Source organism: Podarcis filfolensis, assembly GCF_964270895.1.
Source record: "Podarcis filfolensis genome assembly, chromosome: 13".
NCBI lineage: Eukaryota > Metazoa > Chordata > Lepidosauria > Squamata > Lacertidae > Podarcis > Podarcis filfolensis.
Window position 1 is genome coordinate 15,555,883 of NC_139615.1, and position 131,191 is coordinate 15,687,073.

Consider the following 131,191-nt stretch of genomic DNA (forward strand, 5'->3'; position numbering starts at 1 on the left):
ACAACTGTATAGCACCCAGCTTGTCACTTTGGCTCCATCTGAACTATACGTTTAAAGCAGTGCCATACAGCTTTAAAAAGTCATGTCTTCCTCACAAAGAATTCTGGAACTTGTAGTCTGATAAGGATACTGAGAATTTTTAAGAGGTCCCTATTCCCCTCACAGAGCTACAATTCCCACAGTGGTTTAATGACCAACCCCTTTTCCCAGGGGACTCTGGGAATTGTAGCTCTGTGAGGGGAATAGGGGTCTTCTAACAACTCTCAATACGGTGAACAAACTACAGGATCCTTTGAGGAGAAGAGAGGACTCTTTGAAGTGATATCACCATAGTACTTAAAAGATAAGTGCAGATAGGACATTTTCTCTTTAAGGTTGACCAGGAGCCACTGATGAGCACTCCTTGGATGCAATCCCTCACTAGCTACAACTCTTATGTCATGGTAGCGCCATCTAGCCCACATTTTACTAGCTTGCCAACATGAATTCTGTAGGGGGTCCTTGATCAGGGAAGAGGAATCTCCAGATGTTGTTGGATTCCAGCTCTCATCAGCTCCACTTTGCACAGTCCACAGTAAGGGATGATGGGAAGATGTATTCCAGCATCAGCTGCCGGGTCAAATATTCTCTGTCCCAAAACTCTGTGACTTTTGACGTCCCTCTCAATTCTGCCATGATTGGGGAAGGCTGTTGGTGGTTTTAAGATCAATATGTTTGCCACCTATTGCAACCTTTCTCCAAGAAACTTATGGATGACATACATGGAGCAGTCCTGCATAATAGGTGGGGCTGAGACAGAGCTTGGACAATGGTTACTTTAGTGGACTTCATGGTGGAATGGAGATTTGAATACCGTCCCCTACCCAACCAGCCACTGCCCTGGCTCTCTTGAATCTTCGTTGTTGATCTGTGTGTGGGAAAATCAGTGGGCTTGTGTAGCCAGAGGTGGACCAGTGCCATGTTGGGCAGCCACAAATGATGTTGAGCCAGGGAGCAAGTGAACATAAAGTAAAATTACACATGGATACTTTAAGGGTGTGAGAGCAGAACTGGAAAATCAAAATACAGAAAATTCAGAATATTGTTGGGAACAAAGATCCTTTTAGGTTTTAAAGTCGTGCTGGAGGAATGATTTTATGATGAGTTGCGTAGGCAACTACCTGGAAATCATTGATAAATAGTGTGTGTGTGTGTGTGATGGTGGGTTGGGGAAGATGACGCCATCGGAAGGACCATAGTTTAGAGGTAGAGGCACACTTTGTGTTCGGAAGGGCCCGTCTCTCCCAGTTAACAGGATCTCTTTACAGTTAATCTGAGGGAGACTTCTGCTTGCGGCCTCTGCTGAGCCCCCACTCTCCAGGCAATCCTGGCTTTGATAGCAGTCAACTTTTAGGCCAGACATGGTGGATACCTGCTGCTTCATTTTTATTGCTACTTTACCATATCGCGATAGTGCTGTTGTGGCACTGCATCCTTAAGGCTAAGGCAAGGGTCCTGACCATAGCTGTCAACCTTCCCTTTTTTTGCAGGAAATTCCCTTATTCCAGCGCCGTTTCCCGCTGCTATCCCGGATTGTTAGATATCCCGTAGACTTTCCCCGGGACAGGTGAGGCTGCTGATCCCTTCTTTTCGAGGCTGCTGATCCCTTATTTTCAAAACTGAAAGTTGACAGCTATGGTCCTGACCCACCAGTCAAAGACCAGAGAGTAGGCCAATGCTGTTTTCATCACACCACTGAATGCATGGGCTGGACCAAATAATGACAAAGAAGCCAAGCTTTCACTTTGGCGAATGGTTTTGATTCCACGCTCAGGAGGTTGGCACAGCTGAAGACTCCACCCGCAATAAGCGCTCACCAAAATATACCATTACTGAGCTCAACCTCCTTTCTCACTATATCAGGTATGGCAGCTGCTACTATGGTAAACAAAGCAATTCTCAAGGCTGGTAGGTTTCTTTGTTTAAAAATACACATTTATTAAAATCTCTTGTAGCATGTACAAATCAATGTGCTGACATATGTTTCAAAGGCATTAATCAGATACTGGCTCTGCATGACTTTCTTGCCTGAAACTTCATAGATTCTAGACTTCCCAAAGGCACGGTCCAAACGTTTGGTATGGCCTGAATTGCCCTAATCAAAATCAATCAAGGACTCATTCTCTGGCTGCTGCTCGCCTTGCTTCTCCTGCCACTTCCGCCTCAGCCTCAAAATATCTTCTCCAAATTGCTGATGGAGCTGGACAAAACCCATGTTGAAGGGACCAGCTTCCACCGCTGGTTTTGTAGTGGGGTGTTTCAAGTCTCTTGCCAAGTGTCTCGGTTGTCCTTCACATTTGGGAGGCTGCTGGTGCTTCAACATCTGAAACTGTCCCTCCAGCTCCGTCACCAAAGCTCGGAGGTAACAGAAGCCTGCCGTACTGAGAGCTCGCACCCAACCCTCCATGGTTTCTTGGCTCTCGGCCGCCATTTTGTAGGATCGGGCGCCAGGTACACCATTGGGGTAGGAAATCTCAAAGGTGTGGGGTTCAGATGCAGACTCCTGCAGCTCCACGGTGCAGCCTTCCAGGATGATGAGCCGGAGAGGACCCCGATCTCCCGATTGGTCTCGGCAGAAGAGGATATTGCCCCAGAGCTCGCACCAGCATGGCCGGTAGGAGGCTGTGCGGATGCTCTTCTTGTACAGCAATCCCTGCCGGTCTGGGAGATGCCTCAGGTGGGAAGATGCGAGAGCACTGGAGAGGTGGAGTTTCATGGCGGACAGAACCCTGAAAAATGAGGGGTGAAATAATGATGGACGACTGGTGGCGGTGAATGAAACAGGTGGGCATGTCAGGAAAGTACAGGTGATTATGGGCCCAGATATAGAACGGGGGGGGGGGGGGGTGAAAAAAAAAGAAATGAGGGGAGTGTGGAATAACTTAGGGATGGGGTGAAGGGGAATAAGAAAAAATGAAGCAAAGCACATGAGAAAAGGGATCACGCTTTTGAAGGGGAGATGAAAGATCTCTGGCTGTGTATACATCTTACATTTAAAGCACACGCACACACACACACACCCCGAAATAGAAAGAATCCTAGGAAATGTAGCTGGTTAAAGGTGCTGAGAAGTATAGCTCCCTGCGGGTAAACTACAGTTGCCAGGATTATTGGTTTGCTTTAAATGTGTGGTGTTTATCCAGCTGGGAGAGATTCTAATTTGGAATGGATTTTTTATTTTATTTTTAAGAAAGCTGAACAGGATCTAGAGTAGGATGTTGCAACAAAAGTGGAAATAACTCAATGAAGGAGCAAACCAATTGTGCCATACTGTATAAGCATAACAGGACAGATAAACAAATTGAAATAAGGGTTTTAGAAGGAGTGAGGACAAAAGGTGGTGAAGGAAGAAAAGTAATGAAACGATAGGATGAAGGGCGCCAGAAGAAAAAAGGAGAGGACCAATCTATGCATAATTAAAGAAAATACTGGGAAAGGGGGGAAGCTGGAGAAGAACTGGAGTGAGAGGGAAGGAGCAAGAACTTCCCCAGTTTGTCTTGAAATAAATGTAACTATAGCAAGTGTCCCAAGCAAACATGAGGATATTGTAAAAAAGGGAAACGAACTCCCCTGAATGCCCTTACCTTTGGTGTCAGATGCGTCTGAGTTCCCCCTTTTGGTTTTCCTTCATGGCAGTTTCTCCTTCTCCCACTCTTCAAGAGGAAACATTTCCCAGGTGAAGGGGCGGGACTAGAGCTCACCTGGCGATTCACAAGTCACTTGATCCAGGAAGAGAAGGTAGCTATGGGAGAAGCTTGCCTCGCCTTTGATCGTGGTCCCTTGCTTTCCCCACCCACAATTTCTCTTCCAAGATCAAGAAGAACAAGCAACTAGAAAGAGGAAGTAAGGAACCCACAACCAATTACTGAAACTTAAGCTCGAAGGAAAGTTCTCGCTGGTCCTAAAGAGAGTTGTCTTAGAATGGATTCGTTTCAGGAACAAATAGCTGTGAGGAATGGAGGGTAGAATAATAGAACTGTTGGAAGGGGTCGGAGGGTCATCTAGTCCAACCCCCTGCAATGCAGGAATCTCAATCGTTGGGATCTAAGTTCTAGTTGCTACAGTTCCCCATAAAGTGCCCCCTTTTCTCAGCTTGCCTGTCCCGCTCCCCATGCACCCACCCTGGAATATCATATACTTACTTGTCCATCATTAGTTAAGAAAATATGGTGGTTTCTAGGGATCGGATATTGTCAGTAATGGCACTGCTGGGGAAAACCAGCAATTTTCATCTCTTGCAGTCTTTAGATGTATTACAAAGATTTTTTCTTTCTTCATTAGGCTTTTGATGAGCAAGTTGTATTCTCTCTCTGCTTACTCTTGGACTCTGTTTTAAAACTTTTCCTTGGAGATGGATCCATTGCATTTCAGCCTGTCATTCATCTGTGAGAGGCCCAGCATCAACTCTGTATATAATAAGCCAAGTGGAAGGGCTACGAGAGTATAATTATTGGGTCAATAATTCTCAAACGGTGGAACTCCAAATACTTGAGTAGCTGGATGCTCCCTGGCAAGGGATCTTTACAGTCTCATTTGACTTGTTGGGGGTGAATGTCCCTCCACTTTTAATTATCACCACCTAATAGTGAGAAAAGGCAGCTAAGGAAAAGTTGTGGCTTTCCTTGATGATGGTTCCCTCCGTTTTGTTTTAGGAGGGAGGGCAACACTGCCATGTTATATTTATTTTCTAATGCCTGTGTCTGGGGACTATGAGGGTCATCTAGTCCAACCTCTGCAGTGCAGGAATCCTTTGTCCCAATATCAACCCTGAGATTAAGAGTCTCATGCTCTGCAAACCGAGCTATCCCAGCAGCTTGGAATAGCAGGGAGTAAGTCTGTATACCACCCTGGCCTGCAGGGCTGTCTTAAGCATATCCTGCGCTGTGGTGCAAAGATCCCTCTGCCTCCCCCCCCCCCATTTCCCAGAGTTGTTGACTTTTTCCCAAGCCTCTGCAAGGGGTCGCTCTCCTCCCACGAAGACTTGGGAGGCAAGCTGCACACCCACAAGCCATGTGGTTGGCGGGGCACAGCTGGAGGGCGTGCAGGGAAAGGGGAGGCCACCGGCAAAGCCGCACAGCTCCCCCACTCGCTGGGGTGCCCCTGAGAGGCCGGCGCCCTGGCGCAACGCACCACTAAGCCCAATGGGAAAGACAGCTCTGTTGGCCTATCCATGCCCTAAGATCTTTGAGTGAGGTCCTTTTTCAAGTGCTCTTTCTAGTGAAAGTACATTACGTATCGAACAGAGAAGATTTTTACTGTCATGGTACCCTAACTTTTCAATGCAGAAAATATAATTATCGGTGCCAGGCCAAGGCATTTTTCTTTGCCCAGATATTTTAAATGGTTTGTTGCCTCAGTCTCCCTTATCATTTTATAGTTCTTCTTCCTCTCAGTTTATTGTTCATATGAAGTTGTTGCTGCTGTTATTTGGAATAAATATTGTTTATGTTTATTGCACACAACTCTGACATCAGTTTGAATGAAAGTTGGCCTAGAAGTACAGTAAAGTAAATTGTAGCCCAATCCAACAATTGTATTGTGGCATAAGCCCGCTTTGTCTACAGTATTAAGAAACAAGCTACTGCTTGTGGCATGGTAAATTTGTTGGTGCCGCAAGACTCTCTCACTGCAACAAACTAATAGGGCTAAAGACATCTTAAAGGCTGGATTAGTACCCTAATCCACAGATCCTTGCAGGCAACGGCAGCCTCTGCCTTAACTAAACATGGGAATCTCTGCATGCTTTGTCTGGTAAGACATAAAGCCAATAAATAATAATAATATGTGGAGTTGCTTTTTTGGGGGGGTGTTATTGGGTTGTTGCTTTTATTTTGATTATTTATTTCATGGTTTTATATTTTGATTTTGTTCTGTGAACCGCCCTGAGACCTCCGGGTATACATACATATATATACATATACCTACATATAGGTATATATCAGGCTTAAACAAAAGGTTCATCCGCCCTATGATTTGAAAGGGCCAAGGAGATGCTTGTATCTCCTGCAGCTGTTATTCAGGGATACAGTGCCTTGAACCATGGAGGTTTCAGTTTAACCATTATGGCTGAGGGTTGTTGCTTGACCTGTTTCAGGAACGTGTGTGGTTCCCTTTTAATTCCACCTGCAGTATTTGCGCCATTAAAACCACATCAGTTTAAAGAACTACTCATTCGAAGTCCTATACAGGAGGAAGTCCTTTGCACCCAGGCAACCCAAGATACACTGGAGCTGAGCAATAAACTGCACAATTCCTGTGGGCTGCACAGGCTTGGAATGATATACAACTTCCGCCCGAGGAGGAGGTCCAAAATTAGGAAATTACCCGCACCGCGCGCGCGCGCAGGCTTTGCCCACACTCTTCGTGCTAGTCGGCGCGAACGAAGCCGGCGCTTGCCAATACTTTGCGGTCACTTCCGGAGCGCGTGCGCCGCCGCCTGCTTAGCGTCACGTCCTCGTCGAATGGCGCGGCGGGACCCGGATGTTGATTGCCTCGCCGCGGTGGTTTGAGAGTTGGGCAGCGGGGGCTGCGTGAGGACTCAGGTGGGAGTCGCATTCCGTCGCGCGGGAGGGAGGATGCGAGTGACGTAATGCGCACATTCTAATAGCTCCCGCCCCGCCTGAACGTCTGGCTGCGGGGGGGGGGGTGGGGTGTGGCGGCGGCATACCTGCCCAGGTGCGCTCCCAGGTCAATGACCCCCCCCTTGCTCACACCTGCAAAGCGCGGGGCGGCCTCCGAGCCGTGCGAAAGGCTTCTTTGAAGTTTGGGAGGCCTCTCCCTCAATTAGTTAGCGTGGTTAATTTAGGAACGTAATTGGTGTCGGGGTTTCTTTTTAATAATAATAATAATAATAATATTATAAAAAGCCACCCACATTTTGCCTGGAGTTCATTTGCGTTTTAGTCCTCTGGAGATGATGAAGAGCAGCGAAGCTTGACTACGTTTGGATTATTTCCAGCAGCCAAAGTACAGAGGAGGAATTGTAGAAGAGTTGGAAAGGGACCACGAGGGTCATTTGGTCCGGCCCCTTGCAATGCCGAAATCTTTCACCCAACGTGGGGCTCGAACCCATGGTCCTGGGATTAAGTCTGCCAACTAATTGGAGCATTTTACCTTTCTCCCAAGGCTGCTGTTAACTTGAGTGGTCAGAGCTCAGGTGTTGCACTCCTTGCTCTTTAGAGGCTTATTAGCCTGCACGCGCACATCCCTTTTTGTGGCCCCCAAATAAACCCTGAGCTATGTGAAAAAAATCCTTTTGGAAGCTGAGTAAATTATGTATACAAAACTTAAATGTGCCATTCTTACTAAGAAATTTGGGGTTTCTTAGTGCAGCCATTTCTAAATCAAAGCATTGTGACAGAATATGCAAGGAGTTTTTATTTGCTATCTTTTTGCGGGGCTCTTTTGTTCATTGAGTTTACGTAACAGGTTGAGATGTATTGTGATAGGATTTTTCTTTTGCAGAGGGTAAAACGATGTGTATAAAACACAGTATATGCATCAGAGATGGAGTCAACAGTTACTTTGTTTACAAACCCTCCCCAGAGACCTGCATGGTGGAGATAAGGCCCTTTCCCCTGAGACCTGCATGGTAGAGATAAGTGCCTTATCATCAGTGGAAGCAGCATTATGCAAATTCTGGTTAACCAAACCCATCAGAACAGCCAAGCCCCTCTCCTGTGTTGCATCCCCTCTGCTCATCTTTTGAATCTGGTTTGCTTTTTGTAGAGCCATAATGTCAAAACGCAAGGTTACCTTTGAGGACCAAGGCGATGAGGATGAGGAGGAAATGAACTTGCCAAAAAAGAAGGTGAGCGAAAGGGGCTATTCTCCAATATCTTCATATTGAGGGGATAAAGTGAAGGAGGAACTGTGTGTTTAAAATCTGGGAGCTTGACTTGAGAATGCACAGTGGCGTATCCTGAAGATTTAGGGGAGCTTAAAAGAGGGATAAGCTGCTGATTAGGAAAAAAAATCCCTCTAAACTAGTGATGCTGGGGAATACAGGCAGATTCTTCAGCTTCTGAATGGATAATTTCTGCATTCTTTACCAACCAACCCCCCTCTTTAACAGCTGGTGGAACCTGCAGTTGGAGGACCAGGCAGCCGCTTTAAGGGCAAGCACTCATTGGACAGTGATGAGGAGGATGACGAGGAGGAAGGGCGAGGCAGCAAATATGACATCCTTGCATCAGATGATGTAGAAGGTAAGTATGGAACTGGAACCATGGTACGTGTACATATTTGGATAATGAGATTCTGTATTCTGTGATATTTCTACTTTCTGAAACCCCCCAAAACAGCAAGCCAGCCACTAGTCCCTATAAAGACAAGAGAGGCTACTTTTGCTTGGAACTGCAGTGGTATGGATGTGGCAGACCTAAAGGAAATGGAGCCATGGAATATCTATTTCAGTACTTAAGGGGGGAAATCTGCATGAAAACTAAGGCTGGAATCCAGGGACACCTGGGAGTAAATCCCACTGAACTTAATAGGATTTAATTCTGAGTAGATATGCGTGGAATTGGGCTGTATGTGTTCAAAGCCCTTTGTATACATTATTTCATTAAGCCTTACAGCATCCTTTTAAAGTAGGTTGTGTTTAGGTATTCACAAATTTTGGAAGGTCTTGGCAGCCAAGACAATATTTTGGGTTGTCGGGACCCTTTAAGAGGCCTCATGCATGTTTTGTTCAGAAGTAAGCCCACTTACTCCCAGGTAAGTGTGCATAGGATTGTAGCCCCTGATCTCATAACTACACCTCTATGGAAGATCAGTGCTCCCCAATTCCTCTGTGGAAGATGACTACTCCCCAATTCAGCTCCATATGTTTGGAGCTTGTATAGAGGGGGGAATAGGAGCTCATTGGGAGGCTGGCCATTGGAGTGGCTGGAGTATCTTGGCCATCCACCACTGGTCATCCCCAGCCCTCCCTTCCAGAGCCGAAGGTAAAAACTGGGAGTTGTTTTAGTGGTGGGTGATTGAGAACACTCATAATGCTTCAGCCTCACACCTCTGAGCCCCCTGAAGCCATGTCAGAGTGCTGAGCTAAAATGGGGAATCCTGCCTCTATATATGTATGTGTATAAACACTATTGGGACTCGGGTGGTGCTGTGGTCTAAACAACAGAGCCTGGGGCTTGCCAATCAGAAGGTCGGTGGTTCGAATCCCCGCGACAGGGTGAGCTCCCATTGCTCGGTCCCTGCTCCTGCCAACCTAGCAGCTCGAAAGCACGTCAAAGTGCAAGTAAATAAATAGGTACCGCTCCGGCGGGAAGGTAAACGGGGTTTTCGTGCGCTGCTCTGTTTCGCCAGAAGCGGCTTAGTCATGCTGGCCACATGACCCGGAAGCTGTACGCCAGCTCCCTTGGCCAGTAAAGCGAGATGAGCGCCGCAACCCCAGAGTCGGCCATGACTGGACCTAATGGTCAGGGGTCCCTTTACCTATAAACACTATTGGATGTACTAGGGCTAGCAGAATTACGATTGCAGAGCGGAAGGATTCATAGGGGATAGGGCTATCGATGCCCACGGACCATGATGGCTGTGCTCTGCTTCCACAGTTGGAGGCAGCAATGGTTCAGAATACCAATTGCTGGAAACCACAGGTGGGGAGAGGGCTCTAGTACTCAAATCTAGCTGGTTTTCTACAGGCAACTGATTGGCCACTGTGAGAATGCTGGACTACATGGGCCACTGGCCTGATCCAGCAGACTCTTCTCAAGTTGCTGGTGTTGGTGTTGAAATATATTTTAAAAAATTAAAAAATTGTCCCGTAGCACCTTAGAGACCAACTAAGTTTCTTCTTGGTATAAGTTTTCATGTGCATGCACACTTCTTCAGTGTTGGTGTTCATTAAGTTTATATACCACCCTATACCCAGAGGTCTGTGGGCGGTTCACAGAAAAGATTGCAACATATATAATCAGAATAAAAATGGCAACCCAGTAACACCGCCCCCCCCTCCCGAAAAGAGCCACATTTTAAAAGGGTGTAGGATGTTCTTACGGTTTCGTATCAGCCCTGCTCTAGTGCTTTATTAAATTAAACAGTCATTTTATTCTAGTATTATGAGAGGCTGTTCCATCATAATTTGACCCCCCCCCTTCCTATTTACCCTCGTAGGACAGGAATCTGCAACTATTGACTTTGAAGATGGGGTCCGGATCACTCCATTCAATTTGCAGGAGGAGATGGAAGAAGGCCATTTTGATTCAGAAGGCAACTACTTCTTGAAGAAAGAGGCGATGATTCGGGATAACTGGTTGGACAACATAGATTGGGTAAGGTTGCCTGTCTGGGCTGAGCAGAAGAGAGTCTGTGACAACAGGGAGCTGATAACCTTGGCTGTTCCTACGGTGTGTAGAGAGAGGGGCTGGATTGATTCCCCAGTTGCACTGTAGCAGGAAGCAAAGCATCAGTTTTTGTGCTTGCATTGTACAATCATGCATACAGAGATTCTGGGAAGTAATTCTGAAATGTCTGCAAAAGGGAACAGCAGTAGGGGAATGGGCTATAGTTCTGCAGCCAGGACAGGAGCGAACTGGGTTCATGGCTCAAATCTGGGTACCCTAAGTAGTCAGAAATAAATCAGGTTGATTGTCATAACTAAGCTGCTTTCCTGCATGGTCCTCAGGACTTACGGCTCTTGTAGTAATTCTGAGACAAGATAGCCTTGGAGACAGCAGCTCTCCCAAACCCCAGTTAGCTTCATAGCTGAGTAGGGATTTGATGCTGTGTACTCCCATACAAGCTCCGCACTGCGCACGCACTACCTTACACAATAGAAACCAGTGCAAGGATAGACATGAGAAATGGGCAAAATGGGTTAGGATGTGGGTTCCCCCCCGTTTGTGGGTCCCCCCCCTCGCCCCATATGCTTACAGCACAGGTTAAACTTCAGAATTTCATTATCTTTCGAAAGATGGCTGTAGTTGGTGAAAACATAGTCAGGTGTAGTATTTTAAAACTAAGTAAGCGGGAATAATGTTGCTCTCTTACCTCCATGGCTTTTCACTACCACAAGAATTGGGCAACCAGTGAATTAATGTTGCATCAAACAAGGCTGCTATGATTCTTGGGAATATCTAATAGGAACAGGGAGTACAAATAACAAAAAGGATATTCTTCCTGGCTTGCGACACCTGCTAGAGTTCTTTGACTGGATCTGAAGCCCATACATTAGGATCGTAGAGCTGGAAGGGACCCGGAGGACCATCTCCTCCAACCCCCTGCCATCCAGGAATTTGCAGCTGCCCCATTACGGGGATCGAACCTGCAACCTTGGCGTTATCAGCACCATGCTCTAACAAGCTGAGCTCCTCCCCATTTTGTAATGGTCTGCCACTTGCCTCTTACGGCTTTCCTGTCCCTTTCGCTTCCCAACCAGGTCAGGATAAAGGAGCAGCGTCCTGGTCAGAAGAAGCCACCACTAGATTCTGCCGATGAAGACGAGGAAGAGGATCTTGAAGTCGGACGGGCACCTTTGGACAAGAAGGCGCTGCTGGAAGGGATGGTGGCCTTGGTGCTGCCTGGCGAGACGGTGGCCAGGGCCATCCAGAGGCTGGGAGACAAGGGCGGGCCCAAGAACAGCGGGCGTCAGAGGAGGCCTTGGAGCCGCCTCAAGGCAGAGGAGGCAGAGCCAGCTGAGGAAGGAGAGCCCCAGAAGCCCGGGTCGCCAGAACGGAAAGAGCAGCTGGAGCGCCTCTCGGGGCTGGCTGACCAAATGGTGGCGCGAGGCGTGTATGAAATCTACCAGGAGACTCGGGAGAAGCTGGCGCTGAGGCTCCGGGCGCTGGAGCAACCTCCCGCAGCATCATCTGCAGCCGAACCGGAGCTCGATATGTTTGCTGAGGATATTGATGAAGCGAAACTGGGGGAGAAGACACCAGCGGGTGAGTCCTTTTGTTGGGAACTGCGTTGCTGTTTTGGGAAGACCAAAAACGCATGATTTGCAAAAAGTTAATAATCCCCTGGCACAGCTGCTTGCTTAGATTTACGGCTGCAAATAGAGGAAGGTGTGTTGTGCTCATTTTCTGCCTGCAGAGAAAAGTATTCCCTCTTGGGAAAAGGCTTCTGCTCTTAAGATTCTCTCCCATACTTGAGCTTTCAACATGCAGGGTGTTTCTGTGGGGAAGCATTCAAATGTGGGATCACCCACCCGGCCCCCAGAATCCTGATGTTTGAAGTAGTACAGCTGTCCTGATTGTATTTCGGATCTTAGCTGTTGGGTTATTGTTGGAATTGGCAACCTGACACAAGTTCTAACATTCTTCCGGCAGTGGGAAGTGAGGAGCAAAAGCAGGGCGACGACGATGCTCTCTCCGAGGTCATGTGGGAATACAAATGGGAGAACACAAACACGTCCGAACTCTATGGCCCCTTTAGCAGCTCCCAGATGCAGGTAAGAGACAAAGTGCGGCAGTCAAACCACTGGTATTTCTCCCTCAGATATTTCTTCATGTCTCTCTCTTGTCTTAGGTCTTGTCTTCATCATTCAGTCTTCATTCTTTCCACCTATACCAGTGGCCTTTTGTTGATAATTTTTTGTTTTTCCATCCTTTCAGTAGCCTTTGTTTTTTTCCTCCCTCTTTTCTTTTTTATGTTCATTTCTTCCCCTAAATCTTTGATCTTCATGTCCACCTCTATCCATTTATTGTTCCTGGGTCTATAAGTCTTGTCTGTGGTTGCAAGTGCACATCACTGTGGCTTGCCTGCTGAGGTGAGTCAGCAGCTGTGGGCATATTGGAGAAGCAATGTGTTAGATTTCTTACCTGCTCTTTACCATGTGGTCCCAGGTTTGTTGCAGCAATAAAATATAAATCATAAAAACAAATAAAACAAGAAAACAAGAAAACAAGAAAAACAAGTAAAACAAGAAAAGTATAAAAACAAAAGCAGTTCCATATGTAAAAATAATGCAAACATTTAATGAAAGTATCGTGTATGCAAAGACAGTGAAGAATAATTCCTGTACACTGGGATTATGAACTCCACTTAAGCAAGGAAATCATGTTGCTAGAGAAGTTGTTTCAATTTGTAGTGACAGCTGTCAAGCTGCATCAAGGATTTTTTAACACTAATGTAATCAGTTGCCACAGAGATCATTTTGGTTGCATTTACTACTGCAATTCTTTGTTCTGAAAGATGTCCTTCAGTTTGTTAAACCTCCTCTTTCTATGCTCCTCCTGATGGAAATATGCAGATGGGGACAGATATATCCCTACTTTAAGTCATTTACGTACTGTCTTATATATTATTTACTACAAAGCTTGATGACTAATCAACAAAATGTCTGATTACTGGAATGGCGTCCAAGCACTGAACCACTGGTATATCACAAGTGGACTGCTTATTACTGCGTTTGCAATTGTTCAAGATAAAATCTATTTTGGAAAGAGAAGAAATGAGCATTTCACCACTGATGTATTACGAGTGAACTGTTTATTTACTGTGTTGGCGATTGTTTAAGATAATACCTCTGAGTAGGCAGCCTAGAAGTGCAAAATCTGGACTATTCTTGCACACCACCATTCATTTTCTCTGAAAACATTGCCAGCAATGTGTGTTGTGCAATATCTCAGTTACAAAACTGGGCATGGGCGCAGAATTCGGGTTCTGAAGAATCTCCGGTTTCATCTTTAAAGCCAAGTTTCTAGCCTTTCACAACCTTCATTTCCATGCCTGTTTTTGAGTGAAAACCACCTAACGCATTTTAGTTTGTAGGACCCCCACGTCCATTAGGTGCACCAACTTTTTTTTTGTTTTGGCTCTCCATGTGTCCAGATTTTGTTGGTCCCCTTGATATGCTAACGTCAGTCGTGTTTGAATTTGCTGGTTATGTTGATAATTTCCCCCCAGTGCTTCTTTGTTCACTTCACCCCCTGACCCCAACCAGTTTGCCAGCTCCATCTCTTTTCTCTCAGCAATTCCCTTTCTCCTTCAACACTTTCCTCTTCTGTATCCCTCTAGGACTGGGTATCCCAAGGCTATTTCCCCGATGGGGTTTACTGCCGGAAGGTGGAGAATTCCGAGGGCCAGTTCTACAATTCCAAGCGCATTGATTTTGACCTCTACACGTGATCGGAACCCGCCTCCTGCCCCACAGAGCACAAGAGATGCAACTCAACACAGTGGCGGACTGAAAGAACTTGCCGGACTTTAGGGGGTGGGGGCCAGGGGAGGAGAGGCGTGTGTGTGTTTGTGTGCGTGTGTTTGCAGAGGGAAAGAGGGAGAGGTTTGATTTGCCGTCTCATTCTGAGGTTGCTTCGCATTTTGCGAGAAATAAAAAGAGTCAACCTTAAATTGGCTGGGTTGGTTACTGTTCCCCTGCTGATGATTCCCGTGTGTTGGGTATAGGTTAGGGATTGGCATGCAGCCTTCTAGCTGCCAGTTCTTGTCTGCTCCTCAATGCTTCCAGTAGCATCTTAAGTGATGGGGAGGAGAGACTGTCATACACAAGCAAATAGAAGATTTGGGGGGAGGTAGAGAGGGTAAAACTAGTTGCCATTCAGTGACATAGTTCACTGCTCTACCATCTTGCACAATATTTGGTGAAGAAATTGTGGTTTACTTTGTGTCTATTACTATTTTCATCTGTAGGGATCGACTTAAAGGGGGCCTTTTTTTACCCAAACTTACTCATGACTCAAATTTTATTCATTGCTCTTCAGCTCCTTTATACTACCCCACTCCTTGTTACGAACCTCATGGGAAGGCCATGCTTTTAAGTGTGCCCCTCCCCCTTTCAGCTACACCCATTCCTCTTAGGTCTTACAGGGTAGAGTGTTTAGGCAAATCAGATGGTGGCTTCCCTTTGTAATACACACTAGTCCAGAGCCCTTAAAACAAGACAGGTATTTTTGGTACATGCACAGATTTTTTTAAATGGACAATTGCAGAAATTAAAGCAAACAGCAAAATAAAAACAACTTCTAGATATTGGCCGCATACAGATATTTTGGTGTTCTGAAAGGGCAGCAAGTTAATTAATTATTACAGTATTTTTTATTGTCGGGGAGAGGTGATCACGAGATTTCCTGCCACAAGCGCAGAAAATAATTTCATGAGCTTTGGAAACTATGCAACTTGACTTGGGGGTGGCATGGAGAGATTTCTGCTTCGCCCGAGGCAACAAAATGCTTTGGGCTGTTCCTGTTCATAAGGAAGAAACCTCATTTTCAAAGAGGATGCTAGGAAAGGGAGTGCCTTTAGTTTCTATCCAGTAGATCAGAGCTCATTTAAGATCTTGTAAGTCGGCCATCCAGCACAACTGTCCCACACTCAAGTAAATAGTCGCATTACTTCCTCGGAAGCTAGAATTCCCACAATGTATTTATTGTGGGTTCTTATCTTTAAAAAATGAAAACATCCCGCTAGCAGGCTCAGACATATGGATAATGTTCTGGTGGTGAGAAACAAGCCACTGATGAACAGACCAAAATAGAGGTTTGATAGTCTGAAGTCTACATTTCCTCAATACAGCAGGCATGAGGCCAGATATGGGGAATCTAGCGCTCTGGATAGTAGACTTGCCCCATCATTCCTGGGGATTTTGTCATTCTGGCTGGGGCTGATGGGATTTGGGAGTCCAGCTCCACAGGTTCTAACCCCTTCCTTTAAGATGTGTTACTGGAACACACTGGAAAACATCCCTAGCAGTTTTCTGTGTCTATTGATGGGTCGCCCTCTAGGAAGCACATCCTGAAAGTGACGACGACCCTGTGTTTGCCCCCAGCACCTGATATGCAGGGATATACTTTTGCTGAACATTGGACATTCAGTGGCGAGAAAAACTTTGTCTGCTAGGTTTTGTCTGTCCCGTGCAATGGGAATGGAATGGAAGAAAGCCTCTGGGAAAAGAGGTAGCCCTACTCTGTTAATTTAACATTGTCTAGCATTTAATGTTGGGTGTGGTTTGTAGGTGGCGCAAATCAGAGATTCATGCTGAAACGGAGGGGGGAACGGATACTGGTGTGGCAATAATAGGAAATGAGATGCCAGACTTTGCAGCAGCGCAGTCTCCATGCAAGTCGGCCGCAGAGGACTGGATGAAGCAACAGCATGGAGCCTGCCGTCGAAACGAAGTGGATCCTCAAAGCTGCTTTCTTTCTCTGCCTTGGCTGGTGTACGTACTGCAGCTCAACTTTGGCTTGTGGGGCAGGTGTAGGGTTGCCAACTGATCCCAAAGGAACTGGCTTTGGCTTGTTCCTGTGTCTTTAACAGCAAGTTGATCTGCAGCAATCGGCAGGTGAATCTGTTCTCAGCTTGGAGAAAAGTAGTGCCACCTGCTTACAGCTGTTTTAAAAGGCACAGGAGCAGGGGTTGGGGGTTTGGAGCCATCAGGAGTGGGGCAGCTGGTTGGGTTGCAGGTAAACTGAATCAGGGCTAATGGGGGGGCAGGGAGGGGGCTGCAGTGTTTTAGACAGTGACTTTAAAAAAGGAACAAAAACTTACCGTGCGTGGGAAGGCTTGCTCAGTCAAGCACTGAAATGAGGATTTTTAAAAAACCAAACAATGTTTCTACAGGTCTAGTGGTATTAAGTGCTTACTAAATAATAACCCCACTTTGCATTTATTTTGCCTGTGTTTAAAGCCTGTCTCACTAATCCATTGTAGTTGTTACAACAGCCCTGTAAGGTAGGTTAATATTCATCTCTCCATATTGTTCGGGGCGGTGCATCGAGTTGTTGAAAGCTACCTTGAGAGCTTGGGGCTAAAATCTGAGACCTTCCTACCTCGCGCAACCAATATGAGGCTAATTAATACTGCCCCACTGCGCAGGGCTGTTACCAGGATTACAGAGGCTGGCTCAAGATGTTCAGCAGACAGCCACTTTATAGACTACTGCAGTGTGTAACGTGGGGCTACCCTTGAAGGCTACCCGGCATCTTCAGTTTGTTCCAAACTGGTTTGAGAACGAGAGCTGCGTGGTCTCGCAAAACATGTTGCTGCTCTTCAATGATGTTCACTGGCTTTCCAAATTCTGCTGAAATCGTTGAGCTTAACTTAAACAGCCCTATACAAATCGGAGCATGGAATAAGGATGCCTGCCTTCACATGGTCGAGTGGACTGTACCACTTGAGACCGCAAGTATAATGCTGTATTACTATTTTTTTTAAAAAGCAGCCCTCCATCTGGATACACACAAAACTAGAACTGCAGGGAAAAGCATGAGTTTCGGCTCTTTCTCCCTAATGCAAGGGTGGGAAAGCTCAGCCCATGGACGCCAGGCCAAATTTTCCCTAAATCACACCAGATGTCATATGTAACACCAGGTGTGGGGCAGGAAGAGGCATGGCACATCCTATCCCTGCAGCAAACAGAACTGAACTCTCTTGTGCATCAGATGAAGGGTGGAAAACTCAATCCTGCTTGGTGGAAGTCCCTGAGAAGGCTCCTTGCACATGAGGGTAGATCATGCACCTGAACCCTGCAGAAAGCGGGACTGAACTCCCCTTGTCAAAGGCGGCTGGCAGAACAGGGAGCTAGGGGAGAGAGAAAGAGCTGGGACCATTGTCCCCAAAAGCTCTAGTAGACGGGCAGCTTTTTAGTCCAACACTGATGGCGGAAGAGTTTCCTTTGCCCCACCTGAGGGCAGCAGACTACCGTATGTTCCGGCGTATAAGACGACTTTTTAACCCAGGAAAATCTTCTCAAAAGTTGGGGGTCGTCTTATACGCCCAGTCGTCTTATATGCCAGAAAATACAGTAGATTGGAGCTGCAAGGCAGCGGATGACATGGTACACACACCTCTGCTTCCCACCATCCTGTAGCTGCTTGGTACACACACACACACACACACACACACACACACACACACACAAAAGCATCTTATGTCTGAAGCTGTTTCCTCAGCCTACCAAATGGTAGGACCACCTTCGCATTGGCATCAAGCCAATGTTTAAGAGCATCTGGGCTGCCTGCCGCTTCCCCAGTGGGGTCACTGAGGGCATCTTGTGCAAGGGAGCTGACACGGCTTCCTGGCCTCTGGCAGCTAGAGTTACTTCAGGGAGCAAAAAGGCCTCCTCGCCGCCGCCACAAACCCTTCCCTTTCTTTTCCCACTGTGTGCATTCTGACACATTCTGTGAAGAAATAACATGCACCCAGTGGCACGCTAAGAAAACTCATGGGGATTCAGGGCATTGCAAAGGTGTGGAAGAGGCCATAAGACTGGGAAGGAGAATAAGGGTCAGATGACTCATCTAGCCATCTCTTTGTCAACGGAGAAGCCGCGTGTTGGGGAATGTCCAAATGTGGCCAACTTCCTCCTGGCCAGACATGTGGGTCAAGAGCCAAATGTATGCATGAGGAAATAAAATATTAAAACTCATACGCTAAAAGCAGTGGCGCCTACGATGGGGGTGGGCTTGCATCCTGCTGCAGCCAGGCTATCCCTAGGAATATTGGGCATTTTTGTAGCATTTTTGAGCACTCTGAGTCCATTTACATACGGTTTTGTTGTAAAACTTATGCAGAGAGCTTGGAAAGTAGGTCAGCAGCACTATTCTTTCTCCCCGCATCCTCACTGCAGAGCAGGGGTTGCTAGTGGGAGAGAACGGATTGCCTGAGGGAGCTTCCTGCATGTGCAAGATTTGAACAACTTATAGAATCAAATAATTTGTAGAGTTGGAAGAGACCCTGAGAGTCATCTAGTCCAACCCCCCTGCAACACAGGAATCTCAAGTAAAGTGTCCGTAACAGATGGCCACTCAGCCTCTGCTTAAAAACCTCCAAGGAAGGAGAGTCCACAACCTCCTGAGGGGGCCTGTTTCACTGTGGAACAGCTCTTACTATCAGAAAAAATCTTCCTGATCCATAGTTCAGCCATTAGGTTACACCAGCTCTTGGAAAGTGCCAACCACAGACTTTCCACCCCAGCATTTGGAAAGCACAGACTTAATCCAAACAGTCAGAGGTTGCCTTGTTTCCAAAGAGCAGCATGTGAACTTCAGCTGTTTGTGTTTCTCTTCTCTGGCATTTCCCCCTCCTTCCTTGAGCCTTCCCTTACTGTGCCCCTTCCACCCACTTGCAAGCTTCTCAGGCCTCCTGTCTCCTTTTCCTAGACACCTGTTGCTTCTACCTGTGGCCACTTGTCCACTTTTCCTAGAGACAAGATGTGTCCATTCCCCAGCCAAAGATTTTACTGCCAGAGACCCCTGGAAAGAAAACAGAACCCTGTGCTGGCTCCAGGGTTGGGGGGGCTACAGGCAAAATATCCTGAACAGGCCTCCTCCCTGCCCATTCACTTGCCTTTGGGCCCATTCTGTATAACTGTCCAGCATATACCGTAACTCTAGCAACCTATAGTAACAAGATGTAAACAAGGTTTCTCCCCTCTCCCCAAAGGAACAATGATTTACCAGGGACTGGGGTGAGTCAATAGGGACAGCTGGAGCATAGGCATAATATACAACATTCATGGTGGCAAAATGTAAAAAAATAACTGGACACTTGGGCCTGTTTATTCAAGTGGTAGCCTCTCCAATTGCTCCCCGCCCCACCAACCCAAGGCTGCTTTCAGGTTGGGCTTTTAACAAAAATTATTTAAAATTGGAATTTGGACATCTTCCACATCTGGAAGAGCCCCTGGCAGCTTGTGAAAAGGAAATGTCTTCTTAGCAGTGTTGATGCGCCGAACTCTCTGTGCCACAGCATTCTGCTACCATTTTCCACTCTAGGTTCTGCAGTCTCTTCAGATTTCAACATCATTGATACAGAGACTCCGGTGTTTTTCCGAGGTGACAAGGCCTCTCAGTTTGGCTACCGTGTTGTTCAGACGAGAGCAGACGATGGCATGTCCTGGTGAGAACCAAACCGTTGCCAGTTAATTTTGTTCAGAGCAGCCACATGCCCATAAACAGTTGTTTTCTAAAACTTGCTTCCCTCCTGCAGGTTGGTAGTGAGTTCCCCCATGTCAGGCAACCGGACGGGATCGCTTTTCCGCTGCTCGTATGATACAGAGAAGTGCCAGCCAGTGGTTCTCCACCACAACAGTAAGCTAAAAATTTGTGTGCCTCCATTCTTCTGAAGGTGAGAGTGTCGCATCTGATGATTTTATCTCCTGAGAAGAGAGAGGTAACTCTTGAGGGCATATCTACACTACAGACTGATACAGATGTTACAAGTCCCTATTTTCATCAGTTAAATTTTGGAGGGTATGCAGAATAGCTAGGAACTCTGTGTATGTATTAATATCCATGAGACATGGGGACAAAGTCTCTTTATATATTATGTCTCACTTATATGTCTGTCTCTTTTTTCTCCATGCCATCTCTCCTTGTCTGAAACAAAGATACCTCTGGAATATCTCTGGGACTTTCGCTGGCTGCCGATAAATCAGACTCCAAAATAATAGTAAGTAAAACCAGAGTGGAATCAAATAGCAAAATAGTGCAAATCCATGGGTGTGTCTGCGTTTGCAGTGTCTGTCACTCAGAAAGGAGATGAAACAGAGGCAGCCCTGACATTAGTGAGAATGAGGCAGCCGCCTCAAGCAGCTGATTCAGGGCGTAATTAAAGGAGGAAAAAATCATTTTGAAATTTATTAATATTGTATTTTTACTGTCAGGGATGGGAAGAGGAACTTGTGGGATTTTCTGCTTCAGGTGACAGAATAACTTGACCAGCTGTGGGTGCCTTGCAACTTGGCTTTGGAGAGAAAATATTGAGCTCAAGCAGAAAATGCCCTGACCTGGCCTTGAGGAGGAATTTCTCTCAGTTTGGCTGAGACAATCTAGAGTCACATCCATATCATACATTTAAAGCACAGTTATGTCACTTTAACAGCCTTTACTCCCCTGAAAGAATCATGGGAAATGTAGTTCAAGGATGCTTGGAATTGTAGCTCTGTGGGGAGTCTCCTAACAACTCTCAGCACCCTTACTAAACTACAGTTCCCAGGATCCTTTGGGGGAAGCCGTGGTATAAGAGTGCTTTAAACATTTCAATAAATAAGTCTATGGTGTGGATATGACCTAGGTGCTTAGGAGACTGGGATCCCATGGCTGTTTTCATCCTTCCTGTCCACACAGGCCTGTGGCCCAACATGGGAGCGTCGATGTGGGGACTTTGATTATCTGAATGGTGTCTGCTATATCATGAGCAATTTTAACCAACCTGCCAAAGAGATCCATCCAGCTTTCCAAGGTAAGATTTGGAGAAAATTAGCTTCACATGCCTCTTAGCATATTGCATTAATAAGCTAGGTTGGGGAGCATTGGTTTGGTCAAGGGGAAGAGGAGACAGTCGTGCGCATGAAGTTGGACCAAGGTTGTCACACATATTGTCTCCTTTTAAGTGCTGCAGCACGGTTAGAAATTCAGTATGTGCAACTTTTCACCATTGCTGCATCTGCATGCCAGGTGAGAGTTATTCTGCAGTTCTAGCATCCCAAGATAAGCTTTGGCCTACCCCATATTGTATTTATCAGGCTATCCCCTTTGAGTTCCATGGCAATTCTCTCCAGTGAAACCATTCTTTTTGTACATTGCTCTGTAATACACAATGACCCAATATGTCAATTACAAATAAGGAATTTGGACCACTGCAAATCATACTTGCACACCTCCAGAATGGTGTCTTCTACCTGCACCGTGTCTCTCAGAGGTCGCTTTCCTGAAGGTGTGGATGTTTGATTTGGGGTGACTCACAGCTTAGTTTGGGGTACATGTCCTTGGTTCCTTATTCATTTTGCTTGATTTTGACTATTATTGATGAGGGCTTGTACACCTGGCAATGTCATGTACTAAAACCAAATACTAGGTTGGACATAATTCTGGAACATCTCATGTTCCCTTGGAGGTGTGGCTCTGTGATTTGTGGCAGCCCAGAGTTTAATTTGGGATGTTCAGACCCAATTCCTCATTTGCAGTTGTTACCTGAGATTATCATGTGTTAAAGACCGTTGTGCGAAGGGTTCTGACTGGAGAGAAATGTTGTGACTCTCGAATGGGAGAATCCCCACATTATGGAGACCTGCAAAGTTTATTTTAGGATGCCGGGGCATATCGGCTTCCGTTCCTCGTTGAGGCTATTCATTTGTCTTTGTTTTGAGATGTCGTGGGAATGAATGCAACCCATTTTCCACACCCATCATGCCTCTTGTCCACTCAGAGTGCACTGTTGGCGTGGATGCTGTGATCTTATTTGACGACTCTGGGAGCATTTCTGATGATTCCTTTCACACAGTGAAGAACTTCACCCTTCAGCTAATGGCTTCTGTTTCTGAGGCAGATGTGCTGGTGAGAGCAATAAGGAGCTTGTTGGCGCTGCATGTGCGAAATGACTGGGTGGGTGGGTGTCATTGGGCTTTGCTTCTTAGGTCACACCCCCTCCATAGTTTCAAAGCATTCTTATAGCATTTAAACAGTCATGGCTTCCCCCAAAGAACACCAGCTTTTTAAGGGTGCTGAGAGTTCTTAAAGGTAAAGGTAAAGGGACCCCTGATCATTAGGTCCAGTCATGACCGACTCTGGGGTTGTGGTGCTCATCTCGCTTTATTGGCCGAGGGAGCCGGCGTTTGTCCACAGACAGCTTCCAGGTCATGTGGCCAGGATGACTAAACCACTTCTGGGAAACCAGAGCAGCACATGGAAACACTGTTTACCTTCCTGCCAGAGCAGTACCTATTTATCTACTTGCACTTTGACGTGCTTTCAAACTGCTAGGTTGGCAGGAGCAGGGACCGGACAACGGGAACTCACCCCGTTGCGGGGATTCGAACCGCCAACCTTCTGATTGGCAAGTCCTAGGCCCTGTGGTTCAACACACAGCGCCACCCGCGTCCCCACCTGAGAGTTCTTAGGAGACCCATTATTCCCCTTTGTAAGATTTCTGAGAGGGTTCTCTCCCAGCCCCACCTGGAGATGCTGAGTATTAAACCTGGACTTTTTGCATGCAAAGCAGATGCTCTACCACTGAGCTACAGCTTTGAGTTTCACCTTGTCACAGGCCCTGCCAAGTTTGAAAGGAACCCCCATGTGGCACCGGTCATTCTTCATCTGCTGCCCTTAATTCTGTACTCCTTCCCCGTCACTGCCATTGTTGGGCTGCCCTTCTCATGCCCTCTTGTTACTACTGCTTGCTTTAGAAAAATATATTGAATGGTTGGGCATCAGGTGCTGTGAAGTGAACTACTGTGTCAGCTAGACTTATTTACCCAGAATGCTTCTGGGCAGCACATGGCAGGCAGCTGAAGGCTGGCAGATGTGGTGGTATGCAGCACACGCCACAGTTTCCCACCACTCTAACAATTGCCACTCACCATCTGGTGTCATTTGCCAGAGAGGAGCTCCTGGGCTTCTAAGTCCTGAATGTTGACTAATGGTGCCAAAGTGTGGGGTGTGCTCACTGTATTTTCATTGATGACATAAGCCATTCTCCAAATGATATTGATTCTTCACATGTGCATCCAAACTCCCCACTGCATGGGGAAAGAGGAGCAGTGCGGTGTAGTGGTTAAGAGCGGTAAACTGTAATCTGGTGAACTGGGTTTGATTCCTCGCTCCTCCACATGCAGCTGCTGGGTGACCTTGAGCTAGTCACACTTCTCTGAAGTCTCTCAGCCTCACTCACCTCACAGAGTGTTTGTTGTGGGGGAGGAAGGGAAAGGAGAATGTTAGCCGCTTTGAGACTCCTTGGGGTAGTGATAAAGCGGGATATCAAATCCAAACTCCTCCTCCTCATGTCTTCCAGTTTGCTATGGTCCAGTTTTCCACTGAAGTCAACCTGGTTTTTGATTTTAACTACTACAATGCATTTAAAAGCAAGGTGAAGGAAATAGTCGACGCAATTCAACAGACCAAAGGAAATACTCACACCCCGACTGCCATCCGCTATGTGGTGTGAGTACCAGGGAAATGATTTTTTGGGTTGGAGGAAGAGCCGGGTGCCTTTTGCCCCTTCAGACCCAAGCCAATTGCTGCCTTCTTTGCAGGGATAAAGTCTTCTTACCCAAGCTTGGCATGCGACCTCACAGCAAGAAACTCCTCATTGTCTTGACTGATGGTGTATCCAATGACATGAAAACCACATTTGAAGTCGCTATACAGGCTGCAGATAAGAAAGGCATCATCCGTTATGCCATTGGGGTATGGAGTTCAAAACCATCATTGAGGTTGCAATGTGTGGATTCTGTGACTGCACCATGCAAGCAGACAAGTGCAGGATCAGTACCTTGGGGAACCAAGTGCTGAGGTTATATGTGGCAGGGACCCATTAGTAACGGGGGGACAAGATGTCTTTTTAGAAATTCCCTGTTGCTTGTTCCAGGTTGGCAAACAAACTAGAACAGATGAGCTGAACACAATTGCTTCGTCACCTAATAATGTTTTCGAAGTCGACAGCTTTGATGCACTCAGTAGCATTCAGAACCAGCTGAAGGACAAGATCTTTGCCATTGAAGGTCAGTGTCGCAAGGTGTTGGAGCATATTTGCTGATGCTCAGTTTTGTCCAAGAACTATAGGCGTGGTACAGTAAAGGGAGGGCCCAGGATGTAAAGAACTGAAGAACCTAACAAGGGAATAAAGTTTAAGTTTCAGAATTCACAAAATGACATGGGCACTGTGGAACAGGGTGAGTCGTTGTGTCAGTCATTATTGCTAATGCTGAGGTGTCCAACAGATTCACCTGACACCGCTCAACTTGACTCTGCCCAGCCGTTTGCAAAGGAGGTGCAAATGTGGGGGTGTCATCCATGCTGAAGCCCCACAACAACAGTACTTCTTGTACGAAAGCTTACTCTTCTCCCAACCCTGGAAAACTGCATTTGTTCTGCTCTAACATGACCATTTAGAAAGGGCAGATTTTGAGGCCAACCTTCCTCCTCTCCTTCCCCCCCCCCTTCCATTCTTTACCTCTTGCCTGTCTTAATTATCTTTCGTTTCCCCAAAAGGGACCTCTGGAATCTCTGCTGGCAATTCATTTCAAAAAGAACTTTCTCAGGGCGGATTCAGTGCCCTCCTCACCCCAGTGAGTAGAAACTCTTGTCATAAGAACATACGCTTTGTTTGGGGTATTTATATCCCACTTTTTAGGCAGACCTCACAAAGTGGTTTACAAAAGACCATCCGAACAATAAGTGTGTGTGTGTGTGTATATACAGTGCTTTTTTTCTAAAAAAATATTTGGGGTATACTCATTTTGATTCAAGAAATTCACCATTTTATAGTTCAAATCGGGGAAAATAAATACAGTAAATGGACAAAAGAACAAAGATTCACAAAATGTTTAGGGGTATGCATACCCCTGCGTCCCCCCAGAAAAATGCACTTTTGTGTGTGTGTGTGTGTGTGTGTGTGTGTGTGTGTGTAAAATAAAAGGGAACAATAACTTTGCTTTAGAAGAAGCTATAATTTGCTTCCACTCCCTTCAGGACTCTGGCTTCCAATGTTATGAGAGATGGTGAAAAAGTAATCCAATTCTATTTTCCCATTCAGTTATGCATCTCAGTCGGTTCCTCTTAATCTTTCATTCATGAGTTCTGAAAACAATTCCTACCACCGTCCCTATTTAAAGGGAAGTCTCTCCTCATGGGCTGCCACAACTAGCAATACAACACTGTGTGGGATGGATTTGTCTTTTCGCCGTGCAGCCTTCCCCCACCCCCACCCCAAAATTTTCCTTTGGGGAGACTTACTCATGAATGTTTTCTGCTGATGCGCAGAGTCTGATCACCATATATAGAGAAGGACTCAGTTTCTCCCCCTTCTGATTGGTTCGCACCCTGGGAATGTTGTGTGTATGTAGTTGGACTGTTTGGTTCAAGTCATTTGCAGCTCTATGCTCTGCAGGTACCTTCCTGTAGTTCAGCTGTTCCTATTTGTAAACTGATCTGGATTTAAATCTGTACACTGGCCTATAAGGGATAGGACTGGTGGGAGAATAGCTTTGAACTAGATGATCATTGAATAAATTTAATAAATTTGTGTTGCTTTTTTAAACACCACAATAATTCTATGATTACATGTAGAACACCCTGTTATTTTGTTATGCAGAGTGGGGAAATGCTTGACTTGGCTGTGGTTTGGTCATTAATTGGAGGAGAACTGAGAGGTGCAATTTGACTACTCATGTCTAAAACAGAATGGGCTGGGGAGTAGAGCTCAGTTATTGATGTTTTTGTTGCTAATTAATTGTTATATCACCCTTTATCAAAATGTCCCAGGGTGGTGCACAACATTAAGAACACATTTTACGGAGCACTACAAAACACACACAATAAAAAACATAATAATAGACAGCATAATAATAATAATATAATCCCACAGCTTTAACAAGCCATAGATTATTTAATGACCAAAGGGTAAAGAGGAATGGTTTTGCCTGGTGCCTAAAGACATGTAACCATGGCGCCAGCCGAGCTTCTCTGGGGAGAGTATTCCACAGTCGGGGAGCCACCACAGAAAAGGCCCGTTATTGTGTTTCCACCCTCCGAACCTCTTGGGGAGCCGAGGAAATAAAAAACGGCCTCGGATGAGAAGTGCAGGGGCCAAGTCAGTTCCTATGGGGAAAGGCAGTCCTTCAGCACCGAGAAACCACCACCACACCTGGGACTGCAGTCTGTACTCACCTCACCTCTCTATCTTTCTTCATGCCTCCATTCCCTTTTCCTCCATCCTCTTCCAGGGACGTGTGGTAACTGGAGCTGTTGGTGCTCACACTTGGTCTGGGGGTCTGGAGGAACAGTCTTTGGGAGACCCTCCCCAAATCCAATTCCTGAACATTTCCTTCAATGTCTCATATCTGGGTGAGTGAGGCAGCTTCTCCTTTGCTTCCATATCTAATGGCCTGCCAGGAGCTAACTCATCCAACCCGACATCCACAACCTCCTCTTTCTTTGTCTCTGACAGGCTATTCGGTGGCTGTAGCTCAGCGTGGAAAGAAGCAGTTCTACATAGCTGGGGCTCCGCGATACCAGCATGTTGGAGCTGTCGCAGTCTTTGAAAGCCAGAGTAAGCGCTTGGTGGTATTCCCTGAAGGGGATCAGGTAAGAGGCAGAAACCGGGGTGCAGATCAGTCTCCCATTCACTTCATCTTGGGTGTGAAAGTTGTAAGCTGCCCTGGAAGTTGAGTTTTAAAGCAAGGCAGGCTACCTTAACTAATCTAGAACCAGCAGAGAGATAGGAGCACAGGAGTCAGTCTCTTGGCCCATGTAGTTTGGTACTGTCTGCACTGACTTGGCAGCAGTCAGCTTCAGGCAGCGGATGTTCCCATCCCTGCCTAGAGATGCTGAGGATGGAAACCTGGGACCTTCTGCATGCCAAGCAGGTGTCCTACAGCCTTTCCCCTCTTTCTCTTAGAAAGTTTACTTCAAACACATGGAAGAGACAGAGGGAGTTGATAATCGAACAACTTGTCAAAAATCACTGAGCAGCTGCTAAACATTAAGCAGACAACATATTGATAGTGACTAGGAGAAAATCCTGCAACTACAGTGGTACCTCGGGTTACATACACTTCACGTTACAGACGCTTCAGGTTACAGACTCTGCTAACCCAGAAATAGTACCTCGGGTTAAGAACTTTGCTTCAGGATGAGAACAGAAATCGTGCTCCGGCGGCACGGCAGCAGCGAGAGGCCTCATTAACTAAAGTGGTCTTCAGGTTAAGAACAGTTTCAGGTTAAGAACGGACCTCTGGAACGAATTAAGTACTTAACCCGAGGTACCACTGTATTAAAATCTGAAAAGGCTCTATTCCTGTGTTTCTCCTTTTTCTTGTGCCTCTTCTCTGATGACCTTTATTTGATCACAGATTCCAGTTGACTAACTGATTAATTCTGCCATGGGATACTCCTGTCAGTCTCAAATTGCTTCATATCAATATTCCAAGAGGGTTTTGGGCCTACATCTTCTCTCTCTCCCTCCCTCTCTCTCTCCCCCTCTCAGGGCCAAGCTAGACATGAAACTAAAGATATGAGTGCCATGAGCCTGCCCTGTTCTTAAAATCTAAATAATAGGTGGTAAAGCTGTGATCCATCGACCTCATTAAACCTGCTAGACCTTTTGGCATGAGCGTAGCCAGGTTTTTTGTTGGGGAGGGCCTTTTGCTAGGGAAGGCATATCCTCAGTTAGCTATGTATTTTTCTTTATTGGGGGGCAGCTGCCACACCCTGTCCCCCCTTGGCTACACCCATGCCTCTCAATTTGGCCCATGAGTCTGTTTTGGCAAAGATTAAGCCCACTAGTCTAATTGGTCATCTTCACTTCTGCCAGTCACCTCTATATTGTATTTCTATTTCTTTCCAGTTGGGTTCTTACTATGGGGCTGAGGTCTGCTCCGTTGACCTAGATGAAGACAACAATACCGACCTTGTTCTGATTGGGGCTCCCCATTATTACAGTAAGAACCAAGGTGGGCTTGTTGATGTCCGCTCTATGAATGACCAGGTGAGGAAACGCACTAGTGGTAGGGTTGGGAAGGGTGGGCGGGTGGGAAGAAGGGGCAAGGAGGAGGATGGACCAGACTTGCTCACATCTATAATAATAATAATAAATATTTATTTATTATTTATTTATTTATTTATTTATACATACCCCGCCCATCTGGCTGGGTTTCCCCAACCACTCTGGGCGGCTTCCAACAGAACACTAAAATACAATAACCTATTAAACATTAAAAGCTTCCCTAAACAAGGGCTGCCTCCAGACGTCTTCTAAAAGTTTGGTAGTTATTTTTCTCTTTGACATCTGGTGGGAGGGTATTCCACAGGGCGGGTGCCACTACTGAGTAGGCCCTCTGCCTGGTTCCCTGTAACTTGGCTTCTCGTAGCGAGGGAACTGCCAGAAGGTCCTCGGCACTGGACCTCAGCGTCCGGGCAGAACGATGGGGGTGGAGATGCTCCTTCAGGTATACTGGACCGAGGCCATTTAGGGCTTTCAAGGTCAGCACCAACACTTTGAATTGTGCTCGGAAATGTACTGGGAGCCAGTGTAGTTCTTTCAAGACCGGTGTTAAATGGTCTCGGCGGCCACTCCCAGTCACCAGTCTAGCTGCCGCATTCTGGATTAGTTGTAGTTTCCGGGTCACCTTCAAAGGTAGCCCCACGTAGAGTGCATTGCAGTAGTCCAAGCGGGAGATAACCAGAGTATGCACCACTCTGGCGAGACAGTCTGCAGGCAGGCAGGGTGTACCAGGTGGAGCTGATAAACAGGTGCCCTGAACTTCTGGAAAAACTGAACTTCTGCTCCATCCAGCTTTCATGGGAAATGTGGGGATGCAGCTCAGCTTGATGAGTGGTTAATGCAGATAGAGAGGGGAATTTTTAAAGATTCCCAAACTTTCTCACTGTCCTTGGATCTCTGTGCTGAACTTTCCTTTGATGTTAGACTGATAAAGCTGATCAAATTTCCTTCCTTGCACTCTTACTTCCGAAGCTGATGGGGAAAGGGCATCTGTGGATGTATCTCTGCTGAATGCGAGGGGGGTGTAATAGAATAGGGTTGAATAGTAGAGTTGGAAGGGACCATGAGGGTCATTTGTCCAACCCCCCGCAATCTTTTGCGCAACGTGGGGCTCGAACTCATGACCCTTGAGATTAAGAGTCTCATGCTCTACCAACTGAGCTATCCCAGGAGCCAAGCGTGGCTCTGCTGCATCTCCAGATTTAGTTAGAACTAAGAACTCTTTTCTACCCAAGTATGTCTTGCCTATAAAAAAACCCCACCCAGGCCCTTCTTATTTTCAATACTAAGTGTCTCTGTGTGCGACTGCAACCAAGGTGAGCTTGCTCTCCTAGCAAGGACTCGGTATGCAGTCTGTTTCCATGCTGTGTGCTAACTCTGCAGAGCATAATCAACACATTTTATTTTCAAGAAGCATTTGAAGGCCGATCTCTTTACCTCCTCCTGTGATTGGTGTTATGTACTGAAGTTCTCACCCTGGGCCAGCAGGGGGATACTGTAGATAGTTTTCACTCAGGTCCACATATGCAAATAAGGAATTGAAAGTGACGTTCAGTGACTGGATAGTTACAGAAAGTGGTTACTGTTGCTTGTAGTTGAGCTCTATATAAGCAGGTTGGCTGAACCCTTCAGTTCAGTTCTGTTCTGGCCTGTGAATAAACAAGAGCTGTTTGAAGAATCGCTGTGTCGTCTGATATGTTCACCCACAACTTAACAATTGGCTTCCGTTATGCCCTTTCCCTGTGCACAGTCTCTTATTGGGGCCAAGCTAGATGTGATATTGTGTGAAAGCAATTAACACGTACATTAAAAAATAAATAAATAACCACCTGGGAGAGAGGGAGGGAGAGCAGGAATAGAACCACAGCCACACTCTGCCACAACGATCCCTGTCTGAAGCTGCTCTTAGCCCTGTTGCTGCCAGTGGACGCTTCTCTCTCAGGATTAGTAGTAGCTCTGAGAGGTGATCTTTCATTGGGGTCACAGCAGGGAAATGAAAGGATTAACCCTTCCCGGCACACTGCAGAGCTGTTTCAAAGGGTTGAAGTCGCCATGGGTTGTATCCAGCTAAGTTCTACTCAGCGTAGAAATGGATGGATCCAGGTAAGGCTTAGCACTGCACAACCTCCGCCCCCCCCTCCGAATTTTAATTGTTTCCTTACAAGTCAACCATGGTACAAAATTGGACCTTAAATTGTAACACCAAGGCTGAGACTGCCATCTTGAGCTCATAGATGAAATAAGATTTAACTGGGGGACTCATGTTCACTAGGACAGTAAACATCATTGTCAGGCCCCAGGAGGTTGATTGAGGTCCGTTTAATTCAGGATATGTGTTTTGGTTGTATTGCCTCATTGCTTTTAGAGAATGGTCTTAGCTCATCTTCCCACTGTGTCTATTTTTTTAAAAAAATAATGTCATACTAATGCTGCTTTAAATGCTGTTCCTTCTTCTGGTTATTGATCGTTAAATGTTGGGGTCATTTTAATGCCAAATATATTTGCCGCCTTGAAATTTGGTTAAAGGAAGTTGGAGAGGGTATAACTATGTTAATAAGTTACACGCCTCCCGGCAGGGTCACCTTGTTTCCCTCCAAACGCTTCGTGGGGATCCTGGCAGCAGCTTTGGCCGTTTTGGGGCAGCACTCTGCGCTTTAGGGGACATAAGCGGGGATGGCTTTGCAGATGTGGCGATAGGAGCCCCCATGGAGGATGAAGATCGTGGGGCCATTTACATCTTCCTAGGAGAAGCAGGCAGGCTGAAAAAACACCACAGCCAGGTGAGCCTGAGGGTCAAAAGTGCATATATTGGAACAGCAAGTGCATATATTGTCTGCTTGTGTGTGGCAAGGTGGTCCAATGGTTAAAGAGCTAGGGCAGGGATGGGGAATGTGTGACCCTCCTGATGCTGGACTACAACTCCCATCGTCTCTGACCAATGGCCATGCTGGCTGGGGGGGGGGGAGCACAGGTTTCCTATTCCTGATGTAGGCAATGCAAATTCAGTCCCTCCACATCTCTCCATTGGATTCTTATGAGCCGATTCCTGAATCAATCTCCACTGATCATTGATGAAATGGGAACAGTAAAGCAACAGAGTTGTTGGAACGCAATTGCAGCCAGGTCTGGATAGAAACCCAGTTCAATACATGATCTCAATAACCGCTCCCTTTTTGGATGACAGATGTGATGCCCCCCCTCCCAATTTTGGGCCCAGATAATCTTTGCACAGATTAATGCAGAATCTGTACTTCTATAATTAAATAATAATAATAATAATAGATGTGACAACTTGCATCCAGTAACTAAACAGAACATTTTATAAATTCTGGCTGTTGTGGTGTGGGCGCGCACACACACACGTACAAAAATTGTGTGCTTCTTTTTTCAAAACTATTATAGTTTGCCCTATGCAGATTTAATTAATGAATCGTTTAAAGGACTTAAAACGGCATTGATTAATTGGCTAATATTTTCTTAATTGGGTCTAAAACAAATGCGTTGGAGAAATGGGCAGGCGGAATTGCTGAACTGAGGGTGTGTCTACCTCATCTGCTGAGGATCCCTAACCTTCCTTGTTCCCCTATTTTCTCTTTCTCTCCACCTCAACATATTTAGCGGATTGCTGCCAAGTCTCTCTCCCTGGTGCTCTATTATTTCGGACAGTCCATCCAAGGAAGAATGGATCTGAGCGAGGATGGACTGACTGACCTGGCTGTTGGGGCGCTAGGAAGTGCAGTGCTGCTTCGGTAAGAATGGGCGAGGGCGGTAATGGGTGTGGATTGTGGGTAGGCCACAAAGGGTGAGACATAATTTGTGTTCTCCAACTGCCTCGAAATTCTGCATCCTGAATTACATTTTAAAAACCTGTGCAAACCTGTTGTGTGTACTCTGGCCAACTAGCCGTCAGTTTGGTTCACCCTAATTGCCTGCATTTTTCTGAGCATGGCTTGGCCTGCTGTGACAATTGCTACACCTTCCTGCCAGCTGTGATGTGTGGAAGTGTGGATACGTTAGCTCAGGAGTCAGCAAACTAAGGCCTGGGGGTCGGATGCGGCCCCCCAGGCTCATAAATCCGGCCCACGGATCCTGCCACCCACTCGGTCAGTCCCCGTGTGCTGTGGACGCCTTGCCACGCGGGGACTGACTTCTGCGACACTGGCACGGCTTCTGGGTAGGAAGCTCCTGCCACCAATCCGAAGCCGCGGACGGCTCTGGGCAGGTGGCGACGCTGGTGTGGCTTCGAATTGGCTACAGGAAGTTCCTGCAGCCAATCTGAAACCTCTTCGCCTGCGGCTGAGGTAAACCCGGCGTGGCCATGGACAGAGAGGCTGGCGGGCAGGCGGCAGGTCTGGGCCGCGCCATGGGCATTGTGAAGGGCGCATCGCGGGGCTTCATCCAGAGCTTCGTACACCTGCTGGCCCTGCGCCTGGCACCCGGCTCGGTGCTGCTGCTGGTGGCACACTCAGCGGCCACGCTGGAGCAGCTGGAGGGCAAGCTGTGTGTGGCCTGCCCGCCAACCTGGCCTCAGACAATGGACCGCAGCGCGTGGTGCACATCTTCTGGGAGCTCTGCAGGGACGGGCTGATGGAGCAGCTGCTGCTCGTCAACAACGCCAGTGAGCAGGCAGAGCAGAGATATGCTCCTGAGCATGTGCAGAGTGCGTTCCTCCTCCAGGTCCGGAGGCAGCTGTGGGACCAGCTTGCATGGTATTTATATTTTTCAAAATATAGCCCAGCCCCCCACAAGGTCTGAGGAACAGTGGACCGGCCCCCTGATGAAAAAGCTTGCTGACCCCTGCGTTAGCTGGAGTCTGTAGATGCTGAAAGACCAAGCGTGCTGAATATGAAGCACAGAGACCTATGTGGAGTCTGAGTGGGGCACTTCCTGCTCCAGGAAGTTAATGTGGGGCTGGGTTCCAGACTGGGCCAGATCCAGGACTGCTGGCAATTTGGACAGCTGCTGGTTTGAACAGGCCTCCCCTTTGATCCCCTGCCTCCCAGATCTCGGCCTGTTTTCACAATCAACTCTTCGCTGACTTTCTCGCATCGCTGGATCCCCTTGGATGACCCTAAGTGTGGAAGTGGGAATGTTTCGGGAATTGCCCCCCGTGGGAAAGCCAGTCTTTGCTTCACCCTAAAACTCATCAGCACAAAATGGACCCACGGTAAAGGCACCATCTCACTTCTCCTTTTGCTTAGTTATTTTTCTCATTCTTTTATGAGTCCTCTCAGTGTTATTTATTTTTTGTGGACTTGTTTGTTCCTTTCCCCTCACTTATTCTCTGCAGCTGCTCATTATCTTATCATTTTTCTTTAGATCCCATTCTCACAGCCTGACTCTTGTTGCTTATTTTCTCACTTGTTTTTCTTATCCATTCCCTCTTGCGTTAAAAATTATGTTTAAGATCAACAATTCTTTCTGTCTTTCAGTTTCTCAGTGATTCTCTCATTAAATTCATAGTGTCTCCAGAGACCCGTTTAGCGCAGGAATGGGGAGCCCCTGGGCCTCCAGATGTTGCTGATCCACAACTCCCATCAGCCCTAGCAAGCATGGCTATGGGTCAGGAATGATGAGAGCTGGAGTTCAGTACATCTTGGACAGCCAAAATGTTTAGTTCGTTCTGCTCCTGTGATCCAATTTGTTTGTATGTTTTGGAAAGAAAATAGGTGCCCCGCAAGCTGCGATCTCATTTACTCTCTGGTCTGATGCTAAGCAGTCTCCATCACGCCTGACGCTAGAAAATGAGGCTTCCACGTTCTCAGACACCATCCTGGTTGGAACTGAGCCAATCTGCGTCAAAAAGATTCTCCATGCTCCGGTAGGTTGAAATATGGCGCCTTGGGTAATTGTAGTTGTGTGTGTGTGTGGCAGTGCTAGGAATATCTAATGCAGAATTATCTCAGCACCTCACCAGACTTTGGCTCCCAGAATCCTTTGGTAGAAGCCATGACAGCTACAATGGTCTAAAAGTGATACAGTGGTACCTCAGGTTAAGTACTTAATTCGTTCCGGAGGTCCATTCTTAACCTGAAACTGTTCTTAACCTGAAGCACCACTTTAGCTAATGGGGCCTCCTGCTGCCGCTGTGCCGCCGGAGCACGATTTCTGTTCTCATCCTGAAACAAAGTTCTTAACCCGAGGTACTATTTATGGGTTAGCGGAGTCTGTAACCTGAAGCGTATGTAACCTGAAGCGCATGTAACCCGAGGTACCACTGTACAGTAAATGACCTACCTGTTGGAGAAACACTGATTTTTGGAAGCTCACAGTATTTAGAAACATTACTGTGGGAATGATCACTGCATTTTCAGGGAGAAATGTATTGGCTGGGTGGAAACTTGTGATTCCCTTTTTTTTTTTTTACTGTCTTCCAGCTCTGCCTGGATGATTCCTTCTCTCCACTTGCGCTGCGGGCGGATGTTACGGCTGAGGGGGAACCAGATGCCTCTGCAAGGAACCTACGCCCTGTCCTGGACCCTGGAACTAATTTGTCCACTGAGATCGAGGTCTTATTTCCTGGCTATTTCCCTTCAAGCCCATCTCCCTAGGACAAGGCTCCTCCATCAAAGGAACGGCTCATCCCAGAGTACTTAGTACAGAGGGCTTTGTTGACTGGGCAGCCGTCAAATGTTCTAAATAAAGGAACCTTGCTTAATCTAAGCAGATCTAGGCCTGGTCAGTGCCTGGGTGGTGGAACCTTGTGCGTGCCACAGGGAAAGTATTATAAATGTAATAATAAATACTGAACGCACAGTGGAAATAGAAATCAGCTACTTTGTTGCCTTAGTTTGTTTAACAATGATGACCAAAAGAAATACAGTGGTACCTTGGTTCTCAAACTCCTTGGTACTCAAACAACTTGGAACCCAAACACTGCAAACCCGGAAGTAAGTGTTCTGGTTTGTGAACTTTTTTGAGGAGCCAAACTTGCTCCGGTTTGAGTGCCATACTTCCATTTTGAGTGTTACGCTGAGTTCTGTCTGTTTTTGTTTTTGTGACTGCGTGGAACCCAGTTCAGCTACTGCAGTACATTGTTTACTGCTTTCATTTTATGGATCAGTAGTCTCATTAGATAGTAAAACTCTTGTTAAATTGCTGTTTTAGGGGTTGTTTTTAAAAGTTTGGAACGGATTAATCCATACTGCATTACTTTCTATGGGAAAGTGCACCTTGGTTTTGGAGCGCTTTGGTTTTGGAACAGACTTCTGGAACGGATTAAGTTTGAGAATCCAAGGTACCACTGTAGATGAAAAGATAAGGGGGAAAACATTCTCACAGAGAACTTGTATGCTTCTGTAGACGGTACCGAAATATTTATTTATTAATTAAAACGTCCCAACCACGCTTCATTCAAATATATCTCAGCACAAAAACCCAAAATGCAATAAAAGCAAAACGTGACCCTGGTCTGGCCCAAGCAGTGACCCCAGCCAGGAGGCCTCTGTTGGCCACAGAGACCTGGGCTCCCAGGGTCACGTACTGGTAATCCCATTTCAATAATCAGTCAGGAAAGTCAGACCAAGGAGAAGCCACATTGCAGCAGGGGCAAAGCCAAACAACCTGAGCTTAGAGTCCAGGGGGCAGGGGCAGGCCAAGCAGAGTTATGGTTGCAATGAGGTTAGCCAAACAAAGTGAGAGGGCAGATCCAGATAAGCAAACTCGCGCAAGCTAGGAGAGGTCCCAGTAATCCAAGCAGGTAGCACCATGGATAGCTCCAAGTAGCCTCCCGGTAGGAAACCAGCCAAGACCTTGGAACACCCTCGGATGCTCATTTCCTTTTATATTGCCAGGTTCCCTTCAAGCAAGACTGCGGCCCCGATAAAATTTGTGTATCTGATCTTCGAATCTCCTTTAACTTTTCAGGGTGAGTAGCCTATTTTGTGCCTACGAGGGCCATCCCAATATTTTTTTGCTGCCCTTAGATGCTGTGCCTCCGGACCCCTTCCCAGCTGGTTGGAGCGCGGTGCTGATAGCACCAAGGTAGCAGGTTCAATCCCCGTATGGGGCAGCTGCATCTTCCTGCATCGCAGGGCCAACTCTGCAAAGGCTATGATTCCAGTGGTGCCCTGCCACTGACCTTCACCGAGGCAGCAATGCTTCTGAACATCACAGGAAGGGAGAGTAGTGCTGTTGTGCTCAGGCCCTGCTTGTGGGTTTTCCCCGGGCATCTGGTTGGCCACTGGGAGAATAGAATGCTGGATGTGGAGGGTGACTGGCCTGATCCAACAGGACCCTTCCAATGCTCTTACACGGAAACAGGAGCCAAGATGTGCAACCCTGCTATTCTCTCGGAGGTTGCATGGGATGTTGGGTTGTGACTCTCAGCGAGTATGGAGCAGTGTACGAGCCAAGAAATAGACCAGAACATGTGGGAGCGACACTCTTTAATCATGTGCTTGCCGGTTACTTTAATGTGAAACCTGAGTGTTTCTCCCAGAATTCCCCATACACCAGGGATCCTGAGAGCTTCTTGGCTCACACAGATTATTGGCTTTTTTCAGGCACCTTGAGCTGAAGAGTGGGAGTCAGGTGATCTGCTTCACCAGCTAGGACAAAGTGACATTGATCATTAGGTCAAATTCTTTACCATGGTTTTCTTACAACTCTAGTGGTGTGACTGTGCCCATTTTACAGAGTGAGAAACAGAGGTGAAGAGACAGAGAGACTTGGGAACATAGGAAGCTGCCTTATGTTGAGTCAGGCCATTGGTCCATCCACCTAAGAATTGTCTACACTGACAGGCAGGGTTTTGGACAGGGTTTTGTCTCAGCCCTACCTGGGGATTGAACTTGGGACCTTCTGCATGCAAGGCAGATGCTTTAACCACTGAGCCATGTTGCCCAAAGGGAACTTCCAGCTTGCCCAGCGTCTAACTAGTGAGTTCCTGGAGACTGAGCAAACGTTTCTCTCAATAAATTTCAGGTCAAAAGGTCTTAAACTGAGTCCAAATTTCATACTGAACTTAACACTAAAACTAGAAAACGTGGGAGAGGCAGCATACAACCCGCACCTTTCATTTTACTACTCTTCTGTTTTGTCCTTCCGAGGGCATTCCGTTCTTCAGGTGAGTTGGATGAATAATTAGGGGGTGGGGGAGAGTAGAAGATTGGGAAAGGTTGGAGGCAGAGGATGCCAGGGAAGACAACTGAAAACTTGTGGGCAAGGAGATGAGTGTCTGATAATAAGAAGAAGATATAGGCCCAGCTACCAATCTGTTGTTTTTAAATCCCTCCTATATATATATATATGAAACCAAAAATAGTTTCTGGAGACTTAAGCCCTGAGCATATTACCTGGAGATAAAGCAGAGGTTTGGTGGCCAGCTGTCATGTATGATCTAGTTGAAATTCCTGCATTGCAGGGGTTGGGATGGGATAACCTTTGCGATCCCTTCTAACTCTACAATTCTATGAAAGTTACAGAGACTTGTATCTTTTCCAAGGGAGGGGAAAGGAGCTTGTGAGGGGCAACTCTGAAGAGTGGAAGGGAAGTTGACCCAAGGGGGAAAGGCTAAGCAGTCCCCTTGGTCCCTGGTTCAAGACTGCAGCCTCCCTTGACTGCTGTTCGTTTAAACAACCAAGACCCCTTGAAAAAATGTGCATGTGACCCCATGCAGTTTTGCCCAAGGTGGAGGTGATGGGGAGCCTCATCTGTCTTAAGCCTTCTTGCCTGTTCGTTCTGTTTTCTGCTACTTTGTGGTAAAGAACAGAAATCTCTATTCCTCCTCTGTTTTACTTACGATGATTCATACACCCCCTCCATCCCTCATTCAGTCCAATTGGCGTCTCTCCCCGGCTTGCCAAATGCATGGACCCCAAGGAAATGCGTCAGTTCGCCACAGCTCCTGCCGCTTCAACCCTCCAGTCCTCAAGGGAGGCACCCAGGTAATGAGTGGAAGTGGAAGCCTGAGAAAATCAATGTGCGAGTGAAATGGAATAATTGGGCTATGAGTGAGACATTGAAAAAGAGAGAGAAAGAGAGAGAGAAAGTTTTAAGAATGTGAAAAAGGTACAAGAAAGAGAACAGGGTGTTAGATTGTGGTATGTGATGCAGTTATAGGCAGGGCTGCTGGTGTTCCCCAAAAGCACAGAATTCAGCAGTGCTCTTTCCATTTTGGTTCTTAACCCCACGCCACCCCCTTTCTCGTCCATATGCCGGGATAGGGGATCATGACACTGGATGGCGTGTGTGGTGACATCTAAGAAGCCAGAGAAGGCTGTCAGATTTGAATAGTATGAGTAGTCTTTTGCCTTTCCCTGTAACTGGTAGAAGCCAAATCAGTTATGTAAAATAAGCCAAAGGGAGCAGATCTGTTGTGCCTGTGCAATTCATACAGGTTGCGGATTTTGGGTTACTGCCAGGGCCAACTCAATAGGGTGGTGAGGTCAGATGTTTGCTGGCACTCCAAGACCAGCAGAGGGCTCAGCTCCCTGACAGGCCCTCCAGTTTCTTCACTTTGCACAGGGAATTCAAGAAGCTCAGGAGCAGCACTGAGGGAATATTTGCACACCATGCGTCTTCCAAGTTAAAGGGAGCCATGGAAATCGTGGAACTGGTTACCTGGCTTAACACAATATTTAATTTGGGGGTGCTGGGACGATGGGACGCAGAGAGCACACTTTCCTGTTGATATCAGGACTTTTGACTCTGAACCAGTGGCTTCATTGGGATTTTGAACTGTCTCCCCCTCATTCTAGCCAACTCTCAAGACTTAAATGATCCAACACTGGTTTGATTCTACTGAGAATGTCCAACAGTCAAGAAATTATCAGTTTTAAGATGAGAATAAATATATCGAGAGGTCCAGCATCTTCTAACCTTCTGGACCTCTGTGATCTATCAGTTGTGCCACCATATTGAAAATGGGCCTTCGGTCTTGCTTTTATTAAAAAGTTTAAGAAAGAATGATGAGGGTGGGTAACAGAGCTGAAATGGAAAACCGTGTGTCTACAGACTCAACCATTTCTGCCTTTTGTTCTCTCAAGGCCGTACTCCAGATTTCCCTCCAGTCCTCAAAAGGCGACTCCTGGAATGACACTTTTGCTTACTTTGACATCCGAGCACACAGGTAGGGGAAGGCACAGCATGTCTCTGTCCGCCTCTGCGCCTTCTTCTTCCCCATCACTAACTCTCCTTTCACTTGTGGCCTTCCAGTGAGAACGAGAACGACACACTGAGCGACAATGAAGCCACAGGCCGGCTACCTGTGGTGCACCGTGTCAACGTCATCGTGAAGGGGTAATTGAACAGCCACATACACTTGTCCCCTACGGAGAGCCATGAGGGAGGGTCAAAAGGAGGCTGTACATTTTGGAGGAGGGTCAAAAGAGGCTGTACATTTTGGACCTTACACATCAAACGGCCTCACATATCAGGAAGGAACCATAGCACAACGGAAATGTGTGTGTTTTGCACTCCAAAGGACCCGAGTTCAGTCTCTAGCATCTCCAGTTGAACAGCAGTGGGGAACTTTAGGCCTGGGGGCCAAATGCTTTTCTGTCTGGCCCTTGGAGGCACACTATCCTCCTTTGCACCCTGTGTGGATTTGCATGGCTGAAATCTTGAACCCTGATAACGCCTCTTGTTTGTCTGGACGAAGGATAGAGGCGGGGGTGTGAGTGTCTGTAGAAACTAGACAATATGCTGTAGATAAAATTTAACGCTGTTGCCCTGCCTACTTTTGTCTAAGACCCCTCCCACTGTTCACATGGGGCCTTTGGGAGGTTCCTCAGAAGGGAATGTAGCCCCCAGGATGAGTAAACCCCCCACCCCCGAGTTAAAAGGGTGCCATACACAGGCGTCACAAAACCTCATGATTCCTCTTGGGAGCAACAAAATTGATCATGTGTTCTAGCTCTCGGGGAAAAATTGCCAGGGGCGGGAAATGCTCACCCCTTGGAGCCACAGAGAGAGTGAAAAATTCAGAGTTTCCTACAGCTGAAAAGTCCCACGATTTGTCATGATTTTTAGCAAATCCAGAGTGCCTTTGCTCTGGCATCTCCCTGATAATTTTGGCAAAATGTTCCGTTTAATCCTGGACGTGATCTCGGTGTCCTATATAAACATTTGTCCTCCCCCAGGCTGGAGTCCACGGCGTACCTCAATTTCTCCACCAAGATGCCAGAGAAGAAGACTCTCACGCATGCCTTTGAGGTAATGTGTCTTCTTCTCCCTTCTGTAGACAACCACACAGTCCAAACACCTGTTCACCCTCCTGTCGTTTCTCCCTGTGTCCGTACTTTAGAGCAAGAATGGGGAACCTGTGGCCTCGAGATGTTGGTAGATAACACTTCCCACCTTCCATGACAGATGGTCATTCTGACTAGGACTGATGGGAACTGGTGTCTAACTCTAGCTGGAGGACCACTGGTTCCCCAGTCCTGCTTTGCAGGAACAAATCTCTTTTAGGCTCATCTCCCAGCCACCCAGCCCTCTAAGATCTGAGGGAGAGGCCTCAATTTCAGTTCCTTCCATTTGCGACCTGACAAAAAATGTTTTGGGTTTTTTTACAACAGTTTTTGACCACCTGATTGATAATTTCTACCATCTTTCCACTGATCTTCCAATGGCGCCCCCCCCCCAATTTCCTCTTCTGTTCTGGCAGGTTAGAAATTTGGACTCGACCGCTACTCCAGTCAATGTGACCTTTGAACTCCCCTTCAACACTGAAGTCGGATTCTCCTGGAATGTAACCCCATCCCACAGGGATGTGGTGAGTAAAAGAGGAAGGGGGCGCTCCAGAGGGGGTGCCTTATAAATTAGAAGTTGTGTGAGGTGGGATTTCTGGACAATTGGGGGTGGGTGGGAGAGGGGATAATGGAATGAGAGTTGAATAGATTTGGAGGGGAGGGTGCTTTGGAGATACATCTTGTTTGTAGCATATATAATTATTACTATTATTATTTAAATGTTTATAATCTGCACTTACTTAAGCTATATGAGAATGGCTTGCAGCATATAAAACAGAAGAAAAGTCAGTCAATATATATCCATAAAACCTAATTAACATCACTAATGCTGGCTGGTTAAAAAGAGAAGCCCACTTTATGAAGGCCTGTCTAAATAGTACAGTTTTTGGAAGACATCTAAAAGAGGGCAGCAACAGTTCCTGAGGAAGTGGTGGGGAGTTCCACAGGGCAGCACCTGCCACACTAAAGCTCAGCTCCTAAGAAAGGCTGTCTGGACCTCAGGGGGATGAGGAACCACCAGAGAATGAAGTGTCCCCTCAAGTGGTCTCTGTGATCAAGGTGGAGTATGAGGGATCAGGCAGTTCTTAAAGTACTTTGGGCCCAAGTTAAATCAGGGCTTTGTGGATTAACACAAGAAATGTGGAGCTGGCAAATCAGCAACAAGCGCAAACTCTCTCAGCAGTGGAATAACATGTTGCCAGTAATTGCCCCTGTGAGGTATTTGGCCTCTGCATTCTGCACACCTTCTGGACCAGATACAAGGGCAGCCCCACAGAAAGCAAGTTACAGAAATCAAACAAAAACCAACAGTGAACTCAGACAAAATGCTACAGTCCGCATACAAGTGGTATCAACAGCTTGGGTGACCTGCAAGCACTTCTGCAAACAACGGCAGCAACAAAACCTCAAGTGGGGACCGGAAACCCCCAGAGGCAGCCCAGGGAGAGCTGGACCAGCTTAGTGGATGTGAATGCTGAACTACTGTTGAGTGAGGGTTGGGGGGCAGAATATCCTGGGAGAGGGCATGGCTGGCTGGCTGGAATACAGGAGTGCCACCTTTACCCCTACAGAATATTGCCTGTTTTCTTCCAGATAAACCAGTCCTCATGTCCGATTCCCTTGCTCAGAACAAGACACAAGACTGAAGACCTCAAAGGACCCATCACAGTAAGAACCTGGTGGAAAATACAGGGTTGGCCGGTGGTTCATAGAAGGGTGTCTCTCTTGCCCAGGACAGACACACAGCTGCCTCTGGAGTGGAAAGGACATTTAGTAACCCCAAGGTTCTCTGTATTTCGTGTTTTGACAGAGAGGGTGCCTTGGGGCCACTGTCTGCTCCAGGTTCCAGTGCCTGATCGCCAATCTCTCTCGGGGAGAGTGGGTCAAGTTCAAGTTTTCGTGGAATTTTAGCATAGATGACATCGCTAGCAAGGTGAGTGGTGCTCCCTTCAAATGGTAAGGAATATGGCTGGAGGGGAAGTTTCCATTGGAAGCTTGGAAAAATAGGACTTTTTTTTTTAAGATTACTTTTCCTAGATCAACCTCCACACCTAACCATTTATTTATCATTTGTATTTCTTTTAAAACATTTATATACTGTTGTATATCGGACAGATTGAAAGCGCTGCACAAAACAGTAAAACAATAAATTAAATTGGACACTCTGAGGCAGCACCTCGCTTTTGGAACCTCCCTGCTGTTGATATTTGGCAAATGTCCTCCTTTTATTGCTGTTCTTTTAATTGATCAAGTTTACCCAGACATATAATTCAGTTGCCTATATCGGTTTAAAAAGTTTAATTGGTTTTGTGTTTTAATTCTAATTAATGTACGTATATTAGATGTGTTTTTTTTTAAAAAAACTTGCTTTATGGGTTATAGCTGTGTTTCTATGCATTGTTTTATATGTACCACGCTTAGAGAGTTCTTTGAGTAAGCAGTGTGTACATTTTTAGAAATAAAACAAAACAATAATATACAACCCATCATAATATTAAAGTCCTAATAATACAGTCATCACAATCATGGACAATGCACAGACCAATATTAGCGCCCTGTGTAAAGTGCTAAGTTTTCAGCATCTTAAAGAATGTATAAACATTCTGGTGGGGTGGAAAATAATGAAACAGCCCTCATTTGCATTTAGCTGGCTATGGGTGTCTCCCTGTAGCTGACAGCCTTTCTCAACCTGTGGGTCCCCAGAAGTTGTTGAACTACAACTCCCGTCACCCCTAGCTAGCAAGGCCAGAGCTCAGGGATGATGGGTGTTGTAGTCCAACAACAGCTGGGGACCCACAGGTTGAGAACCACTGCATGTAGCAGGTACAGAGAAGCTTTGGCCCTCCAGATGTTGCTGAAGTCTTGGCCAGGTTTGCTAAGACTGATGGGAGTTGTAGTTCAGCAACATCTGGAAGGCCTGAAGAGTCCTCACTCTTGCCCGACAGAGTTGTGCCAGGGAGAGGGGAGACGTGGACGACCAAATGTTATTGATCTGTTTAATTTGCCTATCGATCCTACAGCTGACGGCCCAGAAACTCCATCTTCGGAGCGAAGCCTCTGCGGTGGTTGATGAGACCAGGTTTTTTCAGCCAGAAGAATTTCAGTTCAGTCAGGTAAACTTGCAGGACATGGTTATGTCAAGGACGTTGGACGCGCTGTGTGTGCCTCACCGTGCAAATAGTGGAGCTGGTTACTGAGCACAGTTGCATTGAATCATAGAAATGTAGACTCAAAAGAATTGTAGCGTTTGAAGGGATCTCCAAGGTCATATCTAGTCCAATCCCTTGCAGTGCAGGAATCAGAGCCAAATAATCCCCAACAGATGGCCACCCAATTTTTGTTTAAAAACCTCTAATGAAGAAGAATGCACCACCTTCCAATGCCTTGTGGGCCTCAAAAACCTGTTTTCAGTGCCCTGGAATGTATGAAGTAACATTAGGGGTGCCTCTGAGGATGTGCAGAGTTCTTACTCGGCACAATCAGCCTTCCCAAACACCACACAATAAGGTATCACTTTCCCTGATACGCTTTGGTGACATTTAAACACCTGAACATACTAGCAAATTTCTTTTTTGGGGGGGTGGGATCAAGTCTGGCCCAGAGGATTTGAGGGGCACTGCTTATCGTTATGGGCAAGAAATCTGAGTGCCTTTCCTCTCCTTTGCAGATTAGCACTGAAGTTGAGCTGATTTCACCATTCAATCCCATCCCCATCATCGTTGGCAGCAGCATTGGAGGAATCCTGCTCTTAGCCATCATCGTTGCAGTCCTGTTTAAGGTAGGCATCTCTCACTTTTGCCATCAGACAGACCTTAGAAGAGATATGGGATGCCCTGGCAAGACTTAAACCTCTCTCTCTTCCCCCTTTCCAGTTTGGATTCTTCAAACGCAATCGAGTGTCCCTAGCAGATGAAATTGCGTCAGAACCAGCTGGGCCCGGGGAACAAACTCCTCAAGCAACCAACTAGCTTACAAGGGAAGGAGGAATCATGTGGATCTGGGAGGCAGGACCTAAGGATTCCCTGGTGGAGAGGAATGGGATTTGAGAGGAGTCGTCTGGGATCCAGGTAGAATGCTAAACTTAAGAAATGTTTTGAAGGAAATGCAAAGTCTGCCTGGGTACACCCTAGCAATTTTGGCTGCTTCCGGACAGATGGCTCCTAGCACCAATAAATCATTGCTGTTCTGCTGTAATCTACAAGAGGAGTTGCAAACTGATTTCTACGTTAATTGGGTTATTTCAAGTCGCCTGAGTTGCCGTTTAAAAACAAGAATTCTGAGTGTTCCTTAAAAACAACACAAATAAAAATGGCTTATTTATTTATATAGCACTGAAGTTTAATTTGTTTATAGGCGTGATTGCTCATTGCTACTCACATGAATTGTCAGAAATTAAAAGGTTGTGTTCCTCATTAGCCATGCTTTGGAGTAGACCCGTTGAAGTTAATTAATACGACTAACTTGGGTCCATTGATCTCAGCGGGTTTACTCTGTGTAAACCTTAGTTGGATGTGTTTAATGTTTGTGTTGGATCAGAAGCGTTTGATAAGAGAAAACAATGTTGCTAAAACACTAGTGAGTGGAAAGTTATGGGGTTTTTGGGAGGGGGGATATCAGCATAGTGCTAGACCACTTGTTAATTTAAGCAGTACTTAAATTAGGGGGAAAAGATGGGAGGCGGCTTTGGGAAAACTCTTATTACAATATGCAGATACCCAGTGGAATGTGTTTGACAGAATGGGTTAGGTGCAAGTGTCTGGAAATACTTTGTTCTCTCTGTACCAAGACATGTTGCTTCTGCCGTTTTGAAAGAGAGGAAGTTGAGGCACAGTGAGCTCAGCAGAATGTCCCCATAAATTAAAAGGAATATGATTCAGTCTTGTGTTGACATCTTCCTGTAATTTTGGTGCACCCTGTGCACCAAACAGCTGCAGTTTTCATAGAATTTCAGGGGAACCTGATTTTCCTTCCTGCCTACCAAATTTCTAAATAGTTTAATTAATATATAATTTTCTAAGGACTCCTGAACTTAAAGAGAGCCAGCAGTGGCTTAAGTGTTGGACTAAGACCAAGGAGACTCGGCTTCTGTTTGGCCACAAACCTTACTCTGCTTCTAGCTGGCCAACTTTGCAGGGTTGCTGTGAGGATAAAGGGTAGGCAGGCCATGACTTCCTTGGATAGGGCAAAAATAATTTTGAAAATTAATGTGTTGTTAGGTGGTAGCTGTTCCCTGCTATCGAGCTCCTTCCTGGGGGAATAAAGGAAAGGACACCAGCAGCTTTCTCTCCTATAGTACTTGGGAGTTGTTCTGGAAGTTAACTTGGCTCCCTTCAACCCCTGATTTAGATCAGGGTTGCCCTCCAGATACTGTTGACCAGAACCCCTCTTCTTTCAATCCCAGGCGAATGAAGCTGTATAAAAATAAGAGAGTCAGGTGTGTTTTTAAAAGATTTTATTATAAAAATGGAGGCCAAGGCACACCTGTTTACATGACCCCTCGTCCCCAATTCCAAATTTTAAATCACCCAATAACTTAAATCACCTTTGTTATATTCTCTTGGCATCGGCTCTGAGAAGGGAGAGGGAGGTTTTTCGAATGCGTACATTGCTGCTCTAATTTGTGTTTTGCGCCACAAGTTCGCATGTGGCTACTGTCACAGTGTGGGCAAGCGCCACCTAGAAAGAAGGCCTTCTCTGGTGATGTATTTGCAGAAAAAAGCCACATCTCTCCCCACCCCTCTCCGGCCTTGTAATAAAGCGCATCTTCTCACTAAACCCACTCATCTATCTCTACGCACATGAAAACACCTTAAGTGCCAGGTCTGGGCTTAAGCCCTGATTTAAGATGATGATTAAGCCCTCCATATGTCTCCCACTGGGAGAAAAGCAAGGAAGGGGCATCGCCAGATCGATGGGGATAACTGAGGCTAGATGGAGGACTTAAAACTGGGCAGGGCTTGATCCCCAGTCCAGGCTTGTGCTGTGTGAAGTAATGATTTTTAAAAAGGAGAGTGCCTCTGAACAGGTACAGAGTGCATTTCCTTCACCCCTGAGAAATCAGACCGTCGCCACATACCTGGGACTAGGGGGAAGAGTTTTCAGGTTAGTGGGTGTGGCCTGCAAGCAGTCTTAGCACCTATTTTTTTAATATAACAAACCAACAACTAAGCATGGAATCGAGGGGTGTGGGGAGGAGAAGAGAGGGGCCAAGCAGGTTGGAAGGGGTGAGAGCACCATCAAAGGCGGGTGGGTGGGGAAGGAAGGGAAAGCTTTGGCTCTGAGACTGTTCCTGGGGAGGGACACCACACTCCCTTCCCAGCCGGTCCTTTCCTTTGGATATTATAAAGTGCATTAGTCTTTCAATACTTTTACAGCTGCCCAAGGGAGGTCAGCAGCCCACAGCCCAAAGGAAGGCCAGGATCCCGAAGGCCAAGACGGGGGCTGCCTTTGGGGCAGCTGCCCCGCAGATGCACATCCCCTTCTCTGGCCCCTGCCTTGGGGAGGGAGGGGGGGACGTGGCAGGGCCCTCGCAGTGCAGCCAGTGATGGGAAATGAAGCGCGGGTAGCCGGCGTCGGACTCCACGCTGCCACCAGTGAACTTCCAGAACTGGGTGTCCTTGAAGAAGTAAGTGTCGCCTGCAGGTGATGAGAGAGAAACAAAGGCAAAGCTGAGAACGGAGGGAACAGGTTGAGACGCAAGCCGAGAGTTATGCCTATGGCCAGCTGGGGGAGCCAGAGAGGCGCCGTCTGCACTTATATACATGCAAAGCATGATGCCTGAATGGTCATGGCTCCCCCCCACAAAGAATTCTGGGAACTGTAGTTTGTAAAGGGTGCTGAGAGTTGTTAGGAGACTGCCTATTCACCTCACAGACATAGCTGTCAACGTTCCCCCTTTTTTAAGGGAAATTCCCTTATTCCGAATAGGATTCCTCGCAAGAAAAGGGAAAAGTTGACAGCTATGCTCACAGAGTACAGTTCCCAAAGTGATTTTTTTTAATTAATAAATTTTATTTAAGATTCAACAATGATAATAAATCAACAATAACTAACGCATCAACTAGTCCCTCTTCTCAGGGAAATGCAGCTCTGTGAGTTCAATAGGGGACTCCTAATGATTTTTTTTCTAATAAAAAATTTAATTAAACAACTTTAAACATATTAGACTTCCCATGTGTAGGTGCTGGCTGTTCTGGTTTTTGTGTTTCCTCTCTGCACACACAAAGCAATATACTCCCAAGGCCCCCGTTTCCATAACATTTCTGGCTACAGGCCTAATGGGAACATGGGTCACACAACAGCCTCTTAGGCTTTCCTTAATTACCCTGGAAAGTTAAGAGTTCCCCATTACCACAACCATTTCCTTCTGCTAGCGACAGTCAGGGCAGTTAAGAAACTGTGGTCTAATTTTTATTTGCAAAGCTGTCCAACGAAAAAAGTTTATCTTCCTCACCCCTGCAATTATTGTCAGGGAAACCACAGCCAGGAACGGACACATTTGATACTTTCCGAAAGGGAGTCAGTTTCAACGGAAACATACCCTCGTTCCAGCTTGTGATATCATCCAGGTCATTAGGTACTCCTTTCCAAAGGCTGACAGGCTTGGGGTATCCCTGTTCCACTTGACCCATCCGATCATCATAGCGCCAGTATTGGTCCTTTTCGAAGAGGTACGTCTTGCCATTGTGAGGCCACACAAAAACGGCACCCACAACAGTGCGGGGAGGGAGGCCAAGATCGGACACAGGACGGGGGTAGCCCGGGTTCACCTGAGTATTAGTGAAAACCCAGAAGTGGGACCCTGCAGAGAAGGAGGAATGAATGAGGAAGAAAAAGGATCCATTACCAGAAGAGATTCTAGCAGCCTTATGTGAAGGATTTCCACAGAGCACAGACTATTTGTATCCTACACTCCCACCTTCCTCTCTAGTCCAGACTCCCCAAAGTATTGCTTACATCACAGTCAGACACAGTGAATTAACTGGATCTAATAGTCAAGGCTAAATAGACATTCATATTCTTTACAAATTGAATTCTGCTCGGAAGCATCTGAGGTTGGGGGGGGGGTGTATTAAAAACACAGTCACTTTTGATTTATAGTTTTCAACAATGTAAAAGCAAGGACCGCTAAAAGTGTAAGTATGTCAGACCTTACGGCCTAGCGCACATTTTAATGCATACGCAATGTTCAAATAAAATTAGAAATGGTTTGAAAAGGGAAGCTTCTTCACAAGATTTCAGCTCCCAGGATGTTGTACATTTGCACCCTAGAGTGGTTGTTATTAGTCTGCACGTATATGCCACCACTCAGAATTGCAAGCTCAGCCTCCTTGCTGCTGCAGGTGAATACTTAAGATTTCACATTGCTTGGATTCCTGCAGCTGGATCCAGGAAACCTCCCAATTCCCAGGGTTCCAGAAAAAAATCCTAAAGGGAAGTTCATTCTCCCAGTTATCACCCTTCTTTAAATATTCGACTGCACTCTACTTCCAAAGAGACCAGAAGCCCCGTCTTCCATTGTCAGTGCGTCACACTCACCAATGAAGAACACAATTTGGCTGTCATTGGCCCGTTCATAGGCAGCATCAATGGCCTTGAAATCCTGGGGAAGCCCGTTCCAAAACCGCAGCGTCTGTGCCGGCTCTAGGGAAACCAGGTGCTGGCTTGGTTGCAGCCTCCAGAAATGTTTTTCTGCGAAAGGGGTTATATAGGGTGCTATTAGCCAGCTCAGAAACCAAATAACAGTTGCCTCTCCTAAACCCACTGTTTGAAAACTACAGAAGGCAAACAACATGCCACAGAAAACTTTACAAATGCCAATCAGAGAATTGTTCTTTTGCAAGGAGGTGGCACAGGGGAAAGTGTGTTCAAAGAGCACAATTATATGATCATTGGAGCACCAGAAGCTCCCTTCTGCGGCTGAGTCAGACCAAGGGGGTCTATCTAGCTGTCTACACTGGCTGGCAGCAGCCGTCCAGAATTTCCGGTGGGGTTCTCTACCTGGAGACTGCACCGGGGACCACATGCCAAGCAGATCATAGAGATATGGCTCTTCTCAAAGTAACCTGTGCAACCATTCGCTGCATTTAAAAAGTCATTATTATTGGTGGCTGCTGGAAAAGGATCCCACCTCCCATCAAACTAGCAGGAAATGGTCGCACCGCAATTCTTATGCACATGGAGTCCTTTGGATAAGAGAAGGATATGTTACCCTGCAGGTCCAGTGGGCCAAATTACGTGTGGGTCTGGAAATCAAAGATTTGTTCTCCCAGCAAAAAGTTCGGGTGCCCCCTGCCCGCTCCCAAGCCAGCTAATCTGGAGTATGTGGGGGGGGGGTGTTGCTTTACTTACTCTTGAAGAAGAAAACTTCCCCACGGATGTTGGCGATAGCATCAAAACGGGCCTCACAGCGATCAGGTGATGGTGGACGTGGCCTGAAAGAGAGGGGCGCACGCTCAGGCTTGCTGCTAACAGGATTTGTGAGATCAAGATCTGGCTGGTTCTTACCCTATATTATTCTACGCATTCATCGCTTTTGAACAAAGAGTCTCAAAGCAACTTTAAACTACCCAACTGGTTATTTAACTCTGCAGCCCATACCCAAAACAGTACAGACAACTCTTCCTGTCCCCCTTGCAGCCTCTCCTTGATTTTTTGCCCATGTGTCTGCTCAAGTCTGAGTCCCAAGTCTGGCTCCCAGCTTCATGCAGCTCCTCTTGTTCCTGGGACCAGTTTGAGGTTCCCCCATTGAGCAGACTGACCCCAGTCTAGCAGATCACAGTGTGTGAAACACCTGCCTGCAACAGACCTTTGTGTTTCACAACTCAGCTATCAGGATGTGCTCTCGGCATTTCAGTTTCTTTCAGCTCTCCCCGCTTCCCAGTTTACCGTTATATCCCCTGAACCCCTTCAATGCATGATGACCACTTACCACTTTAGCAAAAGTGGACTGTACAAATAGGCTAGCTGGCCTTGAAGGTACTAATAGATTCTTTGTTTCTCCCCCACCCCAACCACCCCTGGAACTAACATGACTACTCTGGAATTTCAAGCGGACCTGTTGTGACATCACAGAAGTTCGGCCAATGACTATAGAGGGTCACCAATAAGCAACACTGCAGTGTTTAGGTTCCCTTTTCCTCTTATGAACCTTGTCAGCTAGGTTGTTCATATGCTCCCAAATACACAGAAAGGGGAACTGAAAACAAGAGAAAAACAAAACAGCTTCCTCAAGGCAAGTTAAGCCTAGAGAGACCCAGATTAAGGTGCACCAGTGTAGCTGTTGGCCTATGTTGGATCTCATCAGGAAGTACTGATGGGATATTGGGCTCTGGGGGCCTGAAAGAATCCAGCCAAGTTTCCCCCATCTCCTGTTTTCAGTCATCAGATCCCATCTCCACTCTCTGACCTGACTGGCCAGGGCTGTTCATTTCCTGTCAGTTGCCCTGCTGTATCCAAAGCTACCAGCCAGTATGCTAAGACAACCCAAAGAAAACTTTGCTGTTGACTAGGTTTTTTGGTTTTTCTGGGTTTCTGTGCCATAGCTAGTCCATATTCCCTCACAGTTAATTTAGCTCCAACGCCTACAGCAGGGGTAGCCTAGGTAGTACCTTCCAGATGTTTTGGACTATGACTCCCATCAACCCCACTCTGTATAGCTCATGGGGTCCTGGATGCTGTGGGCTATAGGTCAGCAACATCTGAAAATACCCACTTCTTGTGGGGTTTCCATATGATAAGGAAGGATACTCACCCTTGCGTGGGTCTGTCGGGTGGCAGGTCAGGGATTGGAAGGTCTGTGGGGACTGGAAATTTTGGGATATCGGAATCTGGGTATGAACCTGACGGACGCTTACCTGCAGGCAATTTAAAAAAAACAACAACGAGGGGGGGGGGGAAACGAGTCAGAAAAAAACATGAAACATGCATCCAAGCACAAGGTGTTCTCTGACATGGGAGAAAATGGAAGAGAGAATATGTATGTATTCAGAAGGATGATGGAATAGAGAAATTGAGATACTCTCTAGAGGCAAAGTATAGATGGCCTTGCCTCACCTTATGCAACTCTGTGACAGGATGTCAAAAATAGACGCTTACAAGAAAATGAAGCAAGCAGTGACGTTATGAAAGAAAAAGCAGAAACTGAGACGGAAGAAAGAGGACGACCCAAAAGGGGTGGAGTGTGCAGAGATGCGGAGAAATCTATGCCCCAGACACACCTACTGCGCTATCTGAGGTCACCTTTGTGCCTGAACTCAGTGGATGATGTAGGCCTCCCCATCTCCGCTTTGGAAGGAGCCCAGATTCTTGTGGCGGCTGGAGAAGTTTCAGCAGTCGCCTGGTCAGCATAGGCAGCTAGGAATTCTATGCAGGCGAGTGAGCTGGCTTGACAGAGGAGGGGCAAAGTGCTCCTTTCCTCCTCTGCTAAGCTCACTCACTTACAAGGCTGATCTAGGCCTTTAACAAGCCAGTGTGGAATTTACAGCTCCTGCTCTCTCAGTAGGTTATTTGGGGCAGGGTGTTGGCAAATTGCACTGGGTGTATTTTACCACACCCTGATTGCCAACTGTGTGTCTGTGTGTGTGTTGGGGGGTGATATAAAAGGATACAGGAAGGAAGGAAGGAAGGAAGGGAGGGAGGGAGGGAGGGAGGGAGGGACAGGATGTGATTGGAAGAAGGAGAAGAAACGCTGGCCATTGAGATGGGAAGACAGCAGATGAAAACAGGAGGGGACTGGCTAGTCTCTCACCATAGAGTTGTTCAATCCCCATGGCATCATCCTGTGGCAGCTGGTAGAGCTCAGGCGACCCAACAGGTCCCTGGTAATAGGGCATCATGATAGATTCCTTGATGGAAGAATGAGACAGCCCCAAGGCATGGCCAAATTCGTGAACTGCTACGGCAAAGAGATCTGTGCCTCGATCTGATATCAGGAGAAAAGGGAAAGGTTACCCATGGGCTTGGCTTCTGTCAGCCGCTCCAATCAGGTGTTTTATTGTGGTGTATTCCTCAGCATGTTCTCGACACAACAGCAGCACATCAGTGAAGGGTTTGTTCTGCTTTAGTTTGCGCTGCGATGTATCCCCAATGCTTCCCCATTCTTGCTATCCAGAGGGAGCTACAGCGCAACAAAAGCGGGGGCAAAAAAATACGCCAAAGCATTTGCGGTATGATTTCAGCAGGAAGTTACTGGAATGAAAGGAAGCGGGTGCAACAGTCCCAGAACTTTTGTGGGTGAAAATGGTATCAAAAGCCGGAATAGTGTCTGACTTCCTAGCAGGGCTGTCTTAAGCATATCCGGCGCCGTGGTGCAAAACTTCCCCCGGCGCCCCGCTCCCCGGTTTCTCAGAGTTGTCCACCTTTTTTTAGGGAGGACGGCGCTGCTGGTGGGAAAGAGACAGAGGCTGGACACAGCGCCTCCCAGCTCAGCTGGTCGCTTTGTGCCGTGGTGGCCACGGCAGACGAAGGCTCTGGGCGCAGTGCTGCTTCGGCGTGGCATGGTGGAGGCGGGCGAGGGTGGCGAGCTGATGCCAGGAGGTGCTGCGTCCAGTGTCCACCTCTTCCCTGGTGCCCTCCAGAGCTTAGCACCCCTGCGCCCCGCCCCACTAGCCTCTATGGGTAAGACGCCCCTGCATCCTGGATCGCAACACGAGTGCAAATCATCATGAAAACACACAACTAAAAGGATGTCTGGAGGGACCCTGATTCTGAAGGTACCTGGATACTTGTTGTCCGGGTCATGTATCCATGTCTCTTCATCATCGAAATGAGTGTCGCCAGAAATGGGGTGTTCCCCGGGGAAAAAGGCGTGGGCCAGAGTGCCTCCAGGCCCATCGAAAGGGTAGCTGTCTTCGTGATAGGAGCGGCTGAAGTCCACCACGATGTCAGCTTGCCCAGAAGTCTCCTCTCGGAAGGTCAAAGCTGAGGAGCGGCTCCAGGCCCGGAAGGCAAGGGAAATAAGTTCCCGAACTTTATAGGGGGGCAACTGGGAGGCGCGGGGGAAGGAACGGATGCTGCCGTGGGAAAATGAAAAACAAGGGAATAAGGGAGAGGAAGGCAACAGACTGACAGGGTTGTGAGCAAAAAGATGGAACCCTGGGCTCTATCCAATGTTGGACTTACCCAGAAGAAATCCATTGGAAATGATAGGTATGACTAACTTAGGCCCATTAATTTCAGAGGGCCTTCTCTTAGTTGGATGCAACCCATAAAGTGAGGGTGAAGAGTCTTTGGCCTTCCAGCTGTTGCTGAACTACAACTCCCATCAGCCCTAGCAAGCATGGCCAAGGGGTAAAGAGGATGGGAATTGTAGCTCGGCATCTTCTAGCGGGCCAAAGATTCCTGACACCTGCCCAAAAAAGGTAAGAAAACGACAGGATGTCTAGAATAAATTAAAAATAGTGGGAAATGGAAACAAATCGTTTATAGCAACGCAAACCGACACTATTAAAATATTTTAGTGCAAAACCACAGGAAGAAAAGAGTAACAGGAAGTGAGATGTGGTTTTACCCACTCAACCCCACCCTCTGCTTACTGCCATGTCAAGCTGGTCTTTGTCCAGACACTGTCGCTGAGAGCATAGCGTCTCCTCCTGCGCCGGCGACGCATCAACTCCGAGGTGCCAATAATGTCAGGAAGGGAACAGCGAGGGTGGGTCATCATGTCCAAGGTCTTCTGGTCTGCAAAGGAGAGGAACATAGGCCACATCCACACCATGCTCTTAAAGCAAGCACGGGACAAGCAGAAAACGTCTCGGACCTGCGCTTTCTTAGCACACAACAAGCAGAAGTGTGGACGAGCCCCAAGACTCAGCTAAGATTTTATGGTTGTTGGATTGGTTTCGCCCAAACCTTTCTTGTCCAACCACTTGGAGCTCTCCAGGGTGCTGCCCACCTCTCTTGCTCGCTTTGGAGGTTTTGACCCCTGCTTTGCCTGATGTGGCCTATCTGGACTTGGGCTATGCATTGCCTTCCAGAACCTGCCATGACTTTGCTTCCTGGATCTGCAACTAGTGGCCTGTCGTCCCTGGATTCTGGGCCTAGCACATGCCCCCACTGAAGCTAGAGCCCTGCCCTCTAGCTGAGACCAGCTGTGCTCCAGAATTCAACTTGGAGCACCAGGTGTGCTCCTGAGGAGCCCTGCTAAGGTCCCAAACACATCTTTTCTGCAGGTGACTACATTGACTACACTGCTCTGGGCCCAACATCCCATAGATGATGATGATGATGATGATAATTTTTTAAAAAATTATTTATATCCCACCCTCCCCAGCCAAAGCCGGGCTCAGGGCGGCTAACAACAGTAAAGTAATACAGCATTCTAAAATCAATTCAAAATCAAGTTAATGACAACCATTGGGCCAGAGTTCTGTGAGGATTACCAAAGGGGGGGGGTCAGACTGTGCCTTGGTCAAAGGCCTGGTGGAACAGCTCTGACTTGCAGGCCCTGTGGAAAGATGTCAAGTCCCGCAGGGCCCTAGTCTCTTGTGACAGAGCGTTCCACCAGATCGGAGCCACAGCCGAAAAAGCCCTGGCTCTAGTTGAGGCTAGCCTAACCTCCCTGTGGCCCAGGACCTCCAAGATGTTTTTGTTTGAAGACCGTAAGGTCCTCCGTGGGACAAGCCAGTTGGCTCCTTACCTCTCTCGCCCTGACCCAGCCACTGTGATCCACGCGACGGTCACCTCCAGACTTGGTTATTGTAACTCACTCTACGTGGGGCTGCCCTTGAGACTGACCCAGAAACTCCAGCAGATGCAGAATGCCGCGGCGAGACTCCTTACGGGGTCCTCGCTGCAGGATCACATTCACCCGGTGCTATACCAGCTGCACTGGCTCCCGGTGGAGTACAGGATCAGGTTTAAGGTGCTGGTTTTAACCTTTAAAGCCCTATACGGCCTAGGACCCTCGTACCTATGGGACCACCTCTCCTGGGTGAGGAACCTTTTCAGCCTGACAGGCCTGATCTTTAGACACATGCTCCTGTCAAACTTTAAGAGGTGCATATGGGCTCCGACCACATAGATCATAATGGAAAACATGACAGACAGCTGTGAACTGGCTATGTGCCGTATGAGACAGGCCCTCATTGCGCAGGCAAGAGCAATCTACACACGCTTAGAGACGTTTTTACTTACACTTTCCCTGGTGTGAAAGGCTGAGATCTGACACCCAAGAGACCTGCCGGAAAGAGAGACGGCAACACATCCCAACCAACACTGGGGGTGGGGAGAAGGTGTAACCAGATTCACGTTCTCCCAGTACATACCCATCGTCCCGGTCACAGGCAGTCCTGCAAATCTTTGCATTGTTCTGATGGCGCTTTTCAGTTCCTCTGGGCTTTGAAGGCGAGCTGCCCTTGGGTCTGGTTGAGGGAGGTAGCCGTAGCGGGTTAACCACTCCTGCGAGGACATAATTAGTGGGGGTTTGTTAGTCAGTAGGTGGACTTCCTGGGAACTCTTGGAACTGTGACTCTGTGAGAGGAATTGAGGAACTCTCAACATCCTTGACAAACTGCACTTCCCATGATCCTTTGGGGGAAACCATGACTGTACAAAGTGCTATGATACCTGTTTTGATGTATAGTGCAGATGGGGCAATACTTGGAATACTCCATTTAAAAAAAACTCTTGCTTCCTTTTTGCAGCTGTTTGGTAGATTTGGGGGTTTGAGTGAAAAAAGCAAAGCTGATCAAACAACCCTGAAGTCTTGTATGTCCCTGCTCAGGGCTTTGCCTAAAAACACAAGTGAACACATGAGACCTAGGCAAACAGCCTGCTCTTTAGACTGTTGTGCAAAGATCTGCAGGAGGTTCCTAAGTGCCTTCTGCTCAGCTTGCTTAGAAACCTCCCTGTGTCTCATAAGACATAACTCTCTTAGAAATCCTTTGCAGACCTTGGCGTTCAATGTGACCAAAGTCTAAAGAGGAGTCTGCACACCTGTGGCTGCTGGAGGATGGGACTTGAATGTGGATCCCTGACCCCATCCGCGATTTTCAGCCATCTGTATTCAAGTGAACGCAGGATCAGAGCTAAAAAAAAACCCCATCACATTCTATTTTGATTTAAAGAATGTGGAAAGCATGGATGAGGAAGACCCCCCCCCGCCCCCCAATTATTTCAGTCCATGTTTGGTCTTCTAATTATTTTTTGTGACTGAGGAGGATAGATATTCTTGAGGGGATTCCCAACTTCCCCTTCCTTTCCCCTGAAGTGAGCGGTGCCTTTCTTGCTACTTGAGGGGAATTGAGAGCAAGGAAAAAGAACTTTTTATGCCTGCAGAGGCTTGGACTCTCTGAAGGGAAACAAACAAACACCCACACACACACAAACAAACCCCACAACACCCCTGTATCTTTCTTAACTAAATAAAGAGGAAATGGCTTTTCCTTTTTAAAAGATAAAATCTTCTCGGGAAATTAGCATGCAGATAGTAGCCCGTGAGACTACTGCATGGTGAAAGAGATTGGGGGAGTCCGATATAGAGCCCCCTACCCCCAAGCCATCCGACTCCTCCAACTATCATCAAACTGGAAAGCACCTTCTGCATGCTTTAAAACCACAATTTCCCCAGGGATCTAAACCACACGTGTGGGGAGGGCAGCCTTCTTGCTGCCTTGCAAGGTGCTCGGCCCAGAAGTTGTCCCCACAATTTCTGCATTGCAGGGGGTTGGACTAGATGACCCTTGGGGTCCCTTCTGAATCTATGATTCTGTGGCAACAGTGGGAATTCCTTCAGCTATTCTGAATAAAGGCACCACGCTTTCCTTCCTCTTCTGGCATATCTGAACTACAAAGAAATGTATTAGTCTGGGACCAGCCTCATGGCCGAGGCTTTGCCCAAAGTTATCTTGGAAATGGCAGCGTGTGATTAATGAGCTGCAGAACTACAGGTCCCTGGAAGAAGGCAGTTTCAGCAAACGCCGACATGTACAGTACCTTGAATCAGCCAGCCAGGTAGGCCCTCCAAAATGCACTTTCTTTTTACAGGCAGTCGGTGAAGGATGAAGAGGAAAGAAAGAAAGAAAGAAAGAAAGAAAGAAAGAAAGAAAGAAAGAAAGAAAGGGACGAACACAAGAGCAGGAGAAAGAAACAAAGTGGAAGAAATGAGCTATCCAACGAAGCCAACTGCCAGAAGATCCCAAACAGACAAAAGGACAGTTCTTCTTTCCCCAGGACATTCTTGTATTTACTATTTTTGGAACTTGCTGTCACAAGATTAGGGTGAAGACCCCTTTCAAAGAGGACTAAACAAACTCACAGAAGATAGGTTTATAAATGGCTACTAGTCATGATGGCTAGGTGCATGGGGGCCAGTCTGGTGCCCAGAGGCACCCACGAGGCTCAGAGATAGTGTGACTCTGAGTATGCTGGCGCTTAACAGGGCAAGAGGTCTGCTCTCTTGCTTGTGGGGATACAGGATGCTGGGATGGACGCTTTGCCCCCTTGTTGCACCTCCTCAGAGCAGTGGACTGAGGGTGGTTGTGCCCTTTGATTTAAATGGCCCTTCTCTGAGAAGAACTATAACACAGACCCACAGTAAGGTTGTTCTTCAATTCTCGAAGAAAATTGTGAAAATGGCAGGCATGAGACAGGGAGCCGGACACTTGACCTGCTTCCAAACTCTTGCAGCTTACTAAAGGTAAAGGTAAAGGACCCCTGGATGGTTAAGTCCAGTCAAAGGTGACTCTGGGGTTGCGGCGACCATCTTGCTTTCAGGCCGAGGGGGCCGGCGTTTGTCCACAGACAGCTTTCTGGGTCATGTGGCCAGCATGACTAAACAGCTTTTGGAACAACGGGACACTGTGACAGAAACCAGAGCACACGGAAACGTCATTTACCTTCCCGCCACAGTGGTACCTATTTATCTACTTGCGCTGGCGTGCTTTTGAACTGCTGGGTTGGCAGAAGCTGGGACAGAGCAACGGGAGCTCACTCCGTTGCTGGGATTAGAACTGCCAACCTTCTGATCAGCAAGCTCAAGAGGCTCAGTGGTTTAGACCACAGCACCACCCACGTCCCATGCAGCTTCCTGGGCTGTGTACACACTGTACTTTTAAAGTACATTTGAGGTACATTCTTTGTCCTTAAAGAATTCTGGGCACCTGTGGTTAACCCCTCGCAGCCTTGCAGTTCCCAGAAACCCTCAACAAACTACAGTGCCCAGAATGCTTTGGGGGAAAGAATGTGCCTTAAAGGCATACACTTGTGTATGTAGCCTTTGTTCTAGAGTTTCCCTGAGGAAACGGAGGACTCAAGGGGCTCTCAAGCCTCTATATGAATGCATGTGTATAAACTTAGTGAATCTGCCAAGAGGGTCCCTTGAGGAAGCTTTCCACTGCGGCTCTCTGAGTTCAAAACAAACTTTTAATCGCATAATTTGTCTCGTGGGCCTCTGAGAATGGATTCATCTGAAGGTGTTGAGAGTTTCTATTATGCTTTGCATGTTTATAAGGACTCTAATGCTTTGTATCCAAACTGGCTTTTGATGAAGTTTTCCTACAATGGGCTTCATGATCTGCCAAGCTTGTCTAAGTCTGTGCATACACACACACTCTGCTATATACAGTATATATATATAACAAGGGAAGGCTGGAGCCACACTGTAGTTTGTGTGGTTGCCAAACTCCATCACGATGGGAGAACGGCAGGCATGTGAGCGAGCGAACAGCATGGGTGGCAGATGGTCCAGGCAAGCTGTTTAATGGAGGGGAGAGGCACTTTGCAGAGCGCTTTGCCAAACCTCTCTGTCGAGTGGGTCCCCATCTCTGTTAAATGCTGCTGCCGTGAGGTTTAATGAAGGAGGGAGGTGCTTCAGAAAACCTGCTCTCTGAAAGTGGCTCTGCTCTTCCTTTAAAAAGGCTTGAGGCCAGCAATATCAACAGTCCATTGTCTTGCTCTTTCCTGGCATGGTCCTGAGCAGCTTCTCCCAGAAAACCTGCTCTTTAGTGCTAAATTGGAACAAACAGCAATCCATGGGAAACCCGATTTGTTTCCATTCAGCGCTAAACCGCAGGTTTCCCAGGGAGAAAGCAGCACAGCAAACAGGGATGTGGATAAGCCCATGGTATAAATTCAATACCTGACACAGGTTTTCTGAGGCCAATCTGCACAGAAAGCCTAAATTAATGGTGATGGCTTGCTGAACCTGTGCCCCTTGTTCACACAAGGAGCAAGTGATGTGATAACTGCTCTGGAATTGGACACCACTTCAGCCTGCTGTGGGATGGGGAGAGGATTCAAGGATACACACAACAGAATGAAGCTTTCTTTAATTTTCAGTTTGAAAGATTGGGGGTTTTTTTCTGTATTGTGCATGCAAGGTTTATTCAAGCTTTTGCTGCCTTTCAATATTAGCTGCCTACCCCATGGAAAGGTAATCTAGAAATATCGATATGCATAAACAAATCACAAGCAAGCAAACTCTGTCCTGTCCACAATGACATGCCCGCCAACATGTCATCGTGGAAAACCGGAATGCGTGTCTCCCAGGATGTGCTCCTTGTGCAAGTCACGTGACCTGCGCAAGATTGCGGCCCCAAAGCAGGATGTCCCAATTTAATCAGAGCAGTTGAGGGGTATGCAATGACTGGCAGTGGCTTTCTAGGGCAGGGGTCAGCAAACTAAGGCCCTGGGGCTGGATCCGGCCCAATCACCTTCTCAATCCGGCTCGCAGATGGTCCGGGAATCAGAGTGTTTTTACATGAGTAGAATGTGTCCTTTTATTTAAAATGCATCTCTGGGTTATTTGTGGGGCATAGGAATTGGTTCATTTCCCCCCTCAAAATATAGTCCGGCCCCCCACAAGGGCTGAGGGACAGTGGACCGGCCCCCTGCTCTAGGGTATCAGACATGGGTCTCTCCTGGAAATATCAGGGGTTGAACCTTGGATATTTTGCAAGGCTCTGTCACTGAGCTCCAGCCCTTGGAGGAAGAGTGATGGGAAAGCCTTCTTCTCAACACTCTGCTGTCAGTCTGAGCTGACAGCACAAGGCTAAATGAATGGACAGCCTGCTTGGCTTGGTGTAAGGCTGTTTCCTACATAGTCCTAGAAGGGGATGCTGCAAAGACTGAGTGCTGATCTCATGGGGGAGCTCCCAGCAACATCCTCTGGACTGGAGGGTTGGCCTGAGTGAGCTTCACAGATTCCCGATTCACCACAGCCCCCTGCCCTGCTCAAAGGCCCCTTTGTTTCGTTCCCTGAAGGCTGCTGTGGAATCCAAGAGCCGCCCCCTAGTTTCTCTGGACCCCCATGACCTCCCCACAACCAGCCCTTTTGCACCAGTTTCCAGGATGGACCTTTCTCCTTCTGTGTATCTATCTATCTGCACAGAGGCGCGAACACACGCCCTGCTGTTTCCAGCTGGTGGGATATGGGTGAGTTGCCATTTTCTCTTAGAAAGGTCAGGCGGCTGGCGGAAATCATCTTCCCAGAGGAAGCGCAAAATAGGTAGCCATGGGAACCAGTGGAAGGAGTCCAAACTGAGAGCGGCTAGATCCCCAGATCTACTAGTTGGAAGGGATCCCCCCGCTCCAAAGAAGTGGGGTGAGCATTAAAAAATGGTGCAAAGAGGAGGGAGGGTCTTATTGCCACATCCCGCAACACCGCAAAACCTGCCTGAAAGTGTATTATGAATCATTTATAATAAAAGCACTTTTGAAAATGTGCCGAACCCTCTGCAATATTAATTGCGTTCATCGTCACTAATGGAGCCCACAAGCAGGGAAAGGAGGAAATTGTTCCCCAGCAACTGGTACTGTTCAGTGGTAGACTGTCTCTGAACATGGATGCTCCATTGAGCCACAGCTGTTAGACCTGCCCTTTGCGAATTTTTCTGCTCCCCTTTTAAACCAGCAACCATCATCACATTTTGAAGCAGTTAATTTCACACGCCAATTATGCGTTGTGTAAAGAAGCAAAAGAATCTTGGAGGAGGAAGAGAACAGAGCCCACCTAGTCTGGTTTGGTGTGTAAAGCTCTACTGCTAATCTAGAATATGATCCCACACAGCCAGAGATTGTTGGAAGTGCAAACAGCAGAGATCATTCCGTTTGTGACTTAAGTGTTAATCCTATTGATGTAAAAGTCAAATGGTGTTGCTTAGCAACTATACAGGCATGATCCTTCCTGTATTCCGATTGGCTGTTTAGTTCTGAGGGAATTTTCCTCTATATGTGTTGTACAAGATCTGAACCAGGAAAGACAAAATCTCTTGTTCTTTTTATTATACACTATTTCTCTTTATTCTGCTCAGCAAACTGTTGTCAGAACTTTTCTCTCTAGACTGTTTGCATTATTTAAGTGGCTTTGCTAAGAGGGATTAGGCACACTGCAAAATGTAGTTGTCTGCAGGAAGGATAGCAGGAGGTTACTCAAGAAAGTGAGCCAAGCTGCATGTTGCAGGCATTAGCAGTAAAAACCCAGAGTCTCTAGCAAGTTTGATTTGGGGAAGGTGGGGGAAGGGAAGTCTATTTCAATGGTCAGTTATGGCAATCACACTCAGAACATGAGAGGCATGAGCATCCAACGGGTGCATTTTTATGTGGCCCTCAATTTTAGTTTCAGTTTTGAGTGTCTCGTGTGCTGCTTGAATGCCACAAAAAGTATTTTGAGAAAAGCACTCCTCCACAATCTATTTAATGTGGTTTGTTCATCTGATTCATAGATGCAGGAAACCTAAATGTTGTTTGGGGGAGTCTAAACGCCCCAAGTATGCCAAAAGGAAATGAATGGATATGATGCACACAGCCCTAAGCCTCCCACTATTATTTATTTATAAATTTACAAACCACCCTAACCCCACAGGTCTCGGGGAGGTTCACAGATAAGATCCAACATTAAAACCACAATATATATATATATAATCAAAATAAAAACAACAACCCAGTAACACCCCTCCCCCAGAAAAAAAAGATGCCACTAGAATCTTAATGGTTCACAATCCTACAGATACAAGCTTGTCTGTGCACTTGGCTCCCACTGGCACTACTCTTGGAAAAGAGGCTGACGCAGGAGAAAGATATTAAGACGGCACTGGACTTCTGAACTGATCCTGCAGCTAGAGCCACAGCTGAGATGTTTCCACTTCGTTAAAAGCCACAGAGGCTTTCAAGTTTATGTCCCCACATTTCCTGGCAAGGATCTTGTATCTTTAACAGTTTACTCCATTGAAGGGTTCTGCCTGGCACCAATCTATTCAAAATGCAGGAGTCCTGCCCCCCAAATTTTGGTGGCAAATGCTTTCAATGAGCTAAACCCTGGCAACACTGGGGGAAACTGGGCCCTGGTTTTCCGTTCCAGGAAGAACAGGTGCACATAGTAATAGTGGTGCGTTCAGGGTAGGACTTTAGGGCACAGAGGCAATGAGCCGGAAGACACCTCCCAAATTGCAAATCTGGCTTGTATTTTGGAGTGGCTACTGGGAAAGAGCCATAGCTTAGTGGCAGAGCATCTGCCTCGCTGGGGATTGAACTTCTGCTTGCATCTGCAGGTAGAGCTGCCTGAAACCCTGGGGAGCTTCTGCCAGTCAGAGTAGACAGTACTGAGCTAGATGGACCAATGAGATGACTCAGGATAAGGCACCTTCCTGCATCCCTAAGTGACACTCAAAAAAGGATATGTCCTTGAAGTTCGGAGTGTGAACGGCAATCCCACTCGTGCCTTAATAGCAGAAGAACAATTGTTTGGCAGCACTAGGAGTCCTATGTCTGGAAGCAACACCCTAAGGCACATTACCAGCTAAAGGGAGACTATTATTTGGACCCCCTGCTCCAAATAATAAGTGCATTGCTGAACTGCAACCCTGGGACACAATGGTATACTGATTCATTCTAAGCAAAGCCTTCTATCCTGGGAGCAGTTTATCTAAGACAGGGGTAGGCAACCTAAGGCCCAGGGGCCAGATGCAGCCCAATCGCCTTCTCAATCCGGCCTGCGGACAGTCCAAGAATCAGCATGTTTTTACATGAGTAGAATGTGTCCTTTTATTTAAAATGCATCTCTGGGTTATTTGTGGGGCATAGCAATTTGTTCATTCCCCCCCCCCCAAAAAAAAATATAGTCCGGCCCACCACATGGTCTGAGGGACCACGGCTGAAAATGGTTGCTGACCCCTGATCTAAGAGGATGCTAGCATTTTTAAGTCAGGTTTCTTCCAGGTGTGGGCTTATTACTGTAAACAGGTCATTGTAATATTGAAAACAGGTCATTTGCAAAAGAACTAGCTTTTAAAATAAAAGCTTACCAGCTTTTTCCTGGAAAGGGTCAATCCAGATTGAATGAGGCTGGGCAGGAAGAGAGGCTGGCATTTTGATGCCAATGACCGTTGTGCATGGAGAAGCATCCATCCCATAATTACCACCCATCTGAAAGCACCCTTGTGCAGAAGCCTCTTTCGATGTGTTAGCCTAGAAGAGTGCATGTGTCTCTGACAGTTCCTCTATCTGATTATATTATCAATTTTGCAATCCGCCCCCCCCCCCCCAGGATTTAGGAGTGTGAAGGGTGGGTGGCGATATCCTAGCCTGCAACAGGAGCAGCAATGAAGAAAGGTGATGGGCAGCTTCAGCCACCAGGACTCCTTGACTTTGTTAAGTGAGCTGATCAAGACACAGGGACTTGGGGGGTGAATCTGTGGGATGCAAAATTGGAAAAATCTGCAGGATCCCAATGCGCAGACTTATTGAGACACAGTCTGAGCTCAGCAAGTGTACAGGCTCAAAGCTACAGAGGATAGCTACTCTTTGAACTTGCCTTGCATATTTAGAAAATGATTCAAAAATAAGCAGATTCCAGGGGTTTGTCCTCCCCATCCCGGGCAAAGGATGGTATTGGGGGGTAGGGACCACTCAAAAAGGACAATTAAAGGCATCAAATTGGAAAGGACAGACAGATGGTGGCAGATCTCTCAGTTTTTCTCCAACAGAGGACAGAGGACAGAATATACCCTTTTCCATGGCTATAGATAAGGGGTGGGGGGACAGGATACGAAGGTCAGGTTGCACATTACCAAGAGGCGAAAAATTATCCCTAGAGAACTGAGGCAGGGGGGCAGGAGGAAGAAAACAGGGACTAACTAAAGGGATCAATTATTTCCCAACAGCAGGCAATTTGAAACATGAAACCTCAAGGAAATGGATCGATTTTATCCCTCTTTCAGGGGCAAGAGATGAAGAGATAGGAGCTCCTCCTTCACCCCACTCCCAGAGACTTTGGGACAGAGTCCAGCTCCCACTTATTACAAACTCCTGGGCATATTTATTTTTTTCACAAGCATCGACAAATCCTTCCACAGCCCCCTCTAATTCCAGGCACCAGCTTCTTCCCAAGGGGGTCCTAGCCAGCAGAACTCCTCCCCACCCCTGAACCCTAATGATCTCCTAGAGAATCTGCTGTCCCAATGCCTCTCTCCCCATAAACACTAGATTCTCCCCCCCCCAAAAAAACCTCAGGAGTCCTGACTCCTAGACCCTTACCCTAAACTCCCAGACCCCGCTCTTTCCTGAGAAAACCCAGGCATCTTGGACTCACCAGCCCTCTGGTCATCTCCTGGGTGCTAGATGGTGCTGCCCTGGTCTGGGGGAAAGTCCAGAGGCAGAGAGATGCCAAGAGGAGCAGCATCTTTGCTTCCCTGTTGAGGCACTGATGCCTCCAGCTGCAGCTCTGGCCCTATACAGCAGCTCCTGTTTCCCCCGCCCCCTTCCTCTCTCAGTTCTCTTTCTCTGCTCCTGCTGAGAAAATCCATCCCAGTCACAGAGCATCCCAGTTTCCCCCCAGGGGAAGCAGATTCAGAGGGGGATATGGGGGGGAGGGGGAAATGGAGGAAAGGGGGACAGGAACTCCTGGGTTTCCTAGAAGGGGGAGCAGGATAGGAAGTGGGGCTCTGTGGTTCTTGCAAGGTGAGTGTAAGCTACTCGGAAGAGTTACAGCAGCACAGGGTTGGAGTTAAGCAACTCTGCAGTCCTAAATACTCTGGGTCAAGGATATAGGTGTCACCCCACTGGGAAAGAGCCCCACTGAATTCAATAGGAGTAGGCATGGTTACGATTGCAATGTCCGTCTTCTGCGGGTCTTCCTTCTCAGTCAACATGAGACTTAAGGCTTTTCCAGACTGGTTTTGGGGGTTGTTGTTCACAGAGAGGTTTATGCAACATATCATTGACACGGTAAAAGTGCATAAGTGCTGGGTTTATACTGGACTGTCTACACATCATTCTGCTTTATTACTTGTTCTGACAGCTGCATATTCCCTCTATGATTCCATGATCTAGGACAGGCACGTCCAACGGGTAGATCATGAACTACCAGTAGATCACCGGACCTCTGTGGTAGATCACAGCTGGATCACTGGCTCAATAACTCCCCTAAAAAAATAGGCCTTCCTTGTTCCTAAAAAACCTCAACAACATTGACCTGAACCCCTAAAAGCAGGGCTTTCCTTCCTAAAAAAAGCTTGACAAATTTGACCTGAACCCCCAGAAAGGAGGCAGATCACTGCCAGTTTTTAACTCTGAGTAGATCGCAGTCTCTTGGGAGTTGGCCACCCCTGATCTAGGACTTTTGTTTTTTTTATATATATAAATATTTATTAGAGTTTTCAATTTTATACAAACAAAAAAGAAAAAGAAAAAAAACATTAAAAACAAATCAATTTCAATATCAATTTTCAATAACATATTTCCTTGGCTTCCTCATACCTCCCCTTCTTGTTTTCTAGTTCAAATTGTTTATCCAGCAAATCCTAATCTCTTATCATTCCATTTAACTAACACCTTATTTTCCAATCAACTTCTTAAATTTTGTAACTTAAACAATATTTATACCAATTCTTTTTACCATAACAGCTAGAGACCACATAAATTCAATCCAGCATCTTTCAAAGTTCATTAATTTTGCAATGTTTCTGTAAATAGTCCTTAAATTTCTTCCAATCTTCTTCTGCCGACTCTTCTCCCTGGTCGCGGATTCTGCCAGTCATTTCTGCCAGTCCCATATAGTCAATCAACTTCATCTGCCATTCTTCCAGAGTGGGTAGATCTTGCGTCTTCCAGTGCTTTGCTATAAGTATTCTTGCTGCCGTTGTTGCATACATAAAAAAAGTTCTATCCTTCTTTGGCACCAAATGGCCGACTATGCCCAAGAGAAAAGCCTCTGGTTTCTTCAAGAAGGTATATTTAAATACCTTTTTCATTTCATTATAAATCATCTCCCAGAAAGCCTTAATCTTTGGGCACGTCCACCAAAGGTGAAAGAATGTACCTTCAACCTCCTTACATTTCCAACATTTATTATCAGGCAAATGATCCTGATCTAGGACTTTTGATGCTTCCCAAAAGATACAGCATTATTGCTGTCCAGAGGGGCAATCTTGTGCTTTAGCACAAAAAATGCAAAACACTCATGTGCACATCTGTGGTATGAAAGTTACAGGATTTCAGCAGAAAGCTATGGGGCATGCCCTAGTTTTGAAAACGATGCTATACCTCCGGTTTGAAACTTTTTGCTGGTGCAAAACAATATTGAAAGCAGGGGCATGATTTACTACATTTATACCCAAGCTCTTCCTCCTGAAGGAAAACAGACACGACAAAACATTTAAAAACATTCAGCTGACCTGACACCACCATGAGCACAAATAATCATAAATGCAGAATAATAACAATAATAAGTCTGGAGGGGACCTTATACTAAAAGCTGGTTTGGTTAAACAAAAGTCAGGTCACCTGGGTTCTGTTGTAGAGGAGGGGAGGAAACCGTCTAGACCAGCCTTTCACCAACTGAGTCAGATAATTCACAAATCCCTGATTTCTTCCCCCCCCCCTCGTTATCACGCGCCCCCCCCCCGGTTTCGATTTGCTTCGTTTTGCAGAGGAAACTAACACATCACACTCTCACCTCCCTTTGCTCAATTTCTTCCTAAACTCGCTGTTTAATTTCCTGCTTCACACCTGGCTACCTCCTGATGGGACTCTAGGGCATCCTAATGGAGATAAGCTCGGAGGTGGGGGAGGAAGGCCGGGTCTGCAAGAATGGAAGCTGCAAGGGGTGAATGGGTCCGTGTACAAACACCGGATTTGAAAGGCAGGTGAGTCAAAAGTTGCAGGAGTTTGATCCAGCATCAGCAACTGCCCTCCAGTGAGAAATATATTTTAGCACAAAGCAAAAAGGTCTTTACAAAATACTCACGTGGAAGGTTGCAGGAGGAACATTTAGAAGAACTGATTTCACCCCAGAAACAGCCGCGTTGCACTATTTGGGGAGAGGGCTCCATGTACACAGACGCCCCGCAGATTCACACGTGCATGCAAATCGTTTTATCTCAGCGGCCGAAAACGCATGAACGGCCCGCAGTGAGAAGTACTGCGGTCTTGGAAGTGATAGAAACGCCCAGTCTGTCACCTCCTTTGGCTCTTCCCTACATTTTACGTTGCCTCCCTCGTGTAATTGAACGTGTGCACAGGGCCACTTTCCCTTTTAGTGGGTCCTGGTAAGGCAACCTTTTCCTGAAACGCTCTCGCCTCCGGAAGGGCTGCATACGTTGTCTGTTCTGTCCTTATAGGACTTGCCCCGTCCCACCCTCCACTCCCAGTTTCACATATTGGGGCTTAGCTTTAGAAGCTAGGAAAGAGATGATGAGAAGCATGTGCAAAATGCATTTAGGGCACCCCCGCGTGGAATTATGGGGCAGGGCTCTTAACAAAGCTCCAGCCCTGGCTGCTTTGTTTTGACTTTGGATAGGCTGCAGCCTGACAGGTCAAGTGCAAGGAGGAGTAAGCTGACGTTGCTCGGTTAGGAGGCAAAGAGGAGCCAAGCAGTGGCGTCTTAGTCAAACATTAACAATGGCATTAAAAAAAAGAAAAGAAATCTAATCTTGACAAAGCAAGTCAAGTGAGAAAGCTAACTGCTTCCTCTTGCTCTGATGAGCCTCTTGTGTTTCCCAGAAGACAAGAGAGATTTTCATTCAGCAGTTGGCCTTGGTTGTTTGTTGTGTAGGCTCCTTAGCCCTATTCAGGCACTATTCTCTCCTCATGAAAATGCTGCTCTGGTGAAAGAGCATATGCTGGTCTTTCCCCTGTTTGGGACTCTCCTATAGAGATGTCTTCTGGGGCAGCACGCCCTGTTCAAACTCTTTCCAGGGTTTGAAGGTGTGGTGGTGGCCCAGCTATTTTTGGCTTATAACAAAGGGACTCGTGGCAAAGATGAGCCAATGACCGGCCTCTCCACTCTCTAATTGGCATAAGGGCAGCTGGGGAAATTCCCCACAATGCCCTGGAGCAACATTATGTCAGGGGCATTGTGGGAAATCAACATGGCAGCTTCCAGGCTCTGCCACCTCCGTAAGCACCAGTGGTCAGCTGAGCTTAACGGCTGAGTCCCTGCTGGACAAACTCCACGGGTGTTGCTTATTCTAGAAAGAGAAAGCTTCACTTGTTGAGCTTTTGCCTCACGAACCTGCAAAAGGAGTTTTGATGGAACAGAAAAGGTCATCGTAACGCAGGGGCCTTTCCTTACAGTCCATCTGGCCAGAGGCGGTTTTAGGGGAGTGTAACCGATTCTGCCGTGCTGTAGGGGGAGCCACAAAAAGGCAGTAGAACGGAGCGCAAGAGGGGGCGTGCGCCTGATTTTTGCGTCGCATGGGTCACCGCTGAAATCTGAGAGCCCAGCATCCACCACTGCTCTCACTTTGCCTGCTGCCAACCCAGGTGTCCTGCTGCCACCTAATTTAGCAACAACTGCATTTTGCTTCTGGGTTAGAACTAGTTCTGAGGTATTTTGCATAATTTCCTTCCAGTTAAAGCATTTCATTTCTGAAACCGGATGTGGGGCAGGAAAACAGCGCCTGCTTTCCCCATCACCTGAAAAGCTATCGTGGTAGATGTTGCGGCAGCGTTCTGTCGAGTCGGATGCGATTGCAAAATGAATCAAATCCATAGTGATAATGCCATTGGCTACTTTGCCATAGTGCACTGCTCAAAACTGTCGCAGGCTTCGAATCCTGCCCGCCCGCTTGTCCCCCGCAAGCTGCCCAATGCTGAGTCCATCTAGCTTAGATTGAACCTGGAGCCTTCTGTGTGCAAGGCAGGTGAAGTACCATTGAGCTACAGCTGGCACAGTATAAAATCCAAAAGGCAACAAGCCAGCAGTGGTGATGCTATTGACTACTTCCCTGTAGCTGCGGGTTCTAACTATTGCTGTACAAACAGCTGCATATTTGTTGCACTGTAAAATAGAGAAGCTCAGATACTTACATATAAAGTAAATATCTTCTTGTTGTATATAGAGGAGAAGCAGGAACAGGAAGGAGCTTATAGCGAATACCTAAATATGTGTATGATTAACCCACAAAAATATTGACTACCTGACTTACCCGCATGCACCTGTTTTGTGGCCTACAAGGGAGAGAAAAACAACAACACCCAGTTTTTGTAACCACCCATCGCATGTTCGGTTGCTGATGTGAAAGAGAGGGCAAGGCTCTTACAGCTTTTACTAGTTGTAGAAGAGGGAATTTCAGTTTGTCATGGAAGGTCCAGCACCCTCTTCTATATAACTGGTAAGCTGCAGGAGACCTCGCCATATTGGCCAATGAGGCATCCCTCAGATGTTGTCGGACTACAACTCACACCATCTCTTACCATTGGCCATGCTGGCTGGGGCAGATGAGAGCTGTAATCCAACATCATCTAGAGGGCACTGTGTTGGCTACCCCGACCTAGTCCATTGGGGGAAAGGTCTCATTCACTATCTGTGACACCCAGGGCAGCAGTTCATAAATGTACTATAATTTTTGCTTGCTTCTGTATATAGCTGTTCAGACAGTAAAACTTTTTTTAGGGGGGGTTGTATGCAACCAAGTTTTTCTTTGGGTTGACCTACTGAAATTAAAGGCCCTAACATTTCTTCGCATCAAAGAATTCTGAGCTCTGTAGTCTATTAAGGGTTGCTGGGACCTGCAGCTTTGTGAGAGACTACAATGCCCAGAATTCTTTGAGGGAAAGAATGTGTATTCAGCCTCTGCCATGTTCATTAATTTCAGTGGAGCTACTCTGAGTAAAGCTCATTTAAATACCACCCTTTTTGGGGACGGACGAACCAAAAACTATTAAAAATAACAGTCTTCCCCGTCCCTGCCAATAGACAGACCATATGCCTCCAGTTCTTTTACAGATCTGAAAAGCATATAGAATTATTTTCTGTTAAGTTTCCTTGATACCCCAGAAGAACTCAAGGTGGCGTGTGAGGTTCTCTCCCCTGCACAATTGCTGGACTGAGAGATGACTCTGGCTGAGCCAAGATCACCCAGTCAGCTTCATGGCTGAGGGGCGACTTGAGTGCTTGCACTCCTAGGTGCTAGCCTAACACTCTGACCACTGCACCCCGCTGCTTTTCATTGCGAAGGAAAGCGGGCGGCACTGTGGGAAGTGCACGTAGACTGCAGCCAGACCTTCCTCTGACTAAGTTGATGCTCTCTGGCATTTGCTTGCCTGTCTTTCACCCTAAGGCCCCGGGTCCCAGCATTAAAAAAGAGTTTAAAACAAATTGCAATCCCCTGAAGAGGGTGGCGACCAATGAAGTACACAAGAGTAGGAATGGACCATTGAAAACTGGAGGGCACCATGTTGAGAGGCCCTGGTTTAAACATCTGTAAAGTACGTTGTGCTCTTGTCTGTATTGCAGCAAATGAGTAAGATGGTCTCCATTCGTACCTCCTACACACACATTTTGAAATGTGTCTGTGCCAGAGACTTCCCAGTGGGCAATGTGAGTGGTGGGAACAGAGTCTAGGGAAAGGAACCAGCCCTCTTCCTGCATTGCAAAAACCTAATTACTGAAGCAGGCCTTGTTTGGTCAGTCAATGCAGCAGATTCCGGAGCTTGAGCTCCCCCTACAGACTTATTCAGCTGCTTACGTTTTTCTTCAGATCATTTAAAAAAGGGGGAAAGAATATACTGCATCATTTTATGGCTTCTTATGTTTATTGTATTGTTGTACACCGCCTTGATATTTCATATGAGTGGGCAGTTTATGAATATTTTTTATTAATAAATAATGAGCAGACAGGTGGTTCTCCAGGCCTCTTCTCAAAGACTTCCAGTATGGGATAATATGAATCTGGGAGAATTTTTTTGTTTGTTTTTTAAAAATATATTTATAACAATTTGGTATGCAGGAAAACACGCCCACCCCCATATTTGAGTGTGTTTCACTGAGTGTGTGTTCTAGGATCGCCAGTTGATCAGAAAAGAATACGCATACCCTCCAAAATATCTCCGATGAAAATAGGGACGCCCCATTCCTTAATGATAATTTTACTATTTTACTATTTATACCCCCCACATCTTAATGGGTTGCCCAGCATTCTGGGTAGCTTCCAACATATATAAAAACATAATAATACATTAAACATTTTTTTAAAACTTCCCTATACAGGATTGCTTTTACATACAGGTGTAAAAGCCATGATTAAAATGTATTATTTAAACATAGTTCTAATTTGTTGGCAACCCTAATAAAGCAGAAGCACAAGGGACAACTTGTGTATCTGGCAAATTAGTGAGTCAGTGCTTGTTAGAGACATTTAGGCTTAGGATATATCCATCCTCGGGTGATAATGCTTATCTCCATGCCATAAAAAAGACTCACTTGCAGAAGAGGGGCCCCCTTTCCCCCCACCCTAGCTGGTTGGAAAACCCACAGGGGGAAGTAAGTTTACCAGCATTTGTTGCCCTAGAAGAGAGCAGATCCCACTAAAATCCCTGCTTGCTGTCAAATTGATCTGAATAAAAAATTGGAAGGGCTTGTAAACATCTCGCACTGTGGCACGTATCTATCTTGGCAATGCATTCACGGAAATTATTTCTCTCATTCCCATCTTCTCCCTGGAGGAGGTGAAGTGGAAAGCCTGGAGCCATGACTATTGATCTATCTAGTGTGTGTTTTTACTGAGGTTTTTTTTTTCTTTTTTAATACATCTTACATCTTGTTAAAGCTCTGGTGCCTTGAGCAAAATGGAAGGCCTGATGGAAATGTGCATTTTGCCTCTAGGGGGCGCTGTGTCGGGGGGGGCTGGAGCAGGTGCTTCTATTCCATATGCACTATAAGCCGGACCTCCTGTCATAGGGGGAGCAAGGGTATGATTGCTGGCGCAAGGCTAAGCCTGTTTGCACTTCCTCGCAATGTGCTTTTGTCTGCAGCCTTAGGCTGCAATCCGATGCACACTTCCTAGGAATTTAACACAGTCAGGCTTACTCTAAAGTAAACATGCACAGGATTGCGCTGTTTGTGAGTTAGGAAAAGAACAGTGGTTGCTGGTTTCTCTGGGAAGGAAGTGAGAACTAGTGGGCTATGCATTTATTTTATTCACTCATTAATTCACCTTCTGAACGGTTATAATACCCAAAACATTCTACGGCCTTTTCAATGTGTTTGTGGGAGCAGGGAGGATGTTATTGGTTTGTTTTTATTTTGTATTTTCTGTTCGTATTATGTTCTTCAAAGTTGTGAACTGCCTCGTCATCTTCGGTGTACAAATAAAATAAATAAGTGAAAAGCTAGAGCCATTTCCTGAGCCCTGGCAGAGGGTGGGAATCAGCAAGGTTTGCTGTTGGATGTGGTCAAGATTAGATAGCCTCTTAAAAAGGATTTGCTGTGGCTGACTTTGAATAGCTCATAATTGCTCTAGTGGTGTGTTCAACACAGGTCAGCCCTTCATGCATGCACACGCACACATTTTTTCTAATCCAAAGGATTTGTGCCTTGCCGAGAAGTAATAGCACCTCTCTGTTCTGTGGTTGTCCACTTCTGGTTTCCATATCACACTGATACTGAGAGAGGAGAGCGATTTGGATGGTGACAGATCTGGAAGCCAGCTCCTATGAGGAATGGCTTCAAGGAGCTGGGTATGTTTAGACTGGAAATTAAGGGGAAACATTATCGCCATATTGAAATACCTGAAGAGCTGTCGTGCGGAAGAAGCGGGCTTGCTCTGCTGCTGCAGAAGGCAGAACCAATTTTGGTGGAAATGGCAGGGAAGCAGGTTTTTGCTAAACATCAGGAGAAACTTCCTAGTGGTTAATCACTGTTGGGCAGTGGAACAGATTGGCTAGGGAGCTGGTGGGCTGCCCTTCGTTGGTGGTATTTAAGCTGCAGGGTTCATGGGGTGTTAGGGGAGGGGTAGTATCTCTGGTGGGGGACGCATTGTGCTCCTTCTGGGGTGGTTTGGCCACCTTTGGTCCCCACCCTGCCCTCAGCTCTCTCACCTGTGGCTCCTCCAAGCTGTCGGCATGCGACAGTGGCCACACCCTGGAAACAGTTTCGACTGGCCGGCTAAACCAGGTGAGGGCGGCCGATGGGTCTCAAGTTAGGGATTTCCCCTGCACTCAAAGACCGGCTCCGGTGGATCGGGCGGACAAGACCGATAGTGGGTCTAACAGCCAAGAAGGCGGTTTCTGCACATGCTGTAGAGGGAAATAAGGGGCAGATTGAGCTCATCAGCCTGGGAAAGTAGCCCAGGCAACTCCTGCAGCCAAACGTATTGCTCTGCTTTCCTTTGGACCACATCCGTGACTACAACTCCCATGCTTCATGGCTATTGGCCACGCTTGCTGGTGTTGATGGGAGTTGAGGTTCAGCCACAATCTGGAGAGCCATAGGTTCTTCCCCACACCTGCTCCAGAGGAAGAATGGCATGTGGTCTGAAACCTGAGGGAGATGCTCCTAGGCTCCGGGGTTCTGCAGAGACTTCTGTGCAGTTCTTGGCTGAATTAAATATATGGCATTTGTCTGCTGTTTGCTGCTGAAGGTCTGTTCCTTGTTCCTGATGACTGAGCTTCTGTTCTAGCAGCATCACATTGTCTCAGCACTCAAGCAACCATGTTTTTGTGTCTGGGAAAATGCAACCATATTTTCCCAGCCAAGATATTATTATTATTATTATTATTACTATTACCATTATTATTATTATTATTATTATTATTATTATTATTATTATTATATACCACCACCCTTCATCAAAAGACCTCAGAACAGTTCACAAGATACTGTAAAATATTCCTTGAGAATGCTGGAGTGAGGAGACAGGTGTAGCTGCCCAAGTGTCAGAGGCGTCTTTTATTTCCCTCAGGAAAAAACTATTCCAAGGCTATGCATTTATTTATTTTTTTCAACCTGCTTTATTATAATTATTGTATATTAAATAGGGAAGGGTTTTTTGGGAAAGGGAAAATTTGAAGCTGGGATTGCTGGGTTTATACAGAAGACAATAGAGACGGCTTGTTTTGAGAGCCAAAGCAGTCAACCTCACAAGCCCTTTAGCCTCAGAGTTCAAATCCTAGTTTTGCTGTAAATATACAGGTGCCTTGAAGCATTCGCTTGAATTCTCTCATCCTCAGCCTCCAGCCTGGAGCATAAAACTAGTAATGCTGATCTCCCTTGCCGGGCTGCTGTAAGGATCGCAGTTCCCCGGGATTTCAGAGAGGGTTTTCTCTCAGCCCCACCTGGAGATGCCAAGGATTGAACCGGGAACCTTCTGCATGCCAAGCAGGTGCTCTGACAGCCACCGCTAGTCACAAAGCAGAATAGTGAGACAATCCAATAATCTGATTCAGAGCAAGCTAACTTTGTACGTTCATTTGTGATGGTGGGTGATCACTTAGGAAACAGGCTATATAAAGACACCGAGGCTTTCTCTTCTTTGTATCTGACTAGGAAGGGTTTGTAAGGGAGGCAGGAGGATTCCTGGACCAGGTCCCTGCTGGCCCTGTAAGCGCAAGTCACTGAGTAGTTGGAAATTTCCCAGAGCGGAGGAGGAGGAGGAGGAGGGAACAGGACAGGTGAGGGCGTGAATGAGAGAAGGAGGAGCCAGTGGAGTGGAAAACCTCACCTGTCACAACCTCTGGGAGGGTGGAGGCAGGAATCGGGAAATAAACAGCGAAACCCAACCGGGAGTCGAAGGAAGGAGGAGAAGAAGAAGAAGTAGAGAACCCAGGGCAAGCTTGTTGCTTCTTCCCTTCCCTCAGGAGCAGTTCAGGTTGCCTCTTCATACCTGGATACCTGGAGGAAACGACCTACCTGCTTCTCCCCCTCCCTCAGAAGGCATCTTCTCTCATGGGAGAAACTGGGCCCTGGTGCCCTGGTTGCTGACTGCCTTTCTCCCTTTCCTTTTAACCTCCTCGAAGCCACAGCCCTGTTGGCATCCTGGCTCCCCACTTCTCCCCACTCTAACCCTCTGGTTCCCGTCCCCCTTTCCCTCCTCTTTCTCCCCAGCCCCACTCCATGGCAACCACCACAGCTCCCTCCATGTACCCTGAGGAGGAGGCTGCCCTCCGGACCCCTTTCCCTCTGACCCCACCTGCCCTGGGGGACGAGTTCTATCCCTTTGGGGGCGAGCGGCAACAGACATTTGGGAGCGATGTGGCTGCTGGGGACGGGGACCCCGAAGAGGCGGACTTGGGGGTGCTGCTGCAGAGGAAGGAGCAGGACCTGCTGCTGGCAGCTGAGCTGGGGAAGATGCTCCTGGAACGCAATGAGGAGCTGGAAAGGCGCTTTGAGGAACTGGCCAAGGAGCACATGGAGACCAAAGAGGTAAGGGGGCACAGCGGAGGGTGTGGTTTGGCGGGGAGAATGTCAGGCCTGGGCCGGGGATTCCCTTCTCGATCAGAAACCTTCCTGTATGGCCTTGGGCCCCTCTCTTTTACTCAACTTAGCCTACCTTCAGGGTTGTTGTAAGGAGAAAATTGGATTGCCGTTGTTTCTGTCACTGCAAGTTCTCTAGAAGGAAGGTGGGGCAATACAGTGGTACCTCAGGTTAAGTACTTAATTTGTTCCGGAGGTCCGTACTTATCCTGAAACTGTTCTTAACCTGAAGCACCACTTTAGCTAATGGGGCCTTCTGCTGCTGCCGCGGCACCGGACCACAATTTCTGTTCTCATCCTGAAGCAAAAGTTCTTAACCTGAAGCACTATTTCTGGATTAGCGGAGTCTGTAACCTGAAGCGTATGTAAGCTGAGGTACCACTGTAGTGGCACCTGAGGTGGCAACAGCTGGCAGCTGTTGAACTCCAGCAGCTCTCTGCCCAAAGTCGTTCTGGCTTTCATTTTTTCTGTGGGTGTCCTGTCCTCTTTCCAAAGCAACACTGCTGCTGTTATAACATCCTTCAAAACCCAAACTTGGGGTTTCTTGACTCCTTTGCTTTACACATTGCATACTGCTGGCCGGTGTAGGAAATCTCGCATATCTCCTCTAGAGCTTGGGGACAATCCTACATGTATGTGGGGACTGCTGTTGTGTGAACCTGTGACAGCATGCTGTTTATTACATAGAAGCTCTTTCGTAACATGTGAACCCTAGGGACAGAGGAAGCGGACTTGTACCAGGTTGGGCCGTGGCACCATGTAGCTCTGTGTTGCACACACTGACTGGCAGCAGCTCTCCAAAGTTTCAGTCTTCCCATTCCTACCTGCCAGGGACTGAGCCTGAGACCTTCTCTGCCAGAGATCCTTCCGTTCTCTGGATTGCTGAGAAATTCCAGAGTTCAGTTTCATCCACCTCGCTCTAAACCCGTTTCGCCTCTCAAGTAATCCCCAAGGTCCTGGCCTAGGGTGAAGTTGGCACAGGCAACCTCTGGGCATGATACTTGTGGCAGCTGGTCGAACCAGTCTGGCACAGAGCAGGAGGGCACTGAGGAGGCGAGGTGGAGTTTGTGGTGACAGAGTGGGTATAATTAGCCAGCTAGAGGGAAGGAAGAACAGAGAGTGACCAAATGGAACTGAGGAGGAGGAGGAATAGAAAGCGCCCAGCATGAATCACCCACAAAGAACCTCACCCACCAGCTGTACCCTCCCGAGGCCCATATATTTCTGTGTTGCTTACAGAAACTGGGTGGAAGGATGCCAGCCACTTGCATTTTTATTATTTTGCCTCAAGGGTGGAGGCCCAGGGTTGAAATTGGGCAATTGGGCTGAAAAGCGGAGCCAGAAATTGTCCCAAGCTTGTTAACACGACCCTGTCATTAATAAGAGTTGCCATCCATATCCGCAGCGGAATCCAAGGTGTGTCCAAATGGAAAAGCTTTCCCTTTTTTGGGTGTAGCCATCTGTCACTGGGGGCACTTTCTCTAGGAACTTTCTTAAGCACGACTGGCTTGCTCCAGGAGGGGAGTTTATGCACAGGGCTTGTGGATTGTGAACATGTGAATTGCCTTGGCTTTCTGGATCAGACCAGACTGTTCTGTTTACAGTATCAATCTGCAAGAGGTCTCTGGGTTCCCTCAAGCAAGAAATGCAGTTGCCTTCCCCTAGTGCCTGGTGCCCAAAGGTAGACTGCACCTGAACATTGAAGCTCCATTTGGTTACCTTGACTAATAGTCTTTTGCATCAAGGATTAGGGTCTGAGGTTTGAGGTCAGAGGGGTGTGGATTCCAGGAAGCCATGAGCCTAGGCAACACTCTTTTCTTAAGACTTTACTGTGTCATCTGTTCATGCATATGACTGTAGGCGTCCTTATGTCTTATATGGATAGCCTTTGGATATTGAGGGAAATGCAATTAAGGATTTGGATCGTCAGGTAGACAATATGCAAGAGATGAAATAATAGTTATACTTTCCTTCATAATAGGCAGCTCGGGGGTGGGAGTGGTGGCATACAATTTTATTTGCATGTGGATGTTACAGAAGCAAATAAGCTGGAGCAGAATAGTTACCACCAGAACCAGGAGTTTCAAAAAGGTACTTGAAATCATTGGAGGGGGCCTGCACACTGTCTCAATCAATATCCACCTAGGTAAATGCAGAGCTAGATGGTCTACCAGCAGTGGCTGCATGCAGTTGTTGGTCCCTTCTAAGGGACACTATTTGTGACTCACATCTTGGCTGGTGGTGGAGAGACGGTTTTGCATGGAAGGGGGGCTTCCAGTTCATTTTTATTGTTCAGCCATCACGGCATACAATGCATCACAAATATCTTCTTCTTCTTCTTCTTCTACTTCTGGAATTTCTAATCCAGATTTATATTTTAGCCATTAGCTACAATACAGCGCTCCTGCCAACCTAGCAGTTTGAAAGCAAGTGCAAGTAGATAAATAGGTACCGCTCTGGCGGGAAGGTAAACGGCATTTCTGTGTGCTGCTCTGGTTTGCCAGAAGCGGCTTAGTCAAGCTGGCCACATGACCCGGAAGCTGTACGCTGGCTCCCTCGGCCCATAGAGCGAGATGAGCGCCACAACCCCAGAGTCAGTCATGACTGGACCTAATGGTCAGGGGTCCCTTTACCTTTACCTTACAATACAGCATATAGTTGCTGTTATGTAATTTAAAATATTGTTGCAGGCCACCCCCATCTCCAAGCCACATTCTAGGGGTTCTGTGCACTTATCCAGGGTTTGTGTTTCATTTGGGAATGAGGCACAGCGGAGACTGTGGTGTTTTTATGATATGTGGTTTATTTCCCCATATATACAACCTGAGCCTACAATGGAGGGGCCCACAGCATCAACACCCCAAAAGGGTCTTGTTACTGCCATGGCCTTGGATTCAAGCAGAAATCAAACAGCATGTTCTCTCTCTGCTTTTTCCAACCTACAACCTTTCCCCCTAGGTCACATCACAGCCAACCCTAAAAACTCTGGCTTTTGTCCTTCCAACTATCTTAAGAGTTGAAGGAAGGGCCCCACCCTCTCTTTGCTTTCTTAACGGCTCATCGCCTTTCATTTGCTTTCTTAATGGCTCCTCTCCCAGGCGATTACCTGAGGGTGAAACTAGCCCGGTTCAGCTTTTAACACTTGTTGGGTCCAGGAATTTTGGGGAGTTCTGGACCCACAAACCCATATAGATATCTTTAGACTACCTTTAAGGGCCCAAGTCCTCTCGAGGAGGCTTACAAGATAAAAACAGAGTACGGTATAGCACAACGTATTTTATAAATAAAACCAGCGATAAAGTATGAAGCAACAATCGGTCCCAAAATGTTAAACCCAGTAACAAGATATGCCTATCAATCCAACAAGTACACTCTGTGAGAAGGCCAAAGAAAAAAGAAGTATCTTCAGAGCTTTCCAAAAAGTCCTGCACTGAAGGGGTCTGTGGGACCCCAAAACCACCTCCAGACACCAGTTCAAGAGCTTTCCTGGGATCAGCAGAAGGAAAAGCAAAGTAAAGCTGAGGGTCCTCTGGATAGTGACTTCAGCCAAAGTTCCTGGTAACTTTCCTTAGCCTTTTCATGCAAAAAAAGCATATGGGACAAGATAGAACCTCGTAACTCTCCTAAGTATTGGCTTTATATTGGCCAATCACCCCTCTAAAAGTAGAACACACTAAATTTCTATATCACCACTTATATAATGTGATGGCAAGCAAATAAAGCCTCAGTTAAATATATTGCTAAAGCCAGGAGAAATAAAGCCAACTTTATGAGTTACGTCAATGTTACTGCTAGCAATTAAAAATGTTGTAAAGGTAAATCGGTATTTTTAGTTCTTCAGTTTGCTTGGGAGAGATTCCCCCCTCTCCTTCCATGACCGGTGGAGCAAGGGAGGTTTTCAGTTGATGCTTACCACAAGAGCATAAGTGAGGCTTCTCTGGTATCTTTCAAAACTTGGCTTTCTCACCAAAGATAGCATCAGTTGGGATTGAGCCAAGAAGGGTGGAGGAACCTGTCTGTTTCAAGTTCTTTCCATTTCTCATCCCTGCCACAATCTTAAATTCAGTTCTTCTCATGTCTACATTAAAAAATAAAAAAAAATCAAATGAAACTCCCCTGAATTTTACATGTGACCTGAAGAAGGATTGATGGTGAAACCACTCTGGGAATTGTAGCTCTGTGAGGAAAATAGGGCTTCCCCCAAAAAAACTCTCAGCATCCTTAACAAACCATAGTTCACAGGATCCTTTGGAGGAAGCCGTGACTGTTTAAAGTGGTGTGATACTGCTTTACACGTACAATTTAGCTGTGGCCACTGTGTTTTTATTGCATATGAATAATTTTATCCCTGCTTTTTGGACGCTGCCCTGGGGCCCTTGCATGAAAGGCATTTTAGAAATGTTTGCACTCAATAATGAATTCACAGCTCCCTGTTATATTTGGCCCTGACTCTTTTCTCTGGCCTCTCCCAGCGACTGGAGCAAGAGAAGCACGAACTCCGCCTGCACCTTGAATCCAGAAGTGCTGAATTTGAGACTCGCGTGGCGGAGCTGGAGACTGACCTGGCCACAGTCCGAGCCCAGCTGGGGCAGAAGCGCATGGAGCAGCAGGACACTAGCCGGGAGAGTTCGCAGGCCGTCCTGGACCTCTCGGAGCAGAACCAGCGCCTGGTGGAGCAGCTCAGTCAGGTAAGGGGAAAGGAGACGCAACTCACAGAGATTCCTCAAGTCTGTGAGGGGAAGAGAGGCAAGAGGGATCGGCTGGGAAGTCGGCCGGTACTTCCCCTTTTCCTTACCTAAGGGAAACTGGTGCTTTTTAACATTTGTGTGACGGGCAGGAATTCCGCAGGTGTAGCTCTCGTCAACTGCTTCCCCGTGCTGGGAAGTGCTGTGTCTGTTGAATTCACATAGCATACCCTCCAACATTTCTCCAATGAAAATAGAGATATCGTATTCCATAATAACAATTATTATTATTATTATTATTATTATTATTATTATTATTATTATTATTTTATTTAAACCCTGCCCATCTGACTGTGTTACCGCAGTCACTCTGGGCAGCTTCCAATATGTATAAAAACAAAATTAAACATTAGGAAAAAAACTTCCTTATACAGTGCTGCTTTCAGGTGTCTTCTAAAGATTTCTAGTTACTTATCTCCTTAGCTTGGGGGTCGCATATCTCCATACCCTCCAACATTAACTGAAAGAAAATAAGGACATCCTAAGGAAAAGCAGGGGGACGTGGGTGGTGCTGTGGGTTAAACCACAGAGCCTAGGGCTTGCCGATCAGAAGGTCGGCGGTTCGAATCCCTGCAACGGGGTGAGCTCCCATTGCTCGGTCCCTGCTCCTGCCAACCAAGCAGCTCGAAAGCACGCCAGCGCAAGTAGATAAATAGGTATCGCTCCGGCGGGAAGGTAAATGGCGTTTCCGTGTGCTGCTCTGGTTCGCCAGAAGCGGCTTAGTCATGCTGGCCACATGACCTGGAAAAACTGCCTGCAGACAAACACCAGCTCCCTCGGCCAGTAAAGCAAGATGAGCGCTGCAACCCACAGAGTCGTCCGTGACTGGACCTAACGGTCAGGGATCCCTTTACCTTTAAGGAAAAGCAGGACATTCTGGGATCAAATCAGAAACTGGGGGCGACTTCTGTAAATCCGGGGCTTCCCCTGGAAAATAGGGACATTTGGAGGGTCTGACATTGCACAGCATACCTTAGCCAACCTGGTGCCTTCTGGATGTTTGAAACAGGACTTCCATGGGAGCCATTGTTCAAGACACCTGCAGGGCACTGGGTTAGCAGATGCTAATTTGGCAGTTACGTTGAATGCTTCACCCAACATGCCACTGATAAAAGCTTGGGAACATGGTCACCAGTCCAGATTTATGGCTGCAGTTTGTGTGGGCGTGGTCTTGTATGCAAATTACTAGTGGGGGTGGAAGCCAAATATTTGTGGGGGCCTGGAATATGTTTGAGTGTGTGGGGTGGTGGTCCTGTGAAAAGCTGGGGCAGATGGGAGGCTGGATTGTCATCTTGTGTACATTCAGAAAAAAGCATGTGTCACAGCCTTAGTGGGAGCTGCACAATCTCAGCAGGCAGGCAGGTGTTTTTGTGTGTGTGTGTGTGTGTGTGTGGTGCAGATTGGACACTCCTGCAAAACGATGAATCCCTTCCTGCAGAGAGCTAGTCTGCAAGAAAGAAGTGGTCTGTCTTAGCGTATGCTTCCTGCTATTGCTGATGTTCTGTGCACAGAGAGGGGTTCTTTTGTTGTTGTTTCGGAGGGGGTGAGAATATAAGGCAGCTTCCTGCTTCCATGCAAATACTAGCTCACCAGCGCCACAGAAGGAGGAACAGAGGCGCACGCCATGCTTGAACTCCGAAAATAGAACAAGGAATTCATTGAGTCAAGCAAGCCATGTGGGCTGAGATCACACTGCCCTAGCATCATCACCCAGACTGGCAGGTTTCCAGGAATGTAGGAAACTAACTGCGGGGAGGAGCTGCTAATGAGGTCAAATAAATTAGACAAACCTTACGAAGTGTTCTATTTGCTGCAAAAGTCGGATACGTGCATAATAATGAATCCAGATTAGACTTTTTAAAAGTCACTGGGACTGTTCCCTAAAAGGATGTTCCCTTCTGCCCTTATGGGCTCTGGATTGGTCACTCTCTTGACTTTGATGCTTACTGGAACTTGTAGAACCAGTTAGGGCAGATAGGTGTTTGTGGTGGGGTGTCTGTTCCTCAGCTATGCGGGGCTATTTTTCCCCCATGGTCCACATGACTTAATTGGCACCAAAACACCTCACCCCCAACCCCCAGTTAATTTACTATTGAGCCAAGTTGTATTAATTTACAAAACGCTGAACAATTTGGGTCCAACGTACCTCAGGGACCAACTGAACTCTTTCACACCAGCCTAATGCCTGATGCAGACAGGCCTAATCTGGATTGACCACTGGTCTGACTCAGCGTGAGGCAGCTCCTGGCGTTCTATTTCCTGTTGTGTGAAACAGACAATTAACAGCACAATACTAACTATGTCTGATCAGAAGTTAGTCCAATTGAATGCAGCCAAGGCTTATTCCCAGGTGTGTAGGGTTAGGATAGCAGCCTACATTGTTCTGGAAACTGGCTCCCAGGAAACATCATCACCAAATCTGGTAGCTCTTCTTTATTTTTAAAGGTATATTCTACGTTTCTGATACCCTCCAACACTTTGAAGCCAAAATCCCTGACTCCATCTTCCTGGACACCATCTTCCGTTTTTTATCATGAGAGCACAGCTGCCATGTTGGTTGCTGTGATCTCACATGATTTCGGGCCACAGTTTCCCCTTTTAAAAGGTGCTTTTTGGGGGCACTGCAACCAAAATCATGCATTTTGGAGCAGTGCACAATAAAAAAAGGGATGTCTCAGTTTTCCCCAGGACACTTGTGGGGTATGGTTTTTGCCATTGTTGGTATCTAAGGCAGCTTGCAAAATACAAGAAAACTTCATTATAATAAAATACATTACTACAACTTCAAGGATGTGTTTTCCTTTAAACTTCAGGTCTCTCATCCTCAGCTTGCTTAGGGGAACCTGGGCAGAGGAGAATATAGTGCACAGGTCACAGAGGTGTGGGGCTTTGCTGCAAACTTCATACCAGAGGAAAAAGAGCTCTTAGCCCGAAGGGAAGGCACTCTGCATATGTTCAGTGGCATTCTCTTCTCTCATGTCACTGTATACATACCACTCAGACTGAATATTTGGTGGTGAAGGTGAATGTGCGCCATACATAGGCTCAGGTGCAGATTCTACTTCATCACAGCCGAGGACTGAGGTCTAGTGCCGAAAAACAGGTTGAAGTGTCAGTTTTTTGCCAAACCAAAACCTAACACATGTCAACCACTCCACAGGTCACACACCTGGAGCAGCGGCTGCAGGAAGAACTGGGCTTGTTACGCGGGGAGCATCGGACCTTGTCCCTAAGCAGTGCTGAACACGCGGCCCGGGCACAAAGCCTGCAGGCTGAGGTAAGACAGGAGATCTTCAAACTGGCAGATGGGGCAAGGAAGGCACTGGGGAACAGGGAAATACTACGTTTCCCCCTCTAGCCCTCTTCAAGAAGCTGTCTCTGAAGGTGAGACTTGTGGCTTTACCATGGAATAAGACAATGGCGGCCAAAATCCCAGTCCTTAGTTTTTGAAATGATGCTGGGCCTTGTTGTTCACAGAAGCCCTCCTCGATTTCCCACACCTGAGTCCTTGTTGTGCAAGGGGCTAGCTGTGGCTGCTTGTGGCTACTTGGGTCACCTGAGCAAAAGGACGTTCTGCATACACTCACAGAAAGCGGTTGGCATCCAACTAAATGGACATATTGAAACTAATGGGCAGTTACCTCCATTTGTTTCAATGGATTTGCTCAGCGTACCATTAATGTTGGAGGCAACCCCTTGCTGTGGAGTTACATGCTGCCACCCAGCCTCACCCTGCCATTAGGATAGCAAAATGGCTGCCTTGAGATGTGGGCCATTTAGTGTGCCATTAAGGGGGGGCATTTATATGATTTGCTGTTGTTATGTGTTTTTTTCTAAGGATAGGGAATGGGATGGATAGATAGCTCAGTTGGTAAAGCATGAAACTCTTAATCCCAGAGTCGTGGGTTCGAGCCCCACGTTGGGTGAAAGATTCCCTCATTGCAGGGGGCTAGACTAGATGACTCTTGTGGTCCCTCCCAGCTCCACAAATCTTTTATTTTTATATCCCTTCTTTGGCAGGAAAATGCCCTGCTTACCTGGCCCAACAGAATAGGACACGGGAACCCCCTGGAAGGTGCTGGCTCTGAACCACAACCACTTGGTGGATCTGGGAATGAAGATCTGGGGCGTAGCTCCGACCATTTATTTGCTTTCATGTACATTCCTTTCCCCTAGAACCTTATGTTACAAGAGCGGAAGCGAGATCTGGAGAAGCAGACCCATCAGCTGCGAGAGGAGAACGAATCGATCCAGGCGCTGGTAGACACACTGCACAACAACCTCCTCCTCCTCCGTAACGAGAGCCGAGAGAAGGAGCTGCGGGTAATTACTAAGCAAGGGCTCATTGAAGCTCAAGGGTGAAAATGGGAGACATGGGGCAGGGGTGGCCCATGGAACTCTCCTCCAACCACACCCTGATGGTTTCCACCCTATGCTTGCCCTGTTAATTCCTCTCGCTTGTCTGGATGGAGGCTAGAGAGAGATGTGTGAGTGTGAGCCGAAAAAATCCTAGCGCACAAAGGTTGACGTAGACATTCATTGCCCCACCGACTTTTGCTCCAGGCCCCTCGTCCTCCACCGGCCTGTGGCCCTCAGGAGATTGCCTAAAAAGGAAAGGCGGCTCTCTGGCTGGGGAAATTTCCTCACCCTTGGGGACAGTCAACTGAAAACAAAGACGAGGGACACGTGGCTTGTGTGTAAGAGAATGAGGAAGGCATTTTCGTGGTTAATGCAGAGAATGAGGAAGGGAAGGACTCATTGGTAGGTGCCCCTCACAGAAGCACGTTGTTTTCGTGCTCCTCCGTACCCACTTCCTGTTTCTCCTCCCAAGATGCAGCAGGTCGAAGTGGAAGCTGAGGAGCTCCGGGCCTCCAACCGTCGCCTCCAGCATCAGGTCAAGGAGATGAAGGAGGAGATCCGCCTGCACGATTTAGACACTTCCGTCACCTCCATCCAGTCTGAGATCGAAAGTAGCTTGGAGGATGCTCCTGGAGCACCTGGGAAGGCCCCTAAGGTACAGGAGGAAGGAAGCGGTGGTGGAGGGGCATCTAAGTTCACCTGTTTGTGTCACGGGCAAAGTTTCCAATGCCTAAAGAAGATTGCTCTCCATGTGCCAATTTGGGAAATGTACACTGCTGGGCATACCTGATTCTCCACCAGTCTTTCCCACACAGCGCAAATTCAAAAATATGTCTGTTTGGAAAGACTGAAGCATACTATCTTTTCTTTTTCTTTTTTGTACTAAGTTTTGGGGGGCGGGGAATAATGCTTGCAATCCAGAACGAAGCAGAGTTGCTGTTTTTTAAGTGGATGGGAGGAGGAATTCACATTTAAGTGCAAATTATATCCTCCCCCTCCACTCCAAAATGCTTAGTTGAGGATGCTGTTAGATTTATAAGTGGGGGGGAAGGCTGTGTTTTCATAGTATGATAATACACGGTTTATGGGCTCAGTGGAACATGTACAGAATTACATTGCGCAATTATTTTTTTTAAAAAAACAAGAGTTGTAGCTAATGCTGGTTCTCCTCAAAGTAGACCCATTAAAACCGATGACTCTAAGTTAGCCATGTTCATTAACTTGTGTTCTAGTAGGACTAGAACTGGATATAGCCCTATCCCTCTGAATACTAGTTTCTGGAAACTGCAGGAGGGGAGAGACAGGGCTCTTGTGTTCAAGTCCTGCTTATGGCTACTGTGAGCTCAGGATTTTGCACTAAATGAACCTTTGGTCTGATCTAACGGAGCTGTTCTTGTGTTCTTAAACAAATCTCCCACTTCACAGCTCCCTTCTAACCAGTGGTCCTTGGCTTAGCTTTATGTCCAACCTGTAGCGGTTGTGCTTTGTTGAGCCAAGAACAAACTTTGGCTTCAGACTGTGGTTTGTTTCAAGTAAAACAAACCATGAAACCGCCCTGGTTTGGACATAGAGGTAAGCCAATAATTATGGCTTGCTTCTCCCACTCACTGCTGGAGAGGAATATTTATAGTACACCTTTATGTCTTACCACAAGTAGGGATGTAAGCGCTGTTTCTTTTTCACTGCAGTTCGACTTCTAACAAAACCCAGGTTATTCATCTTGCTGTTGGCTATGGCAGAATTTTACATATTTGATCACATTATTGTTACGTTATTCCACACCATTCCTTTCAGGGCAAAGGAAATGCATCACATGGTGGGGGGGGAGTGTTTTCAGTTGCATATAGTTTGTGGATTGAAAACAACAGCCAATGGTCTTCACTGAATTCATTTCTGTTGTGAACATGAGATGAATGAGCAAACATTGGCAATTTCTGCTCCCATTTCTGCCAGAATTCTCTGACATTCCTCACTATTCCACAAGAATACAAGCAATATGTAAAGTTTATCTCATGGCTGGAAATTTTTTTAAAAAACCTAAAAAAGAAGGATTTTTAAAAAAACCCACAAATGTGTAAAAGCATTGTGTTCATGAACCAGTTCACCAGTGATTTAAGGGTACAAACCTATGCACACTTACTTGGGAGTAAGTTCTGTTGAATTCAGTGAGATTGAATTCAGTGACTAGACATGTATAGAACTGTGCTGCACAATGCACTTCAAAAACATTTCTCAGTTCTAAATATGTACATGGCTTCTGTTTTGCAGTGCTGCAATTAAGCTCAGTTACACTGCAATCCAGCGAACATGTGTACAATGGTACTTACTCTCAGGCAAACCTGCATAGGTTTGCAACCTTAAGTCACATGTCCAGAGTCACATAGATGGGAGGTTTGTGCTATATGAAGAATTTCCATGAAAATATGTTCTGGGCATTTGAAGACTTACTGTCCTTTATAAGCAACTGCTGTGACTCACCTTAGAGTCAGCTGCGTCTTAGTGTCATTGAGATCTCGTTGGTTTATGGGTATGTGTTTGGATTTCTTTGTCTGCTTTAGCTGATGGCCAACGGCACCTGCAATGGCTCCTGTCATACCCCCACAGTGGCAAAACACCCCTCAAAGAGGCTGGAAGAGGAAGGAATTGACTATGCCAAACGGGTGTCAGCTCTGAGTCACCAGGAACAGGATCTGCTGAGACAGAAAGAAGCAGAGATCATGAAACTTCAGGATCAGGTAGTGTGTGCTGTGCTTTCCCCACCTGAGGATGCTACATTGTGGAGTGGCATGATTTTCCTTCTAAAAAGCATTTTTAAAATTTATTTTCCCATTTTCAGATTACACTACAGTATGTTGAACTCTGCAATTTAAAGACTGAGATCGAGAGCCAGAGGCGCCTGTATCAAGAGAGCAACCGGGACGAAGCACTGAAATTAGCCATAGTAGATCGAGATGAGGCTATAATAAAGTGAGTTGATTGCATATTTATTCTCTCTCTGTGTGTGTATAAATGTATATATGGGCACACACATATACATGCCTCCTAGGCGCTGTGCCCCTGCTCACTTTGCCCCTCATCCTGCCCCACTAGCCAATCTCCCCCATCTCTTAAATCTTGCTAAAACCACCTCCCTCCATTTATGCCTGCTTGCTTCCATCTCCCTCCATCACGGGCCCAGCAACTCTCAGAAATCTGTCATCAGATCACAGTGCTACCTGTTGGCAGACACGTGAACTGCCACATGACGACAGCCTTACCTTTTTATTATATGTAAGATATATATTTATCTCTGCTGCTTTTTTGAACCACAGTACCAGCCACAGAACATCTTATTCATAATGGCTTCTTCCTTCATCAGTGATCAAATTATGGGGATGGTGAAGTGAGGGGGAGGCAGAAAGTACCTGAGGCTCTCCAGTTTCTGTCAAATTCTCTCTCCCAAACACTCAGTTCTCTTCTAAAAACCTTTAAAGGGATGGTCACAAAAAATAAGAAAACCGAACAAGTTACCCTATAATTCAAAGGAGCATAGGAAGCTGTTTTCTATTGAGTCAGACCACAGGCTCATCTAGTTCAGTATCATCTACTTCAGGGCCTCCAGCTGTTTTTGGACTACAACTCCCATCATCCCTAGTTAGCAGGACCAGTGGTCAGGGATGATAGGAATTGTAGTCCTAAAACAGCTGGAGACCCAAATTTGGGAAACCTTGGTCTACTATGACTGCCAGAAGCCCTCTGTCTAGAGGAATTAGATATTGCCTTCTGCACACAAGGCAGGTGCTCAGTCTTTCAAGCACCGCCACCTGTTTTTTGGGCAGTGTAATTCAGGGCGTTTCCAGACTGGTGCTATTGATTTGGTGCTCTTGCACAGCAAACCTGCTTCGCTATAAATTTGGATTTTTTTTGTGATAACGGAAGTGATGGGAAATTGCACTCGAAAGTGTGGGATAACAACACAACTTCGCATAACCTCCCTGCAAACAAATCAGAGCAGCAGTTTCGGTCCCGGAGTAAACCTGCCGCCTTCGTTAAATATCCTCAAAATACCTACTGTTTGAGAGGCTGCAATGTTTACTCCCGCAGGTTAATGAGTAACCTTAAAGGCAGGGAATTAACTCAAATGATCTTAATCGGTTCACAGCTGTATGCATTTCTCTTCTGCAGTGTTTTAAAGCGAATGTTCTAGCTCCAGGAAACCCTTTCTTCAGAGGAAAACCCTCTATGTCTGCTATTGTAACCCCTGTGAGCCAGAGAGGATTCTGGGAAGCTCCTAGAACACTCATTCCGTTTATGCAGGGTCCCTCCATTCCTCGTGTAATTTGAGAATCTGCCTTGGAGCACTAAGAACACTCCTTTACAGCTGCCCAGTTTAAGGGCTGGTCGTAAATGGCGGCAGAGTCAGGAAAGTCCAGTCCAGCAGCCATTGATGAAGGGCTCCATGGATTACCCCCACCCCCTCTGCAGGCAACAGGGAAGGGGGAAATTTTTAAACCATGGAATTGTGACATCTTCAGGCTGAACTGGGAACTGCATGTAAAACTGTTCCTTAATTACTGAGCCTTCATCCTGATTTGCTTGCACAAAGCTTGCGCAGAGGTTCGATAGTATATCCAGTCCTTATTGAGCATTTATCCTGATTTGTTTATGGGGTGATTATTCGACAATGAATGTGCTTTCTGGTTTGCTTGTGGGATGTTTACACGTCTTCCTGTTAGTTGATCGTTCATTCATCCCACACTTCTCAGTGCATTTCTCTGTCACTTTCCAAACAGCAAAAAGTTTAATTCTTATTTTAAACTGGATTGCTTGTGCTGTGGGTGGCGAGGTCCTTTAACCCACTTTAGCTAGGCAGATGTATGGTATGTGCTTGAATCCCTCCCATGAAACAGTGACAACCTGGAGGACCTTGTAATGTACGAGGCTGTGATCCTCACCCCACTCACCTGGGAGTAAGGGCATTTCCAGACAGTCACTATTTTGGGGTGGGATTCAATCACTTAACCGGGAAATTCCAAGGTGATTGGAAGGGCTTGCACAGCAAACTCACTTCCCGAAAATGTCAGGGCTTTTGCAATAGGGTAAGCAAAGGGAAAATGAGCTGGAAATTGTGGGCTAACACTTGCTGTGATTCAACATCGTCTAACCTCCCCCAAACCAAATCAGAATGAATGATCAGTAAACAGACCATCTGAAAGCACCCAGTGAATTCACTGAGTAGACGTGGTCAGGCTTGCAGCCTTATTTATCTTTTTGTGTATGTCTCTATCTGCTGTCTTATCAGGAAAGGCGAGATGGAGTTGGAACTGGCAAAAGTCTCCCTGGAACGGGATTCCATGAGCCAGCAGCTATTGCGTGTCATTCGCCAGAAGATGGCCCTTTCCCAGGAGCTGGAAGCTTGGCAAGTGAGTAAGAAAAAACACCAGAATATACATATACATATACATATACATATACATATACATATATATATATATATATATATATATATATATATATATATATATATATGAAATTTAACCCAGAACATTTTAAACTGCACCAATTATCCTTCCAGTTTATATGCTGGAAGCCGAAGGAAGCAGCCAAAAGGGCCCAGGGAACTTCATAGTAGCAAACGCAACATTTTTTAAATCCCAAACTGCAAGTCAGACAACAGCTTTTTGGCTCCTGCCGTGCTTAATAAATTCCAGATCTGCACAGTGACACAAATGGGATGAGCGTGAGAATTTCTGATTCTCTCCCTGCATTCACAATTTGTTCCAAGTTTGCTTTATGGATTCATTCCAGTTCTGAACAGGGACTGAAAAGAAAGGAAGGGAAAGAGACCATGACAGGGTAAGAAGAGGAGGAGAAGTAGCAGCAGCAGCTGGGAGATGTCGAATAAGAAGAAGAGGGTAGCAAACACAAAAATGTATTTATTTGTTTATGGGGTCTTTGTCCCATTTTTTCAGACAACGATTGTCTCCCAAAGCAGCTCACATCAATTAAAAGAGGGGAAGAGCCTCTACTGCCATCAGGCTCACGAACCTGATCACCTTGCCTCAAAAAGGATATTGTAGAGCCGGAAAAGGGCAACCGAGGGGCTGAAGCCACTGCCCCCATGAGGAAAAGTTCAAACGTATGGGGCTCTTTAAGCTTAGAAGAAAGGAGAGGTGTTTTTCTTCCTCTCTCATAATGTTAGAACTTGAGGCCATCCGATGAGGCTGCACAGTGGGAGATTCAGGGCAGGAAAAAGGGAAGCATTTCTTCACACAGCGCCTAGCAAAACTGTGGAATGATGTAAGGAAGGCCACCAATTTGGATGGCTTTAAAAGAGGAATAGACAAATTCACAATTTAGGAGCACTGTTGTGGTTACATCCTCTTTTCTTTTCTTTCCTGCCACACAGGATGATATTCAGTATATCATTCACCAGCAACTGCTGCAGAAGCACCAGGAAGAGACCCACCCCATCGCTTCGTCGCCTAGAAGCCCGGCAGAAGGCAAGAACCCTCCTTTCTATCGCCGAGGCACCAGCATCCCCAACGGCACTGGCTTCTTCTCACTCTTCCGGAAAAGCTGAGGAGCTGGACAGGTGGTGGAGGGAATATCAACGCCAGAACTCACTGGTGGCGGAAGTGGCAGCTGTCGATGAGACCAAGGCTTGAGGTGGCTGGGGCTGAAATGGCTTCTGGGCCTCTTAGCAGCTTGTCAACTAACTCCAGGCCAAAGGAATTTGTTCTCTGGTTCCATTACGTGGCTCATACTTGATCCCTGTTCACACTCTGTACACACAGAGGATACTCACATGTGTTGTAATAGGAGCAGAGCCACACTGCCGGTCCCAGTAGCGGAGCGTTGAGTGCGGAGATCTGTGAGTGTACAGGAACCAGCATGCAAGACACACAGGGGTCCATGCTCCTTGCACGGATCTTGTGGACAGGGCTAGCCCAGAACATGATGTCAGGGGCGGGCCCAGGAGTTTGGTTTACAAGCATGCACACTCGATGTGTGGATATCACATGCGTATGGTTAGCCTGGGGCCACGATGTCAGGGGTAGGGTTGGGGGTCCCTTTGTACTGGAGATGCGCTTTACAGGTGAGAGAAAAGGGAAGAGAAAGACAGGGAGATTGGAATGTCCATTGCAGTAGGGCAGAAAGCCCTATGTACAGTCATGCCTCGGGTTACAGCCAATTCAGGTTGCATCTTTTCGGGTTGCAGACCGCCGAAACCCGAAAATACCGGAACGGGTTACTTCCGTGTTTCGGCGGTTGCGCATGCGCAGAAGCTCTAAATCGTGCTTTGCGCATGTGCATAAGCGCCAAATCGCAACCTGCACATGCGCAGACGCGGGTTGCGAGCGCTGTGGGTTGCGAGCGTGCATCCCACACGGATCACGTTCGCAACCCGAGCTTCCACTATATTAGGAAGGAAGGGGAGAGAAAGAGAATAAGGAATATGGGGTGCTGGCGGTGGAAGGGAGTAAGAAAGAAAGTTGGTAAGAGTAAGTTGATAAGAAGGAAGGGGTGGAAAGGAATAAAAGGTAATTAATAATGGCAAGAAGTTTGGGGTTCTGCTACACCCCACTTTTGCCCTTTGGGCATGCCCACTTTGACATGTGGCCCCTGGAATGCTGGCCTTTTGGCAATGTGGCCCTCAGCCAGAAAAAGGTCAGCTGCCTCTGTTTTACAGACTTCTGTGCTCGGTGCGCAGGCAGGAGGTGCAGGATGTGATGCTGGGAGCTGGCCCAGCGGTGCAACTCTGTTCCTATTGCAACACGTGAGTTGGGTTCCTAAGAACTTTGGATGAGCTCTGCTGGATCAGGCCAAAGGCCCCTGCTGCCCAATGTTTTGTTTTCCCGGCATCCGGCCAGATGTCTGTCGGAAGCGCGCAAGTACTACTACTCTCCCTGCTTGAGGACGTGGTATTCAGAGGCCTCCTGTCTCCAGCAATGGAGGGAGGTTTCATGGCATTTCTCCGTCAGCGAGACTGACACGCTGAGCTGTCCATCTGAGTTCTAATGATAGACCAATTTGAGCACTAATGTGACTAATGCGGTGACAAGATATTTCCTTGCATTTTAATAGTCTGCTTGGAACGACTGTGGGTTCCAAGTTACACCCTCAGATCAGCCGGTCCTGTCAGTCAGGGCCCCAAGTACCTAACAAAATGTTTCATCTGAAATCGGGGCACTTGTATCCAACTGGCGATAAAAGTTACCACAGGCCACCACCACCAATTGGGTGGCATCAGCCGGCCACATACCTACAGTGGCCGACTAAAAACAATCACATGGTTGGATGCAGTTTCCAGTGCCAGTGAAATTACTCGCCATATAAATAAACTAGCTTATTTTGCACCTCTCTTCTTTTTTAAAAAATACCTTTAGCCTTCCAATGCCAGCTGGCCTGTCTGTGTTCCAGCAAATGTTCCAAATTTGCCCAGCAAGAGCCATGATTCAGCTAAGTGGATTTTTCTAGAGGATCTTGCAGATGCAAACCTGCAATGTCAACATCATCCAAATTTCCCTATAAAAAATGAAATAAATCACTGGTCTTTTACTCCCTTTCACACTTAAAAGCTGTGTGGCTGGCTAGAATAATAATCTTTCCCTCTGTAGTGAGTGGGGAAGAATTTATGCTGACTTCTTAGAAGTCTGGGGAGAAATGGCTGACAAACTGTTAGCCATGGGAGATTAGCGGTACTTGATGACCCCTCTGAAGGTTCTAACTGTACTAGCACTTTACTTCCCTGCGAAACCCTGGTTTGCTGTTTTGGGGGCAGCTTCCCATGCTTTCCCATGCACTGACGGCAAGTCCACACCCACTTCATACATTTAAAGCACATGGCATCCCCCAAGGAATCCTGGGATCTCAGTTTGTTAAAGGAGCTGGGTAGTATAGTTCTGCCTGTGGGTGGGCAAACTACAATTCCCAGGATTCTTTGGGGGAAAGCTCAGTCAGTCGAGCTTAATCTCAAGGTCGTCGGTTCGTGTCCCACATTAGGCAAAAGATTCCTGCATTGCAGAGGGTTGGACTAAATGACCCTCAGGGGTGTCTTCTAACTCTACAATTCTCTGTTTCTGTAATTAAAATGTTCTTTAAATGTATATTCTGAACATGACTGAAAATGAGAGGTTCTGAAGGCATGCCTTCCTCTGAGCTTGGGCTTTGCTAAATGGGGGGCACCCTCTGTATTGGGTAGTGGAACCAGTTGCTATGAGGAGGAGGCATAAGGTGGAGCCTTGCAAATATTCCTCACGAACTTTGCACACCAGCGGGGGCACAATGACCCCCTTCAGTAGGCGGCAGTATTACTACCCACGGAGCATTAGGGGCCTCGCTTTATCTAGATTTTCCTTGCTGTTCATTTGGGGGATGAATAATAAGAGTGGGGGACTCGTAATCTGGGGAACTGGGTTCGTGTCTCCGCTCCTCCACATGCAGCTGCTGGGTGACCTTGGGCTAGTCACACTTCTCCGAAGTCTCTCAGCCCCACTCACCTCACAGAGTGTTTGTTGTGGGGGAGGAAGGGAAAGGAGATTGTTAGCCGCTTTGAGACTCCTTCAGTTAGCGATAAAGCGGGATATCAAATCCAAACTCTTCTTCTTCTTCTTCTTCTTCTGTGCTTGGTAGTGGGTGACTTGTGCATACATTTATGCAAATGAACAATTATTACTTTGTCATATGGGCACCGCCAGCAGAGGGTACTGCTGTACTTTCATCTCCTTCCGCCCTTTCCCCTTACTGTTGCAAAAAAGGGGGGGAACCCCCAAAACCAATACTGTTTTGCCAGTGTGTCACTTTTCAGCTGTTTAGGACAGGCAACAATTTGCAAAGCCAAGCCACTGGGAAGAGCCAAGACAGAGGAAATATTTATCTACAAAGCAGAAGATGTATATTGTTATAGAATATTTTTGGTTGTATATTTTGTTAATACAGATTTAATACTATTCTGTTTATTAAATAAAGAAATATGGTTCTTAAACCTCACGCCTCCCTCACTGTCTGCTCTTGGGAAGCAGGTTCTTTGGGAGGGAGGTTGCGGCCTACTCACACAGAGCAGGGAATGCTGGGAAGGCTGGGCACCTCTTAGTGGAACCAATAATTCTAGGAAATTTTAAGGAAACGGTGCTTAAGTTTGCAAAACTTTGTCTCAGCCAACTTGTAATCGGGGCCTTGGATGTTGCCTGGAAGCTGCACATGCTCAAAGTTGTGAGCTGGTGACACGCTGCAACATTTTGTTATGGGGGGGGGAAGCCCTCACTTGTACCTTCTGAAAGCCAACCTGGAGAAATTTACAAAAATGCTGTTTCTGTTTTAATAGACAGGCTGCTTTTTCCATCACCCCTCAGCAGTGGAGGTGGGGAATAACTATATTTCCTGTTACCATCAGATCAAATTTTAAACCAATCTGATCAGAGTATTCTTTGGTGGTCACTCAAAGCCGAGAAAGATTGTCTTCCATGAACATGGTCTTAACAGTGAATCTGTGAGTGGATCTACATGTCCTTCCACAGTGGGGACATAGGTTTCCGGATGGGAGTTGATCATGGTGAGGGTTTGCTAAATGTGCCTCCCTCTTAGCACATTTCTCCCTTTCATCCTGAGTTTGAGTGTCCAAAGGCTATTCTCCAACTGGAGCACTCGCACGCCAGTGTTTCCCAATTGTCGATGTTTTACTACATTTGCCTTGAGTGTGTCTTTAAATCTCTTTTGTTGACCACCAGCATTACGCTTTCCATTTTAAAGTTTGGAATAGAGTAGTTGCTTTGGAAGGTGGTAATCAGGCATCCGAACAACATGATCACTCCAACAAAGTTGATGTTGAAGAATCATTGCTTCTTCCAGTACACTGGCATTAGTTCGTCTATCTTCCCAGGGGATGTGTAAAATTTTTCAGAGACACTGTTGGTGGAATGTTTCGAAGAGTTGGAGATGGCATTTGTAAGTGGTCCGTGTTCCACAAGCATACAGTAAGGTTGGTAGTAGAATAACTTTGTAAACAAGCATTTTTTAAATTAAAATGTCCCGATCTTCAAACACTCTGCACTTCAGTTGGGAAAAGGCTGCCCTCGCAGAGCTCAGGCAATGCTGGATTTCGGCATCAATGTCGCTTTTGTGGAAAGATAACTGCCCAGGTAGGAGAAGTCATTGACACTTTCCAATGTTACAGCATTGAGTTGGATTTGTGGCACTGCAGAGGGGTTGTTTTGATCAGAGTATACTTTCATTTTAATAGGACTTGAACCCTGGGTCATGGACTATTTTAATTTGCATTCACTTAAACTAACATGAGCGAAGTTTTTTTTTATTCTGCCAGGGAGAGATGGTGCCCCTTGTTCTAGCAAAGAGGATCCCTTGGCCTTTTCCGTTCATGCCCTCCCCACTGCACACCAGCCGTGCCCATCTGGGTGGCATTTTTCTACCCGCAAGTGGGCCTAACAAGAGAACAATATGAGCATTTCTTGCAGCGCTGAGGGGGTGGCTGCAGTTGGCATCTCAACCCTGCAGAGAGGAATGCAGAACAGACAGATGAGGCAGATGGACAAAGTAAACAGAGGACGCAGCTGCCAATCTTCCAGCCCCCCCCCCCCCGCAGTGGTGGAACAGCAGTTTGCAATGGAGTCCTGGGCCCTCTGAGAGGCGGTGTGGTTAACTAGTGGGCAAGAAGAAGTGGCTGGAAGCTTAAGAGTCCTCCCAAGACCATTACTCCAAAACAGCATAGCACCAATCTCCCAGTCACTTCTCCCAAGGAAGTGGAGAGAGTTGCATCACTACATCACCATGCAAGGAAAAGCTGCACCTGTTGAATTTCTGCCTGCTGTGCAGCTGCTTTTAAACATAGGGGCCTTGTAAGAAAAAGAGAAACCACAACAAGCAAACAAAAGCACTACCCCAATTCCAATCCTACTTTTCCATTCCTACCTGATGCCCCTCCTACTGGACTTCAAACCCTCCACACACACACCCTTTATCCTCCTCACTGTGCTTTGTTTCCCATCAGCGCCGGCATTATTTAAGCCATATATTATCTGTATCGGACTGCCTTTATTTATATGCACAGGGTTGCTGCTGGTGTGAACATTAAATTTATTAGACTCGTTCGTTGCTTGTTACACGGAGGTCTCCCAGCTGCATATTACCAAGTCGTCGTAATTATGAATTGAATCATGAATTGAAATTAATTTAAATCATTGAGTTAATTATCATTAATTTAGTAATCGCCTTCCCCCGTCTCCTTTGATCCTTAGTGCTAAATGCAGCACAGCTCTTGGCACTTTTCTGCTCGGAATTTAGCCCCCCTGCTTCGTTAGGTCTTTATTTCCCGGGCGCGCGCGGCGGCGTGGAGTTGAACGTGCTCATTCCCTGGCAAGCCGATCCTATGCCCGATCGGCGATTGCTAGAAATAAATATGCATTCCGCGGGATTTGCTTCCCTGAGTGCAGCGGGCTGCAGCCTTCACGGACTATTTTCAGGCTGTAATCCTGTTGGGGCACTCGCCTCCGCAGAAACGGGCCCTAATTAAATTACGCCCGGCTTACTCCCGAGTAAACCTGCTGAAGGCTCTCGGGCTGCTGCACTGACCCGCCCACGTATATTTACATTTCTGCTTTACGTCTAACTGCATATCAGCATAAATGTCCTTAACCCCGAGGACTGAGTTAAATTCTAATATAATAATGATAATTATAATAAATAATAATAATAAAGGTTGCTTAAATTGGCTTCGATGGAACTCAGATCCCCAGCCCCGCCCTGTCGCGTTTAAGCCCCGCCCATTCTTTATTGCCGCCTCGCCCCACTTGGAAGCCCCACCCACCCACCGGACCGCCCATTATAAGCCGGGCCCCGCCCCCAGACCCGCCCCCTCCCGGCTGATTCCAATCGCGCCCTGGCGTTCCATCGGCCCGAGCGGGCGCGAGAGGCGGCGGCTGCTGCGCCTGGGAAGGAGGCGGAGGAAGCGGCGGCGGCAGCAGCAGGAGGGGAGAGGCAGGAAGGAAGCGGCCGCCTGCGAGCTCCGCGGTCATCTGATTCCAGCCCAGCGTCCGGCCGGGAGAGGGACGGAGGGCGACAGCCGCGAGACCCGCCTGGCCTCCCTCCCCTTGCAGATGCGCCCCGCGCCCCTTGCCCAACCTGAGCCTCCCCTTCCCCCGATCCTTCATTGATTCCCGAGATCCGGGGTTTCCTCGTGCTTCCAGACCCGGCACATCTCTCCCTCTCCCTCCTTTCCTCCTTCCCTTTCTCGCCTGTTTTCGTGGCTCTCCTCCTCTCTACCCCGCCCCAGCCAATGTTAGGAAAAGAAAAGGCTGCCAGGTCATTTGGAGAGAAACTTTAAGGTCCTTCCGATTGGCTTAGATCCCTTAGGTGGGGGCGAAACTCCCTGCTTTATTTGACCCTCGTTCTCCCCCCCCCCCACCCCTTTCTCTTATTTCACTAACCACCTCTCTCTTCTTCCCCACCCCGATTGAAAGTATCGGTCAATGTTTGGTTGTCACCCCTCTGTTTTACCATTTATTTTTGGATACAGGAAGGCTTTTGGAAGGACCTAAATTCCCCTTCTTTTCTGGATATATATATATATTTTAATAATTTCTCTGGTCCTTAATCAGTTCTTTCCTTTTTTCGGCAGAACCACAAATTTTGGTCTGAGGATTCGTGTTTTCCCCTCTGGGTTTCCTTTTTTTTTTAATTTTAAAAGCCACCTTTTGGAATAAATCTTCTGTCCTGCATTTTTTTCTGAAAGTTCTGAATTACTTATTTCCTTTGGAGACCTCAGCGTCAAGCTCTTTGTAAACTGCAACACCCTTTGGCACCCCGCTTCTGAATGTGGGAAAAACAGCTCCTTTGGAAATATATATATATATTCTGTCATTTCCTGATGCTTTTTTCACCTTCCTAATCTTTTTGCTCTGTCCCATCCCATCAGAGGAAGCCTGAGGTCTTAATAAACTGTGAATCTGTGCTACATCTGTGGACTGCCCTCTCTTTTAAAAATCCAAAAACGGCGGATACGCTTTCGACACTGCATTCTACAGATTGTTGACATAGGAAGAAACTCTCTTGGCAGGCTCCAGCGGGTTCCTTTTTGTCATTTGACTTTAAGGAAGCAAAGATCTGGAAAGAGAAGTTTGTAACATCTGCGCTCCAGAAAAAAACAACCCTGGAGGGACTTTTGGCAGAAAGACAGCCTTAAACTTTCTCATTTCCGAGGAAACAACTGCGTTGTCAAATCGACCTGATCTTGCATTTGGAAGTTTTTCAGGATCTTCTGGACACGGGAGGAAAAGAGACTGGCATGCTCAACACCGTGTCCTGATTAACTGCAATGGGGCATTGAGGCAGAACAAATTTCCCACTGGAAAGTGTGGGAGTGAGTGGAGAATCCCTGCAGGGAGCGTGAAAGACACAGGAGGAGGAGCTGACCCAGCACATGAATGGCTGCCAAGGATTATGACCACTTGTTCAAACTACTCATCATTGGGGACTCTGGTAAGCATTGGCTCTTTTCCCCTTGTTCCCCAAGTCTTCCATTTTCTCTTCCCCCCAAACCCACTTTTTCATCTTATTATATTTGGCTGTTCTGTCTCCTGCTGTCTTTTTCATTTCTCTTTAACTATGCTCCTCTCTCCAAACTCATCTCATTCTTTTCAGTTTTCATTCCACACTCTTTTAACACATTTCTCCTTATCTGATTTTTTAAATAGCCTTGGTTTCTTGCATCTTTTCCCTCCTTTGGTCTTCCACCTTGTTTCATATATTCCAATTGGTTATCCGTTCAGCATCCCCTCCGCCCCCACTTAAGCCTATTCCTTGTCATTCTTCCCCTTTGTACTCTTGTTTTTTGTTGTTATTCCCACAGCTCTTTCCTTGTTTCTCTTTCATACCTGCAAACATCCTCATGCAATATAAATGTGCACAAGGTAATAAAAAGGTTACTTTTTAATGAATTTGGAAGTAACTGTGATAGGACTGATAGCGCTCTCTTGCCTTGTAACTTTACCCCGTTAGTATCTGGCTTTATATTGCCTTCTCTCACTGTTTTAGCATCCCATAATCCCGTGGAGACTTATCTTGTGGGAAGCTTACTCACAGTGTACCAAGAGCTTATTCTGGCTGCATGGCAAGCGTGCAGAAGCAGTTTTTTCCACGAGTCTCCCTTGTGCTAATTTCTAGGATTCCCAGCATCCTTTGGGGCCTAGTTGCGCCAACCTGTGAGGGTTGCCACCTAGAAACATTCACACATAGTTTTTTTCGGGGAGGGGGAGGAAAACAAGGTGTATGAGTTGCCTGAGCTGCTACTTGGTAGGAGGAAATTATAGTACTTATACTAAAGCTAATGATGCTTCTCAAAATGGCTCCCCAGAATGCTCCTGACTAAGTCATTCTATATACCTGGGTATGTTTCCAATACTCTTCACATTCATTCAAATTTAGCCTGCTATACTTCAGGCCCTGGTCAGCAACTTGCTCTCTTTGCATCTTTCTTAAGACTTCCAACTTGGGCACATTCATACATTTAAAGCACTGTGATACCACTTTAAACAGTTATGGCTTCCCCCAGAGAATTCTGGGAGTGGTAGTTTGTTAAGCATGCTGAGAGTTACAAGTCCCAGAGTTCCATGGGAAGAGGCATTAAAACACTCCTGAGAATTATAGCCCTGGGAGGGGAATAGGGGGCCTCCTAACAACTCTCGGCATGCTTAACAGAGACCCTCTATTCCAGGCATCCCCAACCTCCAGCCCTCCAGATGTTTTGGACTACAATTCCCATCATCCTTGACCACTGGTCCTGTTAGCTAGGGATCGTGGGAGTTGTGGGCCAAAACATCTGGAGGGCCGCAGGTTGGGGATGCCTGCTCTATTCCCTGGGGGTACGATTCTCAGAGTGGTTTAACAGGCAATGCCTCTTCCCAAGGAACTCTGGGAATTTTAATTTGGGGGAGAGGAATAAAAGGTTTCCTAACAACTCTCAGCAGCCTTAAACTACAGATCCCAGAATTCTCTGGGGGAAGCCATGGCTGTTTAAAGTGGCATCACAGCCTTTTAAATGATAGACTCATAGAATTGGAAGGGACCACAAGGGTCATCTAGTCCAACCCCCTACAATGCAGGAATCTTTCACCCAATGTGGGGCTTGAACCCAGAACCCCGAGATTAAGAGTCTCACGCTCTGTCAACTGAGCTATTGCAGCCCAAGTTGGAATACACCCCCATTAAAAGAATGGACCTCAGTTAGTCTTTCCATACTCTTAGTATACGACTGGATACAACCCTTAGTAGCTTGGTGCAGGGAGGGAGGGGAGGGCTCCTAGTTGCTAAGCCATTGTTTAAAATGGGGGTGGGAAGCCTGTGTCCTCCCCAGATATGGTTGGACTCCATCTCCCATAAGCCAGAGCTTTCATGGCCAATGGTCAGGAATGATGGGAGTTGTAGTCCAGCAACAGTCCCTCAGGTTAGCCAGCCATCGTTTTAAAGCAGTACCTATTCACCAAATGCATACACAACATGGTCAAGAAAGGTCTTTTATACTTCAGTGCTACACCTACATATCTAGGAGTAAGCCCAACGTGATTCATGGGACTGACTTCTGAGAAATGTTACCTTACTTTTTAAATCCCCTCCAAAAAATGTGGCAAGCCATTCTGTTCAACCCACTGCAGTTCCCCTGCAGTGTTTTTGAGCCCTGATCTCCTGCCATCAGTTCCAAAAAAATAATTGGAACCAAAACTCATAAACTTTGCTACCGAGTCCTGCGTGTCTCATATCACATTTTTTGAGGCGGTCTTGTGAATGCCGACTTCTTCCACAGAAATGGAAACAGCTACTAGCAAATAATATCTATATTTCTAGTTCCCCAAGTGGCTTGCTGTCACTCAAATTCAACACATGAGGTTGCTTGTGGGTGTTTTGTACACAGATGAAAATGAGAGACAAGCCCTGTCCTCGGGGTTACAAGACTTTGGTGAGGGAAGTGGAAGAAAAAGGTGGAAGAGGAAGGGGATCAGTTTGACAGTGAGCGAAGAGATGAATTACGATCAGGCTGGGGCTTGGCTGATTACCCCCCCCCCCCATTGACGGTATTCTTTGCTTGGAAAGGAGTTGAGCAACTGACCCGGCAGTCCTTGTTCCTTGAATGGGGTGAGGTGGAGAGGGCCCTTCCCCCTTTGCCTCTGCAGTCACAGGTCCACTGATAGCTGGAACAGAGCTCTTTCTGAGGCACCGGGTTGGGGGAAGAGAAGCCAGCTCCTTGCAGCTGTTCTCTGATGGCTGGAGCCAGGCCTGTCTCCTTGCTGTGGTGGTTTTCCTGCAAAGGGGTGGATGCAATTCTCTTCTCGCTGGTAGCAAAGCAGCTTCCCCCTTCTGATCTCGCCTCCCCAGCCTTCTCTCCTTCAGGTTGCACACAAAGAGCTCCGCCAATCATTCCTGTGCAGCTTCTTGGCATTTACAGTCCTCTATTGCTTCCTGCCGCGAGGCCTTGTCTCGTTTGATATTTATCTTTGTTTCATTTTTCATGCAGTTCCAGACTGGATGTGAATACGCATGTGGGAAAGCTGCCTTTCCCTGCCTCTGAGCAGTGCTGGCTCTCAGTCAGTATTGGTTGCACTGGCTGGCAGCGGCTTTTTTGGGGTTTCAGGCGGGAGCCCTTCCCAGCCCTGTGTGTTTCAGGGTTGAGCCTAGGGCTTCCCAAATTCCAAGCGCGTGCTGAGATTTAAAATGCATCAAAAGCCCAAAGCGGTTGAAGGAAAGAAGCAAGGAGCTGGCGGCTCTGGAAGGAATCCTGTTGTTGTAGCAGTTTGCTGTGCAGAGGAAAAAAAGGATTTGCACGATTCCCTGCCCCAGCCTGCTTACAGTCACACGTGGCAATGAAACAGGAGGTAGAAGTGACTTGGAATTAAACCAGCACCTCTGTCTACTGGTTCGTTAAGGCAGACATAATTTACTAGCCATAGCATCTGGCTGTACAACTGGCAGGTCTGGTTGCTTGGGAGGGGGCTTCCCCCCACGGAATAAATTCGGAAATCAGGTGAAATTCTGGGGCTCAGAAATAGGGTTAAAAGGGGTTAATGTGGTACCTGCATTCTTGAGGCCTTTGTGTCTCTTGCGTGCACCTGCTGATGTAATGAAATACCTGAAGGTAGTTAGAGCTTTCCCAGCTGACCAGGGCTGGCAGGCAGAAGGCCTGATTCGATCAGAAAGGGGGAAAGGGATTCACCAGCCAGGAGTGTTCCCATGTATGTGTGGTACTTCTGAGGTATCCTGATGGAACCAGAGAACTAAAATTCCAATCTCTGGAAAATGTTCTGGATTTTCCCCGGAAGCCCCAAATTGCAATCTGGTTTAGTAAACAAAAGCCATGGGGCTCACCTGCAGAGAGCTATTCACAACACGGAAGCTGCCTTGGACTGGCGTTCTACCCCATTCCTTTGGCTCCTACTTTTTTTCTTTTTCAATGAAACAATGATTTTAATTAACGACACTTTTCCGGGGACAGAAATACCTAATAGGTAATTTTCTACCCCACATGATGATGTCAATATTGATGGACAACCACCAAGGGGGGTCAGGTGGAATACGCAACTTTTTGCCTCTATTAAGAGCCTGGCTACTCTTATTACACAAATTGCATGAAAAGTAAGCCTGCTTTGGTTTGATCATGAGCATCTTTGAGAATCGCTTGGAGACATGTGGGGAAGGATGAAAGAGGGGGGTAGTACAGCTTCGTTGTTTCCTATCTTCTTCTGCTCCAAATCCCTAGGAATTTGAGAATACAAGTGCATAGATGCTGAGCAGTGGCTCTGATCCCCTCCAGCTTTCTCTGGGGAACCTTTGGAGCCTGCCTTTGGAGACACACAACTGGTAGCTACTTCTCTCTCCCCCTCCTCCTGCCCCAGTTTCCATTCCCTTCTACACATAGTCAGTGGGAGCACTGAGCATGCTCTGTCCCTATTGGGTTGCCTTTGTAGGTGTTTCCCCCTAAATGGCTGGTGTTCTAATTTTGGTACTTCTGCAAACTTTTGAATTCTCCTGTACCTGCTGATATATCATTTTTTAAATGGCCTTGTTTTGGCTACAGCCCTGTTGGCACCCACCAGCCAAGTTTGCCACTCAGTGATGCTTCCCAAGTGATCTCCATCACCTACTGATGCTAACCCTGGGTTAACTACGCATTCTTCCCTTGCTCACCTCCATCTCCTCCTCCTTTCTCTGTGGCCACTTCTTTGCCAAGTTGCAAATTTTAAGCTTCTCTGGGCAGAGACTTCCTGTTTTGTGTTTCTTTGTAAAACCCTAGGTGCAGGGATGGCAGTATAACAAGCCCACCATGGAAGGCTTAAAAGGCCGTTTCCTCCCATACAAGCCTGTTTATGGGTTAATATAGGGATACCTTTAAAGCCCTAAATGGCCTCAGTCCAGTATACCTGAAGAAGCGTCTCCACCCCCCATCGTTCTGCCCGGACACTGAGGTCCAGTGCTGAGGGCCTTCTGGCGGTTCCCTCACTGCGAGAAGCCAAATTACAGGGAACCAGGCAGAGGGCCTTCTCGGTAGTGGCACCCGCCCTGTGGAACACCCTCCCACCAGATGTCAAAGAGAAAAATAACTACCAAACTTTTAGAAGACATCTGGAGGCAGCCCTTGTTTAGGGAAGCTTTTAATGTTTAATAGGTTATTGTATTTTAGTGTTCTGTTGGAAGCCGCCCAGAGTGGTTGGGGAAACTCAGCCAGATGGGCGGGGTACAAATAATAATTATCTCCATATCTTCTCTGTTTCATCTTTAGAGGTGCATTCAGTGGGACAATACTTTTAAAGCTCTCTTATACCACTTTGACAGTCATGGAGGATCCTGGGAACTGTAGTTTAAGGGTGCTCTGAATTGTAGGTCTCTGGGGGAAGCCATGACTCTTATGGTGTAAGAGTTTAAATGAATGGTGTGGATGTGACCTGATATTTTCATCTCATGAAGATCTTTTTGTAAAAAAAGAATTGGGAACCTTTTGGTTTTGGGCATTCCCTAATGGTTGGTGCAGAGTTTAGGGTTCTTGGGCTGTTTTTAGGCAGGTGTTCCTTGTGGGATCAGTGCTCCTCATTGCAGCATCCATACATCAAAACGCCAGTCCGTATTTCCCCCCTTTTAATCTGGATTAGAAAGGTTCAGAAAAGGGCAGTCAAAATGATTGGGGGGGGGGCGGAATAGAACAACTCTCCAACAAATAAAGGTTGCAGCATTTCAGGCTTTTTGGTTTAGAGAAACAGTGCGTAAGAGTTGACAGAAGTTGACGAAATTATGCATAGCATGAAGAAAAAGGATAGACAAATGTTTTTCTCAGTCTCTCCACGTTAGAATTTGTGGACATTCAGTGAAACTAATGTTGGAAGATTCAGGAAAGAGAAGAGAAAGCACTGAGTTGCTTTGTAAGACACAATGTGTATTTGTATGAGAGAAACAAAGGTAGGGATATATATTTTCTATATAAAAATGTGTAACATGTAACCAGGCACAAAATAGTTTAAAAGTTATGTGTATGCAGTAATGGCAGGCCAAAAAAAGAAAAGAAAAAAGACAGAACACCAGGTGCTAGAAATAAGATTTACTCCAGGTCTGATGTATTTTGTAAAAAACAAAACCAAAACCAAAAACCTTCCTCAGGAGCACTGTAAATATATGAGTAACATAACACAGGAAATCAGCTATTAAGTACTGTACAAAATACTGTATAATAATGAGTTCCAGCTGATACAAATGGTTTGATATTGGGTTTGTTGGTTACTTTTGAGCCTCACTAATGGGAATTTTTGGTAGTTCTCAATATTTAGGAGTTGGCTTATTTGTATGTTTTCTGCTTTCAAAAAGGTTTTGTTATACGTTTTGTTTACATACCTTCAATTCCTCCACTAACTTTTTCTTTTTACAAGGGTTAGATTGAAAACTTTTGTCTGTCATATATTCTGTATGTGATTGTGTGAATGGAGGTCTCTTCAGGCATTCAGCTGAACATGTGAATGCCAAACTGTGTAGGGTGTGTGTGTGTGTGCACACGCATGCATGCATGCCAGGTCTGACTTCGGTTTGGTTGTTCTGGCTCTCCCCTTGCTCAGCCACCGTGTTCTGCTTTGTAAGTCGCTTTGAGCTGCTTTGGGGGGGGGAGTTAAGTAAATTTAATTGATAATAATGTTTCATGGGGAAACTCTGCATAGGGATTTGATTTGCATTTGCTCAAACGCGAGGTAAACTGCGCGGTCGAGAACTCTGATAATGGCACCTGAACACACATAAGTGTTACGTATTATATTTTGGACTTGCTATCCCATTTCTTATATGTATTGTTTGTATATTTATGGTGCCCTGAGGAAGGATTCCTTCCCCCAAAACACTTTGGGCCTGGAATAAATTTCTGGCACTTGGGATTCTTTCTTCCCTTACTGCCTGCTGTTGGCGCCACCTGGCCTTTGCGCGTAGCAAAATGGCAACCGCGAGGGCGTCCTTCCATTTTGGAGTGGCGCAGGGAGGCCTCTGTATCTCCTCGAGGGCCCAAAGGCGTCACTCTGTGTACGAAGGGGGCCTGTTGAATTTGCAACCGCTTTGCAGGGAGGCCGGCGTGCATCAGGAGCTTTAAAGTATTGCTGTGACTCCGCTGAAGAAAGGGTGGCGGCGGAGTGGGCTTGCAAAGCTGAGTGGACAAGCCAGTGTGGTGTAGTGGTTAAGAGCAGTGGACTCGTAATCTGGTGAACCGGGTTCGCTTCCCCGCTCCTCCACATGCATCTGCTGGGTGACCTTGGGCTAGTCACACTTCTCTGAAGTCTCTCAGCCCCACTCACCTCACAGAGTGTTTGTTGTGGGGGAGGAAGGGAAAGGAGAATGTTAGCCACTTTGAGACGCCTTAGGGTAGTGATAAAGCAGGATATCAAATCCAAACTCTTCTTCTTCTTCTACTCTTTCGGGGTCATGTCAGCAGGTGACATCATGCATTAGAAGGGCTGGGTTTGTCACGTGGACACCTGTGGAGGTGGCTCTGCCCAGTTATGCCGCATGAGGTAATATTGACACAGCTACAACTGCAGCCTTGAGAGACGCCTCCCTGTCATCCAATTTCCTCCTCGGAGCACTCCCTCCCATTCCACATCCCATTTATGAATGGTGCAGTGTGCTCAGTGACTCCCCACAAATAAATTCACTTGTATATATCCCATTTTCTCTCTCTGCCCCACCTCACCCCAATGCAGATTGTGTTCCCCAAAGTCATGTGAGCTAATCCAGAGTCCTCATGCCTCCCCACCCCCCATAATCCCTTGCTGCTCTCTGCCCTTGAATGGGATACAATAGCTTTGGGTGGGAGTGGCCGTCTTGAGCAAATATGCTGGTTAGGTGTGTTTGCTTTGGGTGGGGAGCTGGCAACCTTTGCTGAGGTGATTATGTTTGCATCAGAGGCCATCGAAAACAAAGCTGGGAGGATGTTAAAGATCCATCCTATATAAAGTTTGTGCAACCTGTTTCTTTTTTTCTTTTCCTGTCCAGGGGTGGGGAAAAGTAGTCTTCTACTTCGCTTTGCGGACAACACCTTCTCTGGTAAGTGCTGCCCTTTGTTCTCACTCATTAGATAGCCGGTGTGGGACTTGGACCCAAGAGCGACCAGGGTTCGAATCCCTGCTCAGCTATGAAACTCACTGGGTCACTGTGGGCCAGTCACAGTCTCAGCCTAACCTACCTTTCAGGGTTCTTGGGTGAATAAAATGGGGAGGAAGAGAACCGCAGAGTGTTTGAAATTTGCCAGGCACATTTTGTGCCTGGCTATCGGCCACTTGCGACCAAGTGAAGATGCCCTGGCGCCAGGATAGCACCTGACGTCTCCACCATCTGGAGGTGCATGACTAGGGATCCTTGGATATTGACTGTTTTCACACACCAGCAACATGTCATGTAGAATTCTATCTGTTCTATTTTTATCTGCACCATCATAATGAATTTCAGGAGCCAAAAAGTCATATTGAAAAATAGGACTTTTGAACTGTCTGCCCCCAAAATGGCAACTTAGGCACTCCATTTTTGCGACTGTAACCCTGGTTTAAGCAGCCATTTGGCACCTGGCTTATAGATCTGAGTTTCTAACGCTGGAGCCACATATGCCGCCTTGAGCGCTTTGGAAGAGAATGGGATAAATAAAGAGCTGTTCTCAACACAGAGATCAGGTAGGAGCCAAGACTGCCAACCTATCAAGCATATTGCAACAGCGGCCATATTCTCTCATTATTTCAACCCCTTCCTCAGGTCTTATGAAAGGGAGAGCAGGGACGAGCCCATTGCTCCCACTGCCTCTTGCACGTTCCCATTCATGCAGCCCCTCTCCCATGTGTTGGGGGGCTGAATGTTGGCAGAAGGGGCTACTGGAAAAGGCTCCCCATGTAATGTAGAACCCAGATCTTCCTGCAGTCTTAAACCACGCAGAGAGTCTGCTTGAGTAGAGCAGAGTCCTCACTACAGGTATTCAGATGAAGATGAGACACTTGCCCAAAGCCACCCTGTGAATCCGTGGCTAAAGGTGGGATTATCCCCTAGACCCAACCTGCATCTCATCCCAGTTTTATCCACTGTGATGACTGCAGTGTCCTTTGGTGTTTCAGCCACCACAGTGTAAGTGCCCTTTGACTCCAAGAATTATGAGTTGCCTGTTTTGTGGTCACCTGTTTCTATCTCTGTGTTGTACATATTTTTATCTTCCTGTTATCTGTAGTTCCCCATATATATATATATATATATATATATATATATATATATATATATTGGGGGGTGATTTCCCACTGGAAAATTTCTAGTTTTGTTAAATCTCCGTGCCAGTATTTTTCTCCTCCTGTCCTCTGACCTCCTGCTCTAACTTTTCCCTTCTGCATGTCTCTCCCAGGCAGCTATATCACAACCATTGGGGTAGATTTCAAGATTCGGACGCTAGTGATAAATGGAGAGCGAGTGAAACTGCAGATCTGGGACACTGCTGGACAGGAACGGTTCCGAACCATCACTTCCACGTAAGCATGGCACAGATGTGGGGTATGCCTGGGTATTCTGGGGGCAGGATGGAGGGTGGAGGTTATTTTGAACTCTTTTTGAGGGATGTGGATTGGCTCTGATGCACGTATATGGGGATCAAGCTGCCTTGAAACTTAGTTAACAGGTGGGATAAAATCCACAATGAAAAGATGTGGAAAGTTTGGGATTTCTGGTTTCAGAGCAAATAACCCTTTTTTCATGTTTTCTGGGAGAGGTGCAGAGGTTTATTCTAGGATAGGGAACCCATTTTATGGTCTCTCTTTCTGCTGTGACAGGTATTACCGTAACACGCATGGTGTCATCATCGTCTATGATGTGACGAACGCGGAGTCCTTTGTTAATGTCAAGCGTTGGCTGCACGAGATTGGGCAGAACTGTGACAGCGTCTGCAAGATCTTGGGTGAGTGAATCAGAGTTGAAATCCTAGCTTCTCACATTCATTCGTCTAGTGTTTAACGGACATGTGTTCACAGTATACTGAAACCTAGTTATCTAAGCTGAAGGCCAAAAGATTTTCCCAAGATGCAGTGCTCTTATTCATGCCAGGTCAGGTGGATGCATTAATACCCCAGATAAGTATGACTTGTATTTTAACTTTGGGATGTACCAGTGGGTTTGGGGAACAGGAAACCTAAGCCCTGAGGTTTAGGCTAGAATCACACATAGTGCATTCTGGTTAATATAGGAGCAAATATGCACTTCTGAGCCATCAGTGGAAGTTCTTTCTGGACTACTGTGGCTTCATTTGTGGATGGAACAGGCTGTGGAGGTGATGATTTAACCCCCTTTAGAAATGTTAGAAATTACCTAACATTTTCTAAGTGTTGCACATATATTAAGAGGCAAGATGCTCTGCCCGCAGGCTCACGAGCAAATAGACATGATACAAAAGAGAAAGGAATGGAGATCAAAGCAAATGCTGGTGCAGCCAAAGGATGGTCTCCCCGCCCCCAGTGTTCTTTCTGGGAGGCAGCAGGGGGTATAGCCTTCAAGCAGCCCTAAGTCACCTGGCTGGTGGTGCACTGTGTTCCTTCATGCCGGGAGAAGGGAAGCACTGCATCCTGTGTGCAGTTGCTTGGAGTGGGGTTCAGACCATGTGAACTTAATGGGTAGCAGGGTCTTGGGCAGATAATTTTTTCCCCATAACCTCCTTCCTGATCCTTTTTAAAAAAGAAAACCTTAAGGTACCAGGGCTTGACCTTGGACTTTCCATGTGGGAAGCATGTGCTGTACAACTGAGCTAAGGTCACAGGTGGCTTTAAAGCTTTTTCTAGGGAAAGTTGTTCCTAACAACTTAAATTGGTGCAATAAATGGCTCTCTGATCTAACCTGACAATCTGGTTTCTGTTGAGCGGTTGTACTGCCTCAGCTTGGTAGCTTATGGGGCAATTTTCCTTTGAATACTCTGGTTTGGGAATTCGCCGTACTCTTTTTGTCTACACCGCTGGTACTCTTACAGTATTTCCTCTGGTAATAATTAAGGCTGTTGGATCCCTCTTCGTTGCATTTGATTCCGCTTCTGATTCCTCCTCCTTCCTCTCCCCCAAATTGTCATCAGTGGGTAACAAATGCGAGGACCCATCGCGGAAGCAAGTGGAGACAGCCGACGCCCGGCGGTTCAGTGAGCAAATGGGAGTCCGCCTCTTTGAAACCAGCGCCAAGGAAAACCTCAATGTGGAAGAGGTATTGGACCGTGTGTGTGTGTGGAGACGGGAAGAATGAAAACACACAGTACTTATGCAGCAGGGATGGGGAACCAAATTACACCCCTTGCCCATCAGTGAGGTCAACTGATGGGTAGGAGGATAGGGTTTAATCCTGCATTGGTTGTGAACAGGACTGCGTAGCCTAGTCGGCAGGATTTAATTTTCAGTCATCAGTGAATTAAATATCGGAACCTTAAATGGGAAGTGGGCTGGGCCTCTTCCTTATTAAGTTCCTGATCTTGGGGACTTGAAAGAGAAGAGAGGTTTGCAAAAAGCCTTTGCAAGCCTCTTTGCTCCCCTTTCAGCTCCAGAGCTTGTTCCGATCTTGAGCGTGTGGGAGAAGAGGCTTGCAAAAGGGGTTTTGACTGGTGGGTGCCCCTGCTGCATGTCAGTCACGAGGCACAATAATGTGATTGACAGGTAGGTGCGCTCTCAGCCACCCATCCACTTTATCCTGCGAGGTAGATCCTGATAAGGATTTGGCCTGTGGAGCCAAGAATACCCCCCACTCCCTATTAGAGAAATGCCTCTGTGCCTAATGGGTGTGTGTGTGCGCGCGTGTTGTTGGTAGGGAAAGGCAGGCCCATCACTCTGTATTTTTCCTCCGCTACAGATGTTCAATGCCATCACAGCCATGGTGCTCCGGACTAAACAGGAAAATCTGGCACGGCTCCAGCAGCAGAATGAGGTTGTCAAAATCAACAAGCCCAAAAAGAAACCCTCTGTCAAGAAATGCTGCTGAAGGGACAGCCCCTGTGTTCTCCTCTTCCTCCCCGCCCCAAAATCCTGAGAATGACTGACTGGACTGTGGAAGGGCTGGGTGGGTGGGTAAAAATAGCTGCCGTTATGTGTGCATGTGTGGTGGGGGAAGGGGGGGCCTGGAATCCGGGCGGGAGGGCACGGGCGTCTGTGTGAATGAATGCCCACAGCACTGGAATTGCACTCTCCTCCCCACAACCCTTGGAGAGGTTGAGTTGCTGGAATGGAAAAATCTATATACTGGCGCTGAAATCCCTTCTTGCGTTGGGGATAGAGGCGGGGGAACATTGAAGAGCATTAAAAACAAACAATGCTGAAACAAATTGCATAAAGGTGATGAATAGGAGGATGAGGGGCATTCTCTACTTCCAGAAAACAAAAATAACCTCTGCAGTGTTGCCTATAAACTCTCTTCTCATGTATTTTACTTATCGTCTTCCTCTGCCCTCCATTCCCACCCTGTGTTGCCATGGCGCAGTGCAGCTCGAGTATCCATTGTTGGGTCACTGTGATACGTGTGTGTGTGTGTTGCGGGAGAAAGATGTGTATTTCTTTTTAAGGGGGGAGGACAATACAGCTGTAACTGTGACTAATGAGGGATAGGATGAAACGGGGGGAATCCAGTGCCTCAATTCACAATACTTCACCTAGCAATAGTGGGGATTGCCCCAATTTTCTTCTTGGCTTGCGTTTGCTAAGAAATGTGGTCAGAATACTGTCCTGAGGCCTGGGTTAAAATCCAGGATGCAAAACTCTCCTACTTGGGTTTGGAATAGGATTGTTCATCTCTTCCCCATAACCCCTCTCCAGTCTCAGAGCAAATTGTCATGTATATTCATATTCAAAACAAGGTTGGGGTTGGAAAGGTCTCTTTGAAACCTCCCTGCCTTGTATTAGCAATTGGGGTACCATCCTGTCAGCCCAGCCTCCCTCCTGAAACTGAGGAACTAATCAGAAGGTGTGTATATGCCAAACTTGGAATATGAAACATTGTTTGGATCTGGGAGGTGGGTCTCCACCCCACAACTCCAAAATGGTGGGTACAACAGGGCTGAAATTGTATCTGCCCTCCCACCTCTGTCTTTAAATATGGGGACCTTCTGACTGTGCAATACGTCTGCTTCATGAATTATTTTATATACACAAAAATGAATTATGTACATAATTAAAACATCTTGTGTTAACCCACTGCTAATGGCATTAAACCTGTCAAGGAGACACCACTGTTCAATAAAGAAATTTAGATATGAAACCAACTCTTATTCTTTTATTTCTCCAAAATGTGGCTACCCATCCTTTGGTGCCAAGAGGGATTTTTTTTGTCATATTTCCATCTGTTGATACCCTCTGGAATAACATCTTGTTTTCAGCTCTCTGGAAGTAAAAGGTCAAGATGCTGCTCCCGCAAGGAAAGAGAAAATGTTAGTTGATCTTCACACAAACACTTTTTTTTTGTAGGGTGGGGTGGAAGTCAAAATAATCAGCTCTCTGATAAAACGGAGAAGTTCAGAAAGCTCATTTTGAAACTGCTTCTAAAAAGCAATATTAACATTCTAAGTCATAGCACCTTGAGACACCACAGTTGCACTTTTTCCTAAGTACTGGCATCTTTCCTATTGGAAAAGAAAATAGCAATATGCACACACACCAGAAACGACAACACACACATTTTTACATCTAGTAGAGGGGAGAGGATCAGATTATTGCAGTGGGTTGAAAAATGATGGGTGTTCCTATGTTGCTGTAAAAAAAATTGCAATCAAATGTGTTGATGCTGGATAATGATGTCATTTGTTGAAAGTCTGACAGGCCAACCGGAAAAAAAGTTTTGGCTTTCGACCAAGATGGGTGAAAGCTCATATTTCCATTTCCTCTTGTATTGCCGCTGCTTCTTGCTGAGGCTGTGCAGGAGAGCTGAGGGAAGATGGGATAGCCATCAATGTCCGGATACTGTGAAAGCCTGAGTTACTAGGAGGGCTCCAAAGGACCACTTCTGTACAAGGATTCCTGTAAGAATGAGGGAGGATGCTAGTTACTGATGCAAATGATTTTGCTTTCTAGGGTTCCTCTTCCCAAGTCTTATGCTATACTTACAGAGAAAGAAATACCTCTTCAGGCACAAGGCTGGCTCCTCCAACGGGCTCTTGTAGGAAGGATGGATGTGCCAGTATGGGGCAATCTGCCATAATGAATTCCCCATCTACAAGTACATTGTTGTGCTCATCCTCGTCTGAACTAGCTTCTTCACTTGCTCCATCTTGGGACAGCCTGAGAGAGAGAAAATCTCACACAATGAAGCCTTGTTATTCTGCTTCTCTGACTGCACCCCTCACAAAGCAGTGGTCCCCAGTACCTCTGCTGCAGTTCTTTCAGGCGTGCATATGCCTCCTGCCACTTGGGATCTTCATCGTAGAGAGGGAAACCGTTGGAGCTGTAGACATGGTCATTGTCCAGGCTAAGAGAGTTGAAGCGGGCAGCCATCTTGTCTTCTGAGAGGAAGTGTTTGGAACTGGGTTCCCTGTTGGGGCACAGAGAGCAATGGCAAGGAGTCCAGGGTCCAGTGACACCAATCTTGTCCTGTACCAATTCATGCCAAGCTCGCTTTCCCCACTCTGCCCTTCAGCATGGCCCATCATGCACTGCAGCACATTAAGGCAAACAGGACAGCTTTAAAAATTCATTTGGCCTTTTTAGTGTCGGATACAAAAAGCACACACTTACTTAAATGAAAATTGTATGTTCAATAGTTTATTCATTGTTCTCAGAAAACTACAATGGAATATATTTAATCAGCAAAAAAAAAAAAAAAGCTTTTAAGAAAACATGATGCAATTGTAACCTGTATATGGAAGAAGAAAGTGGAATATGAAGATAGAAGTTTCTAGCCCCACTCACTTCATGCACCAGCCATAACTCCTCATCTTATGTCACACTTACTGATCTCTATGCTCCAGATGGCGTTTGAAAGCGAAGGATGTTGACCGGCACCTAAAACAAAAAGCTACAGTTGTACTCGGGACCCAAAGATCTCCCCACGCTAGTTGCTCTTCTCCCACTGGCCCCTCTTTTACCGTAATTATAAAAGCTGTGCTTCTTCCTCTTCGCAGACCCCAAAGTCCATGGGTTTGCAGGGCCCCTCCTTCCTTCCCCACAGCACTGAATTAGGTTTTTTCTCTTCTCCCCACCCACAACCACTCAGGGCCATAGCTGGGGGGGGGGGGTGAGGTGGGGCCCTGCCAGGGGCGAAGGCAAGGAGTGGGCGCAAAATGGGTTAAAAACATGTACATAAATAGGTCTATAAATAAAAGGTTTTAAATATGAGTGTGAATTGAATTGGTTGGGGGGTAGGGTTGGAGGAGAGGCAGAAAGAAGAGCTAATTTGTCCGTGGCTAGGGGGCGCAATCTGGATGGTTCTGCCAGGGGCGCAAGATCACCTAGCTACGGCTCTGTACCCACCCCATATTCTTTAAAGCCCTTTACAGAACCAGAATGCTTGAAGGACTGTATACTTCTATTTATACCTTAAGATATTTAGCCAAGAATCTTCTACAAGTGTACCTGCCATCTGAGACAAGGTATGAGACAGCAGGAGTGAAATACCTCCCCCAGAGAGGCTTGCCTAGTGCCTACTTTGCTGGCAAGTAAATACATTTTAAATGTTTTACACTGCTGAGTTTCACTGTCTTGTTACAGTTATTTTACCTAAATTGTGTGTGAACTGTATTGTAAAGTGCCTTCAGAATGTATAAGGTCCTGTAATCAATTAAGTCACTTCCCTGCAAGTTTATGACTGTAGGCCACTGTCTGCCCTTTTGTCTCTTTCCTCTAGAACTAAGCTGCAAAATTAAAAGCCCAACAAAATGGCTGCATTTTCCTTCCCTGGCATGTTTTTTAAAGCTTCCAGCAGGTGGGTCGCTTTTTTGCCTGTGAATAAATGCCAGAGAGGTGGGCGCTATCAAAATCCACTTTTCTCTCCCTCAACCCATCCTCAAAATGTATCCTTTCCTCTTCACCCAAGCAAAAAGCCTCATTGTAAACATGCTTACCGGGACTGCTGTATTTTATTGAAGTTCACCAAGCCCTGGCTTTGCCTTATCCATGGCATTCTGCGTGCTGTGTGCCGCTGCCTGCCGGAGGGCATGGTGTGGCTCCAACCCCTGCTCCCAGCCAAGAAGGAGCAGCACGTGGATGGGCTGGATGGAATAATTGCTGGTGATTGCTGGCCAGTTGTCTGATCCATCTGTGAGGTAAAACGTAATGGGGGTTAAACTGAGACTCTCCTCTGTAGCACTAATCCTGCCCTGAAACACTGTTAGTGCAAGGGAGCTGTTGAATCACACTAACCTGTGAAAAAGCTGTCTATTTTTAAAAGATTGTTCTGGAGCCTTCAGCCCGATGCAAAGTGGAGCTAGTATATTGATAGAAGTGGGTCATTGTGTGTTAGAAAGGATTTGAGAGAGCATCCTAGGGTTTATACTTCGTTCAGGCAGAACACTGACCAGGCCTGAAGAGCCTTCCCATTACCCTGTATATGACTGAGCATAGCCAATGATCCTCTGAAGCTGTGCACTTTAGGGGGCAATTGATATGAGCAAGGAAGCTGGTCACACGCAATCTTTTTATTAAGTGGGCCCTTTGCGTACTGTTAAATCCTATTTGTTCCTATTTTGTCTGTAAGCCACCTCAAGTCTCCACCGGGGAAAAGGGGTGGTGCATGCATGCATAAAATCCTTTGAAAAGCCACTGCATTGCACCTGTTGTCTTCAGGCGCTTTTCAAGCTGCTCATTTTGAGACATAAGGCTGAGTCCCACATACAAAGCTCCTTCCTGTCTCTTATCAGGTAAGGTCTTAGCAGATGCTGCTTAGGTTTCCAACACCTTAATCAAGCAAAGCGTTTCCATCAGATAGGGGCTGTCTTTATATTGGATAACTCTTGGAAGTTGCAGATAGGTAGCCGTGTTGGTCTGCCATAGTCAAAACAAAAAAAAAAATTTTTTTTCCCTTCCAGTAGCACCTTAAAGACCAACTAAGTTTGTTCTTGGTATGAGCTTTCGTGTGCATGCACACTTCTTCAGATATACTTGGAAGTTGTGCATACATCTAGAACGCAGTGTGTCTGTTCAAAGTAATACCTGATGTAAGGTTACCCCGGATTCATTGAATAAAATCTGGTAACCTTAACCTGATGGTTGTGTAGGTTTCAGCTCTACCATCCTTAAAAGTGTTATGTGTGTTTTTGATTCTGAGGTTGCTAATGTGTTAGTGATAACTCTGCAACTGCCCCTTTTTGTCCTAAAGGCTCATGATATAAAAAGGACAGCAGGTCGCTCTCCCCTGATCTTTAAGGCCACTTCAGGATAAAGGAAGTTTGCCTTGGCCCGACTAGCCCTTAGCTCCGCCTGCCAAGATTTGGGAATCCCAGCAGTCTTTGCGCTCCCAGGCAGCCATTTAAAGGCGCTCCCATGATGCCTTGCTACAGGGCTAACCGAAATAACGGAATCCCAAGATGCTTTGCGCTCGCGGAGCCTTGCCTCAACCTGGTGGGCGTGTCCACACCACAGGAAAGGGCGTGGTTATAGTCAAGGTGGGGCAGGGCGCCCCTTGATTCTCTGATGCACGTGCGGCTGCCGCTGTGCGGTGGAAGGAACGTGACGCCAGTAACGGTCGGTGCAGACAGGCACGCGCGAGGGGGAGGCGGGTTAGAATGCGGGTCTGGAGATAGCGTCTGCGCATGCGCCGTTAATATAGCGGCAGGGGATTAAAAAATATATACTTCTTACCGTTCGGAAGTGTGTTCCTCACGCTGCTCTTCACAACGGCGGCGCTTCTGCAGCAGCCTGGGGAGCCAGCAGAGTGTAAACCAGCGAGCAAATTTCGTTTTCACGTGACGAGCGAGGAGGGGGGAAACCCTCCGATACTCGCGCGAAGTGTGCCGGGAAACGTAGTTCCTTTTTACACTCTCGGTCCATGTTGCTTTGACCGCGGAGCCTCCAAATCCCGTCGTGCCTTGCGCTTTCTTGTCGCTCCGGCTCTTTGTAATCATAGAGACGAGACAAAGTCTCAAGGGCTCGTGCGCGCCCCCTAGTGTCTGACTTTGGCATTGGCCTCGTTAAATGAAGGATAAAGGAAAGCGCGTCCTTCTGCACGGAATGAATGGAGCGCGGACGCGTCTGGCTCCCATTGACCGGGGCGGGTTTGCATGAGCAATTTAACATTGTGGTCGTTTGCGTGCTTACTCAGAAGTAAGTCCCACTGTGTTCAATGGGCTTACTCCTCGGACAGTGTGCATAGAGTGTGCGCTTTGCCTGGACCAACGTTTGCTGCAATGCGGCTCCTCTTTTTGCTCCGCGCTCAGCATTATCAAGTGATTTTTTATTTTATTTTAAAGGGAACTCTGCATTTCTGTTAAGCTGTTTTTCTTATAAAATCAAACTCAAGGTAGCTTGATAGAGAAAAACATATAAGCATCGCAGCAAAATTAAAATGCAAAACCAAGGCAGCTTACCATCAAAATATAAATCGTGACCAAATTAAACAAGCAGTAGCAAAACAAAAGCGTTATGTTACCCACGGGGCATTTTAAAAACTCACATTAGATGCAGTGTTTACATCTCCTTTTGTCGAGGGAGCCAGATGATTTGCAGCGTGTATTGTGGGGTTAGGGAACTGGTGGCCCTGCTGATATTTCTGGAATACAACTCCCATCAGCCCGATCATTGGCCATACTCACTGGAGCTGATGGGAGCTGGAATTCCCCCCCCCCCATCTGGTGGGCCACAGGTTCCCTACTCCTGATGTACCCTATTTTGCCTTGCTGGAAACACCACATGCTTTGGGATCATTTGTCGCACCCCTGTGTGAGGCTCATTGGACATGGGGAGCATGTAACATGGCAGCCTGTTCTGTGGTTCCATGTACTGCACTGGGATGCTGGTGAGACCAGTGTGTCATACTGGGGAGATCTTACTCACATCTTACCTATTGACATCCAAGGCCAGGCTGCCTAGACCTACACTTTGGTATATTGCAGGAATTAGCAGAATTGGGCTTTACAAAAAATTGAGCTTGGTCAAGCTCCGCAGCAGGTACATCATAGGTGGGACTTTGTTTTGCCAAGGACGGAATCTGCTTATACTGTAGTGCAATCAATGCTTGGGGTGGGACATGCCTGGGCAAATAAAACAGTATTTCTTAGGAAAGCAAGAACCAGCATCCATCCAGGCAGCACTTCCTGCCTTGACTTCTCCTACTTGTTCCTCTTGCCAGATGGATATTCAGCGATCCTTGGAACTCTTGCACATGACTGTCTACTCCCAGAGCGTCTCACCATGTGGCAAGTACTTGGCAGCCGGGAACAACTATGGAGAGATTGCCATCTTCAGGTAATCTGGCGCCTCTTAACAAAGACTGTCCTCTATTGGGAGAGGGAGGAATTATCTCTGCGTTTTCTCACACCTCACACATTCTTCCTCTCCAGCCTTTCTGCAGCACTGAGTTCAGAAGCTAAGGAGGAGAGCAAGAAGCCAGTGGTGTCCTTTGTAGGTAGGTGAAAAACACAGCCTCTACTGGAATTGTTTTTAAGATGCTTTTATTGTTATGTTGTCTGTTGTTGCTGTCCTGGGCTCCTTCAGGAAGGCTAACAGGATATGAACAAATAACAACAACTGCAAGGAGTCCAGGAACTCCCAAGATGCATTGAGCATTCATTCCCATGCCAACCTTGCCCCAAAGGCCCCCTTGAATCTGGCCATGGACTTGCAAGTCCTCTGCAAATGAGATGGAAATAAAATGCATTCCTGGCAAAGTTAAACTCCGGAATTTCAGGGTGGCAAGCAGGGGGTTTCCCAGAATTCACTTCACCACTGCCATGCCAAAATCCATCCATTTCAGATGCTTCTTCTTCCCACAGCTCACGAAGGTCCCGTCTATGCCCTGGTTTCCACAGACCGACAGCTGCTCAGTGCTGGCAATGGGGAAGTCAAGGCCTGGAATTGGAGTGAGATTGTGAAGAAGGTAAGCGTGGTTGGCTCATCAGTTCCCCTCCCATGTTTCTCCCGACTTCCTTTTGACTGTGTTCCTCTTAACCTTCTTCTGCCTTTTGCCACAGGGTTGCAAAGAAGCCTGGAGCAGGAGGCCGCCTTATGGGTATAACTTTGATTTCCCCCTTTCACCATTGCCATCTTTTCTTCCTCTTTATGCATGTACAGATGGCAAAAAATCTCTCTTTTCTTTTCTGCTCAGGAGCAGCTTGGAGGTGCCAGAAATCAACAGCCTTCAGCTGAACCTCAAGGTACAGGCGCAGCACAATATGGGGAGGGTTCAGCATGGTTCACTCCTCTGCCTCAGCCTCATTCTTGCCATTTCTCCCCCTTCCTCCTTCAGGATAATAGTCTTCTAATGGCTGGGGGAGACTGTTCCATTCACATGATGGATCTGGAATCTGGTGCCTTCACGGTGAGTCCTGCTTCTAGCATCATGGGGCTGATGAAATGAGGGGAGAGAGGAGTTTTATTTAAGGCAACTCTTTCTCATCTCCTACAGGGGCTTCTCCTCATTAGAGTATCCCCAAATTGTTATTGGGGATACTAAATAGGTCCATAAAGAGCAACACCCTAGTAGTCCCGGGCCCTAAGGAAGTTAAATTAGCTTCAACCAGAGCCAGGGCCTTTTCAACACTGGCTCCTTCCTGGTGGAACACTCTGTCTCATGAGACCAGGGCCCTGCAGGGTCTGATTTCTTTCCTCAGGGCCTGTAAGACAGAGTTGTTCCGCCTGGCCTTTGGCTTGGAATAAGCCTGATCCCCTCCCCCTCTTTCTTTTTTCTTTTTCCTTTCTCCTCCTGTGATGAGGCTGCATTTTAATATCTTAATGTTTCAATATTTTAATGTTGTATTTTAATCTTGTTTTTAAGTTGTATTCATTCAACTTGTTTTTATTATTGCTTGTTAGCCGCCCTGAGCCTGGCCTTGGCTGGGGAGGGCGGGGTATAAATAAAAATTATTATTATTATTATTATTATTATTATTATTATTATTATTATTTATTATAAACTGGAAATAAATCCTCTTAATTGGTCAAGTTCTCCATTTCGTCAGTCAGTTTCCAGACTCCAAGGCTTTTTCCTGTGCCTATGGTTACTGAAAACTTAATAAAAATAGCTTTTCAGGATTCTGTGTTGTTCTGCAACAGCAATAGAGTATCATAATTTCTCAATTATTCTGTAGCGTATCTCTGCAACCTCCAGAAAGTGTCCTACCTCCATCCATTGCAAGTCATACTCTGTTTCGTCTCTCTCTGTCACAGCATGAATATCAAGGCCACACCGATTATATCCACTGCCTGGCCCTTCGAGACCAGCTCAGAGAGTGCCTGTCAGGGAGTGAGGACGGCACCGTGCGCCTTTGGGGTGAGGATCTGCAGCCCCCTTGCCGCCTGCTGTTTCTCTTCCTTCTGTACCTCCTTCAGACTCCAGATACCTGCATTTGTTTCTCTGAGAGATCATCTCCCCATATAATCCCCGCCCCGTGCTTTAAAATCAGTTGGGCAGATCCTGCTGGATGTCCCATCTCCGAAGGAAGCCAAATCTGAACCCTGTCAGGGTAGGGCCTTCTCAGTGGTGGTGACCCTGCAATCCTGAAACAGGCTCCTTGATTCAAATATGACTCGGGCAACATCCACACCATACATTTAAAGCGCTATGATACCTCTAACAGATATAAGAAACCCTGTGAACTGTAGTTGGTCAACAGTGCAGAAAACTGTAGCTATGTGAAGTCAGCACTCTGAGCAAACCACAGTTCACAGGATTCTCCGTGACTGTTAAAAGTGGTATCATCCTGCTTTAAATGTATGCTGTGGATGTAACCCATCTTTGGGTATCAATCTGTGCCTTTTAAACTTCTGTTCTCTGTTATATGGCTAATGGTCGTAAGGTTTGTTTTAACTCTTCTTGGATTATATCTTAGATTCTATATTTGTTTGCTCTTAGCAGTTTCTTGAAAAGCAGGGCAGATGTCACTTATTTAAAGCTGATTCAGAGAATATCTTCAGAATGTTTTGGGATGAGCCAATGCCACAGGGATCCCACTGCTCCATTTTCTTCCAATCTCTTTAGATGATCAGTTGCTGACACCCTCTTTGGCTTGTGTTCTGGGACTGGGATGGTGTATATGCAACATAGGAAGCGGCCTATACTGAGGCCTGTGGTCCATCTAGCAACATGTTGTCTATGGTTAATGGCAGTGGCTCTGTGGGGTTTCAGGTTGGGTCCCTCCCATCCCTTACTGGAGATACTGAGGATTGAACCTGGGTCTTTCTGAATGCAAACAGATGTTCTGCCACTGAGCTACAGTTGATTGACAAACCATAGGCTTTATTTCTCTCCCTCTCTTCCCCGCCCCTCTCTCTGCAGATTTACGTACTGGAGGTCAAGTTCAATCAATTGAAGTACATAAATATGAGGTAATATAATCATCATCATCAACATGTTTATTTTTAATGTAAGAAGGCATTAAACAAAAATCATAAAGGAAAACAAACAATAAAAGATTAGTCAGTTATAATAAAGCAAAATTAAGTATAGGACTGGATATTTTCCTGAGGTTTGTCATTCCAAAACATTATAAACAAACTGTTGTTCCATAGATTAGGTTGACTGTTGTTATTTATGCATTCTCCTGTAATATGTCAGTTTAGATAATGGAGCTATTATATTCCATGTTTTATGAAACCACTCAGATAAATAGTGGTCTAATTGACCACTATACTGATGTTAGCAGCAATGAGAAAGATTAAAAGCCCATTTCCAAATCACCATCCAGGATTAAACCCTTTTAGATAACCTTATGAGGTATTGCAGTTTTATCCTATTTCCCTCTGCCCCAGGGAACACCGTGCCTTCCTATCCCTCCCCAGTCTTCCATTCTCCATCTATCCAGAAATTTTAAAAATAATTTACAAAGTAGAGAAAAATATGCAAACTAATCTGCTGTTATTATCAAAGTGTTTGCAACACCTCAAAACAACAACCCCTAATAATAACTAGGAACCTATATTAACAGAAGACAACCTCACACTTGCAATCTCATATTTTATCAAAGAGAAACCTTTGAGGAAATGGAGCCCTTATTTCCGATAACCAGCTTCACCACTTAACCATTGCTTCCTTCAGCCACCTTCCCCTAATGTTCCCCTCAACTCCCTTAGGAATGCAACAGGCCGCAGAACGGGAAGTGGATCCGTTGCCTGGCAACCGAGTCCGACTGGATGGTGAGTTCATTGACTCTTGGCTGCAGAAAGAGAACAGCTTTAATATCCCAAGATGTATTAAGCTGGGGTGCAGCGGTCTGGGAGGGAAGGAGGTTGTTGTTCACTGAGCCTTGCTGTTCTCGGATGTCGCATGGGACGTCCAGAGACGTTGGCTTTCCCTTTCTTTGGAGCTCCCTGTTCTGCTTATATTTTCTGAAACTGGCGTTGGAAGCAAGGGGGGCTGCTGACATTTGCAACGGACAAGTGTTTGGTGCACCGGGTGAGCAAAAGAGCTCTTGCAGAGAGCTTTTGTCATTGGCAGGTTGTGGGTTCCCTAAGGCAGCTGTCTTCCACTTTTTCAGATCTGGGACGCCCCTTTAACGTGAATTTGAGGGACCCGTTTCTTAATGCTTCCCTTAGGTTTGCATGGTGGCTGCATCCTGCTGTTGTGACTCACCTTAGACCAAGCCCTGGCCCTAGTTTGGAGGGCCCTGACTTGCCGGTTTAAGATCCCTCTCCTCAGGTGTCCACTCCTTTTCCTGTTTCTCCTTCCACAGGTGTGTGGTGGAGGCCCAGCGCTCACTCTGTGGCACCTGCGGTCCGTCACACCTACCACGATATTCCCCGTGCCCCAGTGTCAGCAACAAGTCATGTTCTACCAGGACTTGGTGAGTCATTCCCCCTGGGGGTTGGGGGCCACATAGCCTCCCATCTCGCTGGCTTCTTCATTCCCTTGATTCCTGCATTTCTTCCCCTTGCTCCTTTGTTGTTATTCCTTCACCCAACCAGTCTTATTTCCCCTTCTTTTGCTCTTCCCTTTTGCACTAAATTTTTTGTTCTTCATAAAAATGGTTTCATTGCCCTTTCGCTCAACACCCTCTTTCCCCGCCCTGATGATCTGTCTTCCGCAGATTCTTTCGGCTGGCTACAGCCCCACCATTAACCATTTACAGATCAGTGGGGAAGTGAAGGCTCAAATCCCTTGCATCCCACGTTGCATCCACTCTCTTTCCATCAACGAACACTCGCCAGAGCACAAGGTAAGCTCCTGGGAGGCAGGAGGGCCTGTGTGGCCTTCAAAGAGAGGCAGCTGGAATTCTGCTTGGAAGGGGCAGGCCTTAGCTTTGGTAGGTAGGACTGTGGGCGTGGGGGAGGGGGCTGAAATAAGAATGTGCCAAGCTTCCAAGGAGCAAGGCGGGCTTGGTGAATGAGAGGCGGGTTGTCACTTGGGGGTTGGACGTAGTGAAGTAGTGAATTTGGGCTTTGGTTTGTAGAAACCCAGAGGTCTGGACTGCCAAATGGTGAGTTTGTGGGACCCTCGCCCCCGGTAAATTAAAGCAACTATATCCCTATAAAGTGGAAATCTCTCAAGGCAGCTGACAAACCAAATTTAAAACACAGCTAAGAGTAAACGGCAAATTATCTTGGGAAAAGTATGTTAAAAAACAAACCCCAAAACCTGAAGCGATATCCGTGGCACAGAAACCAAAACCGCACTGGAGAACCAGACAGTAATAAGGGGGTGGGCCGTAGGCCCATTGAACCTAAGAGGTTGAACAGAGGTGTTGAAATAGCAACAGAAAGGGAGCCATATGTGCTCCATAAGAGAGGGAGTTCTCCACAACCCAGAAGGCCCTGCCCAGCATACTTGCCAGTTCTGCGTTCCTCGACCTCCATCAGAGATCTTACTGGGGGTAGGCAGGGGCATGTGGGAGAAGATGGTATTTTACTAGGACTGGGAACCTTTTGCAATCCAGGGGTCCCTTCTAAGCAACATTCGGAGGGTCATATGCAGAGGGGCAGGACTAGAGACAAAAAGTTGGGGTGGGGGGTAAGGAATGTAAGCCTTACCTTAGTACCCTAGGCTAGTTCCTACACGCACTCACACTCCCCTCCAGGCAAACAAGAGGCATTGCCAGAGCTCCCAGCCAGGCAATAAAATAAAATAAATCACTCAGGGAAGGGTGCAAAGCAGGACCACCGAGGGCCTGGCCTGGGAAGAAGGTGTGTGGCTGGAGAAGGAATGTGGCCTGGGGAGAATCCCAAGGATCAGAGACCTGGAGGACTGGATGTGGTCCCTGGCCCTGAGGTTCCCCAGCCCTGGGCTTGAGTACTTGCTGTTTTCTGCCGGGCAGAACAATGGTTTTGTTTCCGTGGCTGGTGATGGTGGGGAGCAAAGCAAGAGAGAGGGGGTGGGCAAGGTTAGAAGCAGAGCGGGTGGGGCAGCGGGTGGGCCTTCCGCTGCCCCATACCTGATAAACCTCTTCCCTCTCATCTTCCCTTTCTCTTCGCCATCAGGTGCTGACAGCTGCCGGAAGCAGCCACCGCATCGACGTCTTCACCAACTTTGGTTACCGGGCCTTTTCCCTCACCTTCTCTTAAGGCTCGGCTGATTCCGTTTCCATAAACTGGTGCTGTTCAAGGAGTGCCTGGGCAGGACAGGCAGCCCCAGTTGACAGGCTGCTACGTTCAGGGATGAGTGAGCCACAGCTAGCTGGACTGTCAGTTGGGAAAAGGAGGCTCTTCACTAAGGAAAAAGAAACCCCTGGACCTGCTTGGGCATGAACTTCATGGGTTTTAAAGTTGTGGTAAAAAAATGAAAGGAATTGGGAACTGTGTTTATTGTTAACTAGCAACCCCCAATTCCACAGTCAGGATAAACCTTACATCACAGGCAGGCAAGAAGCTGTCAAATCTATTTCGAGTTAAATGCATTAAAACAATTTTTTTTAGACTGAAATATGGATGCCCTCGGAATGTTTGTTGCTATGTCTTTGTCCTATCCTTCATTTGAGGAAGCATACGGAGTTCCCTTCTTGTTTCTCAAACATCTTGTGTAAGGTAGGTGAATCCGAGAGGTGATGGCTGACACAATGTTCAGCTTTGTGGCAGAACTTGAACTTGGGTCTCTCCAGTCCAGCACTCGAGCCTGAGTGACAGGGATAATTTAAGGGCCCTCCAGTCAGATGGACTACAGCTCCCATCATCCCTGACCATTGGCAGTGCTGGCCTGGAGTGCTGGAAGTTTTAGTCCCAAAGCATATTGAAGGCTATAGGTTCGTCATCCTGGCAAGCCATCACACTGCAGTGACTCATATGGAGCTGATGGGAGCAGGTGGGCAAAAATGTCAAGGAGTGGTTCAGATGTCCTCCTTGTTTGACACCCTTCTGTGATCTTTCGTCTGACTTTGCCCAAATGCTATTCAGTTTTTTACCTCTGTGGTCATGAGGTCTGGAATCTGGAATTGTGGGAAAGCTATGGCAGAATGGCCAGCTCCATGCCGCGTGGAACAACGCTTTTCTGGATTTCTAGTCCTTCACACAGGACTCGGCCTTTACGCTTCGGATATTTCCACCTCCTCATACATATGCTCATCCTGCATCCTCTTCAGCTCCTTCAGATCTTCCTGGTGACTTTCTTTAAACTCCCGGAGAGCTGCCATCTTCTCCTCAAACTCTCCACTGGCACAGTGGTCCTGCCGTTCAGGATCCGGCAGAAGGTATCCCACGGGGTCAGCCAGCATCGCTTCGACCTCACGGCACAGGACCTCCAAGGCCAAGGGGCCATAGGTGGAGCTGCTGGATTTGTAGCGCCTGCTGAAGAGGTTGACGGACTGCAGGAAGTAGTGCGGGAGGTTTCTCTTGGCGAGGGTGTGGCATAGGAGCCTCAGGAGGGCTTCCAGGGAGGAGAGTAGAGTCTCCCACTGTTCCTTCTGTGGGTAGATTTCACAGCACCACAGCAAAATGGTCTGCAAAAGGAAGAGAGAAGGGAAATGTTAGGTCTTTGTGGCTCTTAGAAGTTCAACAGCACGGGCAGTTCTGGTGTGCTTCAGGAGGTTGGGAAAAAGGAATGTGGAGGGCATCATATTGCTGACTCCTTGGCTACGTTTTCCTCCATTTTGACTAGAAGCAAATATAAGGGCCTTGATATCAGGTTCCAAGTGTGTGAAAGAGGCCCCTGAGGGGATGGTAAACACTGGCCTGGTGATAGATAACACTGCTTGCATTTTGGTTATTTTACCTCACCAGTCGGTGCAGCATTTAATTAGGAGGTTCACCTTGAGATGGTAGGAAGTCAAGATTTTGCCGTACTCTGGCGTCCATTTTGTCACGTTGACAAACTTAAGCAGTCTCAAAGCTGCTGCCCTCTGCCCGCCATCAGCGTCAACGTCCTCAAGAATCACAGTCTCAGCATGGCTGAAAGAGAGCCTGGGCCCAGAGAGAGATCGGCTCCATTAGAACACAGTGTTTATGGAAAAGCAAACAGTTCCTTAGTTGGATGAACTCTTAATAGCCCTCTTAGCTCCTATTGTTACTGCAGGAGACAGAAATAAGATGGTATTAAAAAGAAAGGTTTATATTAAAAAGAAAGGATTGATATTTCAGTGGAAGCTTAACATATCTTGCCTTAAGATAAAAGGCCTTTTGCGGGGGGAAACCCCTTTTCTGAATTCATGCCAAGCTCTGCTTTCCCACCAGAGGGTAATTATTCCTTTGCTCCTTCTCGGCTGCTAAGTTTGTTTACTTTTTTTTACCTCCAAAATCCTCCCTTGGATATCAGCTCTGGTCCAACTTCCTGAACGATGGCTGCTTTCCGGAGAAAGCTTTTCTTTTCGTTGGCCAGGTCCCCATCCCACCAGTCGGAAAGGTGGGCCAGGTCTTCTCTCAGCCACTGGTTGGAGAGCTTGAAGGCTCCCTGGATGGCAGGGACCAGCTTCACTGGGACAGTTTCCGTCCCCTCAAGGAAAACCAATTGGATGGCAGGACTCTCCAAATTCAGGGCCTCCAGTGTGATGTTCTCTGCATAGGGCACAGACAAAGCATGACTGCCCCCAGGAATCAAGGGGAAGGAACAATAAAGTTACTACATTTTTCAATTCTTCAATGCCTTTCTTGAGGGTTGTGGGAATACCTACAGCAGTGTGCAGCCTATAAATCTTAATGGTAAATCAGTCATGGCATTACAACAGCAATAGAAACACAAGCAAACATAAATAATAGCAAGGCATTCCTGTTACTCTCCCAAGAATCTAAAAGGCTATGTGATCAGAAATATTTTTATTTAAGTATAAATTCTGTACCTTATACAGAAGGATAGGTGGCAGATCTGCGATCTGGTTACCTGCCTCCACTCCAGAAGAGGTCATATTCTGTCCACAGAGCTCTTGCAACGGAATTTTAAAATATATTCATATCTGACCGGTTAATTATTGAAGGAAGGTGTTGGCAAGGACAGAACTCACTCTGATGTTTTTACATTTGAGGGAATCGGCAGTAAACATACGTCTCAAAAATAGACTCACGTCTCATCCAGTTGTCTATCTTGGGTACACGGGAACGGAAGAGTTTTTGCCGGAAAACAGGATCTAATGGTCAAGGGGGAAATTCAAGGAATGCTGCTAAGTTCAGTTATATATTTGGAAATAAACAACCGTAGGCCAAATCCAGCCCCCCTTGCAAATGGCTTCTCCCAATGGGAAAATAATTTCTACATGTTTTTGGACTTACCATTTTGCCGGGGATGGGTGCACTCTGGGAAGGCAGGAAAGAAAAGTTCGAGAAAATAAGTTAATGGAGAATTGAGAATGGCCTGACATTCAGGCTCCCAAACCCCTACTCAATCATTGTTTCCTAAAAAGGATTGTTCTGCTTTTAATTACATGACAAGTGGAAATTCATTATAACAGGTGCAGCTTATCTCAGCGTGGTGATATGATATTAAGCCTGTTGCATAAATATAGGGTACGTGTTCAGAACAAAGGCGGCAACCTGAATTTCTTTAGGATGGCTGCCAGGTCTCCTTAGAGGAAAAGCACCTGTAAGTCTAGGTATCTGAGGAATCGGATTATGAGGTTTACAGAATAGCATGCTATAACGGGGGGAGGGTGTGTGTGTGTGTGTGTGTGTGTGTGTGTGTGTGTGTGACTAACTAACTAACTACAGGTTTGGGAGTTCAATTTGCCCCTCTCTCAAGCAACCCTCGGACCAAAGGAAATGTTAGCACACCACCTGCGCTGACATGGCTGTACCTGGGTCCAAAGCGATTTCCATATATCGGTGAAAGTCCTCCAAGATTTGGACAGGGTCCAGGTGGTGGTGGCTGAGGCTCTCCTAGACAAAGAGAAAACAAAGCGGGTCACTGGATTTTGCATCCTCTTGGGTTGGAAAAAGGTAACCCCAGATCCACCGGGAGGATAAGGTGTGGATTTAGCGGGTCTTAGCTGAGCTGGGGGCTACACCAGTGTAAAACCCACACTCCCTGGCTGTGCTAACGCCAGCATAAAGCACAACCTCAGACTACAGCAGCCTAACTTAAGCTGGTATCATTTAAGACAGTCGAAATTTTACCAGCTTCCCATAGCTTGGATTGTTCTGCCCGTCTCTAGGTGGTTTCACAGTATAACAGGTACAATACAAATAAATGAAGTTAAACAATGAAATCAGAAATCTGACTTAAAATGTGCGCTGAACATTCAGGTCTCAGAAGTTCCACCAAGTTAATGATACCTGCATGATAGTAGTTCTAGTTTATTTTGATATTCAGGAGGATTTTACTTAATTGTTTTGTACCACTTCAAAATGCTTATTTTTAGTTCACTTTTTTTTGTACTTATGTGTGATACTTTTATAATGTCCTAAACTGCTTTAAAGACTTTTTTGAAGTAGAAGTAGTATATAAACTACTTAATCATCATCATCAAAATAACCATGGTGATGATGCCACTCTGTTGAAATCTACCTTGCACTCATCTAAGAAATCCAGGTCTTCCTCGTCGTCCTCATCCGCCAGGCGCTCCGCTTGCCGGTGACAGTGGACTTCCACGTACAGCTCCCCGAAAGCCTCGAGGTCCACAAGGACTTTGGTGCCCCAGCGAAACACGGGCAGCCCTTGCTCGCAGAATATGTAGGTGGGCAGCTTCCTTTCATAGCTGCCAGGCTCCTTGGCGATGCCCCCACTTGCGAGCGCCAGCTTGGGGTTATACCTCGCGGGGATGAGGAAGTCGAAACCGTTGGAACTCCCCTCCACTTGAAGGTGCAGCCCTTCCCTGTGGCTGCCGACCGGGATGGGGTCGTTGGGGTAGAGCCCGGTGCTGGATTCATAGGCCCATTTCACCATCTTCTCCACCGTGCTTTTTACCACGAAGAAATTCTTCCCGACCCTCCAGCCTTTGTCCCCGGACAGGAAGACCCTGTCGGCGTAGAACTGCTGCAGGATCCCCTCTCGCTGGTCGGGAGGATCCCCCTCCCCGCTCATTGCCATGGTGGATCCCTCTGAAATCCTCCTCCTGCTGCTGTTGTATCGTCTGCCTCCCCTCCCTTCTCAGCTTTCACTTTCCCTTCCTGCCGAGGCCTGTTCATCCAGAGACTTTTGCTCCTGACTGTGTCAGAGATGGGAAGGGGGTGGGACGCAAAAAGCAGCTTTTAAACTTTCCTGCAAAGTGAAAGTGAACAGAGATCTCCCCTCCTCCTCCTCCTCTTCCCCTGATAAACATTTTATGCAGATATGATTAGCCGAGCCAAGCCATAAACTGTGCTGGGCGCTCCCACTCATTTTCCTTCCTGGGAGGGGAAATGTCAAGCGGGAAGAGTTAGAAGCCACACCAAAATTTCCTGGCTGGAAACGATTCTCTAACATAGGAACCAGGCATCACGCCAGTGGATTTTCCCATTTTGCTGCCTGAGGTGACAGATTAGTTGATTTTTTCCCTTTTCCCCCTCCCTGGCCCATTCCAGACTGGCAAGGGGACAGCATGCCTGAGGGCAGCAGGCTCAGCTTAGGGGGCAGAGGGCAGGTTGTGTGGCACACAACAGCTCCATCATCATTCTGCCCCCCCATCACCCACTGACGGCCTTCTGGTGGTTCCCTCATGGCAAGATGTGAAGTTGCAGGGAACCAGGCAGAGTTGCTCCTGCCCTGTGGGACGCCCTCCCAGCAGGTGTCAAAGATCTGGAAGTGGGGGGCAGGAGGTGTTCCTGCTGCAGGCATGGAGCACTACACCCCCTCACAAAATGGGAGGAGAAACTCACCCGTGGCTGCCTGGCAAGTGAGTCACTTTTTTTTGCCCCTTGCCCTCATCCCACCTGGGC

General features: G+C 46.8%; 9 protein-coding genes across 14 annotated transcripts; 5 read left to right on the forward strand and 4 right to left on the reverse strand.

Annotated features, from left to right (window-relative positions):
• Positions 1-1,952: 1,952 nt before the first annotated feature.
• Positions 1,953-3,763, reverse strand: LOC310748488 (sesquipedalian-1-like). Its single transcript, XM_083584319.1, has 2 exons — positions 3,624-3,763; positions 1,953-2,768 (listed from the first exon to the last, which is right to left on the reverse strand). Exon 2 carries the CDS (start codon positions 2,753-2,755, stop codon positions 2,135-2,137), a length of 621 nt encoding a protein of 206 aa, XP_083440445.1. The 5' UTR covers positions 2,756-2,768; positions 3,624-3,763; the 3' UTR covers positions 1,953-2,134.
• Positions 3,764-3,765: 2 nt separating this feature from the next.
• Positions 3,766-14,343, forward strand: CD2BP2 (CD2 cytoplasmic tail binding protein 2). Of its 2 annotated transcripts, none has more exons than XM_083584311.1 (7): positions 3,766-3,882; positions 7,768-7,849; positions 8,114-8,246; positions 10,165-10,322; positions 11,429-11,933; positions 12,321-12,442; positions 14,011-14,343. In XM_083584311.1, exons 2-7 carry the CDS (start codon positions 7,775-7,777, stop codon positions 14,119-14,121), a joined length of 1,104 nt encoding a protein of 367 aa, XP_083440437.1. In that variant the 5' UTR covers positions 3,766-3,882; positions 7,768-7,774; the 3' UTR covers positions 14,122-14,343. The 2 variants fall into 2 exon arrangements, with proteins under 2 accessions (XP_083440437.1, XP_083440436.1); XM_083584310.1 differs by lacking the exon at positions 3,766-3,882 and adding an exon at positions 6,423-6,581.
• Positions 14,344-16,008: 1,665 nt separating this feature from the next.
• Positions 16,009-44,968, forward strand: LOC310748333 (integrin alpha-X-like). Of its 2 annotated transcripts, none has more exons than XM_083584041.1 (30): positions 16,009-16,165; positions 19,722-19,845; positions 19,936-20,036; positions 20,336-20,397; positions 21,075-21,189; positions 22,156-22,283; positions 23,737-23,885; positions 23,978-24,131; positions 24,313-24,445; positions 24,936-25,012; positions 26,669-26,789; positions 26,893-27,029; positions 28,291-28,431; positions 31,023-31,226; positions 32,065-32,195; positions 33,450-33,613; positions 34,116-34,267; positions 34,824-34,955; positions 36,240-36,313; positions 37,372-37,513; positions 38,223-38,333; positions 39,435-39,517; positions 39,604-39,687; positions 40,530-40,602; positions 41,054-41,161; positions 42,231-42,305; positions 42,448-42,570; positions 43,658-43,750; positions 44,305-44,415; positions 44,510-44,968. In XM_083584041.1, the coding sequence occupies exons 1-30, from the start codon at positions 16,102-16,104 to the stop codon at positions 44,603-44,605; spliced, it is 3,462 nt and encodes a 1,153-aa protein (XP_083440167.1). In that variant the 5' UTR covers positions 16,009-16,101; the 3' UTR covers positions 44,606-44,968. The 2 variants fall into 2 exon arrangements, with proteins under 2 accessions (XP_083440167.1, XP_083440168.1); XM_083584042.1 differs by lacking the exon at positions 16,009-16,165 and adding an exon at positions 19,238-19,414.
• Positions 44,969-46,074: 1,106 nt separating this feature from the next.
• MMP25 (matrix metallopeptidase 25) lies at positions 46,075-68,351 on the reverse strand. 2 transcript variants are annotated; one of them, XM_083581604.1, is made up of 10 exons: positions 67,819-68,351; positions 55,904-56,036; positions 54,173-54,317; positions 53,355-53,650; positions 52,387-52,560; positions 51,391-51,493; positions 49,989-50,071; positions 49,176-49,328; positions 48,178-48,438; positions 46,075-47,273 (listed from the first exon to the last, which is right to left on the reverse strand). In XM_083581604.1, the coding sequence occupies exons 2-10, from the start codon at positions 55,941-55,943 to the stop codon at positions 47,026-47,028; spliced, it is 1,503 nt and encodes a 500-aa protein (XP_083437730.1). In that variant the 5' UTR covers positions 55,944-56,036; positions 67,819-68,351; the 3' UTR covers positions 46,075-47,025. The 2 variants fall into 2 exon arrangements, with proteins under 2 accessions (XP_083437730.1, XP_083437729.1); XM_083581603.1 differs by lacking the exon at positions 67,819-68,351 and adding an exon at positions 65,164-65,333.
• A 7,180-nt stretch (positions 68,352-75,531) lies between these two features.
• BICDL2 (BICD family like cargo adaptor 2) lies at positions 75,532-93,873 on the forward strand. The gene is made up of 9 exons (XM_083581877.1): positions 75,532-76,215; positions 80,739-80,954; positions 84,172-84,288; positions 85,188-85,334; positions 85,843-86,025; positions 87,929-88,105; positions 88,207-88,337; positions 90,652-90,772; positions 91,759-93,873. The coding sequence occupies exons 1-9, from the start codon at positions 75,907-75,909 to the stop codon at positions 91,930-91,932; spliced, it is 1,575 nt and encodes a 524-aa protein (XP_083438003.1). The 5' UTR covers positions 75,532-75,906; the 3' UTR covers positions 91,933-93,873.
• A 4,342-nt stretch (positions 93,874-98,215) lies between these two features.
• On the forward strand, positions 98,216-113,108 carry LOC310747266 (ras-related protein Rab-35-like). The gene is made up of 6 exons (XM_083581620.1): positions 98,216-99,842; positions 107,865-107,915; positions 109,246-109,369; positions 109,667-109,791; positions 110,950-111,074; positions 111,711-113,108. Exons 1-6 carry the CDS (start codon positions 99,788-99,790, stop codon positions 111,837-111,839), a joined length of 609 nt encoding a protein of 202 aa, XP_083437746.1. The 5' UTR covers positions 98,216-99,787; the 3' UTR covers positions 111,840-113,108.
• HCFC1R1 (host cell factor C1 regulator 1) lies at positions 113,102-117,778 on the reverse strand. 2 transcript variants are annotated; one of them, XM_083581614.1, is made up of 7 exons: positions 116,939-117,432; positions 116,201-116,789; positions 115,903-116,096; positions 114,794-114,844; positions 114,210-114,374; positions 113,951-114,124; positions 113,102-113,863 (listed from the first exon to the last, which is right to left on the reverse strand). In XM_083581614.1, exons 3-7 carry the CDS (start codon positions 116,094-116,096, stop codon positions 113,713-113,715), a joined length of 735 nt encoding a protein of 244 aa, XP_083437740.1. In that variant the 5' UTR covers positions 116,201-116,789; positions 116,939-117,432; the 3' UTR covers positions 113,102-113,712. The 2 variants fall into 2 exon arrangements, with proteins under 2 accessions (XP_083437740.1, XP_083437741.1); XM_083581615.1 differs by lacking the exons at positions 116,201-116,789; positions 116,939-117,432 and adding an exon at positions 117,638-117,778.
• Positions 117,385-125,843, forward strand: THOC6 (THO complex subunit 6). Of its 2 annotated transcripts, none has more exons than XM_083581608.1 (13): positions 117,385-117,520; positions 119,124-119,239; positions 119,335-119,399; positions 119,767-119,870; positions 119,965-120,002; positions 120,099-120,147; positions 120,240-120,311; positions 121,160-121,262; positions 122,268-122,317; positions 123,062-123,124; positions 123,661-123,771; positions 124,015-124,143; positions 125,402-125,843. In XM_083581608.1, the coding sequence occupies exons 1-13, from the start codon at positions 117,470-117,472 to the stop codon at positions 125,483-125,485; spliced, it is 1,035 nt and encodes a 344-aa protein (XP_083437734.1). In that variant the 5' UTR covers positions 117,385-117,469; the 3' UTR covers positions 125,486-125,843. The 2 variants fall into 2 exon arrangements, with proteins under 2 accessions (XP_083437734.1, XP_083437735.1); XM_083581609.1 differs by lacking the exon at positions 117,385-117,520 and adding an exon at positions 117,956-118,099.
• On the reverse strand, positions 125,706-130,549 carry LOC310747256 (uncharacterized protein). The gene is made up of 7 exons (XM_083581605.1): positions 129,843-130,549; positions 129,133-129,214; positions 128,612-128,635; positions 128,407-128,469; positions 127,639-127,903; positions 127,162-127,312; positions 125,706-126,852 (listed from the first exon to the last, which is right to left on the reverse strand). Exons 1-7 carry the CDS (start codon positions 130,362-130,364, stop codon positions 126,439-126,441), a joined length of 1,521 nt encoding a protein of 506 aa, XP_083437731.1. The 5' UTR covers positions 130,365-130,549; the 3' UTR covers positions 125,706-126,438.
• Between the last annotated feature and the right edge of the window lie 642 nt (positions 130,550-131,191).

Coding starts and splice junctions, on each gene's coding strand:
- LOC310748488 (XM_083584319.1), bottom strand. CDS start 2,755: ATGAAACTCCACCTCTCCAGTGCTCTCGCATCTTCCCACCTGAGGCAT.
- CD2BP2 (XM_083584311.1), top strand. CDS start 7,775: ATGTCAAAACGCAAGGTTACCTTTGAGGACCAAGGCGATGAGGATGAG. Junction 7,850..8,113: donor TGAACTTGCCAAAAAAGAAG/GTGAGCGAAAGG, acceptor CCTCTTTAACAG/CTGGTGGAACCTGCAGTTGG. Junction 11,934..12,320: donor GGGGGAGAAGACACCAGCGG/GTGAGTCCTTTT, acceptor TTCTTCCGGCAG/TGGGAAGTGAGGAGCAAAAG.
- LOC310748333 (XM_083584041.1), top strand. CDS start 16,102: ATGGAGCCTGCCGTCGAAACGAAGTGGATCCTCAAAGCTGCTTTCTTT. Junction 24,446..24,935: donor CAAGATCTTTGCCATTGAAG/GTCAGTGTCGCA, acceptor TTTCCCCAAAAG/GGACCTCTGGAATCTCTGCT. Junction 34,268..34,823: donor AAAAGATTCTCCATGCTCCG/GTAGGTTGAAAT, acceptor ACTGTCTTCCAG/CTCTGCCTGGATGATTCCTT.
- MMP25 (XM_083581603.1), bottom strand. CDS start 65,253: ATGCTGCTCCTCTTGGCATCTCTCTGCCTCTGGACTTTCCCCCAGACC. Junction 50,072..51,390: donor CCCGACAGACCCACGCAAGG/GTGAGTATCCTT, acceptor CCTCTCTTTCAG/GCCACGTCCACCATCACCTG. Junction 48,439..49,175: donor CCAAATTGTGTTCTTCATTG/GTGAGTGTGACG, acceptor CCTTCTCTGCAG/GGTCCCACTTCTGGGTTTTC.
- BICDL2 (XM_083581877.1), top strand. CDS start 75,907: ATGGCAACCACCACAGCTCCCTCCATGTACCCTGAGGAGGAGGCTGCC. Junction 80,955..84,171: donor TGGTGGAGCAGCTCAGTCAG/GTAAGGGGAAAG, acceptor ACCACTCCACAG/GTCACACACCTGGAGCAGCG. Junction 85,335..85,842: donor GCCGAGAGAAGGAGCTGCGG/GTAATTACTAAG, acceptor TCTCCTCCCAAG/ATGCAGCAGGTCGAAGTGGA.
- LOC310747266 (XM_083581620.1), top strand. CDS start 99,788: ATGGCTGCCAAGGATTATGACCACTTGTTCAAACTACTCATCATTGGG. Junction 107,916..109,245: donor TGCGGACAACACCTTCTCTG/GTAAGTGCTGCC, acceptor TGTCTCTCCCAG/GCAGCTATATCACAACCATT. Junction 111,075..111,710: donor AAAACCTCAATGTGGAAGAG/GTATTGGACCGT, acceptor CCTCCGCTACAG/ATGTTCAATGCCATCACAGC.
- HCFC1R1 (XM_083581615.1), bottom strand. CDS start 116,096: ATGGATCAGACAACTGGCCAGCAATCACCAGCAATTATTCCATCCAGC. Junction 114,375..114,793: donor CATCTGGAGCATAGAGATCA/GTAAGTGTGACA, acceptor GTGCCCCAACAG/GGAACCCAGTTCCAAACACT. Junction 113,864..113,950: donor GAAGAGGTATTTCTTTCTCT/GTAAGTATAGCA, acceptor TCATTCTTACAG/GAATCCTTGTACAGAAGTGG.
- THOC6 (XM_083581608.1), top strand. CDS start 117,470: ATGCACGTGCGGCTGCCGCTGTGCGGTGGAAGGAACGTGACGCCAGTA. Junction 119,400..119,766: donor GCCAGTGGTGTCCTTTGTAG/GTAGGTGAAAAA, acceptor TTCTTCCCACAG/CTCACGAAGGTCCCGTCTAT. Junction 119,871..119,964: donor GGAGTGAGATTGTGAAGAAG/GTAAGCGTGGTT, acceptor CTTTTGCCACAG/GGTTGCAAAGAAGCCTGGAG.
- LOC310747256 (XM_083581605.1), bottom strand. CDS start 130,364: ATGGCAATGAGCGGGGAGGGGGATCCTCCCGACCAGCGAGAGGGGATC. Junction 128,470..128,611: donor CACCCATCCCCGGCAAAATG/GTAAGTCCAAAA, acceptor CTTGACCATTAG/ATCCTGTTTTCCGGCAAAAA. Junction 126,853..127,161: donor TGACTTCCTACCATCTCAAG/GTGAACCTCCTA, acceptor TTCCTTTTGCAG/ACCATTTTGCTGTGGTGCTG.